Source organism: Diabrotica virgifera, chromosome 2 (genome assembly GCF_917563875.1).
Source record: "Diabrotica virgifera virgifera chromosome 2, PGI_DIABVI_V3a".
NCBI lineage: Eukaryota > Metazoa > Arthropoda > Insecta > Coleoptera > Chrysomelidae > Diabrotica > Diabrotica virgifera.
Genome location: NC_065444.1, coordinates 209,473,756 through 209,606,008, shown reverse-complemented (window position 1 = coordinate 209,606,008; position 132,253 = coordinate 209,473,756). Strand labels below are relative to the sequence as shown.

The 132,253-nt window shown below is 32.6% G+C and overlaps 1 protein-coding gene across 1 annotated transcript; it reads left to right on the top strand.

The window, feature by feature from the left end:
* Positions 1-18,709: 18,709 nt before the first annotated feature.
* On the top strand, positions 18,710-130,761 carry LOC114331560 (nose resistant to fluoxetine protein 6-like). The gene is made up of 10 exons (XM_028281166.2): positions 18,710-18,991; positions 77,065-77,276; positions 86,609-86,835; positions 94,951-95,030; positions 99,038-99,228; positions 103,285-103,445; positions 112,607-112,775; positions 118,421-118,756; positions 123,230-123,562; positions 130,498-130,761. The coding sequence occupies exons 1-10, from the start codon at positions 18,808-18,810 to the stop codon at positions 130,645-130,647; spliced, it is 2,043 nt and encodes a 680-aa protein (XP_028136967.2). The 5' UTR covers positions 18,710-18,807; the 3' UTR covers positions 130,648-130,761.
* Positions 130,762-132,253: the final 1,492 nt, after the last annotated feature.

Here is a 132,253-nt window from a genome sequence, read left to right as displayed (position 1 = left end):
AGAGGATCTACCAAAAACGATAGCCTGAGTTTTGGACGCATTCAGTTTTAGCCAATGATTTTGAGAAAAAATCTGCATATTTAATAAATCATAATTTGTTGCATGAACTGCTTGTTCACACTCGTCTAAATGATATGACATATAAAGTTGTGTATCATCAGCAGTGGAGTGCGGTGACATTTTCGGAAGAGAAAGCGATTCAATAAGGGTCTAACAAATATTTTCTTACGAGGGTCGAGGTCAAAATATATACCTACTTAATAGGTATATACCTAATGTATTACCTGTTAACTTTTATCGACTAAAAACAAAAACTACAAAAAAATTAGGTATAGTGTTTAACCCAGTCTGAGAGACATGCACACGCCTTGAGAATGATTTGGTGATACAAATTCATGGAGGCAAGGAGGATTTACTCTCATAAGCGGGCATCACTCCATCCCGCCCCAATGCTCCATACTTCCCCTCCGATAGCACTCTGATGCGCTATAGGGGCTCTCTATCAGCAAAGTGCTTATTATGTGGGAGTCCTGGATACAAGGACTCACAAACTAAATCCTACTCCAATCAATGCAGGTTAGTGACTCTAGTGACAGTATATCGTATATCTAGTGACTTATCATCGATCTGTACTGCTTGCTCAGGCTTGCTCAGTCCCTGCTCCAGGCTTGGTTTCTTTAAACTTAAAAAGAAGCATTCTATTCAAAATTGTTTTTATATTCCGATCTCGAATCACCTTCCACAACACACAACTTTCAACAATATGACACTTATTAACTTATACTTGAGTCCTATCCTACTACCAACCAACGCAAATTCTTTGTCGATAACATCGTCGTAAAATTTTGGATTTTCTGATAATTGTTTAATGCACTCTTTTTCAATGGATAATAGGGCTAACTTGGAAATTCCGTCTTCGCTTGTGAAATTTATTGTAAAACTTTTAATCCGTTTTAATACTGAAAAACTTCGTTCAACTGATGCTCTTGTAGCTGGGATAGTTAGTACATACTAATTCACAAAACTTGACCACTTCACACATAGACTTATTTAAAACAGTAGTATTAAAAAAATTCAACCGATTCCTAAGTATTTCTTTATCACTAATTTCAGGTGTTTTATAAATGACATTTAACTGAGAATGCAAACCTAGGATATCAAAAAAAATTTAATCCTACTGAATTAAATACCTCTGTGGGAGATTTTGATGAATTATAATTAGACATATTAAAATTACATAATTCTACATATTTTATTTCTTTAAAATTTTCAAAGCGATAGTTCATTTGTTGTAGAATGTTATCAAAAATTTCGATGTATAATCGTCGATAGGTCTCTCTTTCGCCGATATTATCAATCATCATTATTTTTCTTTTAGGTTCGAAGCCCATATTTTCAGCTTTATCCGAATTATTTTTAAACAGCTCATTTTTTAATCATCATAAGTCATCAAATTGTCTTATACAAAATGCAATGTCACTTGACTTCGTCTGTAAAATTTCGTAGGTATTATAAAATAATATAGTACTATAATAACTATAAATTAGTATAGTAAAAGGAAAAATCTCAAAATGTCAAATAAAATATTAGTAAAAATATTAAGCAAAAAATTGAAATCTAAATTTTCTTTAAGCCATTGTACCTAAATACCTACCCCTTATAGCAGCAGTAACAGTCTCCGCATCTCGTTTTCGGAATCGGAAGGCGGTCGGACGATCGCTTCCACAGGGTTTCAAAATTCGCGTGAAAGGAACATGACTAGCGGGTAAGGGTATTAAACCCTGACCAATTTTTGAACGGGACAAATGCATGACAAGCAGCGATTTTGAGATGCGCTTCCGTCAGGAGCGGACTGAGTCGTTGAATTGTGTGAATATTTGAGTCCGTTTGAGTATGCGATCAATTTTTAATAATATTTCAATGCCTATTGCCTACATAATATGTAGATTACTTAGATTAGGGAAACATTGTTGATAATAGGGAACTTGCACTAAAAATTTTTTTTGCATAAAATTGTTAATTTATGTTTTAAAATGTTATATTTAAAATATTACGTCTTAACAATGAATAGTGTACGTACAACATCTAATCAAAGTTCCGCGCCTAAAATTTCCGTTTTAAACAACTTCAAAAGCGAGACCTGGGGTCTGACGTCACAGGCCACTCGTATCGTTTGTCCGTTCGGGGTGGGCCATTGCATTTAATGCAGTTTGCCCATAGATAAATAATATAGTTGACATATCTTGTTTTACTCTGTGGCAAAAATGATTTTTTCTGTGACAGGCAAAATATTAACATTTTATCTCTGTTGACATGTATCAAAAAGTTCTTTTTTATGAAATTACTTTGTTCGTTTCTTGTGTTGAAGAACAAAGAAGAAACAAGTAACTTAAAAATAAACAAAAACTTTTAGTAATAAAAGTAAGAGTAACTAAAAAGTATTGGTGCTACTATAGTATGCGGTCTACAGCCGGGTTTCTACTATAGCTTGCGGTCTACCGAGGGATGCGGTGTAAGTATAAGCTGAGATGATAAAGATATTAACTTGTAAAATTACAATAATGATTCTTCTTATTTATGCGTATTATTAACTTTGTATAGAATGATTTTGTTGCTGCTAATCACCATAATCTTTTCTCAGAAGGCTTTGAATACAATAATGAAAGGCTCCAGTAGGTACTAATAAACATTACAATAAAATATAATCTTTATTATAATGCAAATTACACCGTAATCTTTTCCAGGATATACGAAATCCTTCGATTAGAGGTAGGTAGATAAAACCCACGGGGTAAACCGTATAAGTACTATAATATAATGGTACCAAACTATTGTTATAAACGGTTTAAACATGCTTATTAATAACTCTTACTTATTTGCCTTGACACCTCGCATTTCTCCAATAGAATAGCTTTTACTACTTTTTATAAAAGTTGCTACGATGAAGACATCAACGGTAGGTAAGTTAGTCAGATTGACCTTTTGAAAAACCCTCGTCCGTCATATTATGCGTTTTAAACTCTTTACAAGGTAGCACTCAACTTTATCAATTTCAGTTTAAAACTAAGCTGATTGAGGAACTACTTATTACAATATACAAGATGAACATAAATAATACCTAGGAATTTTTCATTAAAGACGATTAAAATGTAATATACCCGTGATACCTACCTTAATCGCGTTGTTTCCTCCGGTTCACCGTGGCCGGTGACGTCGAACCAACAGAAGGACGTTCAAGAGCCTCCTAAGATATTTGAATTTTATAGCATTTTCAAAACGTCGTAATTAGCGTACGGGTTAAAAATATTTGTTTTTTTCGCATGCAAGCGTTTTAAGATCATGTTACCTTATGTTTTTTAATATCATTTTAATATTTAAAAATTTTTGCAAGTTCCCTATTAAATACTAATTAATAATATATGTATTTTCTTATATGGAAGTATAGGAAAGCGGTGCTTCCCCCGCTTCCATGGACCGCACGCCTCTGATCATCAGCATAGTAAGTGCAAGACAAAAATGCATAAGAAAAATTTGATATTATCAAAGAAAAAGTAGAAGGCCGAAAATCACGAGGAAGATCCCCAACAAGATGAATCGGTCAATAGCGGATAAGAAAATGTAAGACACACGTCTTCAATCATACACAATGCATTTGCAACACACAATATACAAACATGATACGAAAACACCCACCTACAGAATCGCATAAAGCACATAGAAATAATGCAGAAACACACATACTGCAATCGCCAGTTAACTTGGCGACAGAATACGCACAACGTCACAGAGACTGATGACCATCCCCTATAAGCCACTCTGCAGTTTTGGGTTTGTGCGTCTCGTCAAGTCAACTGGCGATGACAGTAGTAATTAAAATTTTATGTATAATAGGGCATAAAACAACCACCCTCAGATCTTTTCAGCCAAAGCATGGTTGTTGCCTACAGCATCATGGCCAAGTATGTCAACAGTAATTTTGAAGTTATACTTCTTTAGGCGCGTTGGGAGTAAATTTATATGTGCGCGAATTCATCAAAAGTCTTGGTCCTGAGCACAGCTCAAACGTTATACTGGCTCTTATTGGGTAATTACAATGACCTGTCAACAATTGTTTAATATGTCGGTTATGGGTAAACAAATGTTGTGTATATTAGTTTTTATTGTTGTGAGGACAGAGAAAAAAGCAAGTTTATAATTGTAGTGACTTTTTATATAGTTTTTAAAAGCAACAGGTGCGTAATTATTGTAAATGTTTCAGTATTGTAAAAAAATAACATAGGTACTTACCTATTTGGAAAATATATGTACCTATCTAGTAGGTAATGCTTTGATTTACATAAATTGATTACTAACAAAATTTCTGCCAATCTTCATCTAATATATTGTTTTCTTACTTTATGTTTTGTTGTATTTTAATATTTTATGTCCACAAAAATCAAACTAATTTGATTAAATTCAGAACTGTCAAAAGTTTTTATTTTTTTATTTTTTTTTTATTTTTTTATAAATTTTATGATTGTAAGTATATTTGTTATATAATTTTTTTTCCAAAAAATGCGTATTTAGTTAAAATTTTTGCCAACAATTATTGTTCAGAAATCATTTTTTTGTGGCATTTTTCAATGTGTTTGTGTCTGTTTTATTCGTTTATTTTTTTAATTTTTAGTATTGTTTAAATTTTTTTTTTGAAAGAGTAAGTATTAAAATTAGTTTAATATTTAAATAAAATATAAATAAACTGTTTAAAGTACATATTAATTTCGTTGGAATCTGTAATAGAAGTATAACTTCTTACGTGTGTACAAAGTACACACACATTCTTTTTTTTAAGGGCATAACCTCCTCAACACCTTGGCGGTTATACAGTTTTCTACACAATTTCTATAACCAACTGTGGCTAATCCCATATAAACAAAATATATATCACACAAAGCTTAGACGTACTAAGTTTTAGAACCTTTTTGATGTTTCCCATACTAACAATTAAACGTAGTTTCAAAAGTTAAGCATCACCTAAAATTATGCTCATTTTCATAGTTGATTTTTTCATGAATAGTGCGGCAGATTCGTGCAAATATAAGAATTGCACATTTAATGATACAAGCATATAATTTGGTCCACATATACCGCACATATAAAGGTTCAAATTTAGATATGAGGCCATCTCAGATTTTGCCTTTTACAAAAATGGCGGTCTTTCAAAATGGGCGACTATACATATGTGACTAATAACACGATATATGTTGAATGAAAAGTCCGATTTTAACCAAATTTGGTACATAGGTTCTTTTTGTGATTTAGAAGATCGATGTCGTGAACTGGAAGAATCGGTTTACCAGAAGTTGTGTTTTTCCTGGTTTTTTATGTAAAACTATTTTATATTATGTAAATAATTTATTTTCAATTTTTTCACCCTGTACATATTAATTTTTCAAAATGATAATATCACCATTAAAAAGGGCGTAAGAATATGTTTTAGGAAATATTTTGAACTTTTCAGTTATATTAATTACCATTTAATAAATGCATAACGTATCTTCACATGTACCTATGTGTGGCAGAATCTTTCAAATATTATAAAAATTATTGTGCATTTAATGGTAGAAGCATATAATTTGGACCACATATACTACACATACAAAAGTTCAAATTTAGATATGAGGCCATCTCAGATTTTGCCTTTTACAAAAATGGCGAGCATTCAAAATGGCTACTATACATATGTGACTAATAACACGATAACTTTTAAACGAAAAGTCCGATTTCAGCCAAATTTGGCATTAAGGCTCTTTTTTGATGAATAAAATCGAGGTCTTGAACCGGAAGGGTCGGTTTATCAGAAGTTGTGGTTTTACTGTTTTTGTTATGTAAAAATATGTTGTTTTTTTTTCAACTCTTTCACCCTGTATATATTAATTTTTCAAAAAAAAGTAATACCGTCATTGAAAAGAGTGTAAAAATATTTTTTAGGAAAGAATGAACAACCAAAATAGAGTATTATTTAGATAATAATTGTAGATAATAATATTAGTTTGTTATGTATTTAGAGTTAGAAATACAGAAAAAAAAATTCCTCTGATTGAAAAATCAAATTTGTTTGTTTTTAAAATAACAAAATGTCTGGCTAATTGGCTCGGCCAAGGCCATCAAATTCACTCAAAACAAAAGGAAAGATTTTGAACTTTTTAGTTATGTTAATTACCATTTAATAAATGCATAACGTATCTTCACATGTACCTATGTGCGGCAAATTCATTTTGAATGCCCGCTATTTTTGTAAAAGACAAAATCTGAGATGGCCTCATATCTAAATGTGAATCTTTGTATGTGTAGTATGTGTGGTCCAAATTATATGCTTTTACCATTAAATGCACAATAATTCTTATATTATTTGCACGAATCTGCCGCACATAGGTTCATAGGTACATATGAAGATACGTTATGCATCTATTAATTGGTAATTGACATAACTAAAGAGTTCAAAATATTTCCTAGAAAATTCTTTTACGCTCTTTTCAACGCCGTTATTAACTTTTTAAGAAATACGAGTAATATATACAGGGTGAAAGAATCGGTAAAAAACAACATGTTTTTACATAAAAATCAGGAAAAACACAACTTCTGGTAAATCGATTCTTCCGGTTCAAGACCTTGGTCTTACAAATAAAAAAAAACTTATACAGGGTGTCCAGAAACTCTACCGACAAACGAAGAAAGGAGATTTTTCAGATAATTTTAAGACAATTTAACCCAATTCACCTAGTCCATAAATGCTTCCTAAGGGAGCTAGAGCTCTTTGAAGATGGCGTCATGTAATTAGTTTTTCTTAAATACCTCCAGAACGCTTCTATTTAGAAAAACGAAAATTGGTATGCATATTTACTATCCAGAAATGAATCGATTCCATCCATTGTGAATTTATAGTACCGGTCATAGGCGTCCGTTTTGGGTAGGGCAACGGTTATTTTATCGCACAACTTTTTTGTCTTCAACTTTTAAGCATTTTGGACACTGGATTATTAAATTGTGAGGTATTCTAGTACTAAAAGGTACTCTTGCTTTAAGTCGGTAGGATACATCGTTTTCTAGAAAAATCGATTTGAAAGTTTTTCGTTTTTGGAATTTGAAAAAAAAATTGAACAAATTTTCAAAAAAAAAACGATGTATTTAATAACTTAAAGCAACAGTAACTTTTAGTATTCGAATACCTCATAATTTAATAATCTAGTGTCAAAAATGCTTAAAAACTAAAGACAAAAAAGTTACGCTATAAAATAACTGTTAACCTACCAAAAACAGACGCCTTTGACCGGTACTAGAAATTCGCAATTAATGAAATCGATTCATCTCTGGAATATAAATAAATGTACCAGTTTTCGTCTTTCTTAATAGGTTTTTTGTGAAATTTTTTTTTGAAATTCAAAGAACGAAAAATTTTCAAATCGATTTTTCTAGAAAACGGTGTATTCTATCGACTTAAAGCAAGAGTACCTTTTAGTACTAGAATACCTCACAATTTTATAATTCAGAGTCAAAAATGCTTAAAAATTAAAGACAAAAAAGTTATGCGATAAAATAACCGTTGCCCTGCCCAAAACGGACGCCTATGAACGGTACTAAAAATTCGCCATGGATGGAATAAATTTATCTCTGGAAGATAAATGTGCGTACCAATTTTTGTTTTCCTAAATAGAAGCGTTCTGGAGGTATTTAAGAAAAACTCTTTACAAGACGCCATCTTCAACGAGCTCTAGCTCCCTTTGGAAGCAATTTCGGACTAAGTGAATAAGGTTAAATTGTCTTAAAATTATCTGAAGAATCTTCTGTCTTCGTTTGTCGGTAGAGTTTCTGGACACCCTGTATATCAAATTTGATTTAAATCGGACTTTTTGTTTAAAAGTTATCGTGCTATTAGTCACATATGTATAGTCGAAATTTTGAATTCCCGCCATTTTTGTAAAAGGTAAAATCTGAGATGACCTTATATCTAAATTTGAACCTTGATGTGTGTAGTATATGTGGTCCAAATTATATGCTTCTACCATTAAATGCACAATAATTCTCATAATATTTCCACGAATCGGCCACACATAGGGTAGGGGAGAGTTGGACAAAACCGGGTACCACTCCAAAAACCGTCTGTATCTTTTGCTATGTGAGAGTAGCAAATGTTTGCTACAGATTGAAATATTCTCAAATGACTTAAGTTTGATATGCCAATGTCAATTTTTAAAAATATTCTTAGCTTTTTAATTTTTTTTATTTTTATGAAAATATTGCATAATACCCGGTTTTGTCCAACCGGTATGATAAAACCGGGTAGTAACTTAATTACCATGTAAAAAGACTAATGGGCAGAAAATAAAATATTTATTAAAAGTATGTGAACAAAAATCGAAAATCTATGAACAGAAGTCACAAATAAAAACTTCATCTACATCATCATCGGTACTACAAGCGTCATAAGCCCATTTGGTGCCAAGACACACATTTTATCCAGTCTTCCTTCGCATTATAATTTGAAAATAGTTAATTGTAATATAGACACGCATCGTGATTATTATCTTCTTCCTCCAAACTCTCCAAAATTTTGTTTTTGGTGCAGCCCTTTTTACCACTTTTTTTTTCTTTTTTTTTGTCAAGTTCATTTAGTTTTAATTTTTTTACGACTGGAGATTTTTTAAATTTTTTCTTCTAGCTTTCTTACTAGCTTTTTCAACAGAAGAAGCCACATGTTGTAGTTAACTAAAAGCAAAAAATCCACTGCAGAAACTGGAAGTAACATCTGGAAACTGGAAGTCTGATAAAATCGGGTACCCGGTTTTGTCGATTTTCGGACTACCCGGTTTTGTCAAACTCGTAAACAAGACATTAAATGTTATTTAAATTTTTAAGTTTTGAAATAATATTCAAAATTTTTGGCCAAATTAAAGGTAATATACTAGGTTACATTATTAAATTTTGAAATGGCCATTAGTTATTCATTAGAGGAGAAAACAGCTATAAACTTACCTTAAAAATCGAGTCTTATGCATCAAAAAACAGGTGAGGTCTTACTGCTCCGGCACAGATTACTCAAATCAGGTAGAAATGAATACACACGACTGTTGGTGGTGAAGGGACACTAATTTTAACATTGTCTAATAGATAGCAGCAGACAGTTAGAAGAATTAAGGGGTACCCGGTTTTATTAACCTATCCGGTTTGGTCCAACTCTCCCCTACATGTGAAGATACGTTATGCATTTACTAAATGGTAATTAACATAACTAAAAAGTTCAAAATATTTTCTACAAAATATTTTTACGTTTTTTTCAATTGCGGTATTACCTTTTTGAAAAAATAATATATATTTACAGAGGGAAAAAATTGAAAAAAAAAACAGATTTTTATATACACAACTAGGTAGTAAAAACACAATTTCTGGTAAACCGATTCTTCTGGTTCACCACATCCATCTTGTAAATCTAAAAAAGAACCTATATACAAAATTATTTGGTTGAAATCGGACCTTTCGTTCAAAAGTTATGGTACTATTAAATACATATGTATAGTCGCCATTTTGAATGCCCGCCATTTTTGTAAAAGACAAAATCTGAGATGGCCTCATATCTAAATTTGAACCTTTATATGTGTAGTATATGTGGTCCAAATTATATGCTTGTATCATTAAATATGCAATTGTTTCACATATCGGCCGCACTAGAACGGATTAACAGATTCCGATATTTTTTTTATCGCCAACCGTCACTAAAGTCATTCATTATTGTACTCATTTGCCCTCATTTGCGGCAGTAAAGTCACACTTTATTGTACTGAAAGAAGAGTTTTACTTTACCTGCCGCGATTAATCGAGATTGAATGTAAGTGGTCGATGGCAGTAATCGATCATGCATTTGACTTAACTTACAATTTATGTATTTTAATTATTAAAAATATTGTACAAAATTTATTTACATTGTTAATTAAATTTATCCCAAAAGTGAAATTCTATAGTATTTTGTATTTATATTCATTGCTCATCCGGAAGAAAAGTGACATAACTCAAAAAATGCATAAATCCAGTTATCTTGTTAAATTGACTCCAAAGATCCTATACTTTTATCAGGAAAAATGTCACATAGATGTTTACCCCCAACTTCGAAAGATCGTGGTAGTGTCATTATTCTTTTGGCGGTAAAATGAATACTTTTATTCCGGGACAATGACAGTTTTCAATTATACTTTGACATTCGACGTGAACATATTTAACATAAAAACCGTTATATTTCGAGAAGTTTCCTAGATATTTTTCGTTAATTTAAAAAAAAGTGGCCAATATTTTAAAAGTAACTTCACTCAAAATTCTGATCTTTTTCTTTGTTAAATAATATAATATCACAGTTTTTTTGTTTTGCCTCTTACACAATTAGAAACATTCACTTATCCACATGCTTCGTTTTTAATTTAAAAATTTTAGCAGTTTCCGTTTAAAACTTATAGTTAAATTAAGATCTAAAAAATATATTTTTGTCTTCCTTGAAAAATGTGGTTTTTTGAGTTGGGACACACGGGTTCTTCCGGATGAACGAATAACATAAATCAAAACTAGACCGATTTAGTAACTATTCAATACTGATAACTATCGATTAAAAATCGAAAGCGGCCATCATGCAAAAGTCATCTATCATCACTGTCATAAAAATTTTATTACGTCTAAAATTTAAAAAATTCTTAAATTTTAAATTGTAAGTAAGTGTTAACTAATATCAAATTGTTGGCGATAAAATTTGTTATGCACCACGTCAGTAAAATCTCTTTATCGGACTCGTCTGTTATTCGCCTCGCTCGCTAGGCTCGCTCGGCTCATAATATCAGACTCCTTCGATAAAGAGTAACTTTACTGCCTTGGTACATAATAGTTATTTATGTACCAAGTCAGTAAAGTGACTCTTTATTGAACGAGTTTGATATTATGAGCCGAGCGAGCGTAGCGAGCAAGGCGAATAACAGACGAGTTCGATAAAGAGTATTTACGATAAGAGTATTATTTAAAATTTTATCGTCAATCATAAAAAAAATTAACACTTACTTAACACTTACTTAATTATATCCTTATAATGAAAAAAGAGTGTGTGTACTTGGTCCTTATAATAGTCTAAGGCCCGGTACTTTATGCAGCTTTAAACAGCCGGTTAACTAACCGGCTGTTTATCGGGACCTCTTTAGGGTCTCTTGCGTTGTAATAAATGCTATTACAAGTATTATTATAATTATAACTAAGTATAATAATAATTATAATTGCATTTATTACAACGCAAGAGACCCTAAAGAGGTCCCGATAAACAGCCGGTTAGTTAACCGGCTGTTAAAGTTGCATAAAGTACCGGGCCTAAGTATGTCAATAACCATTAATATTAAACAAAAAAGTTTTCCTTACGGGGGATTCGAACCAAGTACTGACACGTCCGTAGCTAGATACACATACCGCTAGCCCACGCAACCACTTGCTAGACAAGCCCGATATTAGGTATAAAAAGAACAAATAGGCAAGTAAAAAATGTAAAAAAAATAATTGACATCAAATGAAAAGACATTATACATAAATCATGGTAGATTCAAGGATATGAAAAAGAACTTTACGTACAATATAATATGTAATAGTAATTTTATTTTTGTTGAATTATCTTCATCATTAAAAATAATCGTTATCAGGTGCATTTAATAAGAAATTTAGCACTTCTTCTTGCGGCAGGGTTTTTGATTTTTTGGGAATGTAATTCCTTCCTTTTTGTTTCAAAAAAGCTGAAAGTTTTTTTATAATTGCTTATATCTATGTCTTTATTTGTGGTCAAATTTGCCTTTAACATTGAATAATAGGACCACATAGTCGATGGAAAATATTCTTTAGGCAATTCAGAGAAATATGCTAGTAAAACACTTTCACTATAATTTGTAATACAATTTTTTTCACGCCATGCTTCAAATATGTCATATTGCCTATTGTATTTTTCGATGGATTTTGCTGGGAGAAGCTCTGAAACTGCCTCTAACGATTTCTTGCGTATTTCAGGTGGCGTTCATGTAATTTCTTCCATTTCCAAAGCAGCACTACTGTACTATAATTTGATATTCGTTTTAACACTTTTATCACAATAAATACAATTTACAATTTAAAATTTTTAAATATGACAGTGATGACAGGTGACTTCTGCATGGCGCTTCCGATTTTTAATCGATAGATAGTTATCAATATTGAATAATTACTAAATCGGTAAAATTTTGATTAATTTTATATGAATATAATTGCAAAATACTGCAGAATTTCACTTTTTGGCATAAATTTAATTAATAACGTAAATTGTGTTCAATATTTTCAATAATTAAAGTAAATAAATTTTAAGTTCACTCAAATAAATAATCGATTACTGCCATCGACCACTTACATTCAATCTCGGTTAATTTGATTAATCGCGGCAGGTAAAGTAAAATTCTTCTTTCAGTACAATAAAGTGTTACGTTACCGCCGCAAGTGGCGTCAAATGAGTACAATAATGAATGACTTTAGTGACGGTTGGCGATAATAGTTATTTATGTACCAAGTCAGTAAAGTGACTCTTTATCGAACGAGTCTGATATTACGAGAAGAGCGAGCGTAGCGAGCGAGGCGAGTAACAGACGAGTTCGATAAGGAGTCTTTACTGACGTGGTGCATACAAAATTTTATCGCCAACATATATTTTTTTAATTTAATGTCGTCCGAACCACTGGGGTTATAAACGACAACAATGGAAAATACATATTAAAAATAAAAAGAGATTATAATATTAAGTAAATACATAATGTACTAACAAAAAGTATACCTGAAAAATTTGTGATACAATTAAATGTCTTTTATTCCTATTTCCGTTAAAAGCTGTATTATGATATTGTTTATATTTGTATTGTCTCTAAGAAGCTCAGATATGTCTCTGGGAAGGTTGAGTTTACTTCTCGTTTGCTAGTATATTTGACAATCGGTTAAGATATGTTTTATTGATATAAAATAATATTTGTTAACATAATTTGATATTGTTTTAACACTTACGTGCAATTTGCAATTTAAGAACTTTTCAAATTTTAGACGTTATAATAAATAATTTCATGACAGTGATGATAGATAACTTGCAAGGTGGCCGCTTTCGATTTTTAATCGATAATTATTATCAATATTGAATAATTAATAAATCGGTAAAATTTTAATTTATTTTATATGAATATAATTACAAAATACTGCAGAATTTCACTTTATGACATAAATTTAATTGATAATATAGCAAATTGCGTACAATATTTTTAATAATTAAAGTAAATAAATTTTAAGTACGTTTAAATACTCGCTATTCGATTACTGCCATCGACCACTTACATTCAATCTCGGTTAATTTGATTATCCGCGGCAGGTAAAGTAAAATTATTCTTTCAGTACAATAAAGTGTTACTTTATGTTTAATGAGGGCAAATGAGTACAATAATGAATGACTTTAGTGACGGTTGGCGATAATAGTTATTTATGTACCAAGTCAGTAAAGTTACTCTTTATCGAACGAGTCTGATATTATGAGCAGAGCGAGCGTTAGCGAGCGAGGCGAATAACAGACGAGTTCGATAAAGAGTCTTTACTGACATGGTGCATACAAAATTTTATCGCTAATCATAAAAAACGTTAACACTTACTTAATTACATCCTAATGAAAAAAGAGTGTGTGCCCTTGTTACGCACGTAAGACGTTATACTTCTATTATTATAATTTCAACGAAACAAATATATTTTAAACAGTTTAATCGTATTGTTAGTTAAATATTAAACAAATTTTAACACTTAAAATAAAATACCAAAAATTAAAAATACCGTTAATAGTTACGTTATTGTTTATGAAGTGTAGCCTTCTGTAGCGCAGTTGCTTTTCCCTTGATGAATAGTAGAAAATCTAAATAAATACATATATTTGCTAACAAATTATCATTAACATCTGTCACCGTCCTATATTTTATATAATCGAATTAACAAAAACACAATTTCATAATATATTTGCATTAATAAAAAATTAAAAGATTTAAGAATTTTATCAATTGTAGACGAAATAAAAATTTCGTATGACAGTAATGACAATGACAGAATGCTTTTGCATGATGGCCGATTTCGATGTTTAATCGATAGTTGTTCAGGTAAACAATATTGAATAAGTACCTAATTACTAAATATGTAAAGTTTCGATTTATATTTTATGAATATAATTGCGAAATACTACGGAATTTCACTTTCTGACATAAATTTAATTAATAATAAAGTAAATTTTGTACAATATTTTTAATAATTAAAGTAAATAAATTTTAAGTTCCCTCAAATAAATAATCGATTACTGCCATCGACCGCTTACATTCAATCTCAGTTAATTTGATTAATCGCGGCAGGTAAAGTAAAATTCTTCTTTCATTACAATAAAGTGTTACTTTACTGCCGCAAATGGCGTCAAATGAGTACAATAATGAATGACTTTAGTGACGGTTGGCGATAAATAACTATTATCGCCAACTGTCACTAAAGCCATTCATTATTGTACTCATTTGTCCTCATTTGCGGCAGTAAAGTAACACTTTATTGTACTGAAAGAAGAATTTTACTTTACCTGCCGCGATTAATCGAGATTGAATGTAAGTGGTCGATGATAGTAACCGATTATTTATTTGAGTTAACTTACAGTTTATTTACTGTAATTATTAAAAATATTGTACAAAATTTACGACATTGTTAATTTTTATGTCAAAAAGTGAAATTGTGTAGTGTTTTGTAATTATAATCATATAAAATAAATCAAAACTTTACCGATTTAGTAATTTTTCAATATTGATACCTATCGATTAAAAATCGAAAGCGGCCATCATGCAAAAGTCATCTGTCATCACTGTCATGAAATTGTAAGTAAGTGTTAAAACCAATATCAAATTGTTGGCGATAAAATTTTGTATGCACCACGTCAGTAAAGACTCTTTATCAAACTCGTCTGTTATTCTACTCGCTCGCTATGCTCGCTCTGCTCATAAGCTCATAATATCAGACTCGTTCGATAACGAGTAACTTTACTGACTTGATAACTATTATTATGTTAGATTTTTCTTTGGTATTTACACAGTTGGACGAAGGTTTACTCACACATTTTGTTGTACTTATACCGGGTGGAAAAAAATAAATGTTTTTGTCATGTTGTTTGAGACACCCTGTAGGGAGGACAAGGTACAAAAGTGGGTATACGTCGAATTTAGATTTTAGTCTCATATTTTGTGAACATTTTATTTTGTTGTTTCTCTGATATCTTTAATAACAAAGAAATTAGACGGTTTTACTCTTTAATATTTGTTTAAACCGATGATATGCAATACGTGAGGAGACCATGTCTCATTATACCATACACTAAGACGAAATTATTTCCTATACAGTGATGAGCGCGCTAATAACCGGCAAAATAACATAATACATTATGAAGTAAAAAGAGATGAAACTAGTAGAGGTGGAAATTATCGACATGAACGTATAAATTAACATTACATTACATAGTTTCCCACCTTCAGACGTATCGGAGGAGTACGACAACTCTCACTGTGACAGGAGAATTTTACAAAATGCTCCTGTCACAGACGTCTAAAGATGGAAAAATATGTAATGTAATTTTAATTTATACGTTTATATTGGTAATTTCCACCTCTATTAGTTTTATCTTTTTTATTTCACAATATCTTATATTTTCCATCTTTTGCGTTATTTTGCCGGTTATTAGCGCGCTCATTACTGTATATTTAGTGCGAACGGAACAACGTGTTCAAAGAAAGAAAATCTGTGCAATGTACGTCTCGCTATTAAAGAGCCTCCACGTTGACAAAAAATCCGTACTTACTCTCAAGGAAATTTCACCGCAAACCATCACAGAGCCTCCATTAAACAATCTTGTGTCTCTTATGTTGCGCTGTGCATACCGCTCACTTGGTCGACAAATATCTCTTAAGGTATTGACCAGAATTGCTAACGTTAGGTGCCTTTCTATGTTTAAAATGTTTGTTAACTATTATTTTTCATTGTTAATTTAATTTTGTTTCAGTTAAAACACGTTATGTTAGACAATAAAAGCGTCTATTTTCTTTGTTTCTAATAACAGGGACATTCAAAACACAAAATGTTCCCAAAACGTAAGACTACAATACGATTTTCATATATAGGTGTACCTATACCTATACCTTGTTCTCCCTACAGGGTGTCTCAAACTTAAAATAAGAAAAACAGTTACAGGAGACTCATATTTTTTTTGCAGAAATTGCTTGAAAATACCTCGTATAATAATATTTGTGTAATCATCCTACTCAAAAAGGTCCGGAACACTGTTTAAATAATCAAAATGTCAAAAAACTAAGAAAAAATTCGATTTTTTCGTCGTTTTTTGATTATAACTTTAAAAGTATTCATTTCCGAGAAAAGGTGCACTCACATAAAAGTTGCATAATTAAATTTCCTACAATATAAGATTGGTTAAAATTTTTAATAATTGTTACCCTTGTTGCAAAATAGCAATAATTGCGAAAAAACTTTAAAAAAACAAGTATTCGCATTTTACGTTTTTCATCTTTTTATGCTACACTTAGGACCTTCATATTTTACCGAGAAAGACTTTATGATATAGTTAAACAAAAATGTAAATTTCATTAAGATCGGTTTAATTGATTTTGCAAAATAAATTTTGCAATCCAGCTTTTGTAAAATTTTTTTTCAAAATGATGCAGTACTAGAAATAAAGCAGGCAGCAAGTTGAATTTTTTACGTATAGAAAAATACTGTACCTTTCATTCGCAATTTGCAAAATGAAAATCGGTTAACTACTACGACGTCAGGAATTTTTTGAAGTTATACTTCTTTACGCGCGATATGGGGGTGAATTTTAATAGGATTAAAACCTTTGATCCCGGCGCAGTCGCATTACAACTTTGTTCTGATTGGATGTTCAAATGACATGACAAAAATTATCCAATATGGCAGCTGTGGCACAGCTGTGGGACTGTGGTTTGGTTATGTATGGTTGTTGCGTTTTAAAATTTGTAGGAAGAGAAACAACAAACAAAAAGTTAGTTAATGGTTATACTGCCTTTTTAAATAGTTTTCATATTATATTTTTGGACTTATTAACATAGAAGAGATGATTGTTGCATGCCAATGTGAAAGCCCATCAAACTGTGACTAGTATGAGTGCCGCAAAATTACTGATAAAAAACCTATTAGCTCGAAGGCGTAGAGAACTGTGGATAACAACAATCAACCGGGACGATCTACGATCTCGCTTATTCAAAGCTAAAGAATCTTACACTGGTAGGTAAGCGTTTTAAAAATAGTTGATCAAATTTTGTTATGATATTTGAACATAGCCACTTTGCACGATGCAAGTGATTGCGAAATTTATTAGTCGTTATACGGGCTCTGATTGGGTGTTGAAATGATCTGTCAATAATAAATAATTGTTCAATATGAAGGTAAACAAATGTATAATATATTAGTTTTATTGTTGTGAGGACAGAATCAAAAAAGTTTATAATTGTAGTGATTTTTAAATAGTTTTTAAAACAACAGGTACGTAATAATTGTAAATGTATCATAGATACCTACCTATTTGAACCTACCAAAATACATAGTATGTAATACTTTTATTTACATAATTTGATTACCATCAAAATTTCTATCGATATTCACCTAATATATTGTTTTCTTACTCTATGTTTTGTTGTATTTTTTCAATTCTAAATCATTTCAATTCAAAATCAAAATAATTTGATTTACATAATTCAAAAATGTCAAAAGTTTAATCCCTTTAGTTAGTCGATCTTCGCACATAATGACACATTGTCTCCGTGGCGAAGCGTTTCAGGTGAATGAACCCCAATACCAACCGCGCTGATAAGCTGGTTCGAACCCCAATATAAACTTTTATTTTTTATTTTTTTTATACATTTTATGATTGTAAGTATATTTATTATATAATTTTATTTTCAGAAAATACGTATTTAGTTAAAAAATTTTCCGACAATTAATGTTCAGAAATCATTTGTGGCATTTTTAATGTGTTTGTATGTGTTTTATTCTTTTATTATTTTAATTTTTGGCACTGTTTTAATAAAAATGTTTGAGAAGTAGTAAGTATAAATTAGTTTAATATTTAAATAAAATATAAATAAAAAGTATATTAATTTCGTTTATAATCATACAATCATATAATCGAAGTATAACTTCTTACGTGCGTACAAAGTACACACACATTCTTTTTTAAATAAACATTAATTTTTGGTGCTACGCGCAGGACAGCGCATATGTTTGCTCTGATTGGGCATTACAATAACCTTTGATAATGATTGATAAATTTTAATTTTTCGTACATTTCGATATAAATAAATAAATTTGTTTATTCCAAAATAAAATCACATACTCTGTTCTGCAAAAATTTCTGCAAAAAGATATGTGTCTTCTCTCAACGTCCATCTCAAAACAGATGAGCACTTATAAGTTATATGTAAATATATTAAAATAGTTTTTATAAAAGTTCAATGTCACAAAATATAAATTACTACAAATTAAGTTAATTAATCATAAGTTGTTACTTTATCACTATAGATCGAGTTAAAGGAAATACGTTAATCACTTAATCTCATGTTTTTTGCAACTTAAAAAACACACGTAACATACATACCATTGATATAAAATTAAAACGCTGACTAAAATGTTTATTTATATGTCTAACAAAATTTGAAGTTATCCAAGATGAGAATACTGTGCCAAATATTTTTGATACTTGTATTTTGGTTAGGGCTAAGTGTACCCTCAGATATAAGTATTTTTCCTGCACTTCCGGTGACTGTAACAAACACAAGCAACTTATTATGCAACAAACACAGCAGAGAGTACTTGGAGAATTTGAAAAATTTTACGTTATGGGCTTATGAAAGTAAGTGAAATTTTCGTATTATTTTCTTTAGAAAACAGGAATAATATTCCAGACATTATTATTTGTTTAACTATATTTTATTATATTTAGTAAAAACAAGAGGTAAGTATTTACGTTTTTGAAATCCTTCTACACTTCTCCAAGAAATTAACGCACTACCTTAAAAATGGGTCATTTTTGATGTCTCGAATTTTCTAAACCTGTTGTCCTACTTAAGTGATTTTTGTAATATGTTATAGCTTTATTCTTTAACAATATTGCTGTAATAATATTGTTGCTAGACAGGTAAATTGTCATTGTATACCAGGCTACCAATAAAACTGTGATTTTTTCTCAAAGTTCGCTTCACCCTGTGGAATATTCTAGCATTTATAAAATACTGAAATTAAAACCTAACTATAGCTAACATGTTTTCTAACATTTTGTTTTGTGATTCATTCGCTTATGTTGGATAATAAAAAGGTTAGGTACTTTAACAACTAGCCTTGTTTTTCGTCAATACAGGGCGTTTTTAAATAAGTATGGCAAACTTTAAGGGGTAACTCTGCATGAAAAAATAATGACAGTTTGCTTTATAAACGTATGTCTGCAAATGCTTCGTAAAGAGAGGGTGTTGAATTTTTTCTTACAAACTGACGATTTATTTATTGCTCTAAAACCGGTTGAGATATGCAAATGAAATTTGGTGGTTTTTAAGAGGTAGTAATTGTGCTTTTTTTGACATACAATTAAGAATTTAATATTCACCATTGGCGCACATACGGCTAATATGACCCATTTGTGCGCCAATGGTGAACATAAAATTTTTACAAAATAACGTCGTCAAAAAACCTAAACCCATCAATTTTCACTTGCATATCTCAACCGATTTTAGAGCAATAAATAAATCGTCAGTTTGTAAGAAAAATTTCAACACCCCCTATCTCGGAAACGAAGCATTTGTGGACATACGTTTATAAACAAACTGTCATTATTTTCGCATGCAGAATTACTCCTTAAAGTTTGCCGTACTTATTTAAAAAATACCCTGTATTGACGAAAAACAAGGTCAGTTGATAAAGTACCTAACTTTTTTATTATCATCCAACATAAGCGAATGAATCAAAAAACAGAATGTTAAGAAAACATGATGCTACAGTTGGGTTTTAATTTCAGTATTTTATAAATGCTAGAATATTCCCCAGGGTGACACGAACTTTGAGAAAAAATTACAGTTTGCTTGGTAGACCTGGTATACAATGACAATTTACCTGTCTAGCAACAACAATATTACAGCGATATTGTTAAAGAATAAAGATATAACATATTAAAAAAATCACTTAAATCGGACAACAGGTTTAGAGAATCATTTTTTGTTTATTATAAATTAATAAATGAAAAATAGTTTCTGTGCTTGTGGGATCGGTACTCACCGGAGGGACCGCAGACGCTCGGATACAATCGGCGTCTCTTTGCAAAGACAAAAAAATACAGCAGAAACTAGAAAGGCTATAGCCAATGAAATAGTTATTTTCCTAACTAGTGCGGAAAGTGATATTTTCACGCATGAGACTGCCGTTGACCCGAACGACGCGATAGCGGAGTTCGGGCAAGCAGTCGAGTGCGGGGAAGACACTTTCCGCATGAGTTAGGAACAATATTTTTTCTAGGGCCGTACGTTTGAAAAAGAGCCACAAAAAATAGAGTTATATCAATTTTTATTTAGCAGTGAAAATACATAAATTAATTATTTGACAAGGTTGTCAAAACCAAACTTTCAATATAATGGGTTACCACGACGACGATATTGGTTTCCATGACGACGATTCAAAACCATTGTAATTGTCTACTGATCTGACTTTTAAATATTGTGTCAAAATAATTTTATTTCATCGAATTATCAGTAGTAATTGCACAAGAGCTCTAAAATTATTATATTTTTCCCGAGTGACACTTTGACAGTTTTAATTTTACGAGCCGAAGGCGAGTGAAATTATGTCAAAGTGTCACGAGGGCAAATATTCTATTTTAATTTTAGAGATCGAGTGCAATTTGTTGCGCTTATTTCATGAATAAAACTGTTCAAAACCAAAATTTTATTGTAATTTATTTATGTAAGTACAAATTAGTACAAGTAAACACAGTTATTTTAAATATATGACGGTTGAAAGACATCACTTTTATAATTTTTAAAACATTAATTGTCATTAATTTCACTGAATGTATTTTTTAATAGCAACGAAGGGCATCTGACGTAATATACTTGACGACGGGAAATTATCAAAAATTATTAGTCTAATTTGTATTTCTGTAGCTTTATATTGGTCAGAATCTCCTATGAATGAAATAGTCGCGCTAATTTCATTAAAACATGAACACAATAAGATAAATTTAAAATAAATTAGTAAATAATATCTAAATATTAGTTTACTGCATGTATTATATATTATAATACTATATTACAAGGTATTTTACTTTCCCGCACGCCGTGCGGGAAAATTTACTTTCACGCACGCTGTGCGGGAAAGTTCAACTTTCGCAAACGATATGCGTGCGTGAAAGTGGCTCTTTTAGCGCGGCCGTAGTAAAAAATTAAAGTATAAATTTTTTGTCGAAAAATGACGTTTTTAGAGTTTATACGATTCCTCACTACAAAAGCAATTGCGGGGAAGCTCCAGTTCATAAAAATTGACACAGTAACGTTATTTTTAATTTTTGGTATTATTTTAAGTATTAAAATTAGTTTAATATTCAAATAAAAATACAATTAAAATGTTTAAAATATATTTGTTTCGTTGAAATCATAAAAATAGAAGTATTCTTACGTGCGTACAAAGTACACACAAAGATTTCTTCTAGTTACTCCTTGTACCCTTTTTAAATAAGGCATTTCTATTGTGTTATTTGATTTTGCTGTTGCTTACTCAGTATCCAGGATTCACACCCATAAATAAGAATTGGGTTGTATATGGCCTTAAAAACATTTGTTTTAGTTTGTATCGTTATTTATTTCTCGTGGATGATTGTTCTTCCTATTGTTTGGTATAATTTGTTTATTTATTTATCCTCTTTACCTATTCTTTTATACATCTCTACTTCTTTTCTGCTGATTTATTCAATTGTCACTCCTAAGTATTCAAATGTTTTCACCTGTTTAATTCCTGTTCCTGCAATCTGGACTTATATACATATCCTGTCTTTTGCTATGACCATCACTTTTGATCCCTCCTTGTTCAATTTATTTGGATCTAGTCGATGCTGCATCATCTACAAACAAATAATCTGATATCTCCATTTTATGTAGGCTTTGGTACCCTATAAATATTCGCGGTGTGCAAGTACTTGGAGGGGATACGAGAAACGATCGTGCGCGAATAGCGGAAAAATGTTGCAACTTTCTTAAATAATTCGTATTGTCAAATTGACGTATATTTCATACCTACTGTCATTGAAGAAGAAAAATTATATGTTACTCCACAATATTGATATGATATGCAATTATTATATAAAAGTAAATTTATTAATAATTGTATTTTGCTTGCAGTACTGCATTTTAATAATTAATTTTATCTCCAACCGTCACTAAAGTCATTCAATATTGTACTCATTTGCCCTCATTTGCGGCAGTAAAGTAACACTTTATTGTACTGAAAGAAGAATTTTACTTTACCTGTCGCGATTAATCTAGATTTTATGTAAGTGGCCGATGGTAGTAATCGATTATTTATTTGAGTAACTTACAATTTATTTACTTTAGTTATTTAAAAATATTGTACATAATTTGCGATATTATCAATTAAATTTATGTCAAAAAGTGAAATTATGTAGTATTTTGCGATTATATTCATATAAAATAAATTAAAACTTTACCGATTTAGTAATTATTCAATATTGATAACTATCGATTAAAAATCGAAATCAGCCATCTTGTAAAAGTTATCTGTCATCACTGTCATGAAATTATTATGACGTTTAAAATTTAAAAAGTTCTTAAATTGTAAATTATTGTAAGTAAGTGTTAAAACCAATATCAAATGCGATAAAATTTTGTATGCACCACGTCAGTAAAGATTCTTTATCGAACTCGTCTGTTATTCGCTTCGCTCGCAATACTCGCTCTGCTCATAATATCAGACTCGTTCGATAAAGGGTAACTTTACTGACTTAGTACATAAATAACTATTATTTGCTACATACAATTGTTTACCTTTTAGTAACATAACCTCAGTCTTACTTTTTCTTCTTATACTTTTTTTGGGCTATGGCCTTGATAATTATCCAGCAACCAGGACCAATATGATTGGCCAATATAATTAAAAGTGCGAAAAAAGTTGCCGAGCTATTAAACCAGGTGTCGCTTTTCCGAACTAGCACGATCCCAATACATATGTATAGTGGTTTAGTTTCTGTTTGTGTTTTTAATGATGTCATCCATAAAAGAAGTAAATAATAAAGAAATTAAACTTCTCCTGTATTTTACACCCCCTATCGCTGTGAACCCTTCTGTTATAATATTTTTATTTATTACGCGATCTTTAGTCTTTTTGGATTATGACTAAATAACCCTTATTAGGCCAGAAAATGAAGCTGAAAAATGGCAAAACCTCGCAATTTTTTCGTCCAGCATAGATTTGTACGAAAATGTTCGGAATTTGGCTCATTTCACCCTCTAGTTTATTTTCTATATTGAGCCGTTGTACCGTTGTTTTTAAGGGTAAAATTATTATTGTAAAATATATTGTTAAAATAATTGTAAAAAATTATAATATAACATTTTAACCGTTAATATGGTCAACATTTGGTATTTATTAGTTAAATAACAATTGTTTTAAGCTTTAGGATACAGCATCATAATATTTCAACCTTTAAAACCACCCTTGTTGGAGCTATGTACAAAAAATTTATTTATTCTAAAAGAATCATTTCGGCTTGCATCGATTTGCATAAAAATCTTGGATTTTGATCATCTCACTCTGTACTTTATATTCTATATTATGCTAAAGAGCGTTGATTATTTTTAGGGGGGTGCAAACACCCCTTATATTCAAAAATTATATAAAACCATTCTAAACCTTAATATGGGTAAAATTTGGTTTTGATTTGTTAAATAATGATTGTTTTATGCTTTAGGATATAATATCATAATATTTCAACCCCTAAAAATAACCCTTAATAGCATTGCAATTTTTATAAGCAATTTAATAGATCTATACAGAAAATATAGTAATTTAATAGACACATATGAGCAGATGTTTCTTCTGTTCTGTCTTCTTTCGATTTGAATGAAGGAAGTGGAACGTATTATAACGTATTACTGCCGAAAAACTGGCTCCGTGGTATTATATTCATTAAAAATGCTTTATCAAAATCCCTAAGAGGGCTACTCGAATGTTTCAAAAAAAAAAATGCGATTTATAAACATACTTAGCACCTTCATTTTTGGTGATAAAAAGTTTTTTCAAAACTCATTTTATAAGGTTTTTGAAGAGCTATGAGACTATGCAAATTAAATTCCGTAAGATTCCTTACTTTTTAAGTGGGGTGAGTTTAAATGGCTCGAATAAAGGGATTTTTGCTCGTAAACAGAGGTTTTAAACAGCTATACTTCACTAAATATTCACTGTAAAGAAAATATGTGCACAGGTAAATGTTAGTCATTAAAAAATGTATAATTTACTAATCATATCAATTTTTCGTATCTCCAGTATTTTCGGATATATTTTGAAGAAAACGGTGAAAAATACGAAATTGCAAAAAATCATTTATCTTTAAACTCCAATTGTTCGAAAACTAGGCCTTTTAAATATGTTAAACTTTTTGGGTGTATTGATAATACATATATAAAAAGAATTGCAGAGGGGTGAAGATTAATTTTAATTAGGAGGGTAGTTAGGGGGTTGTTTTCACTGATTTTTTCGTAGAAAAAAGTAGGTACCGACTTTATGTTGATCATAAGTCGCTGAATTTTTATGCTAGAAACTTTTTTTCTTTTCCTTTTCAAAGGTCTAACTTTATACTTGAAAAAAGATTTGGTTACTTTTCCTCGAGAAATGCAGTGATTTGGCTTTGAATATTTCAAATTATGCATTTGACGAAAAAAGCTAACTTTTAACATGCCGTATCTCGGTTTGTATTGGTCTTAGAAAAATTATAAAAAAAGGATATTGTTTGTGTTTCTAAAAGATACAATTTTGGTATGTACAGTTTTTTGATTACATGTATATTTTTCGAGTTCTTCTCAAAAAACCCCCTAAAAAAGTCAACTTTCTCGTCTAATAATTGTTACGTCCAACCGCGAATAACTCAAAAAATATTAGTTTTACGAAGAAAACGTAAAGAATATATGTTTCTTAGAATTACTTTTTACATCGATTTCCATGGTTAAAATGTAATGAAAAATTCCCACCCCTGAAATGGGGTGGCAACCACTCCAAGGTTTTAGACTCTTGTATGTCTTTGGATACGAAATTAGAATAGGCAAGGATAACCAAATAAGTTAGGTATCAAGCAGAGTAGCACATGGATGAGCAGCATATGTAGTTCTTAAAAACGCATTAAATACGGCAACATACCGATTAATCTTAAGAGGAAAGTGTTTGATCAGTGTGTTCTGCCATTAATACCCTACGGTACGGAAACACTGTCCCTAACAAAAAACAATGCTTCAAAACTAAGAGTAGCACACAGAAAGATGGAGCTTTCCATGATAGAAATAACAATAAAACCGAAGACCACAAAAGAAGACCTCTTCTTCCTCACGTGCCATGTCAGAATTATCCGACGTTGGCAATCACCATTGCGAAGGCTTCTCGATCTTCTGCAATATGGAATAATTGTCCTGGATTTGATATCTGAGTCCATTCAAGAATGTTTTTCAGCCAAGAAACTTGTTTTCTTCCTACACCTCTACGGCCCTATATTTTGCATTTAAGGATCAGTTGTAATATTTCATATCGACTTACCCTCACTATATGTCCCAGATAAGACATTTTTCGATGTTTAACAGTCTTCAGCAGTTCTCTATCTTTGTTGGCCCTCCTTAGTACTTCATTAATTTTTCTTGCTGTCCAAGGTATCTTCAGCATCCGTCTATGAATCCACATTTCCAATGCTTCAATTCTGTTCATGATCGATACTTTTAGCTAGTGTTGCCCAAATGCAAGACCAAGACGAGACTTAGATAGTCTTGGTCTTGCGCCAGTACACCTGGTCTTGGTATTGATCTTGGTATTGCGCTCCCGGTCTTGGTCTTGGTCTTGCAGCAAGAGTCTTGCAAGTCTCGCAGTTGCCCATTAGCATATTGCATATCTTAGAACAACGTAAGCCAAGCCGCACACCAAAGAAACATGAAACGAAAAACATGAAACATGAAACGAAAAACATGTTTCATGAAAAGAAAACACTGCTAAACAAATCTCAAAGTCCGCCTACCAATGAAACGAGTGTGATTCATGCTCATGACACATTTTTATTTTCGGAGAGTTTCATAAATGGCCGGACATATATTTGTTTAGCTGTGGTTTATTTCCATGAAACGTAATTTACGTTTCATGTTTCTTTGATGTGCGGCCTGCCTAACAGAGTAGGTACATTTTAAGATTGAATATCATAGCCATAGTAAAAACCAACCAAATTAATAAATATCTGACACCGGGTGGGGTTTGAACTCACGATGTAAGCTCACGATCCGTGCCCATATTCTAACTAACTAAAGTTTATTAGAAAATTATGCATTTTTAGTGTATTTGCTATTCACTATCTGTGATTTGAAAAGCATTCAATTCGGTGACAGATCTGCACAATATGTTAATGCCAGTTCTCATTTTTATCCACTGCGTTGGGTTGGACAGTCCAGTATGGGATTCAGATTTGATGGCACGTCAGCTGCTTCACAAGCAGAGTGAAACTTACTCTTCAATATCTCACTTGTTAACCTTATATACAGAGATGATCTAAATTATGGAATACATTCATTTTCTCTAAAATGGACGACTTTGGAGAAAAATTATGAAACGGTTCGATTTTTATTTTTAAATTACAATTGATTTTTTTAAATGGGAATAGGGGTCGTGTGGCACCTCATTTGAAAGGATGTTCAATTCTCTATTCAGTAATATAAACGATAATATCATTATTTATACAGGGTGACCAAAAAATAAATTTTTGAATTAAATTAATTGACGCAAAAAGAAGAACGTATGTAATTTATTTAACTCAAAATACATTGTACGGCTGTCAGTAAATAGAAAAAAATGTTTATTTCACAAATAAACATTTCTTTTCGCTTAAATTAAATCACAAACAGCCTCCCACCTACCCCTTGGCAGTTTGAACATTTAATTTATGCGAAAAGCAATGTTTATTTGCTAAATAAACATTTTCAAATTTCATTTTCAAAAATTATTATTTTGGCCACCCTGTATATATAACGATATTAATGTTTATATTACTGTATAGACAGTATAGAGAATTGAACACCCTTTAAAATGAGGTGCCACACGACCCCTGTTCCCATTAAAAAAATCATCGATTACGTCACCACGCTCAGATGGATGATATCACTAGCATGAAATATATGCCAAAAAATTGTAATTTGAAAATAAAAATCGACCTGTTTCGGGTTTTTTCTCTAAAGTCGTCCATTTTAGAGAAAATTTATTCCATAATTTAGATCCTCTCTGTATAAGGCTATAGAGCCTTATTCTTTAAAAATATCTCTGGAACAATATTGTTGCTAGATAGGTAAAGTGTCATTGTATACCGGATACCGGGTATACCAATCAAACTATGTTTTTTTCTCAAAGTTCGCATCGATTTGTGGAATATTCTAGCATATAAAATACTGAAATTAAAACCCAACTATAGTCTGATGTTTTCTTAACATTCTATTTTTGATTCATTCGCATATGTTGTATAACAAAAAAAGTTAGGTATTTTAACAACTAGACATGTTTTTCATTAATACAGGGTGTTTTAAATAAGTATGGCAAACTTTAAGGGGTAATTCTAAACAAACGAGACATGTTACGTATGCACGTGAATGGTGAATATTAAATTCTTAATTGTATGTCAAAAATGCGCAATAACTACTTCATAAAACTTACCAAATTTCATCTGCATATCTCAACCGGTTTTAGAGCAATAAATAAATCATTAGTTTGCAAGAAAAATTTTAATGCCCCTATTTCGGAAACGAAGCATTTGCGGACATACCCTCCTAGTAGAGGTAAAACTCACTAAGTGCACTTTTTTGATATTTTGACATTTTCATCAATCTGAACTCAATACGGTACTGTCCAGCCCTGGAGAAATCACCTGGGGCTCTATTCTAATTGCTGAGATAATAATTTATGGTATACTTCACTAAGTGCATGATTGTGAATTTCAGTTTCAGGGTAAAACTCATTAAAACTTATTATTGCACTTAGTGAATTTTTCCTTACAATCTGGAGTGCCGAATCGGTAATACATACTTAGTGATCTTTCAAACAATACATTATTAAATATTAAATATAACTGTTTATTATTTTTGTGTATGTACCTACATTATCTATTCGGCGATTGATTAAAGAAATGAGTTTAAATTATTTCTTTGTAGCAAATATCTTACATAATCTATTTTGCGAATCAGCTAGCGACTTGTGTGTTATATTGTATTGTTGAAACTGTTATTATTTGTGTGCATTATCTGTTCGGCGATTGATTAAAAAATATAAGTTTAAATTTCTTTGTAACAGATAGCTTACGCTTACATAAAGGGTATGTAACATAATCTATTTTGCGACTAAGCAGACAGGCGACTTTTGTGGCTGTCATAGACGCCGAAATAATGGTATTTATTTTCAAAGAACGAAACTTATTGTTCATTTTTTAAATAGTAGACTCTTATTTTTGATAGATCGTTAGTAGTTGTAAGTCAGCAAAATTTTGCATACCTGTCTTTGTATGTAGGTATAAAATGGATGTTGATATTTTAACAATAACATTACTTCTGTTTCTATGGCATGTGATTTTGTATAGAGGCAACTGTTTTGTATAAACTTATTTACTTAATTGTTTGTTAACATTGTATTCATTACCTATTTCATTTTGCATCCCAACCTCATGATACTTTATGGAGATAAATTCATTAACTTCTCAATATCCAATAATTATATTCATGGAAAAACTCATTAAGTACAAAGTGTAGCTATTGAGTTTTACCTCTAATAGGACATACCTATGTTTATAAATCAAACTGTCATTATTTTTCGTGACAAATTACCCTGTAAGGTTACCATACTTATTTAAAAACACCCTGTATTGATAAAAACCATGGCTAAGTTTTTTATTATCCAACATAAACATAAGCGAATTAATCAAAAAACAGAATGTTAAGAAAATAAGAGTCTAGAGTAGGGTTTCAATTTCAGTATTTTATAAATAATGCTAGAATGTTCCATAGGGTGATGCGAACTTTGAGAAAAAACACAGTTTGATTGGTACACTCGTACATACCAAATACCTGGTCAATTAAGTTCAGAGCGAAGAAATCGTCTGCTGGGAAAGCTTGTGCAAAATGTTTTATTTTCCTAATATACTCCTTAAAACGACCCTCAGTTCTAACTGCAAGACGCAAGAGTCTCGCTGTCTTGGGCTTGTTCTTGCTCAAATTTTGCACGGTAAGTCTTGGTCTTGGTCTTGCTAAAATTAGGCGGTCTTGGTCTTGGTCTTGGTCTTGCGAAATTGCAAGAACAAGACCAAGACTGCAAGACCAAGACCGATTTTGGGCAACACTACTTTGAGCGTCCACACTTCTGCACTATACAACAGTACGGTCCAAACATAGCACTTAACCATTCTTTGTCTTAGTTCTAAACTGAGATGATTATTGCAAAGAAATTACTTCATTTTCTTAAAAGTAGTTTTAGTCATTGCTATTCTACGTTTTATTTCTATGTCTGGATCTATAGTTGGTCCATTATCACAGTTCCCAAATATGTCATTTTGTGAACTCTCTCAACTTGGACTCCGTTTAATTGAAGCTTTGCATCGGGATGTGGGTCACGACTAAACACTAAAAATTTGGTTTTGTTTGAGTTTATTTTAATGCCCATTTCCTCTCCTACCTCGTGAATACGATCAAGCAGAATTTGGAGACCTTCAATATTATCTGACAGAATTACTGTATCGTCTGCATATCTAATCACATTAAGTAGTTCCCCGTCGACTTTTATTCCATATGGCTGTCTCTCAAATGCCTTTTTAAATAACTGGTCCGAGTAAACATTGAACAATGTTGGCCACAAAATGCAACCATTTTTTATGATAGCAGTTTGATTCCAGTACAAATTTTTAATGACACGAATATCCTTGTCATCTATTCCGATATTTTTCAGTATTTGCATTAATTTTACATGCTGTACTTTATCGAATGCCTTTTCGAAGTCCACGAAACATGCAAATACATCTGTTCTTTGGTCACGGCATTTTTGTAATATGATGTTAAGCGCAAAAAGTGCATTCCTGGTTCCCATAGCATTTCTAAAACCAAATTGGGTATCTTCAAGAACTTCTTCGCATTTGCGTCTAATTCTGTCGTGAAGTATTCTTAGGAAAATCTTAAGAGTGTGGCTTATTAGGCTAATTAATCGATATTCTGAACATTTTCTGGCATTGTGTTTTGCGACAAAGATGGATTTGAGCCAATCTGTGGGAATCACCCCGGTATTATATATTGAATAAAAATGTTTTACTAATACTTTTATGTTATTATCCTCTATAAGTTCCAGCAACTCAGTTGATGTATCATCTGGACCACAAGCTGTTCTAATTTTAGCATTATTTATGGCGTGTTCTACCTTGCATTTCCTCGTTTTTCGCAAAAGAAGACCTACGAAACAAAATCAGAGTTACAGATGTTCTGGAGAGAGTTTGCAGGTTGAAATGGAAATGGGCTGGCAACTTGGCAAGGGTGAAGAATGGAGGGTGCACGTGGACACGCAAGTTAACCGAAGGGAGACCAAGAACAGTTAAATGGAACTGAGGAAGACACCTACACGATGGAGAGATAATCTGCGAAAGATGACGAAAAATTGAATCCATACTGCACAAGACCGTGCACTCTTAAGTACAAACAGGGGAGTTATATGTCCTATAGTTGACTAAAAATAAAATGGCCTGATGATGATGATGATGATGAGAGTAGGTTCAGGTCGACATTAGCATTAGACACATGGATATATTTTAATGTATGACATTAAATATTAATGTATAGGTCCCTACTAAATGTTTGGTAATGTATGGGGTAGTTAATCGTTACGCAACGGAACCAAAAATGTGGCTGAATGGTATTTTTTAATAAGAAAATAACTGCGACTATAATAACAACTTTACTTTGAAGACGACATCGTTTCAGAGTTACACTTGCCACAGAGCACAAGAATACATACACAAAAAAACTGGCTTGAACTTATATCAAAATAACGATTTTTTCCATTGACTTCAAAAAATTAATTTTATTTTAACGCTTGTAACAAATTCCCCAAATTTTGACGAGCAGTTATATACTTCAGCAAAAAATGAGGATATTTTTATAAAAAAGTGTGTTTTAATGGCAAATTCATTCTGTCATAAATGTTTAATTAAAAAAGTTAATAAATATGGTAATGTATCTTGTATGCATTATTATAGTACTGTTTTTATAAAGCTCAATTATGTATAATTAGAGAAATATACTTAATCTCTTGGTGATACATAAAAAATATAAGTGTTGAGTACACTTTTTATTGTTATTATAATGCTTGGAATTCTTTTACGCCTGTTTAATGCTATTATAATGTTACATTTTGACGTTATGTAAATATTTAATTATTTTGTACTTTATATAAATATTCATATCTTTTAGTAAAAATTATAGTTAACATCTGTACCTGCTACTATTCAGGAAAAGAGATAAAAAATATTAATTTGTGGATTCTTAGCTTTAACAGAATAAAAATGCAATTAAAAAATATGTGGAATATAATTATAGAATTTCTAAAGAGTTTTTAATATTTATTCATTCTTTAATTCATTCATTAAGCATAGGGCTTTTCATTCACAGACATTTCATTCGAGCTTCTGTCATATGTCGTATAATCCGTGTATAATAAAAATATACACGGATTATACAACATATGACAGAAGCTCGAAACAAATGACAATCGATGAAAAGCCCTATTACCAGGCCTAGAGATTATAGCTAACGCCATGGCGTTATCTATATATAATCTATAATCTATAATCTATAATTAATACTAAAAATAAATAATAAATGTAACTGTCGAAAATTCGGAAATATATCAGATAGCGGTTAACTGACTGGCGATGAATCGGCCGGCGATGAATGGGCCGGCGATGAATCGGCCGGCGATGAATCGGCCGGCGATGAACTGGCGGCATCGAAACGGCGGCGATGAACTGGCGGCGATGAAACGTCCTAGACCCTATCTTGAAAGACATTCAACTATTTAACACAATATAATCTTGAGTCTTTATAATCTCTACCTGTTATTTAAAACTCAGTGATTAATTGTAATAATTAGTTGTAAGTCTCTATAGTATCCAATATAGCAGGGGTGGCCAAGCTCCTTGATAGTCCGAGCCATTTTTCAAAATTTGAAATTTTTCGAGAGCCGCAATTAAACAATTACCTATCTAAAAAGTGTAAAAATGGTATTTTTCTCTCAATGTTTGGATTTCACGAATTTTAAAGTGAAATAAAATAGTTCACATCGTTGTTTCAAACATGCAAATATATAATTCTACAAGCAGCCTTTACTAATTCAGGATACTTTGATCATTCATCCTCTTTCCATCTTTTTCTGGGACGGCTTATATATCTTCTATCGTCTTTAACACTCTGTCTCCCTCTGATCTTCCACATGACCTGCCCTGCCCATCTTGTCTTAGCTTTTATATGTCTGAAGTTGTTTTCAGTACCACTCTCCTGTCAATTCATCTCTTTGGGGGCCAAATATCATTCTGAGAACATTGCTTTCAAATACCAGCAGCATATTTATTTCCCAGCAGCTTATTTATTTAATTTGTGATAACATAATCGATCTTCAACAATTTGTCACTATAATCGGAGAATACAATAAGTGATTGGGATTAGAGATTAATACCAAAAAGACCAAATTCATGGTCATCTCCAAAAACTTGGATGCACTTGAAAACTTTACCATAACCCTGAATACCAACTCCATAGAAAGAGTGAGCAAATTTAAATACCTGGGAACGTGGTTTTTTGAAGACTGGGTATTGGACACGGAAGTAAAATGTGGTGTTGACCAAGCTCAACAAGCTTTCGTAAAATTCAGGAAGGTACTGGTCTGATCAGAGTTCGATCTTCAACTGAGACTAAGGTTTACTAAATGCTAGAGGAAAGTCGCCAATTATGGAATACCATTTTGTTTTGGGGATGTAAAATATTACCTTTATAGAAATGAAAACAATTTAATGTTATGACACATCGGTCATACATTTTTATGTAGTAATTAAAAGCCTTCTATTAAATATCTTAATTAACAAAAAAAAATCGAACAAAAAAAACAAAATCCCAAATGAGTAACCAAATAAATATGGAATAGGTACCATATATGGAATATAGGCATAAACCAACATATCAATAACAAAAATAGACATAAACATCTGAGATCAAATAAATTTAAATAAGAAAATTGTGAAAAATGAAAGAAGTAGCTTAATTCACTTGCAGACATCACAGATACATGTATGAAACTCTGGACCAGCACAATAATAATGAGCCCACTTACACTTAATCCACTATTCCATAATTAGGCACCAACGACTGTCCATATTTGGATTTGTACATTAGTTCAAACTAGTATCAACATTTTTTTAAGTCATGTTTTAATTGCAGAAGGTCATAAAATATCAAAATAAAGGTACTATTGATATACGCAATAACATAATAGTGGAGTCAATGGAGGTTTTCACCTCCGATTTCGTTGAACCTCCATCGATTTTCATGAAAATTGGTAAGTATGTAGAGGATACCTCAAGAAACAAAGGTGACATGGTGCCAACTTGCGCTTTTACCCTGGGGGGGGGATGCCACCCCTTCTCGGGGGTGGAAATTATTTTATTAAAAATAATACTACTAATCAATAGAGGGACAAATTATAAGTAAAATTTGTTATATAAAGTTATTTCAATAAATCAATAGTTTTTGAGTTATTAAAGATCAAAAGTCTTGATTTTTCCTGAAAAAAATCCATGTTTTAAAGCAGTTTTTCATAAATAACTCAAAAACCATAAGTTTTTTCAAAAAAGTTGTTATTACCAAAATCGAAGATAATATAAAAATAAATAAGCTCCTTATTCGAAAAATCCTTTATTACATATACAAAGTGAGTTATGTGCAATTGAATGTATATTTTTTTTCCGCGAGTACTCAAATCTTAGTATTCAAGCTTAAATAACAGGAAAACGATGCACTTTGTTAAACATAGATATTAAACATTTTAATAAAGTACTTAAAGGTAACTATCAAAAAGCTATATAAGAAGTCGATAGCATCAAAATTAAGCAAGTTATGATGGAAATAAGAGGACCCTTTCAGATTTTTTAGGGAAGAATGAAAAATGAAACATACGTCATTTCCACAAAAATTAAAATTTATGGTAACCCATTTAAAACTTTATTTATTTTAACATGAATAATAACTTCAACAATTTTGACCGGTTTAGAATGCATATTTTTGAAAACAAATACGATTAAAAAAAATAGATTTTTTCAAATTTTCGTGAATTTCATTTTCTTTTGATAATAACTCCAAAAATGCTCGATATACTTGAAAAATGATAGAAAACAAAATTTTAGTTTTAACTTTATTTAAGCTTTTTCTTTTTTAATATTTTTTTACGACAAAAAATAACCGAGATAGAAACATTTAAAACCGAAATTTTACTGCGAGAACCATGTAACCGGGGCACTTTCACCTTGTATTTAAAAAAAAATAAAGGATTTAGAAAATTATGTTTAATACAGTGTTATAGAACTTTTACTTAGATTTGTAATGGTTTTTGGATAAATCTCATATTTCAAAATTTAACGGAGTTATTTAAAAAAAAAAACCAATAACATTTTCTTTGAAAAAATTTTATAGCGGAGATTTTGTATGTATACAGGTTGTGGGAAGTCCAATTAGTCGTTTGTTGTAGGAGATACGAAAAAAGTTTATTTAGGTGAGATTGGGGCATAGATAATATCAGAATTTAAATACATTTCCAAATATACAGAGCCACCCATATTGACAGGGTGAAACAAAATTATCTTTTGTTTAATGGAACACCCTGTATATTTTTACATTTTTGGATTCTCCTCTATGTTTTATTTCTTAAAATATCAGGTTTTGTGATGTTATACGAAGTAGTTTAAAAGATAATTACGTTTTTATTTTCAAATTTCATAGCAATATTCACCCCCTGTATAATTGTAGTGATTTGACATCAGAAAATCAATTTATGTTCAAGTGATTTTTAATATAATCTATTATTGTTAAAAATTATTAATCTAGCAAAACGTTTAATTTTAGCTAATACAGGGTTGGTCGAAACTGAATGAGTGTTTTCTCAAAGTTTGAGAGTATGAGTTTTCTCAAACGGAGTAGCCTGTAATGCCTGTAATGAGCATTGTAATGAAATGCTATTGTATGGCACTTTATTATTTCCCACCCTGCCAGTGAGAACTGAATTTATTTTTGAAATCCCTAACTTTATGTCTTTAATTATTTTAAATATTGTAAACGATTAAAAAACAATCAAATTAAATTTAAATGAATAACCAGTGTATATCTTCCACATTTACTTCATATTTAGCGTAGCCTGTACCATAACATTGCAAAGATTATTATCCCTGTATAGCAACGATATACCATGAATGTGAATTCATACTTGAGAAATGTCCTATATCCAGTCTCACAAAAAAAAAGGGATTCCTCAAACATATGCAGACAAAATCAGCTAAAGTGATTTGCGATATCTAATTAAAGGCCCTACCAAGTTGGTTTTGTTGAATATAGCATGGAAGCACGACGATACTTTAGTGATAAGCGTATTTTTCGTAGTAGCTATAGTATGTTGTTTTATATTATGTATTACCTATATTAAATTAGTTTTAGTATGTTTCGTTTATCTAAAAAAATGTAAAACAAACAAAAATTCTGTTTTTCTTGTAGTTGTTTTTTCGTATAGATATTGTTTTATATTGTAGTAAATTGAATTTAGTTTTAGTATGTTCCGTTTGTTTGTAGAATTATATTTAATTAGATTTGCTTTAATTACTAAAATAAATAAATTTTCAATTATATTTTATGTATTTGTGGAAAAGGAAACCTAGCATTAGCGGCCACATTTCTATAACGGCCAATTGTTTTCTATTTTAGTGGCCGTTATTGTCAGGTTTTACTGTACCAATAATATTTTGTTAAATTATGAAATAATATTTAAATAAAAAATTTATAAACTGAACAAAAGAAAGTTTGCTTAGAATTTACTCCTCTATCTAATTATGGGGTTATTTTTAATAAAATAGTGTTCACCCATGAGAAGGGGTAACATCCACCCCCAGGATAAAAGCGCAAGTTGGTACCACATCATTTTTGTTTCTTAAGGTATCCTCTAACTACTTATTAATTTTCATGAAAATTGATGGAGGTTCAACGAAATCATGGGTGAAAACGTTCAGTGACTGCCTTTTTGGAAATATAAAAGATTAATTTTTTTCGTGATTGTAGATTTGCTAATTTTCTGATTTTTGGTTGCTATAAGGTTTAAAAAATTAATAAAAATTATAAATCATGCACATAAATGTAAAAAAATATTTATTTTACTTAATTAAACGAGATTGCTTGAGCCAGAATGCTGAAATCTGCATTTTTATCATTAAAAAAAAAGGTGGATTTCACCCCTAAAATGCAGAAAGCGCAACTTGGTGCCATATCACTTTTGTTTTTTGAAGTATTCTCTAACTAATCAACAATTTTCATGAAAATCGATGAAGGTTCAAAGAAATCATGGGTGAAAACATTCAGTGACTACACTTTCAGAAATATAGAAGAATAAGGTTTTCGTAATTTTCGACTTGTTAATTTTCGGATTTTTGGTTGCTATAAAGTTTGAAAAATTAAAAAAAAAATGTAATTCATGTACATAAATATAAAAAAATATTTATTTTTCTTAATTAAACGAGATTACTTGCGCCATAATGTGGAAATCTGCATTTTTTACAATTTAAAAAGTAGGGGTGCATTACACCCCTAAAATGCAAAAGCGCAAGTTGATGCTCTATATCTTTTATTGCTTGAGGTATCCTCTAACTACTTACCGATTTTCATGAAAATCTATGAACGTTCAACAAAATAGGAAAAGAAAACTTACAGTGACTGCACTTTCAGAAATCTAAAAAATAATTTTTAAAAAGGGGTAAATTTCACCCCTAAAATGCAAAAAGCGCAAGTTGGCACTATGTCACCATTGTTCCTTGAGGTATCCTTTAACCACTCACCAATTTTTATGAAAATCGATGGAGGTTCAACGAAATCTGAGGTAATAACTCATATCCACCTTCACTGACTCCACTATAATAAGTCTGTATTCATGAATATATTTACCTTTGAAATTTTCTGCAAGACGATAAAACAAAACGCTCCTGTCAGACACGTATCGTTCGCGCATCTGACACAGAGGTGCAAATACGATAATAAAGAGAGCGACTAAAATAGAAGATGGTCTTGTAGTGCGGTTCCAACTTATATTTTCGGAGAAATCAAGGAATTCCATATTAGGGCACTATTCCATATTTGGTTACTTTCCTCTACGTATGGTCGGTGCTACTACGTATGGCGTAGAGGGCTGGACATTCAAAACGAGGGATATAAACAGATTAGAAGCTTTCGAAATGTGGCTTTATCGCCGTATGCTAAAGATACCATGGAGAGCGGAAGCAATAAATGTTGATGTCCTTAAAAAATCAACCAAGAACGCCAATTTTTCGTCACATCATGTAAAATAAAAAATACCAGTTCCTCCAGCTTATAATCGAGGGTAAAATAATTGAAGGCAATAGAGGAATGGGATGCAAGAAAATGTCCTGGCTCCGAAACATATGGCAATGGATAAGGATTAACGACATACATATTGACAGATACATATTGCAAAAAACAGAGAGTTACTGAAAAATGTGATCGCTAACATCCATTAGTGGATTTGCATCTGAAGAAGAAGATTTATTTCTCACTGATGTAGAGTCCATGTTTCACTTCCATATGTACCAATTGGGCAAATAATTGGTTATACAGTCTTAATTTAGATTATCTTTTTAGCATATTAGATCTTAGTTCTTAATAATGATGATAGGAAGTATAATGCTTTATTCCACGCAGCTATCCTTGCTGAGACCTCTTTTTTATTATGTTGTTGTCATCTGTGGTTACGGCCCTAGATATTTAAACTCTTTGACTACTTCGAAGTTGTGGTTATTAATGGTTATGTTCTGCCTAACTCTTGGTTTTAGATTTTTGGTTACTAGCATGTATTTTTTTCGTCTTCTCTTCATTTATTCGAAGGTCCAGACTACCTGTTTCCTGTTTCTTCCTCGAGTTGTGATAACACCTCTCTCATGTCTCTTGTAGAATGAGTGACTACACCTCTATTATCAGCAAAAGCCAACAATAGTTTTGATTCTCGATTCGCAAATCCTCCTGTCAGCTCAGATGATATTTTACTTATTACACATTCTAAGACCAAATTGAAGAGTGCAACAGTGATAAGGAGTCTCCTTGTCTAAGTCATGATGTTACACTTAGGTCCGGTTTCACCAACAACAAATAAATCAATGAATAGTTATTCGTCGATTAAAATTTATTAGACATTTATATTTAGATTTTCAATATAATTTTGATAATTTAAAGTAAAACTGGCGAATTTACTTTCTTAAAAATATTTATTAGTCCTGTCGCCAGGGGGGGTACAACGGCCTCGTTAATTCAGATGGACTTACCCAAGTTTTTTTTATGTATTTTGACCCGTAGAACACGAATTTTTTGGGTAACAGTTGATCCGGATGTCGATAAGATTGTTATAGACCAAGAACTTGAGGAATCAAATAACAGCGATTTTTGGCAAAACAAAACAATATTTTGTATTTTTTGGGTCATTTTAAGCAAATAATATTTCTACAAGTTTTTTAGTAGGATGCACAGTTTTCGAGATAAACGCGGTTGAACTTTGAAAAAATCGAAAAACTGCAATTTTTAAACCCGAATAACTTTTGATTAAAAAATAAAATAGCAATTCTGCTTAGCGCCTTTGAAAGTTCAAGTCAAATTATGTCGGTTTTGATTATTTGCATTGCTAAAAATTTATTGTGTTATTGTTAAACAAAGCTACAAACAACTAGTGCGTGAGTGATGTTTCTATGATTTCTCATTTAAAATCGAACGAGTAGGTAGAATAGGTACTAGTGCAATCAAGACTATTTCTACGTTACATGCGTTAAAACGCATGTAAAAGCACGGGAAACCCTACGTGTTTATAGCTTTGTTAAACAATAAAAAAATAAATTTTTACCAATGCAAATAATCAAAACCGATATAATTTGACTTAAACTTTCAAATGCGGTAAGCAGACTTGCTATTTTATTTTTTAATCAAAAGTTATTCGGGTTCAAAAATTGCAATTTTTCGATTTTTTTAAAGTTCAACCGCGTTTATCTCGAAAACTGTGCATCCTACGAAAAAACTTGTAGAAATATTTTTTACTTAAAATGGCCCAAAAAATACAAAATATTGTTTTGTTTTGCCAAAAATCGCTGTTATTTGATTCCTCAAGTTCTTGGTCTATAACAATCTTATCGACATTCGGATCAACTGTTACCCAAAAAATTCGTGTTCTACGGGTCAAAATACATAAAAAAAACTTGAGTAAGTCCATCTGAATTAACGAGGCCGTTGTACCCCCCCTGGCGACAGGACTATATAGGTAGTGAGATTATCTTGCCAATTTATTCGAATAGTAAGTATTTATTTAATAAATAACTAAAATAAGTGTTATTAAACCGGGAGATATTAACAGAAGTTCAACCACGATTTTCTAAGTCCTGCCCTTTGCAATACTGGAAGGTTAGAGAAGGTACTTACAATTTGTGGAAAAATCCACGGGTTTCCTGTGACATTTTCCTGTGAAAATTACATTTTCCATGAAAAAAAATTGGGAGTTGCGATGAATTTTTAAGTCCTGCCATATTCATAGAATAACAGGACACTATCTATTTTATGAAGAAAATTTTTTGGGCAGGACGGTTGCAAAAGGACTAAGGGAGTATACAGATATACAAACATATGTTATGAAGAAAATAATGAAATTTTCATAATTTTCTAAGTCCTGCCAACTTAATAAATTAATCATATTTATTTCAAAATGACCAAAAAAATGTTGGCATGACGTCACCTAATGTTTAACTGCACTTGTTTCTTGAAAAATTCTGTATACAATTTTCACTCTGGTTCCGTGATTTTCTAAGTCATAAAATAAATTTTGTTATAAAATAAATAATTTCAGTAGATATTATTCAAAATGGCAGGATGTTTATTTACACCTTTTTTACTATATATAGTTAAAAAATTTGTAAGAAAATTCGTGGAAAATTGCACAATTTTCTAAGTCATGCCATTTCGCACATATCTCAAGAAGGTTAATATAAATCTATTTTCAAAGAGGCAGGATGGTTGTGTAGTGATTTCGTATAAAAAAATTAAATTGTGTGTCTGCAAAATTATTTCAGGGTGTTATACAAACATATTCATATCACCACAATTTTCTGAGTCATACCATGTCGAGTATGCTTAAAAAACACTAATCTAAAACCGTTTACAACTTGGCAGGATAACCGCAAAGATGAATAATACAAAAAGTTAATTTGTATATCATTAAAACAATCGTATCCTATTAAATATTATTTTCCTGAATAATGTCTCGAAATTTTTACACACTTTTCAAATCTAATAGCAAACTTTAACATGTTTATTTTAAGTGATTACATCATATTTTTATCTAAGTAAACGCAATAAAAGTAAATAAACAATTTTTACAATTTATTGGTTATAGTAGGGAATTTACCTACCCATTATACTATACAGGGTGTCCAGAAGCTCTCATAACAAACGCAAACCGGAGATTCCTCAGATAATTTTAAGAAAATTTAACTCAATTCACCTAGTTCAAAAATGCTTCCGTGGAAAGCTAAAGCTCTTTAAAGATGGCGTCTTGTAATTCATCATCGTCATAATTCAACCCGGATCTATCCAATGCTGGATATAGGTCTCCCTCAGTCTTCTCCATGCATTTCTGTCCTGTGTTGTCTGCATCAAGTTTCTGTCGATCTGTTTGATGTCATCAGACCATCTGGTTGGCGGACGACCTCTACTTCGATATGCTTCGTCTAGAAGAAGCATATCGAAGTGTTGTAATTAGTTTCTTTAAAATAGCTGCAGAACGCTTTTATTTGGAAAAACGAAAACTGGTACACTTATTTATCTTCCAGAGGTCAATTGTCAAATGTCAATTATTAATTGTCAATTTTTAGTACCGGTCATAGGGGTCCGTTTTGGGTACGGAAACGGATATTTTATCGAATAACTTTTCTGTCTAACTTTTAAGCATTTCTGACACTGGATTATTAAATTCTGGGATAGCTTTGTACTAAAAGGTACATTTGCTTTAACTCAGAAGAATACGCAGTGTTCTAGGAAAATCGATTTGAAAAATTTTTCGTTTTTTGGTTTTTTGAATTTAAAAGAATTTAGAAAAATTTTATTTAGGAAAACGAAAACTGCTACGTTTATTTCTCTTCTAGAGATGAATCGATTTTATCAATTGTGAATTTTTAGTACTGGTCATAGGCATCCGTCTTGGGTAGATCAACGGATATTTTATCTCATAACTTATTGGTCTTTAAATTTTTAGACAATTTTGAGAGTAGAGTATTAAATTATGAGGTATTCTAGTACTAAAATTTACTCTTGCTTCAAGTCGGCAAATACACCGTTTTTTTTATATTTTTTAAAATTTTTTTTTCAAATTCAAATAAAAGGTGTACAATACAAAAATGGGTGGAAATTGCATTTTAGTGCATAACATGCATCCAAAAGTGCATAAATCTGTCAAAATCAGTGTATTAAGGGCAAAATTTTGTTATTTGGGAGGTTTATGGAGTTACGAATACGCAAGCAGAACCGACCTCCGAATCACCTAGTGCCCAGAGTTGCTGCTAAGGCACGTCATCTGGAGTTTCGTGGGATATCGGCAATAAATTAAAGAAAACAGATTATTCGAGGCTTTTTGGGATGGCCGAACACGAATATGACATTACAACCGACCCTCGGAGCACCTGGTGCCCAGGGTGACTGATCTCGAATTTAGAGAGATTTTGGAGGTCGATTCTGATGGCGTATTCATGTTCAGCAACCACAAAACTCCTCGAGTAATCTTCTTGCATCACTTTAGTGTCTGAAAGCCTCGAAATTTAAGAATATGGCGAGTATATTAGTCACCCCGAGCACTAGGTAAAGATCTGTTCTAATGTGACATTCTTGTTCAGAAACCCCAAAATCCACCTGAGTAATCTGTCTGCATCAATTTACTGACGAAATTAATATATAGATATGGTACAGAAAATGCTTAACAAATAAAAAGGTACCATAATAAAATACTAAAATACAGGGTGTCCCATTTAAGAAAACTCAGAAAATACTCATTCCGAGTTTCAACCAACCCCGTATACTAAAATTAAACATTTTGGTATACTATTAATAACTGACAATAGTAGACTATATTAAAAATCGTTTAAACATAAATTAATAGAAGTTTGGATATCAAATCACATAGGGTGTGAATGTTCCTACAAAATTAAAAAAAAAAAACGTAATTATATTTTAAACTACCTCGTATAATATTTCAAAATACTATATTTTACTAAAGAGAACATCGAGTGGAATCCAAAAATGTAAAAATATACAGGGTATTCCATTTAAAAAAACATAAATTTTTGTCACCCTGTGAAAACGGGTAGCCCTGTATATTAGAAAATACTATTAAATCATAGTCCTATCTGTGGCCCATGTTTTACCTAAATAACTTTTTTTCATATATCTTACGACAAACGAGTAATTGGACTTTGTCACACTAATGCCCCACCCTGTATACAAAATAACCATAAAACCATCCTGCTTCTTTGTAAATAGACTTATATTAAGATTCTTGAAACATGTGCAAAATGGCATGACTCAGAAAATCGTTGACTTTTTCACTAATTTTCTTACAAATCTAGGACTTCTGCCGTCTTACAAGAACCGTTTAACCTTCCTGCCGAATACCCAAAAGGTATTGATTGTATTTGAGTATTATAACTTTTTAAAGGCAGGACTAAGAAAATCACGGAATCAGGGTGAAAATTTTCCGCAGAATTTTCCAAGGGACAAGTATACTTAAACATTAGGAGACGTCATGCCAATATTTTTTTCGGTCATTTTGAAATAAATATGTTTAGTTTATTTAGTTGGCAGGACCTAGAAAATCATGAAAATTTCATTATTTTCCTTACATGTTTGTATACATATACACTCCGTTAGCCCGTTTGCAACCCTCCTGCCCAAAAAATTTTCTTCATAAAATCGATAGTATCCTGTCTATCTACGGATATGGCAGGACTTAGAAATTCATCGCAAAACCCTATTTTGATTTTTTGGGAAAATCTAATTTTTACAGGAAAATGTCACAGGAAATTTGTGGATGTTTCCACAGATTGTAAGTACATCGTCTACACTTCCAGTATTGCAAAAGGCAGGACTTAGAAAATCGTGGCTGAACTTCTGTATAATATCTCCCAGAATATGTGACGTTAGTAAAATGGAGAAATGTCAGTTTATTGGTTGAATAACTTTATTCATATAATAAACTACTATTTGTCGTTGGTGAAACCGGCCATTAGTATTTTATATTTGTTGTCAGTAATTTAAGATATTTTAAAATATGTACAAAAATTAAAAGCATTTCTGGAACATTAATTGAGAGCAGCCACAAATAATCCATCAAAGAGCCACATATAATCCTTCAAAGAGCCACATGTGGCTCCCTAGCCACAGTTTGGCCACCCCTGCAATATAGTATGGTATAACTATATAGATCCAAACCCAGACATGCAAAGTGAAAGAAATCGGTAAATTCGTAGTTTTTTAAGTTTTCGTCAATATTTCTAAAACTATGCGGTTTAGCATGAATAACCTTCTATACAAAAATGTTGTTCGAAAATGAACGGTTCCAAAGTTACGGAGGTAGTATATTATAATTGTTCCAAAAAAGGCCTAACCCAGACATTAAAAGTAAAAGTTTTCCTCCAACACCAAATTGTTCTATATGATCCAGATATTGTTCGGTAAAAAGTTACACCATTTTGAGCGTCCGGTTTGGGGGACAGATGGGGGAGAAATCTGTAAATTAGCAGTTTTTTTTAAGTTTTTCGTCAATATTTTTAAAAATATGCTTTAGCGTAAACAATGTTCTATACAAAAATGTTCTACATCAAATTTAAAACAAAAAAGGTCCTATACATATTTTTATAAAATCAACGATTCCAGAGTTACGGAGGGTGAAAAGTGGAGGTTTTCGATACTTTTTATATTTTTTGGGCAATTTATAATATTTTTACTGATTGAAAGAAATTTTCTTTAACAGGATTTGCTATTTCAGTGGCCGATGGTATGTTAGTGATAAGCCCTTGAAGAAACGTCAACCTCACCACCCAAAATCATCATCAATTGCCCAAAAAAATATAAAAAGTATCGAAAATCTCCACATTTCACCCTCCGTAACTCTGGAACCGTTGATTTTATAACAATTATGGATAGGACCATTTTTGTTTTAAATTTTATGTAGAACGTTTTCGTATAGAACACTGTTTACGCTTAAACATAGTTTTAGAAATATTGACGAAAAACGTAAAGAAACTACTAATTTACCGACTTCTCCCCCATTTACCCCCCAAACTGGACGCTCAAAATGGTGTAACTTTTTACTGAACAATATGTGGACCATATAGAACAATTTGGTGTTGTAGGAAAACTCTGGGTTAGGCCTTTTTGGACCAATTATACTATACTTCCTCCGTAACTTTGGAACCGTTTATTTTAGAAGGATTATGTATCCAGCCTTTTTTCTTTCAAATTTAATGTAGAACATTTTTGTAAAGAAGTTTGTTCATGCTAAACGTCATAGTTTTAGAAATATTGACGAAAAACTTAAAAAACTACGAATTTACCGACTTCTCCCCCCTCACCCCCCAAACCCGACGCTCAAAAAGGTGTGACTTTTTTCTGATCATTATCTGGACCATATAGAACAATTTGGTGTTGGAAGATAACTTTCACTTTGGATGTCTGGGTTATGTCATTTTTTGAATCGATTCTATCATACTAATATTTTTGTCATAATTTTTACCTAATGTTATTTAAGATTTAGAAATTAACTGTTATAATAATTAGTTATAACTATTTTAATTATAACTATTAGTTATTTTTTTTATTATTAGTTATTAGTTATAACTATTTTAATTATAACTATTAGTTATTTTTTTTTCATAATAACCAATATTGTTTGTGGCAATGGCCATTGCAGCCGAGACACATAAATTTAAACAAAAAAATTTTTTACAACAAACCAAATCCTTTTGACTGTTAACAATTTGACATTTATAAAATGACTAAGCATGTTTATATTTATTAAACCAAGCAGGAAATGAGTATATACATATTGATGAAAAACATGGCTAGTTGTTAAAGTACCGAAAGTTTTTATTATCCAACATAGAAACGAATGAATCAAGAAACAAAATGTTAAGAAAACCTGAGGCTATAATTGGGATTTAATTTTAGTATTTTATAAATGCTAGATATCTCACTGGGTATTGCGAACTTTGAAAAGAAACACAGTTTGATTGGTACACCCGGTAAACAATGACAATTTACCTGTCTAGCTTAAATATTATAACAGCTATATTGTTAATAAGTACAAAAAAAGAGTGTGTGTGTACTTTGTACGCACGTAAGAAGTTATACTTCTATTATATGATTTTAACGAAATCAATATATTTGAAACATTTTATTTATATTTTATTTTAATATTAAACTTATTTTAATAGTTACTACTTTCCAAAAATTTTTTATTAAAACAGTACCAAAAATTAAAAAAATAAAAAAATAAAACACACACAAACACATTAAAAGATGCCACAAAGAAATGATTTCTGAACAATAATTGTTGGCAAAAATTTTAACTAAATACGTATTTTCTGAAAAAAATTATATAATAAATATACTTTTCCGCAAATCGCCAGGAAATTTTGACATTCCTGTCAAAATTTCTTGAAGAAAAAGTCAGGACTTCCTTACTGTAAGGAAATGTCATTTCCTTACTGTAAGGAAATGATATTTCCGTACAGTTGTTAGTGTTCTACATAAATGATAGAAAACACATTGCTTATAAGGAATTAATTTATATTTTGAAAACATCAAGTCATTGCTGAATACATTTTTAAGATTCTAATGAAGCAGTATTCACTGCCTCAACCAGCTCTGGAGGAGTCCCAGGAATGGAAATTTCATCATCACTTATCATTTTACTTTCGAGAACACCAGCAATTAAATTTATAAGCGTCAAGTTTGACAATTCAACCTCAATACGTTTCCATAGTAACCCAAGTAATTTTATTAGGAATTTCTAAGCACCATTTATTTGGGAATAAAATTATCGCGTTTTTTTTAAATCAATCAATATCTGTCGAATTTTAAACGATTTGCGGAAAAATAGTATGTTTACCTCGTAGGAAAAGCCACATTCCTGGACTCTGTGTTGCTAAGTCTCGGCTTGCGCCTCGACTTAGCAATCTTCACAGTCGTCCAGGAATGTTAAGCTTTTCCTACCCGGTAAACAATGTACTATACTATCAAAAAAAGTATAAAAAAATAAAAATTTGCTTTGGTGATCGAACCCGCGTATGTTAGAGTTGTTTGATTTAAAGTCAAGGTACGTTAGAATTCAGCCACTTACACACACGAGTCATGTGGAAAGATACACCACTGAACGTTTTAAACTGTTTAACAGTTGTTGCTTATTCTCTGAATTTAAAGAAATTAGTTTGATTTTTGTGGAATTAAAATATTAAAATACAATAAAAAATAGAGTAAGAAAACAATATATTAGATGAAGAATGGTAGAAATTTTGATGGCTATCAAATTATGTAAATCAAAGCATTAACTACTAGGTAGGTACATTTTACATTTTTCAAATAAGTATGTAATTTTTTATTACAATACTGAAACATTTACATTTACATACCTGTTGCTTTTAAAAACTATTTAAAAAGTCACTACAATTATAGGTAAACTTACTTTTGTCCCTGTCCTCACAACAATAAAAACTAATATACACAAATACACAAATTTGTTTACCCATAACAGCCATATTGAACAATTATTGACAGGTCACTGTATAGTACGTTCTTTAAAGGTAAAATATTGCAAAACCTCTAAATTTTAAAGAACCGCTTGGATTGACATGAAATTTGGCATACGCGTAGCTAACATGTCAAAGAAAAAAGTGATATTGTGCCGATGTGTGCTTTTGCTTTAGGGGTGAGTTTCACCCCTTTTTGGGCAACTTTAGTTTTTAGTTCCATAAAGTTTTTTCACCAAGTTAATACTTTTTGAGTTATTTGCGAGTGAGTATGTTAATTTTTCTACAAAATAACCACGTTTTCAGACGGTTTTTCGCAAATAACTCAAAAAGTAAGTATTTGGTAGAAAAAAATATAGCACGTAAAAAAGTGAAAAACATGGTGTATATACTAGGTCACTATACATATTAGAAGCAGAGTTAAAGCTAATGAAAAATAGGTTCATATTCGTCAAATTCCAAATCGAATATTTTAACGTGCCATAACCAAAAAACGCACATTTTTGGGGAAAACCCATTTTAACTTTTTGAAAGTGTTTAAAAAATGCTAATTTTTGTTAAAAAAAAATTGTTAGCATCAAAAGTAAACAAGTTGCGCTCAAAATAAAGTTGGTCCCTTTTTTTTTTTGGTAAGAAATCGGGAAAATCACCCCCTAATTAGCATTTCAAATGAATTTAATTGTTACCACTTCACAAGTTTTTTACTCGCGTATGTATTGATCATATTATGATCTGTAAGTTTCATCAGTTCAAAGCCCTTATTTTTGAAAAAGCTGTAGTTCAAAGGGCTTGGACGAGTCACTTATCACAAGTGTATACAAATTTACAAATACCGAATCTTAACCAATTTTTGTTTTATACATAGAAAAACAAAAAAATACAAAATATTCAGAGAAGTAATGCCGACTTTTTTTATTGTTTAAGACTTTTGGTATCTCTAACATTTTTTAAGTTATTTTGAAAAAAAAGCATTTTTTCAAAATTAATTGTGAAGCGGTAACGATTAATTTCATTTAAGTTGCTAATTGGGTGATCTTCCTGATTTCTTTTTGCCAAAACAAAAGGGACCAACTTTATTTTGAGCGTAACTTGCTTATATTTAATGCTAGAAATTTTTTTATAAAAACAAAAATAAAGCTTTTTTTTAAACGCTTTAAAAAGTTGTAATGTGTTTTCCCCAAGAGTGCTTCATTATTTGGATATTTCACATTGAATTATTCTATTTGGAATTTTTCGAATATGGATCTATTTTTCATTTTCTATAACTCTGCTTCTGCTAGGTATAGAGACCTAATATATACATCGTTTTTTTCACTTTTTTATGGGCTATAGTTTTGCTATGAATATTTTTTTCGACAAAATTCTTACGTTTTGAGTTATTTGCGAAAAACCGTCTAAAAACGTGGTTACTTTGTTGAAAAATGAAAAAACTTTTTGGTGAAAAAACTCTATAGAATAAAAGTTGTTTAAAATTAGTCAGTTTATCCATTTCGGGACTTATCTTGGACATATATTTTTTCACACACGAGATGGGATGAAACTCACCCCCAAGGCAAAAGCACACATCCGCACCATATCACTTTTTTCTTTGACATGTTAGCTATGCGTATGCCAAATTTCATGTTAATCCCAGCGATTCTTTAAAATTTACAGCAAAAACCGTGAAAGAATGTACTAGTAATACCCAATCAGAGTACATACAGGGTGTTTCATTGGTAAAGTAACATACGTTAACTGTAAAAAGAGGATACTTGGGCGGTCTCAAAAATACCATACTTAATGGGTTTTACTCCATTAATAACAAAGATACTGGGTGTTTTATCTATTTTGCCATTTTTTTAATTGGTTCATAACTTTTTGACCACACTGTATATTTATTTTATATTTGGCACGCAAATATCATTTAAGGCGTACAATAAATTAATTTATTTATAATTGTAAAAAATCCAGGTCCGGCTTAAAAAATATTGGAAAAATGTTCCGACCCCAAAACAACACCCTGTACATTAAATTTTTTTAAAATGGATTTTTCAGTTGAAAAGAGGATAAAAACTAAATTCAGTGGTATACTTTGAATTTTCGTCAAAATGATTTTTCTGGTGAAATTTGGAATTTGAATTCTGAAATTAAGTGAATTGCGAGAGCTCTAAGTAGAAAAAAATTGAAATACAGCTTACAACTTGTCAACCACACTATATATTGATTTTATATTTAGCACGCGAATATTATTTTAGATGTCCAGTCAATTAATTTAATTACAGTTATAAAAAAATCCAGGTCCGGATTAAAAAATATTGTATAAATGTTCCAACCCAAAAAAACACCTTGTATATTAAATTTTTTTAAAATGGATTTTGCATTTAAAAGTAGGATGAAAAACAAAATAATTGGTATACTTTGAATTTTCCGCAAAATGATTTTTCTGGTAAAAATTTGAATTTGAATTCTGAAATTATGTGAATTGCTAAGCTCAAAGTAAAATAAATTAAAATATGACTTAATTTTAATTAATACCATTATTTAATCTAAATTGGTAAGATATTAACATTTTCACACATAACAATAATTTCTGATGACCCCTTCTGTGGATCAGTGGTAAGAGCGCCTACCTTTGGATCGAAAGGTCCGAATGGTCGTGAGTTCGAATCTCACCAGGGTCAGAAATTTTTCGTTTAGTATAAATTAATAAATGAAAAAAATTATTTTCTGTCCGTGTTGGATCGGTACTCACTGGAGGAACCGCAGACGTTCGGATACAATTAGCGTCTCTTCGCAAAGACAATGACGTCGACTTTGCAATGTAACAAGACACTTACTCAACACACACAGTACACAGTACACATGACGCTAGGTACCAAACTGCAAAAATTTACCGTACCTACGTAAAAAAAATATTTTTGATGGTGGTAATTTTGAATAAGTACTTTAGTTTTGAATAGTGATTATGCTGCAAATTTTCGCTGTTTTGTTATAATTTTTAGCTATTTTGTTGATTAAAGTGATGTATTCTTTATTGACCCTTTATTATTTATTCATTATTTAAAGATATCCGCCAAAAACTATTTTTCACACATAATAAAAAAACACTAAAATATTAACATTTTACCAATTTAGATTAAATAATGGTATTAATTAAAATTAAGTCGCATTTTATTTTTTTCTACAAGAGCTCTCGCAATTGAAATAATTTCAGAATTCAAATTCAAAATTTTACCAGAAAAATCATTTTGTCGAAAATTCAAAGTATACCACTAATTTTGTTTTTCATCCTCTTTTCAAATGAGAAATCTATTTTAAAGAAAATTAATATACAAGGTGTTTTTTTAGGTCGGAATATTTACACAATATTTTTTAAACCGGACCTGGATTTTTTACAATTGTAAATAAATTAATTGATTGGACACCTAAAAGAATATTCGCGTGTTACATATAAAATCAATATACAGTGAGGTTGACAAGTTGTAAGCTGTATTTCAATTTTTTTCTACTTAGAGCTCTCGCAATTCACTTAATTTCCGAATTCAAATTCAAAATTTCACCAGAAAAATCATTTTGCCGAAAATTCAAATTATACCACTGAATTTAGTTTTTCATCCCCTTTTCAACTGAAAAATCCATTTTAAAAAAAATTTAATGTACAGGGTGTTGTTTTGGGGTCGGAACATTTTTCCAATAATTTTTAATCCGGATCTGGATTTTTTACAATTGTAAATTAATTAATTTATTGTACACCTTAAATGATATTCGCGTGCCAATTATAAAATAAATATACAGTGTGGTTAAAAAGTTATGAACCAATTAAAAAAATGACAAAATAGATAAAACACCCAGTATCTTTGTTATTAATGGAGTAAGATCCATTAAGTATGGTATTTTTGAGATCGCCTAAGTGTCCTCTTTCTACAGTTAACGTATGTTACTTTCCCAATGAAACACCCTGTATCAGTGGCGCACCCAAGGGGGGATTTTGAGGGTTAAAACCCCTCCCAGAGCATATAAAAAATAGTAGTATGCGAGGAAATAAAGCACTAAAATCGTCTAACTTTTCTTCTAAAACATCTAACTTTTTTAAAGTAAGACCGATCGTTATGAAACCTTTTGCATTCGATTCGACAGAGCTTCAGAAAAATTCTTGAATACTTGGCATGAGGGACATAGGCAAATTGTATTCTTGTATGCGGAAAATGCATTTTCCAAAGTGCATCTCAAAGTGTTCACAAAATAAAAATTCACAACTCGGAAAGTAATCATGGGAATGAGTTCAATTTTCATATTTGGTGGGTTTTTGAGGTCGCTGAACAGGAATATAGGGTCGGCGAAGCTGTAAGAGGTACCTGGTGCCTGGTGTCCCAGTATACATGTCGACTCCTGGAGTTTTATGGAAATTCATTAAGAAAATCGTTGAAACTTGTTATCCCTAGATTTTTGGTCGAGGTCGCTGAACACTTCGGAGATGCTGTACGAGGTACCTGCTGCCCGGTAACTACGTCATCTCCTCTAGCTTTATGGAAATTTGTTATAAAAATAGTTGAAATTTATTATCTTGGGGTTTTGATATCGCGGAACACGAATCGTGCAACGAAGTTGCTGTACGAGGTACCTGGTACGATGTATCTACGTCGTCTCCGGGAATTTTATCAAAATTCGTAATAAAATTTGTTGAAACTTGTTATTCCGGGTTTTTAAGGCAACTGGCAGTTTTAATCATATACTCGAGGTTCTGACATCTTTTTATCTAAAAAAATTATTATTGACGCTGAAAAAAATTTCAAATTATTCCTTTTTTCATAATTTGCGCTCTAATTTAAAATAACTTACTGTTATTGTTACTCACTGTTGAATTTCATAACGAATTTCCATAAAACTCCAAGAAACGACGTGGATACAGGGCACCAGGTACCTCGTTCAGCATCTTCCATGCAATATTCGTGTTCAGCGGCCTCGAAAATCTCGAGATCATAAATTTCAACTATTTTTATAACGAATTTTTATAAAACTCCAGCCAGGAGATGACGTAGATACGGGGGCACTAGGTACCTAAAACAGCATCTTCGATGCTATATTTGTGTTCAGCGACCTCAAAAACCGCGAGATAATAAATTTCAACTATTTTCATAACGAATTTCCATGAAACTCTAGGAGACGTTGTAGCTACCGGGCATCTCAATAACCCCGGAAAAACAAGTTTCAACGATTTTCATAAAATGAATTTCCATAAAACTCCAGGAGACGACGTGCCTACCGGGATACCGAGCACCAGGTACTTCTTACAGCTTCGCCGACCCCATATTCCTGTTCAGCGACCTCAAAACTCCCGTGTATGAAAATTGCACTTATTTCCATGATTAGGTATTTTCCCAGTTGTGAATTTTTATTTTTTGAACACTTTGAGAAGCACTTTGAAAATGCATTTTCCGCTTACAACAATGCAATTTTCATTTGTGTCTCATGCCAAGTGGTCAAGAATTTTTCTAAAACTCTCCCCAATTGAATGCAAAAGGTTTTATAACGATCCGTCTTACTTTAAAAAGTTAGAAGTGTAATGCTTTATTTCCTAATGTTGTTTTGAAGCTATTTCCTTGCCTATAGGATAGTGTAACCTGTCTTTCACAAACAATACAAAAAAATTTTGGTACCTAAGCCAACCCCACCCAGAGGAAAATTCTAGGTACGCCACTGCCCTGTATAACGTTTCAGCTACGCCCAGGACCAAGACTTTTGATGAATTCGCGTACATACATATACATTTAAGGATTTTACATATATTATTATCATGCCCGTAACGTTACAGCACGTAGCGTTTCGTTTCCGAAAAATATTGATTTTAATGGATTTAAATATGAACAATTCATACTGTCAGGAGCGTATAGTATCATATCAGACAACTCTTTGTAAAATCAGGTTTTTCGGACACTACGCTACGTGCTGGAACGGTACGGGCATGATAATATGTAAAATCCTTTACTCCCAAACGCGCATTCATAATCATAATCATACATCTCCAAGTGGAGTAAAGGGCACCTTGCGGTGTTTCAAGTAGCATGAGGAATGATGGTGAGGTTGCTAGTCCCACGCATCATCTGTTGAGTTCCGTCCAATTTTGTTTACTAGTTTTTTCCATTCTCTTCTGTTTTTTGCTATCTTTTTTGCATCGTTCCATATTCAATTATTTTCTTTGAGTTCTTTCTCTATTGTTCTTTTCCACGTATAAGATGGTCTACCCATTCTTTTTTTGCCTTGAGCATTGTAATGTAGAGCTTGTCTAGCAATATTTGTTGCTGGTTTTCGTAAGGTGTGTCCTATCCACTTCCATTTCCGTTTTTTTTATTGTATGTTCTATCCTTTCTTCATTTGTTATTCTCCACAGTTCGTCATTAGTAATTTTGTTTGGCCAAAATATTATCAGTATAATACGTAGGCACCTGTTAATGAAGGATTGTATTTTCTGAAAGAATTTTTTATGGTGTTTCCATGTTTCTGCTCCATATAACAGGACAGACTTTACATTAGTTTCAAATAATCGTAGCTTTGTTCTTTTGCTGATGTTTGTCGAGGCCCATATCTTGCGCAAAGAGTTGAAAGCGTTTTGTGCGAAGCTTATTATTTGTGTTATGTCCTTTTCTGTGCCTCCTGTTGTGTTTAGCAGACTGCCCAAATAACAGAAGTCTTTTACTTCTTCTATTTGTTTCCCTTCCAAATATATATTGTTTCCGTTCGTTTCCCCATTTGATAGTATTTTCGTTTTTTTGGGATTTATTTTTAAGCCGGTTGTTTTTGCTATGAATGTTTGTACATTGCTTCCATGTTTCTGTACATTTTCTGCCTCCCAGGTAGGTATTAATTTCCTGGCACTTCTTATCCCACATTTCTCTTTTTGCTTTTACTTTTGTTCTTCTTGTTATTCTTTTGAGTTCCAGGTATTCATTTTTATCTTTTTGTTGTTTACTGCTCAGCCATCTGATATACGCTTGCTTTTTCTCTTCTACGAGTGCTTCTATTTCTTTGTTCCACCATAGTTTTTCACTTTGTGTTTGAGTGTTAAAGCCGAGTGCTTCTTCTGCAGCTTTTTTAACGCTAACGACTACGTTTCTATATACCTCCTCTACTGTTGATGTTTCTGTTATTCATTAGTTTGTCATCCAGTCTTTGTTGATATAGTATTCTTGTACTCTCTTGGGCCAAACTATCCAAATTATAACTTTTTTTTCCAAAGTTTCTTCTTGTTGAGGTTGACAATTTGTTTGATTATGTGTTATTTTATATCTAAATGGACAGGTTACTTTGATTTTACGACATAATGATCTGAACCACATGTTATTCCTCTGTATGCTGTTGTGTCCTGTACTTGCATATTAGTATTTTGTTTTATGATGACATAGTCTATAATTGATTTTAAATTTCTTGTAGTTTGGGTCCAGGTGTACTTGTGTACATCTCTATGTTTAAAAAATCCATTGGTTATTTTTAATTGATGGTTTTCACATATTTCAATTAGCCTATCACCATTATCATTCTGGTTTATTTCTCCGTAGGGACCTACCACCTTATTATCTACTTTACGACCTACTCTACTGTTCAGGTCTCCCATAACATAACATTCAATTAATAAACATTCAATTAATATCCACACAAAAATGGGAAAAGTACTATGGGGAACTACTGACAGAAAATAGGGACGAATACTTAACTCAATCACCAACAGAGGTTAACATTGAAGGAGAAGATATAACAATACAAGTGACAGAAATTAGAAAAGCTATAAAAGAACTGAAAAACGGTAGGTCTCCAGGACCAGGGGATATCCCAGCCGAACTAATAAAATGTGGATCACAAAAATTGTTTGAAACCGTCACTTGGTGCATAAATCAATTTATAAATGGTTCTCCCGTACCCGACGAGTGGAAAATTGCTTATATTTCGTCGATCCATAAGAAAGGAGATAAGCTTAAATGTGAAAACTATAGAGGGATATCAGTGAATAGTACATTCAGCCGTTTGTATGGACGAATAATTAGAGACCGCATTGAGAAGGAGTACAAAGACCAAGAGGAAGAAGAACAATCCGGTTTTCGAACAGGAAGAAGCTGTACTGATAATATCTTCTACCTCAAAAAACTAATAGAAAAAAAATTAAGCACAAATCAAGAAACCCACCTCATGTTTATTGACTTGCAGAAGGCGTACGATACAGTTCCTGTAAACAAACTCTGGAACGTGTTACGACAGACGAATATTAGTGTCACCTTAATAAAAGCTTTAAGAAATTTGTATGAAGGGTCAACATCACAAATAAAAACTGGAAACAGATTATCGCAAAGCTTCCTGGTTAATAAAGGTCTACGTCAGGGGTGTTGTGTATCACCGACCTTATTTAAAATATATGTTGCAAAAGCATTGAAAGAGTGGAAACGAAAATGCAGAGGCATGGGCGAGATTTGCTTATATACATTGCAGTTTGCTGATGACCAGGTTGTTATAGCAAACGATAAAGATGATTTAGAGTACATGGCAAGGAAATTACAAGAAGAATATAGAAAGTGGGGACTAGAAATTAATACAGAAAAAACAAAATACCTGCCAATAGGTACCGAACTATCGAACATCACATTAGAAAATAATGAAATATCATGCCCTGCGACCATTACACATATCTAGGAATCGTTTTTGACACAACGGGGAAAGATGATGAAGAAATAAAGAGAAGAATAACACAATCCAGAAAAACAATAGGTTGTCTAAACAGCGTACTGTGGAATCATGAAATAGGAAAAAGAAGAAAACACAATATCTACGAATCTCTTATTAAAAGCAGTCTATTGTACGGAGCAGAAACTTGGCGGATAACCGAAAACAACAGAAGAAAACTGGAGGCAGTAGAAATGGACGCTTTTAGAAGATCAGTAGGAGTGTCACGCAGAGAGAGAATACGTAATGATGAGATAAAACAGCGAATGAGGGTTGACGGCTCTCTAACAACAGACATAGAAAGAAAACAGCTGATATGGTACGGACACGTCCAGAGGATGGATAACTCAAGACTCCCTAAAATAATTATGCAATGGGTACCACCAAACCGCAGAAAGAGAGGAAGACCCAAGAAATCTTGGAGAGAGGGAGTAACGAAGGCGATGAGCGCAAGAGATCTTAGAGAGGGCCAATGGGATGATAGAGTGTCATGGAAATTAGGCATCGGACAACGTCGCAAGACGTTTTAAAACCGATTGATATATATGTTTTTGCTATGTTGTTCAATCTGGTGATTTTGTTTTGCATGTGATGTCTGTTTGATGTTATGAGACATATGTCGTCAGCGAACTCTAGATCCTCTAGTTTTGTAAATGGTGACCATTGTATACCTGTTTTTTTATCTTCAGTTTGTTTCATTATCCAATCTATGACTATTATAAACAATCTCGGTGACAAGACACAGCCCTGTCTTACTCCTTTTTTGATGCTTATTTGTTGGGATAGTTCCCCTTCATGTTCAACTCTGGCAAAACATTCGTCGTAGAAAAGCCTTATTACTCTTATATACCCAAACGCGCATAAAGAAGTATAACTTCAATAACCCATTTTTAAGGTGGTGCGTTAATTTCTTGGAGAAGTGTAGATTAAATACATACTTAATATAATTATATCTACAAATAGCAAATGGTATTTTTTGAGTTATAATAATCCACCTAAAGGATGCAGGATGATTTTTAAGATTAACTTTGTTGCCAAATACGTGTGAATGACCTAATCTAATCTATTTTACCGAATTTAATCTACAAAACATTATAATCAGTACACTTTATAAACAGTAAACATTATAAACATATTATAATCAGTGATTATATTCATTCATAAGAGTTTAAAAATAAATTTTCAATCTTATTTATTATTATGAGGGAGACACGTGTGGTCAAAATAGCAAGAGATAAATCACCAATTGGTAGAAGAACTACCTGCCGACCGCGCCAAAGATGGAGTGATAACTGATAATCTTCCGTATAGGTATGAATCAGTGTTGACGATGTCACGATATGAAATTATGTTAAGCGGTTGCTAAAATTATCAGATTTTGCCAAAAATTATGTTAAAATTTTTTTGGACAGAACTTGGACAAAATTTCAGTAGAATTGCTCCTAATTTTTCGGTAGAAATCGTCAAATTTCGGTTGATTTTATTTTTTACTTCTTTTGCTATCACATTGCAAAAAAATGATACTTTATTATACTTCTATAGGTACAAGTATTCAAAAATAAACTACCTTTGTCATAATATGATGATCAATATAATCATCATTCATCATAAAAATCACTCAAAATTCAAAATCGGTTTACGTTAAAAATGTATTTTCTCGGCTTTTTATAAAGCAATTGTCTTCATTTTTTTTAATCCATAAGTTACTTAGTTTGATATTAATGATATTTTTCATATGAAAACCACAATCCTCAATAGTATTCACTATTCAGGTAGGTACATTAGTCCCAAAATCAAATATAAAAGGACAAAGGTGGTCATAAAATTGATATCTGTATCTGCTGAACATGTGTCGCAAGTCGCAAGCTAGTAAATGCAAATGCAAACAAATTGAAGAATTCTTGAAAATTTACTAAACTCTATTGCCAAATCTATCCGTATAAAATTATGTTAAAATTATCAATTATGTTAAAAAAATATTTATTATCAGAATGCCATAAAAATTATGTTAAAATCTGATAATTATGTACAAATCGGCAACCCTGGTATGAATCCACAAAGGAACAAACAGAATAGGGAACTTGCACATTTTTTTTTATTAGGTAATAATGTACAGTTTTGTTTAAAAATGAGATTTCCAAAATTTCACTCTTCAAAAACTCGTAATAACTTAGAAATACATATTTAAAGTCTTCTACGGTATAAAATAGTTCAAACGGCCCGTGACGTCACATAGTTTTGCATTAGTTTTGATTATGGTTATATTTCGATGTGTCTAGGTACACGCTAACGTGTACGCAAATAAAAAAGTTGGGTAGACGCGAATTAAACTTCATCAAGCCAGTGACGTCATTATTTAGCTTGCGCAGTGACTATACATTTTAGTACATGCTATTTGATATGTTTAGTGTTTGTTTGATAGAAAAATATTTGTTAAGGAAAGGGAAGCAGAACTATTCAGATGTTTCAAACTTAATTGTAATAAATCAATGTATATATATATATATATATATATAAAAGTATATATTTAGGTTAGCAAAATAAATATATGTATTTAGTTGACATGACATGTAGGTACAAAATATTGTTAAAATAATTTCTATATGTAAGTGAATTATTATAATCTACTATTCTAAATGCAAAATAAGCCACAATTTAACTAAAAAAATTATTTTATTAACGTTTCGACGTTCAAATCGGATGTCATTGTCAAAATACAAAAATTAGTCAGATTAAATAAATTATTTGAAAAAATTTTTTACTAAGCCATTTTTGTTTAATTTAATAATATTTTGTATTTTGACAACGACATCCGGTTTAGACGTCGAAACGTTAATAAAATAAATTTTTTAGTTAAATTGTGGCTTAGTTCTCATTTAGAATAGTTGATTACAAAAATTCCACAAGGACAATAGCTTCAGAACAAGTTAATTATTATTGTGAAAGCTTTAGGTCTTCCTTTTATTTTAATCTTGGACGGTAATACTATTTCATTTATAACTAAAAAAATATATATTAATTTATAGTCTCTTATCTTTTTTGTACTGGTTTAAAATGTTCTTAAACTGGTTAAAAGAACTAAATAATTGTCCACACTCCATAGTTAATTTAAAAACACACACTAAACAATAAAAAATAAGAAATCACTGACACTCTAACTTTTTTATTTGCGTACACGTTAACGTATACCTAGACACAACCTTATATTTAGGTATATTCTTCTTCTCCTTCTTTAGTTTATTGGCCTCCACCTACTTGGGTATTTGGCCAGCTCATCGTCGTGGAATAAGTCAAAATATTTATATTCTAATGACATTGATCGTATGTCATTGTAATAATATATACCAGTTTGTTAAAATTGGAGTTTTATACTGCTTTTGAAGGAAAGGAACGAAGGTTTACTATTGAAAATAAAACCATTTTGTAAAAGAAAAATTTTATATGAATAGTTCAAACGATCAAAAACACTTGTAACGTCACATAAATGTATTTTCTACTGACGTTTATAACGTCTAATTTTAAATTCTGTTTACTTTATTGGAAAAATGTAAATGTACAACCCAGTGACGTCACGACGCGTTTTGGTCTACCTGTTTTAATTTGAATTTTTAATCGTCTTTAGGGGCCAGACGAAAGACAAACAAAACTTTTTTATCTTTGATCATCATCATCATCATCATCTTGTTGCTACAGCCCTTAGAGGGCCTCGACCTTCTCAAGCTTTCTACGCCATTCTGTTCTGTCCCTTGCTTGCATTTTCCAGTTGCCGACTTTCCAGTTGCAGTTTTATCTTTGATACATGTTTTAAATTATGTTCTGTTGTGATTTACAACATTTTTTTCGAATTTAAAAATTTATGCAAGTTCCCTATTGATTATAAAGAAAAATAAGAAGAAAAAGACACTTATTTAAACATTCAGAATATAATATATTTATATATATTATGTATATTTAATATATATTATGTACTTATGTGAATTTGTATCCCGAATAAAGTACGTGCCTCCTAGTGGCGGGATACGGGCAACAATACATTGGCTTATAGGGCAGTCCTTACAGTAGGGATCCTGGCCTATACAGAAAAATGCAGGCGGCTGTGGGGTAATACTGCACTTTGGTTGCATTGGTGGTGTATTGGCTAAACGTGCAGGGCAGGGTATGGTGCTGATAGAAAAGGCATTCAGGCATCAAATATCCAAACAAAATCTTTTCAGGCCATAATAATGAAAATACCTTCTCCAATGATATAAAAAAAAACTTATACTGAAATGATGGCATCTCCTGAGGTAAAATCTGCCGGAAGTAAAATGAGCCTCCGTTCGAATTTCCGGGTGAGGACTATCTCAGGGGGAACACCATTGCAGGTTAGAAAAATCAGGATAGGGTCGTGGAATCTTGGTAGTCTTACAGGTAAGAGTCTGGAGTTAGTGAATGCGCTCAAACTAAGAAGAGCTCAAATTGCTTGTATTCAAGAAACTAGGTGGAAAGGACAAAGGGCGAAAGAACTAGGTGAAGGATACAAATTGTGGTATGTAGGGAGTAGTAACACTAGAAATGGAGTTGGTATAATTGCTGATAGTGAAATGAAAGATAACGTAGTAGAAGTTGTAAGAACGAGTGATAGAATGATGTCAGTGAAATTTGTAATTGATAAAGAGGTATTGAATGTTGTGTATGTGTATGCTCCCCAAACAGGTCTGGGTGAGAATGAAAGAAGAGCTTTCTATGATCAATTAGGAGACGTACTGAGTGATATTCCAGCAGAGGAGAAAGTTATAATAGGAGGTGATTTTCAATGCACATGTGGGCCAAACCAAGACAGGATATGAAAAAATACATGGGGGATTAGACTTTGGAACTAGAAATGAAGCTGGAGATGACATGCTTGAATTAGCAACAGCATTGGATATGGCGATTGTTAACACATTCTTTAAAAAACTTATTACCTACAAAAGTGGACAACATCAATCCCAAATAGACTACTTCATGATAAGGAAAGAAGACATACGTGAATGCAAGGACTGCAAGGTAATAGTTAATGAGACAGTAAGCCAACAACATAAGCTGCTTGTTCTGGACATCGAAGTAAAAAGCGAAACTAAACAAAAGTATCGGAGAGGACCACAAAAAATCAAATGATGGCTGCTGAAAGATGAGAAAGAAGGTCTATTCAGGAGAAGAATAATAGAAAAAATATGTTGGAACATGAAAGGAAGCCCTAATACAATTTGGAGAAAAATGGCCAGTAGTATTAGAGAGACTGCTATTGAAATACTTGGGAAAACGTCAGGAAAAAAGTTTGCGGATATAGAGACTTGGTGGTGGTCAAACGAAGTACAAGGAAAAATAAAAGAGAAGAGAAAATTATATAAAATGTGGCAAGAAACCAGATCCGACACAGATCTTCAAAACTATATGGTGGCGAAAAAGGAAGCGAAAGTAGCAGTAGCAAAAGCCAAAGCAGAAGCGTATTCAAACCTATACGATCAACTTGATACCAGGGAAGGCGAAACGAAGATATATAAAATAGCCAAACAGAGAGCAAAGAAAGCAATAGATTTTAATCAGATTAGATGTATTCGAGATGAAAATAATAAAATACTAGTTCACGAAAGGGATGTCAAAAAGGGATGGAGAAAGTACTTTGACAGCTTATTAAATGAAGAATTTGACAGACAGCCTGTAGAGTCAACGGAGACAGTAGCAGCAATGGTCACCAAAATAACCAACGAGGAAGTGGCTCAAGCGCTTCAAAAATGAAGAAAGGAAAAGCGGTAGGACCAGATGATATTCCTGGGGAAGTATGGAGAGCATTGGGAGAGACAGGAACAACAGGCCCGTGCGGTGCTATGATGCGGTGAGGCAGCCGCATCTGGCGGCATCACAAGGGGGGCGGCATAATCAATAAAATCAAAATACAAATTGAGCCATTCAATAATTAAAAATATATATAGGACCAAGAGTCAGCCGAAAATATTTAACTGGTGAAGGTTAAACATAACTTATTTTGTCAAATTTGGAAAAATTAGTTCTTGATTTAAAACGGCTCAGAGGACAAGGCTATGATAATGGGGTTAATATGAAAGGAATAAGAAGGGGTGTGCAAAACGGAATATTTGAAAACTATCCGAGGGCGTTTAACGTGCCCTGCGCATGCCGCCTTAGTCATAAATGACGCAGCGTCTTCTTCTACAGAAACAACAACCTTGTTTTTTTGTATTATACAAGAACTGTACACTTTTTTTCTGGCTTTACAAAGCGTTGGGAAGTTCTGAAAAAAACATGTTTCACAACTAACACTAAAACCGTGGAGTACTACTAGATAGTTAAGTCGAATATATGCATTGAAACCTCTAAGATTTTAATTTTGTGAAATATATAATGCCTTATTCGAAATAATAGAAGACGTCAACAATGATTCACAAAGTAAAGTTAAAGCACGAGGATTAGTAAAAAATATTAACAATTATATGCGGTGTAGTTCATGGCATGATATTTTATTTCATATAAATTCAGTCTCGAAGATGTTGAAACATGTAACTATAAATTTGTCAGATTGTGTAAAAATGTTGTCAAAAACTATAGAAAATATGAAAATTTACTGACAATTTGGCTATGACCAAATGAAAATTACTGATAATAAAATTGCAGAAAATCTTGTAAATAAGTTCCGAATTTTCTGCTGAAAATGAATATTGAGGCAAGAGAAAAATTCGTCAATTTGATCTGTGGATCAGCTCTCAACAGAGAAAGATAAATTTAAAATAAATTTTTCTATCAAAATTTTAGACATTGTCTTTAATTCTTTGATTGATCGATTTTCGCTTTTAGAAAGTCATAATAAAAATTTTAAATTTTTATATATTTTTAAATTGAGAGAAATATAAGAAAAGGGAAAAGGAAAGATGATAAAATACTAGAAAAATACTAGAAAAATATTCATTCAATACTTTACATAGAAAAAGAATCGGATATACAGGCAAATGATTTTCTAGAAGAATTATTGCATGATTTATCCCAAATGAAACCATACTCCATGAAAGCTTTAGAGGTTTTGAACTATTTGTGCCAAAATAACCTAATTTCTTTATACATAAATATAGTTGTATCATTAAGGGCCGGTATTATCTGTCCCGATTAAATCCCGGTTAGAGGAATTTTGTCATGCGATGTGCAGAAAGTTCCGGCCCTAAGAATTTTATTAACACTCTCTGTCTCGGTAGCTTGAGGAAAGAAGTTTTTCAAAATTAAAAATGATTAAAAACTATTTACGAAGCTCCATAAGACAAACAAAACTAAAAAATTAGCACTTATTTCAATAGAGTCCTCACTAGCTGCTACTTTAGACTACACAAATACGATTGACGAGTTTGCCAAAATTAAAATCAGAAGGATAAAATTGTAATTTTCATAAATGTTATGTTAATGTTAATACATATTTAATTTAATTTAAAGTATGTTTTGCTTTTAAAATAAAAGTTTTCGTTCATTTTGTGTAATTTCATCTAGGGGCGGCATTTCAAATACTTGCATCATACTGAAAAGATGTACCGCACGGCTCTGAGGAACAAGGTGGCTAGCAGGTCTATTTAATAGAATTATGGAAGTCGGACAAATGCCAGACGAATGGAGAAGCAGTATACTGGTACCTGTTTACAAAAACAAGGGAGATATACAACAATGTACAAACTACAGTGCTATAAAACTGCTTAGCCACACCATGAAAATATGGGAAAGAGTAATTGATAGACGGATACGTGAAGAGACCGAAATATCCGAGAATCAATTTGGCTTTATGCAGGGTAGATCAACAACAGATGCAATTTTCATTATAAGGCAGTTGATGGAAAAATACAGGAGTAAAGAAACAAACGCTCATATGGTATTCATTGATCTTGAGAAAGCATATTATAGAGTTCCTCGAGAGATTCTGTGGTGGGCACTCAATAGGAAAGGAGTCCCTGGTGAATATGTAAAGATTGTTAGGGATATGTATGAGGGAGTAACGACTAGTGTTAGGACAGGTGTGGGAGAGACTGATAAATATCATGTGAAAGTAGGATTGCACCAAGGCTCTGTGCTTAGTCCGTATTTATTCTCATTAGTTTTGGCCCAGATAACAGCGAAACTACAGGGTAACATTCCATGGTGCTTAATGTATGCTGATGATGTCGTGTTAGTAGGAAATAGTGAAAGAGACTTAGAACAAAAACTGGAACAGTGGAGACAAGCTCTGGAGGAAAAAGGTTTAAAACTTAGTAGGACAAAAACAGAGTATTTGGAATGTTCATTTAAAGATGGAGCTACTACAAATAAAATGGTATCTTTGGATGGTGAAGTGATTGTGAAAAGCAATAGTTTTAAGTAACTACGTAGGATCGGTATTACAGAGTAATGGAGAAATAGATGGAGATGCATGTAGTAGAATTAGGGCTGGATGGATGAAGTGGAAGGGTTTAAAAGCCGCAGTTAGAGTAGATGGAGAACTGTCTCCCCTGTTTGACATCAGCATGGGGGTGAGACAGGGAGACGCACTTTCAACCATGCTGTTCAACCTAGTTCTTGAAGCAATCATAAGAAAAACCAATGTAACCGGCCATATAAACACCTAATCAGTACAAATTACTGCATATGCAGACGATGTCGCCATTATTAGTAGAAGCAAGACACGACTAAGGGAAACGTTTAAGGAAATTGATCCTGAAGCACAAAAAAGAGGGCTTAAAATAAACGAAACAAAAACTAAATACATGACCATCAAAAGAACTCCTGAGAATGAAAATAATATAACAATAGACAACTATAGTATTGAACGTGTGGATGCCTTCACATATCTGGGCACAGAAATCAATCAGAAGAATTCCGTAAATAGCGAAATTAATGCACGTATTTCCAGTGGAAATCGTACATACTATGCTAATAAAAGATTGATGACGTCGAAATTATTAGACAAAAGAACCAAAATGACTATCTACATAACCTTGATTAGACCCGTAGTAACCTATGGTTGTGAAACCTGGGTAATGACTAAAAAAGATGAAGCCCAACTCAGGATATTCGAGAGAAAGATACTGAGAAAAGTATATGGCCCGGTGCAAGAGGAAGACGGCACATGGAGAATCAGGAGAAATGACGAGGTTAATGGTTAATGATTTGAATGAAGGGTATGACATTGTAAGATTTGTAAAAAGTCAAAGACTGTCATGGCTGGGACATGTTCGGCGACAAGAAGACACGAAGACGACAAAGAAGATGTTACAGTGGAAACCGGTAGGAAGGCGGAAAAAGGGAAGGCCCAGGACGAGATAGTTGGATGACGTGGAAGACGACCTGAAAACCATGAATATAAGACAATGGAGGAGAAGGGCCCAAGAGAGATCTGAATGGAAGGACATAGCCAGACAGGCAAAGACCCATCCAGGGTTATGATGCCAAAAGAAGAAGAAGAAGAAGGATGAAGTGGAAAGAAGCGAGTGGTGTGTTGTGTGACAGAAAAATTTCAATGAAGCTGAAGGGAAAATTATATAAAACAGCCATAAGACCGGCTATGATGTACGGAACTAAATGTTGGCCAGTGAAAAAGAAAGAGGAACAACGAATGCATGTGGCGGAAATGAGAATGCTTAGATGGATGAGTGGAGTGACAAAAAAGGATAAAACTAGAAATGAGTATATTAGGGGAAGTCTAGGTGTGGCACCAATTGATGCCAAAATGAGAGATCAAAGGTTAAGATGGTTTGGTCATGTTCAACGTCGAGACGTTAATCACCCAATACGAAGAATAGCTGAAGTGCAGATTCCTGGAAGGAGTAGGAGAGGAATACCAAAGAAGACCTGGGGGGAGACGATAAGGCAGGACATGTTGGTAAAGGGGATTAACATTGATATGACCCAAGATAGAATTGTGTGGAGAAATGCAATTAGGGAAGCCGACCCCGCATAGGGATAAGGCAAAGAGAATTATGATGATGTACTTATGTGAATTATTTCTAAGGTTTGAACTATTCACTATTTCACTATTTCTTAAGCGGTACTTAAAAGCGGTCGTTTTTTAATCGGAGTGTTTATTATAATTACACATTTTTTTCAAAATCTGTCAAAAACAATGATCTGGTAGATATGGTCAAATATACCTATATGCAGCAGAAAAAAAATTTAGTGGAGTAACTGCAGATGACAATTTATTGATTGGACCCCGTCACATGGCAACGGACAAAGTCACTTACTTATAGTTATTTATAAAGATGTATTTAGTTTTTGTCAATAATTTCTAATGCATCAATCACATTTCCATTTTTTTGTTTTGTTTTTTCTTGGCCTTGACTTCGAAGCTTTAGCCACGTAATTACATAATACATATTATAATATTCGTATTAATTCTTATGTGACTGTACAGACACTTTTCATGTTCATCAGAGCGACTTCATTATAACACACAAGGCACCTGCCGCTGCCTAAATTTTCACAAAATTTAATGATTTAATTACAGCTGATTTGGTTTTAACTCTATGGGTAAAAACATGCCGGAGATACATGGATGAGAGCGGTGTAGGTCGCGATCGCGGTCGCTACATCGATGTCAAAACAAACCTTCATTTTCTGATGAGATCGCACATACCAAGGATGTGTCATCCGTTCACCCTCGCGACTTTGCACCGCGGTTTACAGCGATGTCGATGCCAAAACAGGATACGGAAAGTATCTTCGGTATGTTTTGCCCGTCATCGATGTAAACCTCGACCGCGATCGCGACCTACACCGTGCTCATCTATGTATCTTCGACATGTTTTTACCCTTAACTACCTACTACTGACTTGGATGTTTCAGGTCGTAGACATTTACATGCGGAATGTGATACCGTTGTCTATTCTCCTTTGTTTTATGAGTTTGTCTTATATCACTGTATTTGCTTTTTACATCAACTACGAGTGATTCTTCATACTGCTGTAAAATTAAATACTGCTCCAAATAAAATAAACTTTACTTTTTCAAGAAAATTATGAACGCATGCATAATATTAAAAACATGGTGGAGGTTCTTAAAAAATCTTTATAAACTGAATTGAAAAAACTAGTTCGTATTGTTAACTAAAAAAAGTACAACAATGTTGGTCTTCTTCTTCTGTAATTTCCATCTTCTATCGAAGGTTGGAAATCATCATAGCAATGCGGACCCTGTTGACTGCCGCTCTAAATAGCTCTGCACTACTGCATTCGAACCATTCCCGTAAGTTTTTAAGCCAGGATGTTCTTCGTCTTCCCACATTTCGCTTTCCTCGGATTTTGCCTTGCATAACAAGTTGTAATAATGAGTATTTTTGCCCTCTCATCACATGTCCCAAGTACTCAAGTTTTCGTCTTTTGATAGTTAGTATTATTTCCGGTTGATTTCCTATCCTTCTAGTTACTTCCACGTTCGACATTCTTTGAATCCATGATATTCGTAGGATTCTTCTGTAACACCAAAATTCAAAGGCGGCCAACTTATTCAAATGGACTTGTTTCAACGTCCACGCTTCCAAGCCGTAAAGAAGAGTAGAGAACACGTAACATCGAAGCATCCTTAGACGTAGTTCTAACCTTATATCCCGACAACAAAGAAACTTTTTAAGTTTAATGAATGATGCACGTGCTATTTCAATACGTGTCTTAATTTCTTTGGTTTGGTCTACATTTGATGTTATCCATGTTCCTAAGTATTTGTAGTTATCCACACTCTCAATCACAGTATCTTCAATAGTTAATTGGATGTTTACTTGTGCTGATTTAGTTATGATCATGCATTTAGTTTTCTTTAAATTCATCTTCAGTCCGTACTCATGACAGCGTTCATTAGGGCGTTGCATAACGTTCTGTAAATCATTGTTGTTATCTGTTATTATTACTGTATCGTCTGGAAAACGTAAGTTGTTCAAAACTTCTCCATTGATAGATAAACCTTCTATTGAATTTGAGAGCGCTTCTTGAAATACCGCTTCACTGTAGACATTGAAAAGTAGTGGAGACAGCACGCAACCCTGGCGGACTCCTCTCTGTATTTTGATATCTTGGGTGTCCTGGTTGTCAACTCTTACCTTGGCAGTTCGATTCCAATATATATTAGATATAATTTTCATGTCACGACTGTCAATATTTTTGCTTTTTAATATATCTACAAGCTTTTTATGTTGAACTTTATCAAATGCCTTTTCAAAGTCTACAAAACATAAGTACATATCCTGATTCATGTCCATGCATCTCTGGGCCAGCACATTCAAGCCGAACAAAGCATCTCGCGTGCTCATACCTTTTCTAAAGCCAAATTGTGTGTCACTGATTTCATATTCGAGAGTTTTAACAATTCTACTGTGTATTATTTTCAAAAATGTTTTAAGTGTGTGACTCATTAAAGATATTGTTCTGTGATCCGAGCAGGTTGTTGCACTTGACTTTTTGTGAATTGCTACAAAGGTCGAGTGCAGCCATTGTTTGGGGATTGTGGGAGTCTGATATATTAGATTAAAGAGTTCAACCATTACATCAATACCATCTTCATCAATCAGTTTTAATAATTCGATGGGCACATCATCTGGTCCAGTAGCTTTACCCTCTTTCGTGTTTTTGATGGCATAGATGACTTCGTCTCTTAATATTGGTGGTCCAGTATCCTCTGTGATTTCTAATGACAGTTCTCCTCTTTCACCATTAAAGAGTTGTAGGATGTAATTGGTCCATTGACACAATCTCTCCTTCACGTCAGTAATAATATCCCCTTTATAATTTTTAAGGGTATTCGTTCTTGTGCTTTTTCTAGAACCTGTCATTTCTTTGATTTTTTTGTGTAAATTAAAGCTGTCATACTTTTTATCCAGGTCTTCTATTTCTTTGCATCTGTCGGAGAGCCACCTCTCTTTTGCCTCTCGAATTTTCTTTTTGATGTTTCTCTGAATTTCTTTGTTTTTATTCGGGTCTTTTGTTTTATGTTTTCTTCGTTCTTCCATAAGTTCAAGAATTTCTACTGTCATTCAAGATTTTGTTTTTTCTCCAAGTGGTTTGAGGGTTTCTTTTCCAACTGATACTAAGGCATGTTGAATTTTTCCCCATTTTTGGTCAACAGTCAGAGTTTCCGCACTATCTTCTTTGACTTTCCTTAAGTTCTCGTTTATTTTAAATTTCGTTTCCGCATAGGTCTTGTCTTGTTTGAGCCGCCTTGTATCCATGATTTTATTGGAGCTAGCGCTCTTTATCGTCTTTAGTTTCACTCTCATAGACAAAACAACCGGGTTGTGATCGGAGAATATGTCCGCTCCTGGATAAGTTTTAGATGATATTATAGAATTTCTATATCTTCTGTTGACGATAATATAATCTATTTGATTTCTGACTATTTTGTTGTTATTGTCAGCTGGTGACTTCCATGTATATAGTCTCCGTTTAGGAAGTTTGAACAAGGTATTTGCAATTATGAGTTCCTCATTGATACAGAAATCAACAAGCCATTTCTTTCCCCGAGTCCATATCGCCCCACACAATTCTCCACTTCTCCTTGACCGACTTTAGCGTTCAAATCGCCCATTATAATATTTATGTCATGTCTTTTAGTTAGCTTTAAGACACTGCCAATTTGTTTATAGAAGGCCTCTATGGTGTCTTCATCCTTGTCTGCAGTGGGTGCATATACTTGGATTATATTTATTTTACGATTTAAATGAGAGTTGAGAGACAGCATTAATACTCGATCAGAGTAAGGAACCAAGTTACAAACGGCTTTCCGAGAATTGTAATTAACTATAATTCCAACTCCCTGTTTGTGATTGGGGTCATTGTTTCCGGAATAATACAGTGTTCCATTTCTGGTGTTACATTTTCCTGATCCGGGTCATTGTATATCGCTAAGGCCCAGTATGTTAATCTTCATTCTGCACATTTCCGACACAGCGTTATCGAGTTTGCCTGATTGGTATAAACTTCTTACGTTCCATGTTCCAATTTTCAATGCTATAGAGTTATTCTTATTTCTTTGACAGGGATTTACCTTGATGACGACCTGAGAGGCCCTGTCGTCTAAATCTGATCGTCCTCCCCTGCCGGATCTTGGATTCCGAGCTCCATGATCATTAAGTAAATTATCAATTAGTGGGTCCATGATGATTTTTACTAAGGATATCCACGCGGATCTTTAATGTGGTAGTCATCCCGTGGCTTTCCACATCTCAATGCCGTTGACTAATTTAGCTCTTCCGCCTTCGGAGTTAATTTCTCGACTCCAGGGCAATGAAGTGCCCTACCACGTATCGGTTCTTCCACCCGTAGCTGTTGACCAACAAGTGGGTGATTACTTATACCGGCAATCGTTCGGTTATTCTAACAGCTCCAGTATCGAATAATTGACCGATCCAGGATTATTTCCCTTACGCTCTATTTTGGTTCTGATGCTGCTGTCTGACAGAGTAGGATATGGAAAGGGAAACTTTGGTAATTAGGTGGGAGAATGGGTTTAGGACATAATTTCTCCCAGATGCCAGGAGATTGGGAGATAATTATGGCTCACGTTGTTGTGGCTCAACAATGTTGATACTTGAAAGTAAAAAAACTGGATGAACTTGCTGTCACTCTAATATTCAAAAGAATACTGAATGGACTCCTTTTAACTATAGACACGTAAGCACTGACATGCGGTACTTACGTGATACCGCCAGAAAACTTTACGTCAACTTAGCTGAAAACCATACTAAAATATATTAAACCTGCAGAAGTTGGGAGGAGGTACAATTACACACCACTTGAAGGTACACCTGCTGCCTGCAGGCAATCGAAAAGTGTATCATGTTGTACTCGGTCGAATGCCTTCTCGAAGTCGATGAAACAAACATAAACGTTCTTTCGGAATTCACAACTTTTTTGTAATAGAACGCGCATACAAAATAGTGCTTCTCTAGTTCCTAGACCATTTCTAAATCCAAATTGCTTATTACCCATTCTAGTTTCGCACAGAAGGAATACTTGGTTTTGTATAATACGTAAAAGTATCTTAAGTGTGTGACTCATCAAACTGATTAGTCTAAAATCGCTGCATTTGGTGGGCCTGCTTTTCTTTGGTAATGTTATAAACAGTGACTCCAACCAATCATCTGGTATTTTTCCTTCGTTGTAAATTTTGTTAAAGAAAGTAGTCAAGTAGGTAATGTTTTCCTCATCCAAAAGTTTAAGTAGCTCAACAGGGATTTGATCTGGTCCAGGTGCTTTATTGTTTTTGGCTTGTTGTATTGCTTTTATGACTTCTGACTTCAGTATACTGGGACCTCTGTCTAATTGGTTGTCACAGGTAGTATTTGGAGCATTTTCTCGAGAAGCATCGTCAAAAAGGTCACTGATGTGTCTCTCCCATTCTTTGCACTGTTGTTCGTGATCACAAATTTTTCCGTCTGCGGTTTTAAGTACGTGAGCATTTTTCTGTTTTCTAATTCCGGAGGTATATTTAAGTTTCTTGTGGAGGTTGAAACTGTCATGCTTTTTTTGGAGGTCTTCTATTTCTTTACATGAATTCTCGAGCCATGATTCTTTGGCCTGTTTAATTTTTCTTTTTATGAGTTTGTTAATTTCACGGTATTTGATAATATTTCTATTTTTGTATTTTCGTCGAACTTCCATCAAGTCTAGAATTTCTTGGTTCATCCATTCATTTTTTGCCAACATTGTAGGTGTTTTTAAAGATTCCCTTACGTCCTCTAAAATCGAATTTTGAATATCGTACCAACATTCGTTAATAGTTCTGTTTTCGTTTGGTATATTTGATATTCTGTGCATTTTACTATTTATCTGCTGTGCTATGTGTTCGCGCGTTTGGGTGTTTTTAAGGGGGTCGAGATATATCTTACTAGGCTTAGTTGGCTTTGTTAGTTTCTTTAATTTAATTTGTATTTTGGAGCAGAGTAAATTATTGTGATTTGAGTTTATGTCCTGATATTTATGTAACTAACCAACAAAATTTATTAAAACTGAAACTAACAAGTAGGTACAATCTAACTGTCAACTGTCAAATATAAGTCAAATTATTAATGTAAACATTGTTAAATCAAAATAACAATTTACTGTTTTTTACCATTCTGCAAAATACAGGGTGTTTTATAAATAAATGTTAAAGTGTATAGATTCTTACTTAATAGAAAATAGATATTGTACAGGGCGTCAATAAGTTATATTTCATAAATGAAATATTATGACGTCACTTTTACTTTTCCTCCCTAGGGAGGAAATAGCTATTTGTATAACAAGGGAGGAAAGTGCTACTTTTCCTCCCGAGAATGAAGTTTACTGCCCGACGCGTAGCGGAGGGCAGTAATCATTCAAAGGAGGAAAAGGCACTTTACTCCCATGTTATACATATGGTTTTTCCACCTTCCTCAAATAACAAGTCATTTTTTCATTTTTACTTAATTTATTTATGTAACTAACCAACAAAATTTATTAGAACTAAAACTAACAAGTAGGTATTGTACCCTCGGAGATCCGTGGAATAAATTTACACCCAAAATAACAAAATTCAGTTTGGCAACACTGTGTAAATGTTGATAGTAACAAGATAAACAGAACTGTAATTTAGTCCAGACAAATTAATATATTTTTGTGCCAACAAAATGAAACTTTTTAACCAAATAATGTTTCACATATATAATGTGCAAAATAATTTTGAATTGGTTTCTGCTAATGAGCTTGGTTTTTTTGTCATTAAAGTAGAAAAAACTTTAAAATTTATTCTTTATAATAATTATCGTCCAGTTCTTGTCTTATTATTTTCACTGTACTAATATCCCTCGACTCATTTACAATGATTAATGCGATGATTAAAACATTTTATCGTTAGCGGCTTCTGGAGTGTCTGAGACATATCTTATTTCATTGATAAAATGCACAGTCCCACCAATTTCCACTTGAACCATACAATATAACTGTCAACTGTCAAATATAAGTCAAATTATTAATGTAAACATTGTTAAATCAGAATACAAAATTTACTGTTTTTTACCATTCTGCAAAATACAGAGTGTTTTTAAATAAACGTTAAAATGTATAGATACTTACGTAATAGAAAATAGATATTGTGCAGGGCGTCAATAAGTTATATTTCATGAATGAAATACCATGACGTCACTTTTACTTTTCCTCCCTAGGGAGGAAAAATATTTTTCCTCCCTAGGGAGGAAAAGTACAACTTTGCTCCCTACAATCAGGTCCGGAAAAGTATACTTTCGATAGAGGTAGGTGGAAAAATATTTTCCTCCCTAGGGAGGAAAAGTACAACTTAGCTCTCTACAGTCAGGTCCGGAAAAGTATACTTTCGGTAGAGGTAGGTGGAAAAATATATTTTCCGCGTGGCATGACATAGGTACCGCAGGTCAGTGGTTAAGGGTTAAAATACTTTCCCCAAGCGAAATATAACATTTATAGGATGGTTAAAAAATGGTGAACAGAGTAGTTGGAGACCGACATGATTTTTATTAAACGATTTTCTTTAGTTCTAGTTTGCGTCAAATTTTTAGAGGTTAATTTGACTGCCTTTTCTTCAATGCAAATGAATGAAAATTTGCAGACATATGCATTCGCGGGAACAATACACGAATAGTCAATAAACATTTTCTGTTTATGTATATTAATAATTGTTTAAATAAAAAAAAATTTAACGGACAATGCTTAAATTCTCTTGTTTTTTACAATGAAGAAACTTGAAACTTTTACAGATTGTAGCTAATTATATGAACTATACATATTTTCACTTTTTACGTTAATTGTTTACGTTAGGTTTCATAAATAAACAATAAAGTTTCAAATTTTTTACCAATGCCAACTCCGACTACATTTCATGTTAGTAGTTTTATCATTTCATATAGACTACATTTCATGTTAGTCATCATATGTTTTATACATATTTTAATAAACAATGATATATTTTAATGTTTGAAAAGTGTAAGACTAAAAAGTAAAAAATAAAAAATATGAAAAAAAAAGTTTTAAGAAACGCTTTTTTTTAGTTACGAGTGACTAAAATTAAAAATATTATAAAAAAATCAACTAAAAAGCAAAAAATAACAAAAATTGAAAAAATCTAACACATTCGTTAAAGAAAAGCGTGCGGCGAAAACCGTTTATTCGATGCGCCACGCTTTTCTTTGACGAATGTGTTAGATTTTTTAAATTTTCTTTATTTTTTATTTTTCAGTTGATTTTTTTATAATATTTTTAATTTTAGTCACTCGCAACTAAAGAAAAGCGTTTCTTAAAAATTTTTTTCATCATATTTTTGTATTAAAAGTCAAGTTTGATTTTTAATTTGTCGTATAATACTCTCGAATTTAACTTATAGGCCTGGATTCCATGTACCAAAAACATTGATTAATAGCAAGCTGAAAATTTGTTAATAGATTAACAGTGTCTAGTCGGACAAACTTTGATGTATGGGAACACTGAAACACGGAAAGTTTTAATTGTGGAACATGATTTTAATTGTGGCACGTGACAAGTTTATGATTGTAAAGACTAGCAGGTTGTTTTTAAGTTTATTTAATAGCAAACTTTATATCATATATGAAAAAATGTTTGTCCGACAAATATGTTGGGCATTTTAATAAGTTCGACACGTAGAACATGTCAAATGACAGGATTTTATATTGCTGGTAAATAGCAGTCTGATTTTTGCATGAGAGTTTAAGGAAAGGGTAACAAATCAATTGTTCTATCCGACAAAATACATGGGACTTTTTCGTAATCTGACGTTCGAAACCTGTAACATGTTCCACAATTAAAACTTCCCCTGTTCCAATGTTTCCGTAAGTACATCAAAGTTTGTCCGACTAGACACCGTTAAGCTATTAACAAATTTTCAGCTTGCTATTAATAAACTTTTTTTTGGAACGCTGGATCCATAGCCCAGTAAATAAACGGGAAATTCGGCGATACCGTGTAATTTTCAGGGGCAACTCCGAATTGCATGAAAATTTGGATTTAGGTTCTACTTACCCTCCACTTCAAAGTTGAAATTGTGCCGTTGGTTGCTTTTACTTGGGGGGTGCCAGTCACTCCTTCTCGGGGGTGAAAAAACATACGTTCAAGATAAGACCGTAAATGGATAAATTGACTGATTTTAAGCAATTTTTGTTCTATAGAGTTTTTTACGTTAGTCAATAGTTTTCGAGTTATTTGCCATTGAAAATGTTGATTTTTCGACAAAAAAAACTATGTTTTCAGACGGTTTTTCGCAAATAACTCAAAAAGTAAATATTTCATCGAAAAAATATCCGTAGCAAAAGTGTAGCTTATAAAAAGTCCAAAAAAATGGTGTATCAGTAAGGTCTATCAATTCAATAAAAACAAAGTTGTAGCTCATGAAAAATACGTTCTTATTCGTCTAATTCCAAATCGAATATTTCAAGGTGAAATCGCCGAAAAATTAAGCAGTTTTCGGGAAAAACCCATTCAAACTTTTTAAAATGTGTTTATAAAAAGCTTTGTTTTAATTGTTAATAAAAGTTTTAGCATTCAATATAAGCGAGTTACGCTCAAAATAAAGTTGGTCCTCTTTTTTTTTGTGAAAAATCATGAAAATCTCGCCGTGTTTAGCTCCACAAATGAAATTAATCGCTACCGTTTTACAGACAATTTACTTACCTATCTATTTTTTATATGATCTGTCAGTCTCACCGGTTTTAAGTGTTTATTTTTGAAAGGGTTATAATTGAGAAAGCTTGAATGGGTCACTAATCACGAGTGTATGCAAATTTTGAACAGCCATATCTTAACCAATTTTTGCCTTACGGAGAAACAAAATGAAACTAGCATATTTATAATAGCAAAACCTACATTTTTTTACTCTTTAAGATTTTTCTTATAACTAATACTTTTTAAGTTATTTGAAAAAAACTAATTTTTCAAAAATTTTTAGAATTTTTTTTTACTATAAAACCAAATGTTTTTAAAAATGAGCACTTCAAACAAATCAAACTTACAGATCATATAAACAATATACATACAGTTAAAATAGATGCTAAAGCCAAACGAATAATTTCATTTAGGGTGCTAAATAGAGGGAGGTTTTCACAATTTTTTTTACCAAAAAAAAGGGCCAACTTTTTTTTTCAGTGTAACTCGTTTATTTTTGATGCTGCAAACTTTTGTGAAAAACAAGTAATAAGCTTTTTTTTCGATGCTTTAAAAATGTTAATAATGTTTTCCTGAAAAACGCTTCTTTCTTCGGTGATTTCGCGTTGAATTATTCGATTTGGAATTAGACGAATAAGAACGTATTTTTCATGAGCTACAACTTTGCGTCTACTCAAGTTGTACACTTTACTGGTACACCATTTTTTTCGTTTTTTTATAGGCTACACTTTTGCTAAAAATATTTTTTTCGATAAAATATTTACTTTTTGAGTTATTTGGGAAAAACGGTCATAAAACGTAGTTTTTTTGTCGAAAAATCAACATTTTAAATCGCGAATAACTCGAAAAGTATTGACTTACGTAAAAAACTTTATAGGACAAAAGGTGCTTAAAATAAGTCAATTTATCCATTTCCGGCCTTATTTTAAACACGCGTTTTTCACCCCCCGAGAAGGGGTAAATGTCACCCCTCAAGTAAAAGCAACCAACGGCACAAATTCAACTTTGAAGTGGAGGGTAAGTAGAACCTAAATCCAAATGTTCATGCAATTCGGAGTTGCCCCTGGAAATTACACTCCAAAACGGTCATTTATTGGGCTACCAGGCCTATAATAGATTTTACTTGACGTTTTTTTATTTGTCTCTTTTAGGAAAAATATTTGAATTTACTAATTATCTATTTTGCTTAAAAATGTTCTAAAATACTCTCGTATTATAATATTTTAGTGAGAGATGCATCAGCTCAGTCAATCTCAAGTGTGTTAACAGGAAGTTCCTACAGTTTAGGAAATCAAGCCGAGTGTCTTACAGCTCATGCTCCTTTTCCAACTCAATATTGCTTGGCTATTATTATTGGTAACATTCCTAATACCACTATAAAGAGAGATCCGTTATCTCTGGAGTTCAACTCTAATGAAAATGTGCTCGACAAACTTTATGTAAGTATTAAAACTGTAATTCGACATAATTCTTCTTCTTCCTTTATACACTAAGCATCAAAATTAACGCACCACCTTAAAAATGGGACATTTTTGATGTCTCGAATATCCTAAACCTCTTGTCCGATTTGAGAGATTTTTTAATACATTGTAGCCTTATTCTTCAAGAATATCGATGCAATAATATTATTGCTAAACAGGTAAGTGTCATTGTATACCAGGTGTAACAATGAGTGTCTGTTTTCCTTAAAGTTTGGAACACCCTGTGGAATATTCTAGCTTATATAAAATATTGGAATCTAAACTCAACTGTAGCATTAGGCTTTCTTAACATTTTGCTTTTTGATTAATTCGCTTATGTTGGATAATAAAAAAGTTAGGTACTTTAACAACTAGCAATGTTGTTCATGTAAACCTGACAATTAAAGGTAAAACTTTAGAACAAGTAGAAAACTACAACTATCTTGGCACAATAATTAATCACACAAACGATTACTCCAAAGAAATCAAAGTTCGAATAGAGAAAGAAAGAACAAACTTCAATAAAATGAGAAAGGTACTTTGTGCAAGAGAACTGAAATTAGGAAATTAGACTTGAGAGTTAGGCTGGCAAGGTGTTATATTTTCTCGACTCTGTTTTACGGGATATAAGTATGGACTCTTAACACATCGACTACTAAAAAGTTGGAAGCATTTGAACTGTGGGTATATAGAAGAATCCTGAAGATATCATGGACCGAGCATAAAACAAACAACGAAGTCATGAGAAGAGTCAACAAAAGACTGAAAACATTGGAAAACATCAAGACACGAAAGCTGCAGTACCTGGAGCAGTATCGTGGTTGCGTAACTTGAGGGAATGGTACGGATGCACATCAGCCGAACTATTCAGAGCAGCAGCATCTAAGATCAGAATAGCCATGATGATTGCCAACCTCCGTCGCGGAGATGCCACGTGAAGAAGAAGAATGTTGTTCATCAATACAGGTTGTTTCTAATTATGTACGATAAACTTTAAGGAGTAATTCTGAATGAAAAAATAATGACCGTTTGATTTATAAACATATGTCCGTAAATGCTTTGTTTTCGAGATACGGGATGTTGAATTTTTTCTTACAAACTGACGATATCTCTCTAAAACTGGTTGAGATATGCAAATGAAATTTGGTAGGTTTTAAAAGGTAGTTATTGCGCATTTTTGACATACAATTAATAATTTTATAATCAAGTATATTCAAATTGGAAATAAGCCACAAGTTTACCTAAAATAGTACATTATATACCGCGGGACTGAAGTAGTACATTTAATCCTGAAGGTAAAGTTTATGGCCCGACCGCAGGGAGGGCCATAATTTACCTGAAGGATTAAATGTACTTCAGTCGCAAGGTATATACGATACTTTTCGTACTTCCGGTATGATTTTATTAATTATTTCAATAATTTCAATCAGTTTTTTCTCTCTTCAACTCATTTAATAAACTGTCTTTAAAATAAGTTACCATAGTAACATTGCGTTGTGACAGTTATAATTTAGAAACATTGTCATTACTAGTGTCATTGTAAAGAAACATTGTTATTGATAATTATTGGTATCATGAGTGAAGAAGGTGTATCTGATATTGATAAAAGAGCAGCCGAAGTAGGTGAAGAATTGTTACCACCGAAATCTAGAAAACTATACGAGCAGCAGTACGATGCTTTTAAAAAGTGGTGCCGCTTAAAAAATGTGAGACAACCTACTGAAAATGCGCTGTTAGTCTACTTCGATGATAAATCAAAAGCGGTTTGTGCCTCAACTCTCTGGGCACATTACTCAATGCTGAAATCGGTTATTAACATTAGAGAAGATATTGATATAAGTAAATTTCCAAAATTATTAGCTTTTTTGAAGAGAAGAAATGAGGGATTTAAGCCAAAGAAGTCAAGAATTCTCACGTCTGAGCAGGTAGATCAGTTCTTACGGGAGGCTCCGGATGATAAATATTTAATGCTTAAGGTAAATTTGGAAATTTGTTTATATTCAGAAATTTTAAGAAATCAATTTTTTTGTAGGTTGCACTTATTTTGGGCGTTGCGGGAGCTTGTCGTGGAAAAGAGTTGGTTGATTTAGAAATCGACGATGTGAGAGATTTGGGCGATTCCTTCCTAATTGCGATTAGAAACACCAAAAATAAAATTGACCGAAATTTTGTGATCAAAAATTCAGAAAACAGTGCCATCAGGTTTGTGGCGATATTTCGGAAATATGTGGCATTGCGAAAGACAGGGACAACTCATTCAAAATTTTTTGTTCAATACATCAACAAAGAATGTACTACGCGAGTAGTAGGAAAAAACATGTTTGGTACAATTCCACGGCAAATAGCAGCTTTCTTGAAATTAGAAAATGCGACGTCTTATACGGGACATTGTTTTAGACGCACATCTGCGTCTTTGTTAGCTGATTCGGGAGCAACAATAGACGTGCTGAAGAGACATGGAGGATGGAAATCCTCCAACGTGGCCGAGGGATATATTGAATCGTCTATTAAAAATAAACAAAAAATTTCAGATAAAATATTTGGTCAAGTCGCCGATTCGTCCACTATAGTTATGCCACAGTCCTCATTCTCGCTTCCTGTTTCCGCAGGATCTTCGAAACAAACACCAGTTCAATATGAAAAGGACCTATCTGTTACTCGTCAGTTACCTGCTGCATTAACCCAGGAAAGACTGGTCAATATGACGAACTGTCACAATATTAATTTGAATATTAACGTTAATTACCATTCTAATTAATTATATTTTTCAATAAAATATCCCTTAAATTCGTTTGTTTGTGATTTAATCGTTCCGGGAGTTTCGTCAATATTTAATCCCGGAGGGATTAAATGTGACACTTTAGTACCTGTCACAAGGGAGTGAAGTTGTCACTTTAGGCCCGGAAGTACGAAAATGATTTTATTAACGTTTCGACGCCCAAGTCGGGTGTCGTTGTCAAAATACAAAATAATACTAAATAAACAAAAATGTTGTTGCTTAGTAAAAAATTCTTCTAATAATTTATTTAATCTGACTCATTTATATCGGCAATTCAGACACGTATTATACATTTTAAAGTAGACGACTTTAAAATGATATTGCCAATATTGATGAGTTGCGTTCATAATTTTATATTCACTATTGGCGTGCATACGGGTATAGACATTTTAGATACATCCCGTATGCACGCCAATGGCGAATATAAAATTCCTAGTAGTTGTATGTCAAAAAATGTGGAATAACTACTTCTTAAAACTTACCAAATTTCATTTGCATAGCTCAACCTGTTTTAGAGCAATAAATAAATCGTCAGTTTGTAAGAAAAAATTCAACATCCCGTATCTCGGAATCGAAGCATTAGTGGACATATGTTTATAAAACAAATAATGGTCATTATTTTTTCATGCAGAATTACCCTTTAAAGTTTGTGACACTTATTTAGAAACACCCTGTACTTATGAAGAACATGGCTAGTTGTTAAAGTACCTAACTTTTTTATTATCCCACATGAGCGAGTGAATCAAAAAGCAAAATGTTAAGAAAGCATAAGGCTACAGTTGAGTTTTCATTTCTATATACGCTAGGCTAGAGTATTCCACAGGGTGTTCCAAACTTTGAGGAAAAAACACACTATCATTGTTACACCCGGTATACAATGACACTTACCTGTTTAGCAATAATATTATCACACCAATATTCTTGAAGAATAAAGCTATAATACACTAAAAAAATCACTAAAATCGGACAACAGATTTAGGAAATACGAGTCATAAAAATGTCTCATTTTTAAGGTGGTGCGTTAATTTTGATTCTTAGTGTATAAGAAATTTGGCTTGTTCATTGGTGGACTGTTGCCTCTAAGTCTAGGACAATAATTGTCACTACATTACTTTTACGGTCTGCAGATAATTCTTCTACCACTTAGGCCCAGTTTTTCATTGACAGGTTACAATTTTGGTTAGCTAACCTAACTTAAATTTTAACCAATATTTTAACCCTCCTAGCGTTTTTCAGTAGTTTAAACAAAGATCTTATATACATAGATTTGGCCAACTCCGAAAAATAGCGTATCGCGGAGCAGTTCGGGTCGGTGGTCTATCTACCTCTCTCTACTGGCGCTTAGCTTTCTCTCTCTAGCATATGATGGCTGTCGCCTCTGTGTAACTGTCGTTCCATTACTCCCACCTCTTGGTAGATACGCTCACACTCACACGACAGACAAAGATAGCTAGACCACCGTACTTGATATTGACGTTACACCCCGATGCATTGTTTAGCATATCCCTAGCCAGATCTATTCTTGACATATCTCTGAGTTTAAACCAAGTTAAGAAAATCTCGGTTAGCAACCCACTTTGTTTCTTCTGTTGGCAGAGCAGTAACTGTAGTTGCGCATGTGCAATTCGAGAAATAATGATCAATTTGACAGAAAAATGAATAAAAAAAAACAATTTCATAACCAAATAAAAATGATTAATTCAATATCAAGTTCAGAATCTTTATTTAGTTCATAACGTCCACCTCGGTTTCATAACAGAAAATACCTATACAATTACTGGGACGATTTAGACTTTTTTGCTGATTTCGTTTGTCAAAGACCACGGAGTTGTCACTATTGGAACAGATTGGCCAGGAAATAAGAATCAAACTGTTAAATAAAAAGACAAATATATAATTATTACCTGTTTAAAATATTACTAGGAATCAGATGCATTAAATCCTGTTACTGTATGTGTAAACATAGGTACCTGTTACAGTTGTAGTATTTGTATAGCTATTTGTATAACAAGGGAGGAAAGTGCTACTTTTCCTCCCGAGAATGAAGTTTACTGCCCGACGCGTAGCGGAGGGCAGTAATCATTCAAGGGAGGAAAAGACACTTTACTCCCATGTTATACATATGGTTTTTCCACCTTCCTCAAATAACAAGTCATTTTTTCATTTTTACTTAATTTATTTATCTAACTAACCAACAAAATTTATTAGAGCTAAAACTAACAAGTAGGTACAATATAGCTCTCAACTGTCAAATATAAGTCAAATTATTAATGTAAACATTGTTAAATCAAAATACCAATTTACTGTTTTTTACAATTCTGCAAAATACAAGGTATTTTATAAATAAACGTTAAAATGTATAGATACTTACATACGTAATAGAAAATAGATATTGTACAGGGCGTCAATAAGTTATATTTCATGAATGAAATACCATGACGTCACTTTTACTTTTCCTTCCTAGGGAGAAAAAGTACAACTTTGCTCCCTACAATCAGGTCCGGAAAAGTATACTTTCGGTAGACGTAGGTGGAAAAATATATTTCATTATAATTCCTTCCTATATAATAACGATAATAATTTATACTTTCGATAATAATACTTAATAATTTTTTTATAATAATAAGGAGATATTTTAGAATACTTACCGCAATAAAAACAAAATAAAAAATAACATAACCCAACTAATCTCTACTGTCAGACAATACTCAAAATAAACATAATTTGACCCTGATGCATTCACTGCACCCATGCGCAAGCGTTAAGTACAAAATTCGGAGATAAACCAACTAACGAGAATCGGTTAAAATCTTGGTAAAAACTTAAACGGGTTTAAGCTCTAACCTAGTACTGAAAAACTGATTAACCATGAATATTTCGGTGACCGAAAAATAAATAGGTTAACCTAGCACTGAAAAACCGGCCCTAGTGATTTTTCCCTGGCTATTTTAACGAATCTTGTGTCCGACATTATACTGATGTGATTGTTCATTCTTCTTTTCTGTTTTCTGTCTATTTATTTATACCCTGTGCATTACGTTCTATTTTCAGACGGGGACGTGGACAACAGGGCTGTCTTATGGGACACATTGAAGAATGGTCTGATATGAAAAGCATTGGGTAGTTTATCATTCAACGGAACGGGGCGACCGAAGAGTGTAGGGGACGTGCGCTTTCTATTGTTATACGGCACGTATCGTACTTCATAAATCAGCCTTTATTCGTTCTCAGCGTATTTATTGTAATTTTTCTTAATATTCTCATATCTGCTGTTTCCAAGATATTTAGTGGGACCAACTTCAATTCAGCCGAATTCGGGACAAGGCTAAAAAAAAACCCGAAATCCGGGACTTTTCAATTAAAATCGGGCCATTTTTTATAGCGCAAACAAAATCAAGAATTACTTAAAATGGTTGACAAAACCGAAAAAAAAAAGTTTTTTGCACGATTGATCATTTTTGACTGTTTACCGTGACAGATTTTACGTCAGTAGGTGACATTTACTAGCAACTCGACGGTAAGTAATCCAACTCGACGGTAAGTACTCCAACTCGACGGTAAGTAATTCACTTACCGTCGAGTTAAAAAATCTCTTAATTTTAATTTATTTTTTGAAAGAATAAAGAAAACTAACGAATTATTTATTAATATTGAAACTTATGTTACAATTTGTTAAATTATTTATTGAAATCCCACTTATATTACCTTGTGAACTAGAAATTCTTCATCCGGTGCTTCCATCAGAAATTTTTTAAATTGCTCCCGTGTAAAAATGCTCGCTTTCTTAGGCCTATAGCAAACAATTTTTTTCTTCAAATACGCGATCAAAGTTGAAAACTTGGAAATATCAATGCCATCATAAAGAAAAACGGTGGATTTAATCAATGAATATTCTGCCCAGAGGCTTCCAGGAGCTTTCAACTGCATATGTCTTTGAACGAACTATGCCAATAGAGTCTTTTCTTCGATTCTTAAATTCTTGCCTTCGCACCATTTTTTAAAACTTTGGTAGGTATTTTGATAACGGATTTTGGATTTTTCGGGAATAATTGCGGAACACCCTTCTTCCCAAGCCCGTTCAATTTCTTCAAATTCACTTTCGCTCATATTCTAATTTATAATAATCAAAATTGTACTTAAAATTCTTGACAATTAATAAAAACTCAATTCTCCATTGTTGTTATGCACCCTAGTTACTACCTAACAACCAAAGTATCTATCTTGATAAAATGAATGAAACTAGTCAATATGACGAAAATGTTTAATTTTATAATTTATACTGGTATCAATCGTGTAAAAAACGTTATAAGCATGTCGAACGTTAAGGGTAACCGATCTCAGACAATAATTGGAGTCGTCGCTCCGCTCCTCCTTCAAACAATTGTCTTCGATCGGTATAAAACCCTTACCGTTCTCCATACTTAATATACTATCGAATATACTACTTAATATACTATATAAAAACCGAAAGTTTATCAGCAATCATTACATCGTTGCAGTTGCATGCGGCATGCCTCGGACAGCTGATTCATGTGTAGGTGTACATGAGTTGTTATTGTTTTTGAATAGTCTTTTCAGAAGACGATAATTAAAATAAAGAAACGAAAAGGTCCACAGTTTGAGTTTTCGTAGAACTATAATACCACGATATAAAATGCATGCGTTTTGGATGTGATATTAGTATTACACTTTAGAAATTGTCGACTTTTTTTCGTCCCACCAATTTAATTTGATGTGGATTCTTAGAAGAATAACGTATTCAAAATTTCAAAATAGAATTTTACCAAAACGTTGAAAATTCGGATGGCCCGGAAGCCTTGTCCGGGACACATCTAAACATTTCGTATATGTATTTGGCACCTAGGAGTTTTCTATTGGTTCCTTGCGGCACACGGCCATATTTCAACCAATAGGCAGCGATATGCCAAACACATATACGGAATGTTATTCGGTGCGAAATTCATATACGGAATGTTAAATATTCGAATGGGAGATCTACAGCACCTCATATTGGAGTGTGGACTGTACAGACAAAATATTAAAGTAATGTATGAAAAGTTAATTGATCTAAATTGTCCTTTACCTGTCAATTTAAACGAAATTCTTTTTCCAAAAAATAAGCAGACGTTACAATGTCTTTACGAATATGTAACGTCCTGTAAATTTAAATTTTAAATAGGCTTAGATAATAAAATTATAAAATTGTAAAAATATCACACAAAATTGAAAAATGTATCCATTAATATAGTATAACACTCTGTAAATTTAGATAATAAGTAGGCTTAAGTATACCATACAAAAAAAAAACACAAATAGTCTGGCTAATTGGCTCTGTCAAAGCCATTAATAAAAAAAAAATATTCGTAGACGGGAAAAGACAACTTTTTATTAGTCAGTTAAAAGGAAATTGATTTTAAAATACTTGTTAATATATTATTAAATAAAAATTATAGTATTTGAAATGTTATTTGGTGTCAAATCCATAAGCGGAATGTTAAATATTCGTAGACCAAGAAAGACGACTTTATTTTAATGTCAGTTAAAGAAGACTGATTTTAAAATGTTTTGTTAATGTATTATTAAATAAAAATAAAACAATTGTAGCATATGGACTGTTATTCGGTGCGAAATTCATATACGGAATGTTAAATGTTCGTAGATTAAAAATGACTATTTTCATCTGGTAGTACACAACCCTACACTTCAACAGAATTGAATAGCTGAAACATATCTAAACATACTAAACAACACGTGCAAGTCATTAAAAATTCTGCGAAAGCGAAACCTTGGCCAAATACAGAAATAATGTCTCTCAAATCTATACCATTCCATTTATAAATTTCGCACCAAATAACATTCCATATCGGTAAAATTGTTTTATTTTCTTTGATAATACATTAACAAAATATTTTAGAGTCTTCTTTAACTGACTTAGTAAAAAGTCGTCTGTTTTAGTCTACGAATATTTAACATACCGCATATGAATTTCGCACCAAATAACAATCCAAATACTATATAATTGTTTTATTTTTATTTAAATATTAACAAGTATTTTAATCAACCTCCTTTTGACTAAGTCTAATAAAAAGTTGTCTTTTTCGGTCTACGAATATTTAACATTCCGTATATGAATTTCGCACCGAATAACAGTCCGTATACGCGTTTGGCACCTCGCCGCCTATTGGTTGAAATATGACCGCGTGCTGCAAAGAACCAATAGAAAAGTCCTAGGTGCCAAATACATATACGGAATGTTTAGATGCGTCCGGGACGCCGGGACACGACTTAGTAATTCGGGCCATGTCCCGAATTTTTCGGACTAGTTGGTCAGACTAAGGATAGGTACTCCGTATTTTGGCTGTGTCGGGTTTTGTTTCTACTGCATGCTTCATTATTGGTCTCATACTGGACTTATACATTTTTAATTGGTGAGTTTTGAAGGCAAAACCTTCATAAGGTGTTTATTGGACAATTATTTACGTGACCTTTCCTTTAATTTTTTTAAATAATTTTAATATAGAATAATTTTTAGCCGTATCAGGATGAAACAAAATTCCCAAGAAATATTGCAAAAATGGGTTGGTGTTTTCCAGCATCTTGTTCACCCAACGATGCAAAAGAAAGTCTCGATAATTATCTACAACACGTTGACTACTCTCTGAAGAAAGACAATATTACCTTCAGCGCTCAAGTCCCATCAATTCTTTGCCAATGCTCAGATAAGCAGCTAAAGATGGATACAGTAGATTTTGTATTTTGGTAAGTAATCGTTAAACTATAGCATTTTAAAAAAATTTATGACAAATTTAAATCTTTTAAATCTCTTTAGATAAATAAAAATCTAGCGCAAATATACCAAGTGGCGAATTTTGAAGTAGTAAACAGATACGTGGCCTTCCTGATAACCAACTATTAACCCCTATTATTAGGGATGTTCACAAAAAATTTAATAGTTATTTTAAACATGTAAAACGATTAAGAAACACCCTAGGAATAATTGTCTAGAATATTAAGAGAATTGAAAAAGCCTGTATATGAAAAACTTCATTAAAAATCTAGCATTATTTTAAATTTCAAGAAAATGCTTCTGACGTCACTAGTCGTATAATCCAGCGCGCGCCATGCCCACAGTGTTATTCTTTAGGTACCTGTTTGACGTTAGCACGACGTTAGTTCAGGTCATTTTATTTTGTATTTTGTTCCATAGATAAGAGGGTGGGGTGTTTTGTTCTCTGATTGTTTTATCAGGGCTAAAGTGGAGTTTTATGGTGAATTTGATTAGTTTAAAGTGGATAGACTTTTTCTAAGGACATATTTTGGGTAGTTACAAATAAATAAATAAAATGAAAGGTTTTAAAATAGCTGATTCGCTTAACCTACCTACTGTAGTACATGTAACAATGGAGAATGGTGTCTGATTTCTTGTCATCTTGTAAAGAAATAAATCAACCACAGAGTAGTGGAATGTTTATTTTAATAAGGTACAGGGGTGAAAAAAAAAAGAGAAAATTTAGTGTGATTTTTAATTTCAAATACATAATTCATTCAAAGGAAACTTTTTGTTTATTCCAACGGACTTTCGGCCCTTAGTAATAATGTAATCTTTAATCCTGCGTTCAAATTGTTCAAAAATATTTATTATTTTTCTCATGATTCGAAAAAAATAATGCATTTAAATAGTATTTGCCCCAGATTTTGACCTACTAATTTAAATGATGTCTAGTTTATAAGAGCTGTCGGTAATAAATATGTACTTTATTACTACGTTATGGACATCAAGTCTTTTAAACCTCCAGACAAATTGAAAGATCATAAACTAGGTACTTTTTATGTTTGTAAACAATTTTCTTGCTAACCCATTTCGTTGCCTGGATATTTAGAAAAAGATATTTAGAAGTCCAAAATACGAAGATTTCGGCTGTAGGTATTAAGAACTTTAAAATTTATTTTTTTATAACCAAGCTAACTTAAATCTAAAACATATCATAGAATCGGGTAAAAATAAGTATATACTTATTTAAAAACTCATTTATTTAGGAAAAGATCCATAACTTACAATAAAGAAGTGATCTTCGCAAGACAAAAGCTTGGTTTTTATTGATAGGTACATACTCGTACCTACGTCTTTTTTACGTTTCTTTCCTCCGATTTCGTTGAACCTCCATCGATTTGCATGAAAATTGGTGAGTGGTTAGAGAATATCTCAAGGAACAAAGGTGATATGGTGCTAACTTGCGCTTTTACCCTGGGGGTGGATGCCACCCCTTCTCGTGGGTGAGAATTATTTTATTAAAAATAGCCTCATAATTCGATAGAGGGACAAATTTCAAGCAAAATTTGTTATATAAATTTATTAAAATAAATCAAAATTTTTTGAGTTATTAAAGATCAAAGATTTTTATTTTATTTTTCTTGAGAAAAATGTATGTTTTTAACCAATTTTTTATCAATAACTCACAAAGTGTAAGTTTTTACAAAAAAGTTATAATTATCAAAATTGAAGCTAATAAGAAATGAAATAAACCCCTTACTAGAAAAAACTTTTAGTGTTATCTGAAAGTGAGTTATATGTAATTGAATGTATATTTTTTTCGGCGAGTAAAAAACTCTAAGTATTCAAGCTGAAATAACGGAAAATTGATACATTTTATAACATAAACTTATTAAACATTTTTCAAAGTACTTAAAAATATCTATCAAATAAGCCCCCGAACATGTAGATAGCGTTAAAATGTATGCTCCAAAATTTCTTCATAATTGATCTTTTAAAAATTTTTCCAAAAAATGTTATTGTTTCTTTTCTAATAACTCCGTTCATATTTACGATATCAGGTTCATCTAATAACTGTTTGAAAGTTAACTCCAAGTGCTATTTAGACACGTTGAAACTAAACTTCTAAACCCCTTACTTTTTTAGAAAATAAAAGGTTAAATGACCCCGGTTGCATGGTTCCCACAGCAAAATTTAAGATTTAAACGTCTATCTCGGTTATTTTTTACCCTATAGAAATAGTAAAACAGGTTAAATATTTGGCACTGAAAAAACTAAAATTTGGTTATATATAATTTTTTACGTATATTGAGTATTTTTGGAGTTATTATCAAAAGAATATGAGAATTACAATAATATTAAAAATTATGATTTTTTTAAATTATATCTATTTTTCAAAAATATGCATTCTAAACCGGTCAAAATTATCGAAAACATTACTTATGGTAATATAAAGAAGTTATTGTAAGGATTACTATAAATTTTAATTTTTGTGGAAATGGCGTATATTTTATTTTTCACTTTTTCCTAAAAAATTCGAAACGGTTCTTTTATTTTCATTGTAACTTGCTTAATTTTGATGCTATTACCTTGTTCGGAAGCTCATTTGATAGGTATTCCGAAGTACTTTGACAAAATGTTTAGCAGGAATATCTTATACATTGCATCGTTTGCCCGTTATTTAAGCTTGAATATTTAGATTTGAGTACTCGTCAAAAAAATACACATTCAATTGCCAATAACTCACTTTGAACTAACATTAGTTTAGTTCTTTATGTGAGGAATGTATTCAATTAGTTATTATCTTCAATTTCAGTAATATTAACTTTTTTGTAAAAGCTTATAGTTTTTGATTTATACGTGAAAAACTTATTTAAAACATGCATTTTTTTACGAAAAAATAAAATCTTTGGTCTTTAATAATTCAAAAAGTGTTGATTTATTTTAATAACTTTATATAAAAAATTTTGCTTATAATTTGTCCCTTTATCGACTTATCGTATTATTTTTAATAAAATAATTTTCACCCCCGAGAAGGGGTGGCATCCACCCCCAGGGTAAAAGCGCAAGTTGGCATCATGTCACCTTTGTTCCTTGAGGTATCCTCTAATTACTCACCAATTTTCATGAAAATCGATGGAGGTTCAACGAAATCGGAGGTGAAAACCTTCAGTGACTGCACTAAATATAGGTATGCAAAGTCCGCAGATAGTGTGCTACTTTTTTTATAAACAAAATGGCGTCCGAAAATCGTGTTTTTTTCAATTTATGCTCTATAACTCCAAAGATTTTAACTTTACACCAAAAACACCCAAATAAAAATTCACCGTAATTAAATTCTGCATAGAGACGTGTTTTTCCCAATTTACTTCGAAGAAAATTTTCCCCGGAAAATGCGGGTTTTCCCAACAAAATATTTTTCAACTAATATTTTAGGTAAGTAATTGTTTATCAATAATTAAATAACTTGGTGATATAAAAGCTCTTTTTGTATAGATTATAATTCCAGAAGCCGATGGAAATTGAATTACCAGTTTAGCAACAATTGAATTGTTAATTATAAATTTACAGACGCGATAATAACCACAATAATTATGATGCATAAGAATAACTATGATTTTTGTATAAAAAGACACTGTACCTATCTAATCTACTTTACAGAATTGAAATTGGACCACTTAAGCGGTCTTAGAAATATTTAAAAATTATAAACAATTTTTTGGCATATAAACAAATAGAATATCTCGAGAAATCTTAAATTAAACTAAATCATAAAGACGGTATTGGAAAACAATCAGCGGGACACTTCTTTTAAAAGGAAAAACGTTTAATTGTGATGAGCAGTTCCTGAAATACAACCTATCAAAGTTGACCGGCATTTACGGCAAAGATATAAACAATAGGATCATAATTTTTAAACCATCACCTTTTTATTTCTATCCTCTTTCTCCTCGCCAATTTTGATACCTTTAAAGTACTCATAACATATATTATTATAATAAAAACTATCGATGAAGAAAATTGCTCCACGGAAAGCCGAGAAAATGCATTTTTTTAACGTATACCGATTTTGAACTTTGAGATTCCATTTTCTCCAAGCTAATTTTTGATTGGAATTTTGCTATTTTTGGCAATTTTCACTCGTAATATCAATAGTTTTTATTATAATAATACAGGGTGTTTCATTGGTAAAGTAACATACGTTAACTGTAGAAAGAGGATACTTAGGTGGTCTCAAAAATACTTAATGGGTCTTACTCCATTAATAACAAAGATAATGGGTGTTTTATCTATTTGGCCATTTTCTTAATTGGTTCATAACTTTTTGACCACACTGTATATTTATTTTATATTTGGCACCCAAATAACATTTAAGGCGTACAATAAATTAATTTATTTACAATTGTAAAAAATCCAGGTCCGGCTTAAAAAATATTGGAAAAATGTTCCGACCCCAAAACAACACCCTGTACATTAAATTTTTTTAAAATTAATTTTTCAGTTGAGAAGAGGATAAAAAACTAAATTCAGTGGTGTACTTTGAATTTTCGGCAAAATGATTTTTCTGGTGAAATTTGGAATTTGAATTCTGAAATTAAGTGAATTGCGAAAGCTCTAAGTAGAAAAAAATTGAAATACAGCTTACAACTTGTCAACCACACTGTATATTGATTTTATATTTAACACGCGAATAGTCTTTTAGGTGTCCAGTCAATTAATTTAATTACAATTATAAAAAACCCAGGTCCGGATTAAAAAATATTGTATAAATTTTCCAAACCAAAAAAACACCTTGTATATTAAATTTTTTGAAAATGGATTTTGCATTTGAAAAGAAGATGAAAAACAAAATTAGTGGTATACTTTGAATTTTCTGCAAAATGATTTTTCTGGTAAAAATTTGAATTTGAATTCTGAAATTATGTGAATTGCGAAGCTCAAAGTAAAATAAATTAAAATATGACTTAATTTTAATTTATAACATTATTTAATCTAAATTGGTAAAATATTAACATTTGCACACATAACAATCATTTTTGATGACCCCCTCCGTGGCTCAGTGATAAGAGCGCCTACCTTTGGATCGAAAGGTCCGAATGGTCGTAAGTTCGAATCTCACCAGGGTCAGAAATTTTTCGTTTATTATAAATAAATAAATGAAAAAAATTATTTTCTGTCCGTGTGGGATCGGTACTCACCGGAGGGACCGCAGACGTTCGGATACAATTAGCGTCTCTTTGCAAAGACAATGACGTCGAATTTGCAATGTAACAAGACACTTACTCAACACACACAGTACACAGTACACATGACGCTAGGTACCTAACTGCAAAAATTTACCGTACCTACGTAAAAAAAATAATTTTTGATAGTGGTAATTTTGAATACGTACTTTAGTTTTTAATAGTGATTATGCTGCAAATTTTCGCTGTTTTGTTATAATTTTTAGATATTTTGTTGATTAAAGTGATGTATTCTTTATTGACCCTTTATTATTTATTCATTATTTAAAGATGAATATTTGCCAAAAACTATTTTTCACACATAATAAAAAAACACTAAAATATTAACATTTAACCAATTTAGATTAAATAATGGTATTAATTAAAATTAAGTCGTATTTTAACTTTTTCTACAAGAGCTCTCGTAATTGACATAATTTCAGAATTCAAATTCAAAATTTTACCAGAAAAATAATTTTGTCAAAATTCAAAGTATACCACTAATTTTGTTTTTCATCCTCTTCTCAAATGCGAAATCCATTTTAAAGAAAATTAATATACAAGGTGTTTTTTTGGGTGGGAATATTTACACAATATTTTTTAAACCGGACCTGGATTTTTTATAATTGTAAATAAATTAATTGATTGGACACCTAAAAGAATATTAGCGTGTTAAATATAAAATCAATATACAGTGAGGTGAAATTGTAAGCTGTATTTCAATTTTTTTCTACTTAGAGCTCTCGCAATTCACTTAATTTCCGAATTCAAATTCAAAATTTAACCAGAAAAATCATTTTGCTGAAAATTCAAATTACACTACTGAATTTAGTTTTTCATCCTCTTTTCAACTAAAAAATCCATTTTAAAAAAAATTAATGTACAGGGTGTTGTTTTGGGATCGGAATATTTTTCCAATATTTTTTAATCCGGATCTGGATACAATTGTAAATAAATTAATTTATTGTACACCTTAAATGATATTTGCGTGCCAAATATAAAATAAATATACAGTGTGGTTAAAAAGTTATGAACCAATTAAGAAAATGGCAAAATAGATAAAACACCCAGTATCTTTGTTATTAATAGAATAAGATCCATTAAGTATGGTATTTTTGAGATCGCCTAAGTGTCCTCTTTCTACAGTTAACGTATGTTACTTTCCCAATGAAACACCCTGTATATGTTATGAGTATTTTAAAGATATGAACAGTGGTGTGGATAAAGAGGACGGAAATAAAATGGTGATGGTTCAAAAATTATGATCCTATTATTAATATCTATGCTGTAAATGCCGGTCAACTTTGACGGGTTGTATCTCAGGAACCACACAATTAAGAGGAAACAGTAGCGATCAACAGGTAGCAAAAACGCGTTCCAAGATTGCGGCTCTAATTTTGAATATTTTTTCGAGATATTTGGTACACGTATTCGTAATATAATAAAGAATGGCGGTACAGAGCCCAATTTGAAAAATATCTTAATATGTGGAAATTACTCTGTAATTAAAAACAATATTAAAAAAACGAGCCTGTACCGCCATTAAGAAGAACAAAAAAATACACTTTCTTCAAATAAACTTTTTTATTCGATTCCTAGATTTTGTGTCATTTTGGAACTACTAAAATTTTTTATTTCATTGGTAGTTCCAAAATGACACAAAATCTAGGCATCGGATAAAAAAGTTTATTTGAAGAAAGTGTATTTTTTTGTTCTTCTTAATAGCGGTACAGGCTCGTTTTTTTAATATTGTATTTAATTACAAAATAATTTCCACATATTAATATATTTTTTAAATTGGGCTCTGTACCGCCATTCTTTATTATATTACGAATACGTGTGCCAAATATCTCGAAAAAATATTCAAAATTACAGCCGCAATCTTGGAACGCGTTTTCGCTACCTGTTGATCGCTACTGTTTCACCTTAAACGTTTTTTCTTTTAAAAGAAGCGTTCTGCCGATTTTTTTCCAATATCGTTTTCCTGATTTAATTTAGTTTAATATTTCCCGAGATATTCTATTTGTTTATAAGCTAAAAGATTGTTTATAATTTTAAAATATTCCCGAGGCCGCCCAAATACTCCAATTTCAATTCTGTAAAGTGCATTAGATAGGTATAGTGTCTTTTTATACAAAAATTATAGTTATTCTTATGCATCATAATTATTGTGGTTATTATAGCGACCGTAGTTTTTTAGTTAACAATTCAATTGTTGGTAAACTGTTAATACAATTTACATCGGCTTCTGGAATTATAACCTTTATGCAAAGAGCAAAGTTATTTAATTATTGATAAACAATTAATTACCTTAAATTTTAATTCAAACTTAAAGATTCTCTTGGAAAAACCCGCATTTTCCGGGGAAAATTTTCGTCGAACTAAATCGGGAAAAACCCGTCTCAATGCAGAATTTAATTGAGGTGAATTTTTATTTGAGTGTTTTTGGTGTAAAGTTTAAATCTTTGGAGTTATAGAGCTAGAGTTTAAAAAAAAACACGATTTTCGGACCCCACTTTGTTGCACACTATCTGCGGACTTTGCATACCTATATTATTAATATATACAATCATAAGATTCGATTCCAGCAATAAAATGGCTGGTAAATAACTTTTCCGTGTATTTTGTTAATTAACCCAGAGTAATAGGGCAAATTAATAATAAAAAGGTACATATTTCTATATTTTGTGTGTTTTTTTTAACTTTATTAGTAACGGAGTGGCAATTTTTCTCATTTCCTGAAAAATGTAAAAAATGGACAACGTGTGATTTGAAAGTCTGTTCCTTAATTTATAACAAATAATACAAGTGAATGATATATTTTTATTGTGTTTTAACTAATTTTATGAGGCACTAATCATAACTTCTTGCGCTTTTTAGTGGACTTGTTATAGTGTTGGTCATTCTTGTTTCATCAAGTTCCTATTTAGATAATCCCGATGAAGACGATTCAAAAAACAGTAAGTACCACTTTTTGTTATGTGGGTATATAAAAATCGGATTATAAGGTAATTTGTACATTATTAACTTCTTTCAATAATTCACAGATTCTAAACTTTGACAACTGAGTTCTTTAAACATTGTGCAACAAGAGTTGCAATATTTGAGTTGCTCCAAGTAATTCTGGTGTCACCAGCAAAAAGAAAAAATTTTACATCGATTTTTAAACTAGTGATATCATTAATAAAGATAAAGAAAAGTAGAGGACCCAGTACTAAACCTTGAGATACCCCAAGTACAATGTTTTTGGGGCTAGAGTCTGTATAATTTGCTTTAACCAGTTGTTTCCTATCCGTCAGACTTTTTCTATCCTACCTAAAATAGCCAAAAGCCCCCTCTCTTCTAAACACACCTCCCCCTATCTTTCACAAATTTCCCGCGTATTAGTGGGTTTACAAATTAGAAAGTATAGAATCTCAAACAAATATACCTTATAAACTTTTAAACCGCTAATATGTACCGGGTGTCCCAATAAGAATGGCTCTCGGCCATATCTTACGAACCGTTTATACTACAGCTTTGGGAAAAAAAATGATAACAAAAGTTTCCCCGAGAAAAGCCTGGAAATTATTTTCATAATTGTAAGTCCACCGCTAGAGGGCGTAATTGAATATCAAAAATTAAAAAATCGAAATTTTACAAAATTTGCCCAATGAAAGGGCACTGGAAATCCAATCATCGTATTCTTCATACAATTCTGTGCATATTTTATTTCACAAGTTTAAGTCTACCTGTGCAAATAAGAGGTGGGGGTGAGTGGGAACCTTGTTATGAAAAAATCGCTGTAAGTCTGGTTCTGCTTAATCGATTTTTACAAACTTGGTCTTGTTGAAAACAGCTCTTTTTCGTCAATGTAATAGTTATAATGTAGAAACAGCCTATTACGTAATATGTCGGCTAGAAGGCGCTATTTATTTTTTTTTAGAAATCTAGTTTTCTTTGGAAAATATTAAATACAAGTATATATTTTTTCCTGTATTACAAAATTAGACCAAATTAGCAACAGAATACCGAAAACCGCATGTCGAAACCTTTTTTATATCTCGAGATATCTTAAGAAACGTGTAAATTTTAAACATAACTGTTGCTGCCATATAAGTGGAAATATTTAGAAGCTCGTAGTGTGCTATGGAAAAAAACAAAGAAACATTGTCCAGATGTCACCGTATATAATGAATCAAAACAACAATGAGACAAATAACACTATAAAATATAACAAAAAAAGAGTGTGTGTACTTTGTACGCGAGTAAGAAGTTATACTTCTATTATTATGATTTTAACGAAATAAATATATTTTAAACAGTTTAATTTTATTTTTATTTAAATATTACACTAATTTTAATACTTAAAATAATACCAAAAAAATAGCGTTAATATGTAAATTTTTATGAATTCTTGCCTCCGCGCGTTCGCGCATTTACTTTTCTCTCGATGAATCGTAGAAAATGTAAAAACGTCAGATTTTCTACAGAAATTTTTATTTTTTATTTCATTATATTTTAATATCAATTATCCTATCCCAAATATGATAAATACATAACTGTTTTTGTCACCGGTAAACTAAATTAAGGAAGTGAAAGTGGAAACAAGTAGTGTGCTGTGGAAAAAATAGAACTATTAGAAGTATTAACTTCAAAAAGTCATCATGTGTCAAATTATGTGACAAATCAGTAAAACATAAAAATTTGTTCATTGATGGTTTGTTGCGGTTTGTTTCTATTAAATTTTATATAAAATTTATACAGAGTAAAATTCAAGATGATTCTTACACACTAAGAAGCATTTGACATGATAGCCACATGCCACATTCTTTGATTGCATAAGAAATGCAACTGTTGCGGCTAGAATATATGCAATGAAATATCCCCAAAGACGTCATCCCAGTAGTACAGTTTTTCAAATTTTGTTTTGATTTATTATATACGGTGACATCTGGAAAATGTTTCTTTGTTTTTTTCCATAGCACACTACTTGCTTCTAAATATTTCCACTTATATGACAGCAACCGTTATGTTTAAAATTTACACGTTTCTTAAGATATCTCGAGATAGAAAAAAGGTATAGACATGCGGTTTTCGGTATTCTGTTGCTAATTTAGTCTAATTTTGTAATACAGGAAAAAAATACATACTTGTATTTAATATTTTCCAAAGAAAACTAGATTTCTAAAAAGAAAATAAATAGCGCCTCCTAGCCGGCATATTACGTAATAGGCTATTTCTAAATTATAACTATAACATTGACGAAAAAGAGCTATTTTCAACAAGACCAAGTTTGCACAAATCGATTAAGCAGAACCGGACTTACAGCGATTTTTTCATAACAAGGTTCCCACTCACCCCTACCTCTTATTTGCACAGGTAGACTTAAACTTGTGAAATAAAATATGCGCAGAATTTTATGAAGAATACGATAATCGGATTTCCAGTGCCCTTTCATTAGGCAAATTTTGTAAAACTCCGATTTTTTAATTTTTGATATTCAATTACGCCCTCTAGCGGTGGACTTACAATTATAAAAATTATTTCCAGGCTTTTATCGAGGCCACTTTTGTTATAAAATTGTTTTTCCCAAAGCTGTACTATAAACGGTTCCTGAGATATGGCCGAGCGCCATTCTTATTGGGACACCCGGTACAAAGTTTTATTATCTGCACTGCGCATTTCCCCTTTTTAACCCATCTAATTATACACGGTGTAACAAAAATACAGGTCATAAATTAAAGTACATATTCTGGGACCAAAAATAGTTCAAATGAACCTAACTTACCTTAGTACAAATATGCACATACAAAAAGTTACAGCCCTTTGAAGTTACAAAATGAAAATCGATTTTCTCGAATATATCGAAAACTATTAGAAATTTTTTATTGAAAATAGACATGTGGCATTCTTATGGCAGGAATATCTTAAAGCAAAATTATAGTGAAATTTGTGCATCCCCTAAAAATTTTATGGGGTTTTGTTCCCTTAAACCCCCCAAACTTTTGTGTACGTGCCAATTAAATTATTATTGTGGTACCATTAGTTAAATTAAATATTTTCAAAACTTTTTTGTCTCTTAGTATTTTTTCGATAAGACAGTTTTTATCGAGATGCTGCTTCTTTTTTAATATGTTTACATAAAAAATTTATGGGGGTTTTGTGCTTTTAAACCCCTCCAAATGTTTGTGTACGTTCCAAATAAACTATTACTGCGGTGCCATTAGTTAAACACAGTGTTTTTAAAACTTTTTTGCCTCTTTGTATTTTTTCGATTAAGCACGTTTAATCGAGATGTGGCTTCTTTTTTAATATGGTTCAAAATATACCTAAAAATGTAAAACATAAATAAATTTTCATATTATTACCAAGTCTCAATAATCGTACTTATACAAATATGTGGTGGATTTGAAAAATATTCAAAATATCTCGATAAAAACTGACTTTTCGAAAAAGTACTAAGAGGCAAAAAAGTTTTTAAAAATTGTATTTAACTAATAGTACTACAATAATAATTAAATTGGAACGTACACAAAAGTTTGGGGGATTTAAAAGAACAAAACACCCATAAAATTTTTAAGGGGTGGTCAAATTTCACTGTAATTTTTTCTTAAGATACTACTGACATAAGAATGCCACATGTCCATTTTCAATAAAAGATCTCCAATAGTTTTTGATATATTGGAAAAAATTCATTTTCATTTTGTAACTTCAAAGGGCTGTAACTTTTTGTATGTGCACATTTGTACTAAGGTAAGTTAGGTTCAATCGAACTATTTTTGGCCCCAGAATATGCGATTAAATATTTGACCTGTATTTTTGTTACACCCTGTATATTAAACATTTGGGTTTGTGCTGAAATTTTTTATCTCTAATGCATTCCAACAGTCACAGCATCAGCATATGAAAATCATAGTCATATAATATACCTACATACTATGTTGTAAATAAATAGTTTTTTTAATTAAAACATTAAACCTTTTAGAACAGTATAAACTCCTGCAAGCATTTTCTATGAAGAGAAATATTAAAGATTTAAGTAAGATTGAGGCAACTGAAAAACCACTACGAATCTTTTATGGAATGAAAGCGTTTTCACTCATTATGATCCTAACGGGTCATAGATCTGCTTTGTTTACAGCTGCACCACAAATAACATTAGATTATGTTGAAGAGGTAAGTAACTATATTTGTGATACAGTCGACTCGCGTTAATTCAAACCTGCGATAATTCGAAACTCTCTATAATTCAAAGTTATCACGAGTTCCCTACAAAATCTCTTTATATTTCGAACTAAATCAATACATTTTTATGCACTTGGTAATTCGAACGAAAAAAATCATTTCTATATAACAAATTCGAACTCATCGGCATCCAGCACTCGACAATTCAAAGTTGCAGAGAGAAAGATGCGGAAAGATTGTAGTAAGTACAGTTTTCTGTACTATTTCTTCTGTACTTTCTTTTTCTGTACCTACTTAAAAAAATCCGGTTTCTTAAAAGAAGATCAGGAAAATATTCCAATACTCAGGGCCCCCGTAACCGAGCGTGCAACGCGTGCGGCGCACGCGGGCGCAACCCCGAAAGGGCGCCAAACCGAAGGTTTGGTAAATAAGAAATATTTATTTTAAATGAGATCATTTTTTTATACAATTTTACTTTTAATTTTTTCATGGACTCATAGAGAAATCTCAAAAATCAAACATTGTATTATTACTGAAAAAATAATTCAAATCTTATTTTATATTTGGTGTTAATAAACAATAATTACCACATTAATTGTATTTTTAAAAACAATATAATATCCGAATATCTCTGTTTTTCAGTTTTAATGTTTTCTAAAGTAAAAAATAATATTTAGGGTATGGTGCATAGTTACAAATATTATTCACTAATTATGGACTGTACCCCAGATTCAAGACGTATAAAGCCAATAAGCCTAATTTTGCGTTATGTTGTATTAAACGATATTTCTAAAAAAAGTTCAAATAAAAGAGTTTTTTAGCTTCTCGAATAATGTTTGACACTACAAGGGAAGCGTTATTTAATTTTGTTGTTGAACTATTACAAAATTTAAATATAAAAGGCATGAGAGGTCAAGGCTATGATAACGGTGCCAATATGCGTGTATCATAAGGGTAGGATAATCACAGCTTAAATTTAGTAATGAATGATGCTGCTATATAAATAAAATAGTAAACTTGTTTAATATAATACAAGAACTTTACGTATTTTTCTCTTCCTTCACAAAAAGATGGGATATTTATTATAAAACTACATGTTCCTGAGTTAAATCTAAAACCCATAAGTGATACAAGATGGTCGAGTAGGATAAAAGCTATAAAGCCACATAAATTTCATATAATTAAAATTTGTGAGAATCTTACAAATATAGCAGATAATGATACCTTTAACATAGAAATTAGACAGTATTAGAATAATAATTGATCAAGTCCTAAGTTCGTTAAATAGTAGATTTAATATAATGTTTGGGATAATTTTTTTCGATTTTTAGTGATATTATTACATTAAGTGATGATGATATTTTAAAAAAATTGTCGTGCTCTTCAAGAAAAGCTAACTGATCCAGTAAAAACTATATTTACGACTAAAAACTCTTAATAATCAATATATATTTTAAAATATCTAACTACATCTCTACTAAATATCACTTTTTCATTAAGAATCCTCCTCACTTTAACTGTGTCTGTTGCTTCTGGTGGTGAGATCATTTTCAAAATTAAAGTTATTAAAAATTATTTGAGTTCTACTGTGGTAGACGAAAGATTATTCTTGTTTGGCAATATTAGCTATATAGCAATAGCTCGTCAATAAAATTGACTTTGAAGATAATGATGAAAGAATTTGCTGCAGTCAAATCTAGAAAAACACCCATCTAATTCAACTTAGATTTATCCTATCGCTTTCTAGATTTAAGAGCGTAGGCCCAAAATTGCGAACCAATGTTTTTAAATGTACTCATTTTCTTCCAATCCTGAGAAAACTAATAAATTTTTTTGAAAAATTTAAACGCAGAATGAAATTAAACAACATATAAATGAACATAACATAAATGAAAATAAACATTATTACCAAGGGCCGGAAGTCCATTAGAATAAACAAAAAGTTTTTTTAATGAGATATTTAAAATTAAAAATCATACTAAATTTTCTCTTTTTTCACCCCTGTAACTTATTAAAATAAATGTTATAGAAGTTTTCGGGGATTTTCGGGCCTCTGTAATAATATAATCTTTCATTCTGCGTTCAAATTTTTGAAAAATATTTAAGTACATATTAGTTTTCTCACGATTCGAAAAAAATGAATACATTTAAAAAGCATTGGCCTGGAATTTTGTGCCTGCGCTCTTGACTAATGTTTTTGTTTTTTTTTGCGATCATCAGCAAACCAGTTACAAGAAAAATAAAATTTGTGTTCTTGCAATTTCTGTTGTTTTATTACAAGTAAAAATAAAAAAATTTAGATTTGTTTCATAAGCGAATATAGTAGATTTAAGGGCGCTAAAATATATGCCGCACGCGAGCGTCGCTCAGCCTTGCGGGGGCCCTGCCAATACTCATGGATTATGAAGAACCAGCAACTGAACCATTAGTTGACATCAGCGGTGTGAGTTTTTCTGACTTGTTCAAGTAGATGAAGATGTTGCTGTCTCAGGTTCACTAACCGATGGCGAAATTTTATCTGCGACAGATACGAATGAAAAAAGTAACGACGAAGATGAGTACGATACATAAGAACCTTTGGCAGAGGTGTCAGTTAAGGGAGCAAGATCCTCATTCGATACCTTACAAACCTTCTGTCTACAAAACGAAAGTGATGAAAAAGCATTTCAGGCACTTTTTTCTCTTAAAAAAATTATTGAGCACTCGGAGCAGCAGCAATGTGATTTGAAGCAAACCAGTATAATACAGTTCTTTCGAAAGATTGATTAATTCACTATTTTTTTGTATTCACTACTTTAATATAATAATGGACGAAATAATAGAAGCAGTACGTAAAGGTCGTGGTTACAGAATGGGGAATAAAGAAATCAAAGTATTGTGTTATGCAGACGACGCCGCATTAATCGCCGAGACAGAAGACGATCTCCAAAGATTAACACACATCTTTAATACAACAGCCAAGAAATACAATATGATAATATCAGCAGAAAAAACCAAATGTATGACAACATCTAAATACCCACTACGATGTAAAATCGAAATTGATGGGAAAATAATAAAGCAGGAAGCAAGGTTTAGATATCTGGGAATTGATATAACCAGTTACGGAGATGTTGAAGAGGAAGTACGACAACAAAGCTTAAAAGCAAGTAAAGCGGCGGGATCTCTTAATGACACAATCTGGAAGAACAAACACTTAAGACAAGACACAAAAGCAAGAATCTATAAAGCAGCAATTAGACCTATATTAACATACACGGCGGAGACAAGGCCTGACACATCTAAAACGAGACGACTACTAGAAACAACAGAGATAAAAATACTCCGACGAATATCAGGGAAAAGTCTGTTGGATAGGGAGAGGAGCGAAAACATAAGAAGACCATGCAATATAGAAGACATAAATGGATGGGTGACAAAACGGAAACAGGAGTGGAACGAACACATTAGTAGAATAGCAGAGGATAGGATAGTACGAATAGCACGAGATAAGTCACCAAATGGACGAAGAAGTATTGGCAGACCAAGAAAAAGGTGGTGCGATAACCTAAACAATTTAGGAGGATAATATTGAAGAAGAAACAGGCTTTAAAGCCTACATACAAGAAGGAAGAAGAAGAAGAAGATTAATTCACATTATGAATACATACATGTATGTACACGAATGTACCTCTAAACTTTTGTCATCGTTATAGAATAGCAGTTAATAAATAATAATTGATCAACACTTGATAATTCGAAGATTTATTTATTTTCTCTCACAAATTTCGATCCATGTGATATTTTAAACACTCAATAATTCGTAATATTTTAAGAGTCCCTCGAGTTTCGAATTAACGAGAGTCGGTATTATGAGATTTAGCTAAATTGATATCAAAAGTGATAGTAGGTATGTGATAAAACTGGGAACAGTCGCGCCTTAAAAAAAATCTAATATTTTATCCTTTTTCGTGATAACTTGATGAAAAATTTTACAACATAACTTCCCACTCGGAAGTACCTCGAGGGTAACTGAAATTAAACAATTATTCTGTTATTTGTTTTTAGCTGTACCGAACATTATGGGCCGCTATCATCTTTCATGCAGATCTCTTTGTAGATACATTCTTTCTTATAAGTGGGTTATTAGTTACTTACGGCCTTCTAAATAACTTAAATACAGGCAAGAAATTTAATCCAGTTTTTATGGTGGTAGCCAGATATTTAAGGTACTTTATTTTTATATGTATTTTCTACCGGGTCATAATCGACAAACAGGCCATAGGAAACTCAATGGAAAATGATGATTGATTAATTATCATTATAAAATGGAGAATATCAATTTTTTTGGGACTCCAAAAAGATGCAATAGGTTTTCGACTTCTACCCCGGGCTAAGACCTCCCTTAACCCGGCATCCGACAGATGAGGTGTGGTACAACCCAGCAACACTGAGTGCCTAATACATATTATTATTGTGATAATACTTCTATCTGCTTTTTCGTGAGTTTTTTAGGAGAGATGAAAAAAGTTTTTTTAGGGCCACCTCCTGTTTTTATAAGATATTTTTTGACTTGTTTTGTAGTAAATTTTTCTATATAATAAGTCAAAAGTTACGTATGAAAACAGGAGGTGACCCTAAAAAAGGTTGTTCTTCTCTCCTAAAACTCTCACTAGGGATGGGAAAAACTTACCGGTTATAATCTAAAACCGGTTTTTTAATTCGAAACTGCCGGTTTTAGCGGTTGTTTTTTTGTCCCGGTTATAACCGGTATTTTCTTTTTAAAGTAATAACCGGTGAAAAACCGAATAAATTACCTGTGAAAAAAGATTAATTTAGAGAAAAATGAAGAAATTTCTATCTATTTTCGATCTCAATCATATTATGTATTAAAAATTATAAATAATATGCGTAATTAACCCAAAACAACCATAATTCAACTTTTATTTACTCATAGAGAACTGGACGAAAGTGTCACATCAGCTTTTATGAAACAATTTTGGGAATAGGTATTTAGATTTAAATGATAATATTAACATAAAAAAGTAAGTGATCTGCTTGAAATCGATATTTCAACCATCATCTAAAAAATTGTTTATACTAGAGTACTTGAGACTCTTGTATGAAATGTGAATAGGGAAATACGATTAGGAATCTCCATTATGTAATTTTTAAACAATAAATAATAATTCGTAGGAAATAAAAGGTAGGTATTATACAAACGTATTAATAGTATATGACTTTATGAGGCGGAGAAGCATGACTTTTCTTGACGCGCCCGATATTACGCGCCGAACGAGTGAGGCGCGTAATAGAGGGCAAGTCAAGAAAAGTCGCTTCTTTGCCGAATAAAGTATACTATTTTTTCTTCAAACGTAGCAATTTTCAACCATAAATAGTACAATTCATACGCTATTTTTACTCGAAATTAACTGTGACAACTATCAAAGTCGTCTAGATGTTAGAAATTAAAATAATTAAGTCGTCGGTGGGATAAACCCTCATGATTCGCCAACATCGGGAATGATTGCTAAAAGTTGTGCTCGACCATCAGTATCATCAACAATTACCAATGCGTATCAAGAGTCGGGAACATTTTTGCACGGTTTCAATTTTGAAAATGCCTCATTAACTAATTGTACTTTTAATATTACTATAAATAAAAATGATGTTTAATTGTTGTTAATGACATTTGTATTGTTGCTTTGTGACATGTTTCATATTGTTGCCATGACAACATTTTTCCCTCCGCCGTAAAGAAATGGAAAAAAAAACTGCTGCCGGCGGAGACATCAAACTTCAGACATCAAACATCAAACTGAAGACATCAAACATCAAACTGCTGCCGGCGGAGACAGGATCAAGTTAGATCAGTAATGTCATCATTATTTGACGTTTGAAGAAAAAAAATATTAGCTACTGAAATTTTTTGATGGCAATAGAGAAGTAAATAATGAATTGGTTTATCGAATTTATTTTTAAGTAAAATATAAGTCATTTGGATATTTTTTTAAAATCGATAGATCCAAGGGACATTTCGGTAGATCGGTAGTCGGCGAACACAGTGGAGGCAGTTTCCGCTTACGGTTAAACCGCGCGGACCCGCTTTTAAACGTTTTCAAAATGAATGCACGTCTTTAAATGTACACGAACATAGTCAAAGCAGGTTCGCGCGGGCCAACCGCTTTAACCCGCCTGACCGCTTTTGCTAGAATGATATTTTAGTTTTTTCCGCGCGGTTTTAATGTTTACTCGAATAAGAATTTAGTTTAATCTTTTTTTTTTGTCGCGCGAATTCAGTGATTTTACAATGAATATGTAAATATGTATTTATGTAAATTACACCAGTTTTTAGTTAAACGATACTCCACTTTCTCCAAAATATAATTAAAAGTCTCTTGAGTCATTCTCATATACTGGAAGAATCGTTCATTATCTTCTTTTAATTTTTGAACTAGATGATGATATTCTCCATAAATGAATCTTTCTCGATTAATAGGATGTACACCAACTCTCTTTCTTTTCAGTTTAGTCAAAACAGAATCTAAAGCAATATTATATCGTCATCGGAAGACGACATTTTGCTACAAGTAGCAGACGCAACTGACAAATTTGAACGATCTCTCTCGCTTTTACCCGTCTTCACTGTGTTTTTTTGACCCTACCCGCGCGCGAGAACCGCGCGGTTTGCCCGTAAACGGAAACCGCTTCCACTATGTTTGCCGCCGTAGGATCAACACTCATCTTTTTTTGGAAATATCCCAATTATTGACAACGCAATATACCTACGCCGATGCCGTCTGCAACGAGCGACGAATCAGAGAGTGGGGTAGTTTCGCCCATTTTTAGGGTAATTTGAAAGCACCTGGGAAAATTTTTATAGGTTGAATTGTTTGGGGAATTTTTCGGGAGGAAAACTGAGCAAACAAAAGTGCAATATAAAATGTAATATTATAACCTATTGAGTATTTGCTTTTGATTAAAAAAACCGAAAACCGATTTTTGGAACAACCGGTTTTTTTGACCGTTTATATTCGCCAGGTTAAACCGTAAGTAAAAAAGACCGGTATAACCAAAAACCGGTTTTTTGTTCAACAACCGCCATCCCTAACTCTCACGAAAAAGCAGATAGGAGGTATTATCACATCACCGACGCGCGGCGGTAGGTACATTTTTTGCATGTAGTGGCACCAGCGCAGCGGAAAGATAGCTTTCTATTGTATATTCGTCTATATGCAACGACACATAGTTTTTAGTCGTCTGTTTAGTTTCAGCAAGAACATTTGGATTGAAACTGGTTACACCCCACGTTTAGGATTTTGTACTTTCTCTAGAATTGTTTTTATTTTGTTTTACTCCTATAAATAAGTAAGTCTAGATAAGTGAATATTATTTTAAAAATAAATAATATTCACTTATCTAGACTTACTTATTTATAGGAGTAAAACAAAATAAAAACAATTCTAGAGAAAGTACAAAATCCTAAACGTGGGGTGTAACCAGTTTCAATCCAAATGTTCTTGCTGAAACTAAACAGACGACTAAAAACTATGTGTCGTTGCATATAGACGAATATACAATAGAAAGCTATCTTTCCGCTGCGCTGGTGCCACTACATGCAAAAAATGTACCTACCGCCGCGCGTCGGTGATGTGATAATACCTCCTATCTGCTTTTTCGTGAGAGTTAGGGATGGCGGTTGTTGAACAAAAAACCGGTTTTTGGTTATACCGGTCTTTTTTACTTACGGTTTAACCTGGCGAATATAAACGGTCAAAAAAACCGGTTGTTCCAAAAATCGGTTTTCGGTTTTTTTAATCAAAAGCAAATACTCAATAGGTTATAATATTACATTTTATATTGCACTTTTGTTTGCTCAGTTTTCCTCCCGAAAAATTCCCCAAACAATTCAACCTATAAAAATTTTCCCAGGTGCTTTCAAATTACCCTAAAAATGGGCGAAACTACCCCACTCTCTGATTCGTCGCTCGTTGCAGACGGCATCGGCGTAGGTATATTGCGTTGTCAATAATTGGGATATTTCCAAAAAAAGATGAGTGTTGATCCTACGGCGGCAAACATAGTGGAAGCGGTTTCCGTTTACGGGCAAACCGCGCGGTTCTCGCGCGCGGGTAGGGTCAAAAAAACACAGTGAAGACGGGTAAAAGCGAGAGAGATCGTTCAAATTTGTCAGTTGCGTCTGCTACTTGTAGCAAAATGTCGTCTTCCGATGACGATATAATATTGCTTTAGATTCTGTTTTGACTAAACTGAAAAGAAAGAGAGTTGGTGTACATCCTATTAATCGAGAAAGATTCATTTATGGAGAATATCATCATCTAGTTCAAAAATTAAAAGAAGATAATGAACGATTCTTCCAGTATATGAGAATGACTCAAGAGACTTTTAATTATATTTTGGAGAAAGTGGAGTATCGTTTAACTAAAAACTGGTGTAATTTACATAAATACATATTTACATATTCATTGTAAAATCACTGAATTCGCGCGACAAAAAAAAAAGATTAAACTAAATTCTTATTCGAGTAAACATTAAAACCGCGCGGAAAAAACTAAAATATCATTCTAGCAAAAGCGGTCAGGCGGGTTAAAGCGGTTGGCCCGCGCGAACCTGCTTTGACTATGTTCGTGTACATTTAAAGACGTGCATTCATTTTGAAAACGTTTAAAAGCGGGTCCGCGCGGTTTAACCGTAAGCGGAAACTGCCTCCACTGTGTTCGCCGACTACCGATCTACCGAAATGTCCCTTGGATCTATCGATTTTAAAAAAATATCCAAATGACTTATATTTTACTTAAAAATAAATTCGATAAACCAATTCATTATTTACTTCTCTATTGCCATCAAAAAATTTCAGTAGCTAATATTTTTTTTCTTCAAACGTCAAATAATGATGACATTACTGATCTAACTTGATCCTGTCTCCGCCGGCAGCAGTTTGATGTTTGATGTCTTCAGTTTGATGTTTGATGTCTGAAGTTTGATGTCTCCGCCGGCAGCAGTTTTTTTTTCCATTTCTTTACGGCGGAGGGAAAAATGTTGTCATGGCAACAATATGAAACATGTCACAAAGCAACAATACAAATGTCATTAACAACAATTAAACATCATTTTTATTTATAGTAATATTAAAAGTACAATTAGTTAATGAGGCATTTTCAAAATTGAAACCGTGCAAAAATGTTCCCGACTCTTGATACGCATTGGTAATTGTTGATGATACTGATGGTCGAGCACAACTTTTAGCAATCATTCCCGATGTTGGCGAATCATGAGGGTTTATCCCACCGACGACTTAATTATTTTAATTTCTAACATCTAGACGACTTTGATAGTTGTCACAGTTAATTTCGAGTAAAAATAGCGTATGAATTGTACTATTTATGGTTGAAAATTGCTACGTTTGAAGAAAAAATAGTATACTTTATTCGGCAAAGAAGCGACTTTTCTTGACTTGCCCTCTATTACGCGCCTCACTCGTTCGGCGCGTAATATCGGGCGCGTCAAGAAAAGTCATGCTTCTCCGCCTCATAAAGTCATATACTATTAATACGTTTGTATAATACCTACCTTTTATTTCCTACGAATTATTATTTATTGTTTAAAAATTACATAATGGAGATTCCTAATCGTATTTCCCTATTCACATTTCAACAACATTACATAATTTACTAAACTCAAAGCAAAACAAAATTCTGACAAAATAAAAAATAAAATACACATGAACACTAATGAGGAGTTATAATCACAAAGAGCGCACTCAATACTAAAAAGTAAGATTTTACTGTTTTTTGTCAAAATACTCAAGGTACAATATTATTGCATAGATATATTGTTATTGTACGAGGGGGGCGCGGTGAAAATAATTATGGAAAATTGGGTTGCAAAGGGTAAAAGGTTGAGAAACGCTGCTTTAGATCATATCCCGTAAATCGGTAAAATTAGTTACCTTTAGTCGGTACAATGGGAATGTTTAGTTTTTGTTTAATACTTCTGTTTGAAAATATTTCAATATGCCGAAAGAATCTTGCCTGGTTTATTCCTGGATCAGAACCTATCCCGAGCTTCATTACAGCAATGTAAGCTTCATTACTTATTCTGCAAAGCATGTAGTAAAATGGTGAGTTCTAAAATTGCTTTCTTCCTCTTTTTTCTTTACTAAATGGCTAATATTTGGCTACTTCCTCATTAAAGTTTACTTACTTACTTACTTACTTAGTCCTAAGCCTTTCTACCTTTAGGTATAAGGCTGGTGGATTTGAATTTGGCATTACAGTCTCCATGTTTTCCGATCTTGTGTTAGGTTTCTTGCAGTTTCAATGTCAATCCTTTCTTCTTGACTTCTTTCCTGATTTCATCTACCCACATAACTCTTGGTGTTCCAGGAAACTTTTGTTTTTCCCCTTCACTCTCGTTTCGAACACTCGTTTTGTTAGTCTCACGTTCGACATTCTACACACGTTCCCCAACCATCTAAGTTGTCCATCTACTATTTTTTCATTGATTGGTTCTAGTTTTAGGTTTTTGTCTGATTGTTTCGTTTTGTATTTTATCTGTACTCTTCAGAACAGGAATCCCAGTATCACTGAGAATAGCAGTGGACTCAACACGCATCCCTATAATTTGACGCATTGACTTGTAGTAAATTTTCTGGATTCGTCGTTATTGGTTGTTACTGTATTTGTATTATTTTTGTACATATCCTTTATTACTTCCATGTTGTGCCTGTCGACTCCCCCGTCTTTTAGTTTCTTCCATACGTCCTTTCTTCGGATTCTGTCAAACGCCTTTTCCATATCTATGAAGCATGTATGTATCTCTCAATTCTTATTGATTACCTTCACACTCACATGTCTTATTATGAATATTATAGGTCTTGCGTGCTTCTGCACTTCCTGAATCCACACTGTGTGTCTTCTCACTGTGAATAAATTGCATGTGTAAAAAATAATGTTTTTATTTCAAAGATAACCTACGATTGCCCCCCCTATAAAAGAACCCGTTAGAATAGAATAGAACAGAAAATTTGTGGTTTCTCGAAATGCGCATTTTTTGAATTTTTGTGCATATCTTGCGCATATTTCGTAATTTTTTACTGCATATATATGCGCATATTTCATCAAAATTGATCGCATATAAATCCGCTCCCTATCTATAAGCTATCAGCTATAACTAACATTTCTTGTATGAAACATTTTTTTCATTTTTTCTACGGCATGCAGATTATTCCTAAATCGATGTTTTTCGTATGCACCCTATGCACCCAAAGAAGGTATCAAAAAACAATTCAAACTGCCAGAATGTTTTTCAATCTTCTGCGCTGAAGCTGTTGCGATTTACGAAGCTTTACTGAATCCAATTTTAAAAGTGTTTTAATTTTTTCAAATTCGCTATCGGTATTACAAGCGATTAGAAAAATTGATATACCAAAAACACAAAGCAACACTTTCGTAACTTAAATCAGAAAAAACTCAGTTTAAGAAGTGTTGGAAGATACATAAAATTCATTTGGGTGAAAGCACACATTGGGATTAAAGATAATGAGACTGTTGATTTTTTGGCAAAGGAGAGCATTTTCGTAGGAACTGAAGCTAATTATGTTATATGCACTCCAGAAGTTCTAAGGATGTCTAAAAATAAAGTCCTTAATGGATGGAACTATGCATGGAAGGAATACTGTTTTACAAACCCCAATAGATACAACCGTAGTCAACCAGTTCTTCCCAAAGGATATTGACATAAAGAAATTGATGTGCCAAGGAAATACATCACGACGATAACCAGAATGAAATTTGGTCATGCATGTTATCCTTCACATTTATGTAGGTTTTCTTTAAAGACGATCGTAATAAAAGTCCGTTTGATGTTTAACAGTTTTAATTAATAAAATAGATGACTAAATTATTGTTACTATTAAATTAACGAAATGTAAAAGTACTTGTGTAATTGCGACCAAAAATCTTACGTGTTCTTATTCTTACAAAAGGGAAATGTATTTATAGATAATTTGCGTCTAATAAATATAATACCCGTCTTAATTCGTCTTTTTACTTCTTATTATTCCTAAGAGCACGTCCGTCGCTTTTATGATGTTAACATCGACTGAATGTATATTCCAACACAACCAAAATTCTTTTACTTAATGCTAATCTTCCCCTTTTCATGGTTTAATTCGCTTTCGTGGGAACTAGCCTATTAGTAATAAAAATTGGGTCAAAGGGCTCTACTTTGTTATTTTTATGTCTTAAAAATAAACAAAATCTGCTCACTAAACTACCCCTCGATTAGATGCGCCCACCCATCTGTGCATTAGAGCCTCGCCGATAACCGCTCGTTTCGTGTTTGTAAATACTAATAATTAAAGAAATATTATATACAGGGTATCTTAAAAATTAAGATAAAATATTTACAATCCTACATTTATATAAGTTGAAAGTAACTGAATCTGAAAATCGTGAACATTGTGGCGTGAAAGGTGACTTAGACCATTTATTTTTTGGATGCATTAAAAATATACAAGAATCAAATAAATTATATAATAGTTTTTTAACGTCGGGATTGCAATCTCCTGTTAATATACAGTATTTGATATCTTTGGGATTGGAAGAAATATTTAGGTTACTTATTGACTTTCTCACAAATTGTAAAATTGTATTATATAGTAGCTTAGGGTTTAGTTAGTCTTTGACACCTATGTCTAACCTTTTGTAAATTTACCTTACTTATCCGCGGCCTAGTCTTGTGTTGTATGAAAATGGCCTGATGGGTCCCTGGACGAGAAGTGTGTGTCCCAGTTAATGTCCCTTTTGCCATAATTATTGATTTTTCTTTCGGATATTCGCTTAGGGTAGTTAGGATTATTTAGGTTAGTTAGGGCTAAAATATGTAACTTGTAACTGGCTGCATCACTAATGTGTATGCCAAAAAAAAAATGTTTTTCGTCCTCAACCACTTTGAGGGGGGTTTTAGGCGAAAGCCCGGGAAGAGGAGTAGCAAACTTCTTTTCACCTTTTGAGGCCCCACAAATAACATTCTCAGCAAAATTCAGCTTGTTGATTGGACTAATAATACTCTGGCAAATGTATTGTATTTTTGCAAAATTTTGGATTGTGTTTAATTCTTTGAACAATTTTAACATTTGTTTTTAATACAGATTTCAGTCCTCTACAAATACTATCTTGTGACTTTTGATGTAAAATAATTAGGGAAGCAGGAATTCAGCAATTTAGAATTTCCCATTGAGTTTCCTATGACTTGTTTGACGATTCACCACTCGGTATTTATCTGAGAAAAAAAATAAGCGTGTGACTAACGATTCCCACGTACATTGTACTTCATCGGTGTGTATATTTAAAAAACTGTGTTTTAGGTTAACACCCTTATATGCATTTTGTATATTTTACCAAGCTACTCTGTTATATCATATGGGAAATGGGCCTTTATGGGAACCAGTATTAGGACAAGAAAGAGAAGACTGTAGAAAGAACTGGTGGACTGGAATACTATACGTATCAAATTTGATTGATTCTGAGCACATGGTAAGACTTTATTATTTACCATTTAGCTGCACATACTCTCTTAAAATTTAAGAATTCATTTCATGTCCTATTTAATTATATATACAATAACCACCACGCTACTAGACACACGGGAACATTGAGCTATTACAGTCCTGGACACTTCACTAGTTGCAATGTTTATTTTTAAGTCTATATAGAAAATGTATTGAAACCGACAGATAAGCCTAATAGAAAGTTGACAATTAATAGAATAGCTGTATTTGACGTTTATAGTTGTCATTTTGTTAAAGTTGTAAAAGTTTTAAAGTATTGTAATATTCGTAGTGTTTGAATAAAGCATTACTTAAAGCAGAGTGACAATACAATTAATTAATGTATTATTTGTATGGAAAATCAATTATTTTGAATAGTTTCTTGACAGTAACATAACAGAGAGTCACATCACATCTGAGAACGGACCGGATTAGCTCCCCCCCCCCCATTCGGTTGTACTTTGAGCTCTATACGCTTAACACAACACCATTACTATTCCATATCCCCAGAGACAAACACACAGTTGTAACCCCCACCCCCATAGGATCATCCTGGTTACACCCTTACACCCATGATACAAATAATGGTATTAAATCAAGGATTAGACTGAATATAACAAAATCAGAAATCAAAGAGGCACTTCATCACTTGAAAAAAAATTATAAACTACTTTTTAATATCACCAAGCCGCTAGGACTTATCTCTTGCCGTACTGCTCCACCATACTTTAGTTGGTTTGTATCACTTGCCAAGTGAACAGTCCTTTATTCGGCAGGGGAAATCCAATTTCCCTTAAAGTGAATTCTTTAACATCGACCTAGTGTCGTATTCATTTTACAATTTATTATTATCAACATGTAACTCATAGGTTTTATTAAACAAAATGTGGGCTTGTTTCAATTACTATGGTTTGTTTTTTAAACAAGAGGAGTGATTCAAATTTACCGCGCTTTATTGCTTGTTTGTAATTGGTCCAACCGCAGGCAAGTTTACTCCACTGTTATCAAATTTTGACACTAATGACATTTATCAAATTTTGACACTAGTGACATTTCATAGGCTAATTAAATTATATCGACGATTTTTATGTTTTCTGTTATTCCTTTAATTTTTAGATTGTTAGTCTGCTTTTATATAAAAAGCAGTTGTTTTTGGAACCTTTTTGGCAACATATTAATTTAATATAATATCTATGGACTACCGTTGAGGGCCGACTAGATCAACCAAAAAAGAAGATGTATTTGGTTATTATTGTAGCGACTTTCTTGGGTGTGAATCTGTCTTTTTTAGTTTACTCCTCCTGGTTAAAAAATAAACATAATAGGATGTGTTTCACTGATGATGGTCTGATTGGACCGAAAACGTTCTGAAGAATTTTAATCCATTTGGATAATTTTAAAATTTTTTAAATAAATTATACCCTCATAGATTCGAAGTTTTTTTTATTTCTTTGTAAGTTTGATTTTTTTTTAAATGAATAACCATTTTCAATGACCAATTTCACCAGAGAAGGTTCCTATTGTTTTCATTCTGGTGGGATGTAGAATAGCATTATGTTGTTTTGTATGCCATTAGAATGAAAACTTAGTCTTTTTGATTTTTTTATTTGTTTTAACATGTTTTGTTTATAACAATTGAGGAGGTTTAAAGCAAAACCGAAAAAATCCACTAAAAACGATTTTTGGAAAAATAGGATTTTTCTGGGACGCAAAAACTAATTATGTTTTTTTTTTGAAAAGACAAAGTCGCATCCACCCGAAGGTTATTAGCGACATTTCTGTAACATTGGTAACAATATTAAATCAAAATTTGGTAAAAATGAATTACAATTTGTATACAATTAAACTTTTGGAGCAATAATTGGATTACACGCACTAACACTTTATTTTTGGAACGAACTTTTAGATCGCTAGCGACACTCCGACACTCTCTTTCTGATGCATCATTAGTGATAGCGCTACGCGCACTAGTATCTGCTTGTTCATATTTCCTTCAATGCCTATGTGAGATGGTATCCACAGGAACTGGATTCTTCTGAAACTTTCTTGAGCTTCCATTAGTTCGGCCTTGGTTCTTTTCTCATTGGGGTGTTTATGGTATATATTTTGCATAGATTTGACTGTGCTAAGAGAGTCGGAAAGGACTGGGCAACAAGGGAGGTTCTTAATATATACATACATAGTTTGATGGCTTTAAACAAACCAAAGAGCTCTGCAGTATAGATGCTGGAATTCCGAGAAAGATGTAGGAGCATAACAAGGCGATGAAAAATTCCATCAATATTCTTTTGAAGTAGAAACTTGAATCTCAATGTTGGCTTAATTGAGATGTGTCACTTTCCCAGTCTGACGCCTCACTGCCAAGATAACGATGAATTTTTTTCTTTATGGACGTGAATTTTCGTTTTATGGATCTTTCCTTTAAATGGGGGTAAACTAGACTGAGCATATGGGACAAAGCTGATAGGTCTGTGGTATATTCTTGAATTGTGGTTATAGGATCTGTTGATCCCGTGATATTTATTAGGAGCATGTTAAGTTGATCAAAGTTTAGAGGGAAAGGTAGAGGGGGATTTTCTATGAAGTTTTTAGCAGGGTCAAATAAGAGAGAAAATGAGCATTCAGAAGTGCTTGCTGAACTAATTTTAGCTTTTTTAGATTTTGCTGGGACTTTAGGTGGTGGAAAAATGTTACATTCTTTTGAAGATGGATCTGCTTCAGGTAAAATAATTTCATCAAAGTTACGTTTTGGTTGATTAATTATGTGGCTGTCCTTATTTGATGCATCTTCTTTGTTCGGTATCTCCGGGACGTTGGAAATAGACATTTGTTCACACTGAGAAGGGTTTGTATCATTGGGTGCTTGCAAAGATATATTTGTTGCGTTGGATACCGATGCTTCATTGTTTTGGTTGGGGTTTAGTTGAGCTAGTGGTTCGGAGTACTGTGATGCAATGTGACCTGGCTTCTTGCATCTAAAGCAAACTAAACTGTCTTGAGAGATGAATATTCTATATATCGTGTTGTCAAAAACAAGAGTAAATGACTCTGGTAGTGTTAGACTGTGAGGACTGATATAGATTTGTCTTCGAAAACTAAGGATGTGATTGAACTCAGGCATAGAAGCCCTAATTTTGAGGAATGTCATGGGGGAGACAGAAACTATGCCGATTTTTTGTAACTCATTGATTAGCAAGTCGTGCGGTATTGAAGGACATACGCTGGAGAGCACAAGTCGTTCCGCTGGTGTAACTAACCTTCTTGCTCTGACAATTTGTATTTCTATTTGTATTTGTATTTCACCTTGTATTTCTATTGGACCATGATTATTCATAAAATCATCCCGTATTTGTTTATTGGATAAATACATACATATGCGATTATTAGATAATCTAGAAGAGAAGATTATATTTTTGGGTCGAATTATATTTCCAAGTGGGGGAACGTAGTCTTGAAGTTTGGTGTTTTCTAAGGCACTAAAGATAATTGCTTGGGACTTTAAAGGAAATTGCACTCTCGACGCTGCCAAAAAGTATGACTGTGATGCGTTTATTTGACTTTGATGGTTTTGTATGGTAGAACTGTTGTGGGATTCCATGTTTGAATTCATTTCGATAAACGTTAAGTGAAAAGTAAGTCCGACCCTGTACACCTGCTAAAACAGGTATTTCGGTCTTTACTAAAAGCGGTTATTTTGCTGGTAAAACTGGATTTGTGTATTGACAACAATAACAAATAATTGCAATTTGCTGACTTTAATGCTAATTTTACTGGATATTATGTAAAGAGTTTGTACACTTACAGTTTATTTCAATATATCACTGAGATTCACAATTTATAACTTATATTAAGCTTTGTTAATATTAAAAATATTCCGCTGGTGTAACTAACCTTCTTGCTCTGACAATTTGTATTTCTATTTGTATTTGTATTTCACCTTGTATTTCTATTGGACCATGATTATTCATAAAATCATCCCGTATTTGTTTATTGGATAAATACATACATATGCGATTATTAGATAATCTAGAAGAGAAGATTATATTTTTGGGTCGAATTATATTTCCAAGTGGGGGAACGTAGTCTTGAAGTTTGGTGTTTTCTAAGGCACTAAAGATAATTGCTTGGGACTTTAAAGGAAATTGCACTCTCGACGCTGCCAAAAAGTATGACTGTGATGCGTTTATTTGACTTTGATGGTTTTGTATGGTAGAACTGTTGTGGGATTCCATGTTTGAATTCATTTCGATAAACGTTAAGTGAAAAGTAAGTCCGACCCTGTACACCTGCTAAAACAGGTATTTCGGTCTTTACTAAAAGCGGTTATTTTGCTGGTAAAACTGGATTTGTGTATTGACAACAATAACAAATAATTGCAATTTGCTGACTTTAATGCTAATTTTACTGGATATTATGTAAAGAGTTTGTACACTTACAGTTTATTTCAATATATCACTGAGATTCACAATTTATAACTTATATTAAGCTTTGTTAATATTAAAAATATTCAGAGCCCACATTGAATACAACATTATATTTATCGATCCAGGATCGGTGTTTTCTAATTATGTTTTTGTTTACCTTGTTTCCAAATACTATTAGGGAAGTCATAATAAAACTTTTCCTACAATATAAATTAAAAAAAGTGATATATAGTATAAAAGAAAATTTAAACAAAAGTGGATTTATTTGGTTTTGCTTGGAATTACTGGGTTTATTTCATTTTGCTCACTTAGCAAGGATTAACAAAAGTACTATTTTTATTACTAATACATAAATCAAAAGCATATGGCGTTTAGTAGAATAACAGCACATCCAATAGTGCATTTAAAAATGAAGTGCAAACTCTTCTTCTAGACAGTCACACTCATTTCTTAGCCCTTCTTGTTCCTGAGGTACTTCCTTAGTATGTTCAACTTTATTATTTTCACATAAAAGATTCGTGTACCACAAAAAAGTCACTTTTCCACTCCTTTCCAAATTGTTTTCCCCTAAGTTGTTGAACACTTTTTGGTAGAATGGCAATTCGCAGGTTGACTTCGGATAGCAAAATTTTTTTTAAAGACTACCTTTTTGTAAATTGCGCGCCTGTTCAGTTCAGATTGGGCTTCAAATCGATAATGCTAAAAGCATGAAATAAAAATTTTAATTTGTTTAGTTTTTTGAATCTGTACCTTTTCCAAACAGATTCTGTTTATGTCTGATATTCCAACAATCTTGTTAAGCCAATTTGGCAGAGGCGAATCAATCAACGGAAAAATATCTGACCACCCATATTACATCGTCGCATCTCTAATAACTCCCTAGTACCATCTATTGGTCGAATGAAATATTTGCATAAGAAGATAAAGTAAAAAACGCGTATTTTTGTATTTATTTGGTTTTGAACAAAAAGTAGATTTATTCGGTTTTGCATAAAAATATTAATATCACCATTAAAATTCAGTAGGATTTATTCGTTTTTGCACATATATTATATTTTTATAATATATGGTGTAATTTAACAAAATGAACCTATATTGGCCGCTAACGAAATTTTCGTAAAAAGTGAATTTATTCGGTTTTGCTTGAAACCCTTTCAATTCTGTTAGATCTAGTCATACTGTGATTAAATTTGATACTTCATTTCAGTGCATGGTTCAATCATGGTACTTGGCATGTGATTTCCACTTCTTCTTGTTAGCATTGGTATTAATATATATTCTACATAAAAGTACCAGATGTGGTATACTAGTGACCATTTTGTGTATGTTAGCTACAATATACACAACATTTAGTATAATATATGTTTACCAACGACCAGCGTTTCTACGGTTCTTGCCCAAATTTCTAGAAAATCCGAAAGGAAGTTACGATTACAATTTATCGTATATCAAGAGTTATACAAGAGGATTACCGTATTTTATAGGAATAATTGCTGGTTATATTTATATTAAATACAAGACTAAGGATTATGAAATATCGCAGGTATGTATAATATAATCATTATTATCATCATCATTATCCTCATCATCAACATCATCATCCAGATTTAGCCATATGGCTTACACTCCCTCTAAGGGGAAAATTGACTTATCCCAGATACCTACGGTATCAAAAGGATTAGAAATTCAGGACATGGAAGAACAAAGTGGTTTTCGCGCCGGTAGATCGTGCGCAGATAACATATTCGTGATGCAACAAATAATAGAGAAAAGAAGAGCAAGGAATCTGTCTACTCACCTAACATTTATTGATCTGGAAATAGCCTACGACACGGTAACTTTAAAGAAACTCTTTAAAGTTTTGACCATGATAGGCATAAGCGAAGCATACATATGTGCGAGCAATTCAAAATATGTATCAAAATCCGAAAAGCTGTATTAAACAGGGAAAATCTATGTCGAAACCATTCCCTGTTACAAAAGGTTTAAGGCAAGGGTGCTGCTTATCGCCAACACTATTTAAAATATACATCCAGAAAGCTCTGGAGCAATGAAGGAAAACATTTGCTGGTATGGGAATAATGATTGAAGAAAACTGCTTAACAACTTTGTTTTTTGCTGATGACCAAGTAATTCTTGCCAACGATGAACATGATATGGATTATATGCTAAGAAAGTTACAGATCGAATATGAAAAATGGGGCCTATGTATGAACATGGAGAAAACGGAATATTTGAAAATAGGAGAGGAAACCGAAGATCCGGAATTAGATTTAAGAAATATAAGGAAATGTAAGGAATATAGATATTTAGGAAGCATAATATCAGAAGAAGGAACTACAAAAAGAGACATACAGCATAGGATACAGTAAGGAAGAAAAGCAACTCGTATTTTAAATGGTCTATTATTATGTAACATGGTGAAGCTGAACACAAATTTAACAATCTACAGAACAATTGTGGAACCTATTATAACTTATGGAGCAGAGTGTTGGCAACTCACAGGAAAGGAAAGAAAAAACATAGAAGTAGCGGAAATGTATTACTTACGCAGAGCATGCAGAGTATCTAGATTAGAACACGTACCAAATGAGGAAATAAGACGACGGACAAAGAGTTTATATTCCACGGTTGACCATATAGAAACAAAGAAATTGCTATGGTATGGTCATGTTATGAGGATGTCAGAAGAAAGATGGCCAAAAAGAGCATTAAATTACACACACATAAATAGAAGAAGAAGAGGAAGGCCTACAGAAACATGGAAGAAAGGCATAGAACAGTCTATGGCAGATAAAACTATTGACGAAAACGAATGGGTGGATAGAAAACGATGGCGAGCAAAATGTGGGATGCGGAGGAGACCGTAGGAACCCCACTACTTTATCAAAAGGATTGAGCTCTGGTGGGACTCTTTCCGTGTTATCAAGCCCTAGGTGACTTGGTATGCTGCAGTATCTCCCAGAAATGTTCGTACACATCTGGCCGTCGCGAGTAGTACAGCTTTCTACAGTACGCAGTAGTACAGCTTTTTCTTATAATAATAAAGATGTTCATTTAGACCCAGCTTTTTTATGTTTTCGAGGAGGTTCTTCGAAATGACTCCAGTAGTAGACATAATAATAGGTATAGTCTGGGTACTTTGCATTCTCCATTGTCTTCGTATTGGTATCGTATATTGTTGTAAGGTATCGCCACATCAATTAGTGTTATTTGTCTTGCTAATTTATTAACTAGTACGAGATCTGGTCTATTATGTGCCACTGTTTGATCTGTGAGTAAGTACAGTGCGGTCCCAGTATAGCTTGTAGTTGTCAGTCTCAAGCATACTCTGAGGGACGTATTGATACTATGGGAGATGGTCCGTCTGTAGAAGTCCCAGCTTGATAGCTATCTCCTGATGAAGGATCTTTCCTACTGAGTCATGCCGTTCCTTGTATTCAGTTGCAGCAAATCTTACAGCCCCCTGTAAGATGTTGGATGGTTTCTTGGGTTTGTCATCCATATCAGCATCTGTCGTTCTGGATCTGAGGGTCTTATAAGCCTTCTTCCTCCTAAATATTCGGTAATGTCGTTCGTTCTACTGCACTTTCAGGGTGGTGTTTTTGTGCTTTTGTGAGATCTGTTCGTACTTTTCGCTGAAGATTTTCTATATCCGTTTCTGTCCACTTAACAATACCAAATAATTAGCTAAGCTCGGAACAAGCGTAGGTGTTTAGTGTCTTAAACAAAATTTTACTGTTAAGCTGTGAACGAAACAGCTGTTTTACCCTTCGTATAAACTCAGTAGTTATCTCAGTTTTTATTTGTTATTGTAAATTTTCCGCGCTTGCTTTACTCCAAGATATTTGTACTAATCGTTTTCGCCCATGGCCTCGATGTTCTGGCCATTTTGCATATCGAATCAACTGGGCTGAACCTTTCCTCTGACTATATTCAAAACACGGCACTTGTCTAGGCCGAACTGCATACTAATATCATTAGAGAATGTTTTTACAGTTTTTAGCATCTGCTCTACTCTAAATTCACAATCAAGATGCAGTAGAAATAGACAAAACAGGACACGTTAAATGTTACAAAGGAGCACTCCCGAATCATAATTTACAATGTATAAACTTTGTAAATCATAAGTTGGGGTTAACAATGTACATACATTGTAAATTATGATTTGGGAGTGCTTCTAGTAATATTTAACGTGTCTTGGTTTGTTAATTGTTACTGCATCTTGATTGTGAATTTAGAGTAGGTGTTCTCGAGTGGAAGCCATTCATGTCAAATCATCCATATACAACAGATGATTGAGCTTCGCTACCACAGTATTATTGTTTTTAATGCTAAAACCTGAGTTAGTGGAGTTTAATAGCTGGGAAAGGGGGTTCAAAGCTAAACAGAAACACAATGGACTCAACGAGTCTCCTTGAAACAGGCCCCGGTTGATTGCGATATTTTCCGTTTCGATATTGTTTTCACCAGGTATTTGGAGGTGATATAATTATTTATACAGGGTGTACAAAAAAATGTTTTAATTAAATTTTTTGAAAAAAAAAGAAGAATGTATGTAATTTATTTAATTCAAAATACATTTTACTGTTAACCGAAAACTAAAAAATGTTTCAGCTGGGCATCATTACAGTTGCTTTCCTGATGAGAACAAAAGAGTTCGAAATGGTCCATAGAAAGATGGTAATGATCTCTGAATCGAAATTAAATATAATGCCTTTTATCTACCCACGGTTTTACTCACGTATCGAGTACTAGGAAGCAGATTTGTTGATCTTTACCTCGGTGAATTGATATGTTGTGGAGTGCAACTATGTAGACTCCCCATGTCTATACATTCATAACCCTTTTCTTTGCAATTTTTAGAAGGATGGGAATAGGTATAAGAGAGAATCTGTTTCCGAACTAAGAAATCCAAAGATTTATTATTTTAAAACATTTATTTGTTTGAAAATGGAGTCTTTTGGGTTTCGACATTTTGTTAAAAAATGTTTATTTCACAAATAAACATTGCTTTTCGATTAAATTCAATGTTCAAGCCAGCTCCCGCCAGCCACCTGCCTCTTGGAACTTTGAACATTTAATTTAAGCGAAAAGCAATGTTTATTTGTGAAATAAACTTTGGTTTCTGATTTGTGAAAGCAGTAAATTGTATTTTGAATTAAATAAATTACATACATTCTCCTTTTTTTGCCAAATAATTTAATTTAATAAAATTTTTTTGGACAACCTGTATAAATAATTATGTAAATGTTTATATTACTGAATAGAGAATTGAAGAACCTTTCAAATGAGCTAGCACACGATCCCTATTCTTATTTAAAAAATCATCGATAACGCCATCACGCCCAGATGGATGACGTCACTAATATACCATATATGCCACAATATCATAACTTAAAAACAAAAATCGAGCTGTTTCGGGATTTTTCCTTAAAGTCGCCTCTTTACGAAATAACGAATTTTTTCCTTTCATTTGCACCCTACTGTATATCGTATATGTGGACTTCTCTGACCGTTGCGTTGTTTATGTTTTAAAATTTGCAGATGTGAATAGACAAACAGACAATATTATTAGTTTCTGGTCTTAGTCAGCTAGCGTTCAGATTTTGTATGGTAATGACGGAATGTAACGATTGATCCTTTATCGTGATTTTCATTATAAAAAACCCTTAACTCTGAGATGAGCTATTATTAGTAGCACACATAAGTGTTCGGTTATCCAATATATGTATGTAATGATTCGTCACCTATCACATCACCCCTCGTGGCGCTTATTCACTTTCATAATCTGGTCCCCCTACGAGGCGCTTGTCTTTTTATAAAAATTATTTAGTTATTAAAATTAAAACAAATGTTATTTGACTTCGGAGTCCTTCTCTGAAAAAATAACCTTCTTCATATATTAGAATATTTGGAAATCTAGTATTTAAGCTAATAATTATTGTATTTCATGGTTTGTTCGAAGCTTATCTTTATACTATTGTTAATTTTGAGCTTGGTTTCTTATTTTCAGGGGCGCTATTACGGTATCCTGGTAATTGCTTCCAGTTTGATAGCTATACTTATATTTTCTGGTAAAGTATTGTACAATCCATACCACAAATATAATGTCTTGGAAGCGTCGATATACGGATCAGTTCATAGATTACTATGGGCCGTTGGAAATTTAGCATTTTTATACGGAATAAGCTTTGGACCAGAAGGACTTCTGTATAAATTTTTTTCATGGACAATTTTTGTACCTCTAAGCAAGCTCACATATGGAGCATTTCTAGTACAAATTTCCTTTCAAATAAGAGATATAGGACTATCAGTAAATCCAAAGAAGTTTGATGTTTTTAATGTGGTATGTATAAATAAATAATATAACAAAACGTGTTAAATAACAAAGTTTTGTGACTTGTTACAGAATTTTAAATAAAAAAGTTTTAAAACACAGTGTTGTATAACATTTTTCTGGTTATATAGCATGTTTTATGTTATCCAACAGATGTCGGTAAACATCAAAGAAAGTTATAAAACATTGTTGTAAAACCTCACCGCGACTGATCTACACTTAAAAAAATAATACTGAAACATTTTTCTGGCATAGTACACGAGCAGCAACCATTGGACTCATATCGCCTTGTTCGTTCTTGAGTATATAGTGAATTTGTAGAAACCACCTTGTGGAACCTTAAAAGCAAATCGGTGCAAATCAGCGCCAAATTTGACATAAGTAATATGCTCTACACAGCAGAGTGTTTAGACATACAACCTGGAACATTCACTAGTTCGTTCACTACACAGAAGCACACTGCTTCATCAGCTAGTCCAACAGGAACTCAATCATACAATAATACTGAGCCTTTCTCCATTCCGTCCACTACACCTACATCCGTTACTTCGCCAGCTACACTTATTCAAGCAGACACTGACACTCAATCATGCACAGGTGCAGAAGATAATACTGAGGAATTAAATTTTACAGAAATGTTACTGTCTCTCTGAAACAATGAATAAAAAGTTTAAAAAATATACTTCAATTGATTCTGTCTCTTGAACAGTCAATGAAAGCGTCACAAACTTCTGGCACAATATTCGAAATACTTTGCTCAGAAAATTTAAATAAATAGGTACTTTGGTAGGAATCTCCACTTGCGAAGAATCTTATCAGAACTGGACTCTTTCTCTTACTGGAATTACATATCGAAATGTGTCTTTTCTGCCTATTTTATGGCCGATTTAATTTATGAGAAATTCAAAATCAGAACTTTTCATTCATAAGAAGTTTTTAAAACTGCCATCACATTTAATGTCTCATGTCGATGGCTATATGTCGTCCCTTTTCAGATCAGCTAAAAGAGCTGTACCACCATATTTTGCTCGAGCTGCTAATGAATGCCGCAACCAAAATCTCGGTGTCGCTTGCTCGATACTACACAAGCTGCTGCTGCTATGATGGCATCCTCTACGTATGACGCCATTTTATATACTGCCTAACCTACCAGCTATCCAACTAAAATGCCGCAAAATATGCGCATTTTGTTGTTTCGTTTTTTGTTATATAGTCGGGATGCTTATGCTATATTATAACAAGTTACATAACTTTGTTTTACAACTTTGTTATTAACATGTTTTGTTACTTAGTCTTGACCCGGCTTTTTTACATAATAATATATTAATTTTTTTTTAATATATCAGACGTTTTCATGAGTTTGAATCTGTAGATGCCTACATACTTCCGAAGCAAATACAATAGCTACAATCTTCCTTGCGGTGGAATAGTCCATTTATGTATAATATTTCTATAAAAACGTTAAAACCTGTTAAACGCCGTAAACAACGACTGTATTGCATGGGGTTTAGCAATGAACGCAAAGAAATCAAAATGGATGGTGGCCGGAAAAATTACCTATTTAAATTAGATATCTGGGTAACTGGATTGACTGCAGGGTTGAAAGTGATGCTGAAATTTCGACCAAAATAGAACTTGCACGAAAAAGCTCTATTAGCTCGTTCTATATCGTGCGGTAGAACTCTGTCATTGACCACACGTCTACAAGTATTGAACTGCTACGTCTGGTCCGTTTTGTTCTATGGATATGAAACCTGGGCAACAAAAATAAAAAATCTTAACAAATTAGAAGCCTTCAAGTCGTGGTGTTACCGTAGCATGTTTAAAATACAAAGGAAGGAACACATATTATCTAACGAACGTGTGCTAGAGGCCATGCACAAAAAGCGAGAATTGATCAACATCTGAAAAATAAGAAATGTTCAATAGTTCTGTCATATAATCATTATCATCATCATCCTCCTTCAGCCCTTTGCGTCCACTGCTGGACATAGGCCTCCCTCATTTTTGTCCATTGTGCTCTATTTTGTGCACTTTGCATCCAATTTCTAGACATTTTCTTGAGATCGTCAGTCCAACGAGTAGGTGGTCTTCCTCTACTTCTTTTGTCTAATCTCGGCCTCCACTCAAGTAATCTCTTCGTCCATCTCCCATCACTGATTCGGGCGACGTGTCCATCCCAGTTCCATTTCAGGGTGGCAACTCGGGAAATTACATCGGTAACTCCTGTTCTTCGTCTTAAGTCTTCATTTCTAACTCGGCCACGAAGCGATATACTCCGCATTTACCTTTCCATTTTCCTCTGGGCTATTTGCAGCATTTTAGAAGTTGTAGCTGTCAATGTCCAAGTTTCGGCAGCATAAGTCATCACAGGCAACACACATTGGTCAAATGTTTTTTACGTGTTAAAGAAATTGGTATATCGCCTTTAAAGATGTCTTCGAGTTTTCCATAGGCTGCCCATACTAGGTTTATTCTTCTTCGTAGTTCGCATGTTTGGTTGTCTCTTGTAATCTTTATTTCGTGTCCAAGGTATATGTATTTTTTCACTAGCTCTACTTCGTTGATGTCATATAATAAGATGACCTAAATATCGCTTACTCCGGTTGGTCATTCAGGACAAAATCGAAAAAAAAACGCTGGGTCGGAAGAAATCTGTCCTGGCTGCTTAACAGTAGACAATGGGCAGATCGAACGGTCAAGGAATTCTTTCATATAGCTGCCGACCGGAAACACTTCATCAGTTTGTTAATACGACGATAACCAACGCCAGAAAACGAGCACGGCACACAAAGAAGAAGACATTTCTGTACAAACGAAAATGAAAACAAAATGGAATAAGCCGTTAAAAATTTGGGAAAAATCATTAAATAATTAACAGCAAGACGTTGGAAGGGTAAACACGTATACGTTATACACAGCATTCTTGAAGACAAAATAATAACAAAATACATGATACTAAGATCTGCACTCGTATAGACCATACGAAAGTCATATATCTAATAAAAGTAACAGGTCAACCAGAAGAGTATATTCATCAGAAATGGGTTTGAGGATGATATCTAAGGAAACACGAGATGGTAGAGGAATAAAATCGAAAACTTTCGATAATTTTAACCCAATTTAGTACTGAAGGAATAGCAGATTTAATGTATTAAGGTTGCTATTATAAATCCTTCTTCCTCTTCCTATTTGTAAGCAATTATGCTTGTTCACTGGCGGATTGATACCTACATGGAAGGTTGTGTCCGATCTTCTTCTGCCGATTGGTGGTTTATCTTTTGCTATTTTGACCACACGGGTCTCCCCCATTCTGCTTATGTGGTTATTCCATTCTTTTGTTCTATCTAATGTCCATTCATTTACACACGTCATACATTACATTATCATCTAATGTCTTCACTCCTCTTTCGATCTCTCAGCGTATTTCTTTTAATTCTTCTCATTACTCTCATCTCTGTATTTCCAGTAGCCTTTCTGTCGTGGCTATGTCGGGTCTTGTTTCTGATGCATATGTCATTATTGGTCTTACAATGGTTATATAAATTCTTGACCTCATCTCACTGTTAATATGTACTGTTTCTCCATATAGTGTTATTAAGGATCCTGCCAGTTTATTTGCTTTTTGTACTTGATCTCCCAATTCTTTGTCGAAGTCTCCATAGCTGCACACTGGGCAGTGTGATTCTAAGATATTTTGTATTTCTCTTAGTAGAACAAGTTCGCTTATTCTTTATTCTTCCTGTATTTTATTTGTCTTCTTCTTCTTAAAGTTCCGCTCCTATCGGAGATTGGAAATCATTCTGGCAATTATAATTTTGTTGGTTACGGAATAGTTCAATTGAGCTGCATCCAAACCATTCACGGAGATTGCGTAGCCACGAGATTTTACGTCTTCCTACGCTTCTTCTGCCTTTGATTTTGCCCTGCATTATATTCCTTAATAGTTCGTATTTTTCACATTTCATGATGTGCCCCAAGTATTCCAACTTTCTGATTTTTATGGAATTTAAAACTTCGCATTGTTTTCCTAGTTGTTCGAGCACTTGCGTGTTTGTTTTACGATCTGTCCATGATATTTTCAAAATACGTCTATAACACCACATTTCGAATGCTTCCAGGTTTTTAATGTTGGATTGTTTTAGTGTCCATGCCTCAACCCCATACAAAAGGGTGGAGAAAATATAACAACGAAGCATTCTTATCCGGAGCGTTATATTGATATAGCGATTACAGAAAAGTGTCCTCATTCTGTTAAAAATGGATCGTGCAATTTCAATGCGGCATCTTATTTCTTTTCTCTGATCAGTATCTTCTGTGATCCATGCTCCAAGGTATTTGTAAGAAGATATTTGCCCAATTTCTGTATTATCCAGTACTAGTCTAACTCTGATGTTTTGTGCTTTTGTAAATACCATGAACTTGGTTTTCTTCAAATTTATTTTTAGTCCATAATCGTTGCAATGTATATTTAGTTGTTGAGCAAGATGTTGCAATTCTTCCAGTGTTCTCGCTAGAAGTACGGTATCGTCAGCATATCTTATATTATTAAGTGGCTCACCGTTTATTATTAGGCCCTCATTGACTTCGGCCAACGCTAATTCTGTATTTTATTGTTTCTTGTTAATTAATGGTGTATGGTGTTAATTGTTCTGTCGTGGCTACTCCACAATATTTTGCTAACTCGTTTTGTACTCTTTACCTGCAGTTTTTCTGTTCTTCAGCTATTATACATCCGTGAAATAAAAATATTAGACTCCTAGCTTTATTTACCTTACTAAAGCATTACTTCATGCCAAAAGTCTTACGCCATGCTGAAGCACTGGATTAACCAGACTCCAATTGACCAACACCGAGAGTTCATCCCCCACACCGCAACTGACATGAATGGACTAGGTGACTAGCGTCATCTGGCAATTGAAAGATGAAGTAGTTTTCAATCCTAATAGCAATATTAATAATATTTAAAAATATTAAAACTTTACTAAAAGATTTTTAAATTGAAAACTTATTGGTCCATTTTCCTGGTGACACCTCCAAGGCTTCTACAATATGCAAGCCAAATGGATGCTGCAGTGAAGACAAAGGGAAGGAATTCTATGCAATTCACAACCCCCGTCTGCAGCTTGGTAAAGTTCTAACGGAAAATGGACCTAGTTACTCTATAGGAGTAATACTAATAAAATAAAAATGTATACCATTTTTATTCAGTTGCAATGCGAAGGCCAAACAATCTTATTTTTAATTAGAATACGGAGCGCAGTCCAGCCCTCTGAATCGACGATTTTCGACTCTTGTTGGAGTCTCATCGGAGAGAACGTAGGCCTGCTACTCCATACTCCAATTGACCAACACCGAGAGTTCATCCCCCACACCGCAACTGACATGAATGGACTAGGTGACTAGCGTCATCTGGCAATTGAAAGATGAAGTAGTTTTTAATCCTAATAGCAATATTAATAATATTAAAAATATTAAAACATTACTAAAAGATTTTTAAATTGAAAACTTATTGGTCCATTTTCCTGGTGACACCTCCAAAGCTTCTACAATATGCAAGCCAAATGGATGCTGCAGTGAAGACAAAGGGAAGGAATTCTACACTATGCAATTCACAACCCCCGTCTGCAGCTTGGTAAAGTTCTAACGGAAAATGGACCTAGTTACTATATAGGAGTAATACTAATAAAATAAAAATGTATACCATTTTTATTCAGTTGCAATGCGAAGGCAAAACAAAATCTTATTTTTCAATACGGAGCACAGTCCAGCCCTCTGAATCGACGATTTTCGACTCTTGTTGGAGTCTCATCGGAGAGAACGTAGGCCTGCTACTCCATACTCCAATTGACCAACACCGAGAGTTCATCCCCCACACCGCAACTGACATGAATTTACAAGGTGACTAGTGTCACCTAGTCCGGTGTTGGTCAATTGGAATATGGAGTAGCAGGCCTACGTTCTCTCCGATGAGACTCCAACAAGAGTCGAAAATCGTCGATTCAGAGGGCTGGACTGCGCTCCGTATTCTAATTGAAAAATAAGATTGTTTTGCCTTCGCATTGCAACTGAATAAAAATGGTATACATTTTTATTTTATTCGTGTTACTCCTATAGAGTAACTAGGTCCATTTTCCGTTGGAACTTTACCAAGCTGCAGACGGGGGTTGTGAATTGAATAGTGTAGAATTCCTTTCCTTTGTCTTCACTGCAGCATCCATTTGGCTTGCATATTGTAGCAGCCTTGGAGGTGTCACCAAGAAAATGGACCAATATGTTTTCAATTTAAAAATCTTTTAGTAATGTTTTAATATTTTTAAATATTATTAATATTGCTATTAGGATTGAAAACTACTTTATCTTTCAATTGCCAGATGACGCTAGTCACCTAGTCCATTCATGTCAGTTGCGGTGTGGGGGATGAACTCTCGGTGTTGGTCAATTGGAGTATGGAGTAGCAGGCCTACGTTCTCTCCGATGAAACTCCAACAAGAGTCGAAAATCGTCGATTCAGGGGTCTAGGACGTTTCATCGCCGCCGTTTCGATGCCGCCAGTTCGATGCCGATGCCGGCCGCTTCATCGTCAGTCAATTAATCGCTATCTGATATATTTCCGAATTTTCGACAGTTACAATTATTATTTATTTTTAGTATTAATTAGGAATTCTAGGAAATGCGAGATATGACGGCGATGAAATGGACTGGCGATGAACCGGCGGCATCGAAACTGCGGCGATGAACCGGCGGCGATGAAACGTCCCATTCCGTCGATTCAGAGGGCTGGACTGCGCTCCGTATTCTAATTGAAAAATAAGATTGTTTTGCCTTCGCATTGCAACTGAATAAAAATGTCATACATTTTTATTTTAATACCAGTTTATAGTTTACTTATTATAAATAAATTATAAATAATTTATTATTAACAAAAATCTTTTTTTATTTAGCTTGGTTTAATAATTTTGGATGCTGTGTACAGTTTTTCATTAGCATTTGTGTTATACCTTTTGGTGGAGCAGCCCTTTAAGAAAATTGCAAGGATTATACTTAATTTAGATAAACCTAAAAATAGTGAAGGGGCAAATAAATCCGTATAAAATAAAAGAAGAGGATATTTTTGAACATAATTTATTATTAAAGTATTTTATTGTTAATTTGTATATTTATAATTTAAGAAGATTATTAGATTTTTATACATTACATTATAATAATATATTGCAGTTCTTAAGATATATTACAGATTTTTATTTTACTTTCACCTACCAAAATTTACATCTTTTATATAATATTTAACAATTTTCCCCTTTTTATTCTACCGAAAGTTGGGTGCTACTATAGTATGCGGTCTACCGTCGCGTTTATAAACGGATAAAAAATAAGAAGAGCTATTATTTTAATTTTACAAATAATTATTTGTTATATCTCTATTTACTATTTTAGTTGGGAATAAGCCAATTTTGTGACTAATTCCCAATTAAAATTAAAAATTCATATGACAATGTATTAATTTGCAAAATTAAAATAATAATTCTTCTGATTTATGAGTTTTATTCACTTTGTAAAATTTTTCATTATATTGTATAGATTATGGTATTGTTTAGTCATACAGGTAGGTATACAATGTCAGCAAAATAATCTTTACAAAGTGAATAAAACGCACAAATCAGAAGAATTATTATTTTATTTTTATAAATTAATACTTTGTCATATCAATTTATTATTTTAGTTGGGTACAAGCCAAAAAATTGACTTATTTAGCACCTAAAAGATAGGGACAGGTAGAACACATACCATAGTAGCATCGAAAGTTGTTATACTGTTGTTTTTAATTTGTATACCGGTTGTTTCATTAATAGGTGTTGAACTGCACTAGAATCCACAAGATTCTTTCCAAGGATCCGGCACAGGGACAAGGGCCTGCTTAAAAGACATGATGGCACCTTTGCCCAATCTATAAAGGAACCCATAGAGCTTTTACTTCAGAACCACTTCCCAGTTACATTAATTACTGATGAGGAGACTCAGGCTGAAAACCCAGAATTACTTAAACGTCCTAGGAAAGAAGACTGGGAATTCTCTGCAATAAACATTTAAATAAAGTGGGCCATAAACCACTTTGCTCCATTTAAATCTCCAGGGGATGAAATATTCCCTGCCCTAGTACAAAAATGATTTAACATCTTATTGCCTATTCTAACAAAGATCTTTAGGACTTACTAGCATAGCACAAGGGTATATACCAAAGATTTGTAACTGTAAGGGTGGTGTACATTCACAAAATATAATAACAAGACAACTCCCTAAATAAATCTTACAGGCCGATCAGAATAATTTATGTTGACAACAATAAAAAAATCTTGGTAGAGATATTAAGGAGGGGCCATTGAAGGATCATCCTCTTAATGGCAACCAGCATGCATATCAAGAAGGAAAATCGATAGAAACAGCACTGGACGAATTAGTTCAGAAATCAGTAATTCCATTAATAATGGAGATATATTGTATTAATAGCGGTTTTAGATATAGAAGGCAAATTTAATAATGCACTACCAAATTCTTTTTATGATGCAACAGCATCAAAACCGATATCCACTACCATGTAACTGGATCGAAGCTAGCTGGAAAATATAATCATTCTAGCAGACATGTAAAAACAGCTAGACGGTGCTTACTCCCCTTCCATGGTCACACCTGATGGATGAC

Excerpts from the sequence above, each read along its gene's own strand:
- LOC114331560 (XM_028281166.2), top strand. The coding sequence starts at position 18,808 with ATGAGAATACTGTGCCAAATATTTTTGATACTTGTATTTTGGTTAGGG. Across the intron at positions 95,031-99,037 it reads TGAAGACGATTCAAAAAACA|AACAGTATAAACTCCTGCAA; the intron begins GTAAGTACCACT and ends TAAACCTTTTAG. Across the intron at positions 103,446-112,606 it reads GTGGTAGCCAGATATTTAAG|GTTAACACCCTTATATGCAT; the intron begins GTACTTTATTTT and ends ACTGTGTTTTAG.